Source organism: Balearica regulorum, chromosome Z (assembly GCF_011004875.1).
Source record: "Balearica regulorum gibbericeps isolate bBalReg1 chromosome Z, bBalReg1.pri, whole genome shotgun sequence".
In the NCBI taxonomy this organism is placed as follows: domain Eukaryota; kingdom Metazoa; phylum Chordata; class Aves; order Gruiformes; family Gruidae; genus Balearica; species Balearica regulorum.
In genome coordinates this window covers 65,092,610-65,226,457 of record NC_046220.1, presented here as the reverse complement: position 1 = coordinate 65,226,457, position 133,848 = coordinate 65,092,610, and the positions used below count along the sequence as shown (strand labels likewise).

General features: G+C 39.7%; 3 protein-coding genes and 1 long non-coding RNA gene across 4 annotated transcripts; 2 read left to right on the top strand and 2 right to left on the bottom strand.

Moving 5' to 3' along the window:
* Window positions 1-19,809: 19,809 nt before the first annotated feature.
* ERCC8 (ERCC excision repair 8, CSA ubiquitin ligase complex subunit) lies at window positions 19,810-51,846 on the bottom strand. The gene is made up of 12 exons (XM_075739437.1): window positions 51,706-51,846; window positions 48,831-48,926; window positions 48,581-48,682; window positions 43,372-43,495; window positions 41,721-41,802; window positions 41,004-41,072; window positions 38,853-38,919; window positions 35,905-36,008; window positions 32,806-32,930; window positions 27,974-28,171; window positions 21,858-21,944; window positions 19,810-20,178 (listed from the first exon to the last, which is right to left on the bottom strand). Exons 1-12 carry the CDS (start codon window positions 51,780-51,782, stop codon window positions 20,110-20,112), a joined length of 1,200 nt encoding a protein of 399 aa, XP_075595552.1. The 5' UTR covers window positions 51,783-51,846; the 3' UTR covers window positions 19,810-20,109.
* A 145-nt stretch (window positions 51,847-51,991) lies between these two features.
* Window positions 51,992-124,343, top strand: NDUFAF2 (NADH:ubiquinone oxidoreductase complex assembly factor 2). The gene is made up of 4 exons (XM_075739446.1): window positions 51,992-52,183; window positions 96,840-96,929; window positions 105,128-105,168; window positions 123,220-124,343. Exons 1-4 carry the CDS (start codon window positions 52,057-52,059, stop codon window positions 123,475-123,477), a joined length of 516 nt encoding a protein of 171 aa, XP_075595561.1. The 5' UTR covers window positions 51,992-52,056; the 3' UTR covers window positions 123,478-124,343.
* On the bottom strand, window positions 124,337-126,090 carry SMIM15 (small integral membrane protein 15). Its single transcript, XM_075739449.1, has one exon. It carries the CDS (start codon window positions 126,088-126,090, stop codon window positions 125,866-125,868), a length of 225 nt encoding a protein of 74 aa, XP_075595564.1. The 3' UTR covers window positions 124,337-125,865.
* A 722-nt stretch (window positions 126,091-126,812) lies between these two features.
* Window positions 126,813-131,569, top strand: LOC142599393 (uncharacterized). Its single transcript, XR_012832943.1, has 2 exons — window positions 126,813-126,952; window positions 131,242-131,569. It is a non-coding gene; the product is annotated as an uncharacterized LOC142599393 (long non-coding RNA).
* Window positions 131,570-133,848: the final 2,279 nt, after the last annotated feature.

The window sequence follows — 133,848 nt, the reverse complement described above, 5'->3', positions numbered from 1 at the left end:
ACACATTTGATGCCAACAGTGTTAGCAACAACAGCTGCCACTTCTCTCTTTGGAGCCCCATAAGGAGAGTGAGTGGCCTCGCCTTCCATGTCCTTCAGGAGCAAAGGTAATTCGAATCATCAAGCAAGTCTGCGAGGGTTGGGAGATGACAGAAATAATGGTTGACCCACTCATGGCAGGTAAATGATTAACATGCAGCAGGGGAAAGGCAGCATGAAGGAGACAGCTGTGACCTGCACACACACAGAAAGCAGAGACATGCAGGGAGTAAGAGGTATTTAAATTGTAAAAGAGGTAGCTAGCAGCAATCAGGTTTCCTCAGTGCTTTGCACGTGAAAGCTGCACATGACGTTCACTGTAAATTTAAGTAATCCTTTCAGTTCCCCACATTCACCATCCGAGGATAGGGCAAGGGGGAAATGAATGCAGAGACTGGAGACAGATCTCTGGATTTTACAAGATGCTGAAGACTTAACTCCTGTTCTAAGCGGAATGAAGAACTGTGTTTGCCATGAATACTGCTAATCAATGCTTTTCCTTACTTTGTAAGGAAATTGTTATTGATCTTCCCAGAGCTCTACACCCTTCCGGTGTGTTGCACATGGATCGTGACATTCCTGCACCTGCCAGTTTGGCCGACTGAAGTCTATTGAGCACAGCGCAGCTATTCTGCAGTGAGCATTCACTTCTTTGTTGACTTTGGTTGGTTGGTTGGTTTGGGTTTTTTTGATGTGTTAGAATTCTTTTGCAGTCATGGAGCACTGCTCTCTAAAAAGAACTTATTTTTCCAGACATGTTTCTGAACCTAGCTCATGGATGGGACTGTGATTATGGCATAATGTTGTGGCCCAGGTACAACAAACAGGCCCCACCACCCTCCAGCATCCTGAAATGATTGCTGCTTCCTTTAGCTCCATCTATGTGAGCTACTGCACAATAAAACATTTGCTGCCATCACTGTCAGTAACATATACAGCTACAATTTGACTTATGAAAGATTTACCTATAAATTTTATGTAGCAAACCAGTTGGTAGATAACCTCTGAATTAGAGTTCCCAGCTGTGAAAATCTGTAAAATGTTGTGGGGTCCAGAACAACCACTTTCTGCAGTATCATGGAATGTGCTTGGAGTGCTCATTCAATGGTTAAGCATGGTTATACATGCCTGTCAAAGAGTGCTCTCTTTGCTATGTTCAGTGCTGATGCAAAAACTCCAACTAATTTTGCCAGTTTAAAGACATTTTGCTGTGAGAATGCATTACAAAGATGGTACACCTGGGTTAAGGAGTGAGAAGAGGCCTTCAAACCAGAGGCCTAGAGTTGTTTCACACTCAGACAGCCAAGGCTCAGGAGATAACTTACCAGGTAACTGAGTATTGCAGTGAGAAATGGACATCCACAAAACTTTTGAGGAAGCCACTGCAAGCCCACCTCCCCCTCTTTGAAAAACAACTGCCTGTCTTTTCTCCTGTCTCTTCTGATATTTCTCATGCCAATGTCCACAAGAGTTCCCCTGTGTGCTACTACGTTGCAGAGCTTTGCTAACAGGAAAGCAGCTTCTCTTTCCTTTCTCTGCCAATCTATGAGATATGAACAGAAACAAAGGACCAGAAAAGGGAGCTTTACCATTAATTACAACAAATCCACAGTCCATTCTGCATTGACAGATATGGCAGTCCTCACAAGATGCTAAACCACAGTAAAATCATACCAATAAATTACTTTCCAAAATTGATTCTTGGTCACACTACGTGTACTTAACTATGCATTGTGGAAACCTAACTCTTTCGTGGATTTTTTTATTTTTTTAACTTTTATAAAACTTTCTGCAGATGGGATTGGGAAGAAGAGCAGGAAAACAAAAGGAAAGAAATGAATAAGCAAAAGGGAAAGAGGTATTCAGCAACATTTCTGTGGATACATTGCAACTTCCCCTGGTAGGGATTCCCATCTGATTTCAGACAAATCAGGCTATCTTCATCTCTGATTTCCCCACGACAGCCATGTCACCTGTGCTTGGTACACAGACCACAGATTAATAAACTACTTTCAAACTGAAGATACCCACTCATGCTTAAGGAAAAGTAAACCATGGAAAAAGAGCCTTGTGGCAGACATGCTTTTCAGAAAAGCAGTTATAGGGAAGATATGTTTCAAATGGGTTAAAACAAATACTGCCACTTTCCTAATAAGGGCTCCAATCAGTTCAGAAGAAACCAGCTGATTAAGTGTAAGAACTTGCTAATTTAGATTAATGTTAGGATACGATGCTAAGAAAAATAGGCTGGGAATTTAAAAAAAATTCAAATCTTTGTAGTTTGTATTGTGTTGTCATAGCTAGGTTACACACATAAACAGGTTGGTTTTGAAACTGATCCTCTTCACTGGTAACATAAGACCTGTGGCATAACGATTCCTGAAAAAGAAATCCCATGAGCTAATTAACGATCAATCAAACAGAAATCTCTATTACATTTCATAGCTAATTACACTTCTTCTGTGGTCTCTCATACCTATAGTACTACCACAGATCAGGTATTTTAAATTAGGCTTTTGTAATTAAGAAAAAAGAACAAATGACAAAACCCCAAAAAATAAACCAAAAACCCCACCCAAGCAAACAACAAAAAAATTCTTCACTTATGTATTTGTTTTTCTAGAAATATTTGCAAAAAAGCATTAAGGACATCTTCCATTATCATGTTTCTATATACAGAAATGTGGACACCCAGTGACTTTCCTTTATGAACGGGCTACAATCTTCCAGTTCTTACAAATAACGAGCTGAAATTGTGCAAGAGGGAGAGAGAGCAAATACGGGAAATGTGTACAAACCAAACTTTTGTAATAAGCTAAGAAATAATTTCTCATAGAGACACTATCCTTAAGGAAATCACACTTGGATTTCTGAAGAAGAAATCTGTCAGCTTGATATTTTCCCCCTATTATTTTGGGGAAACACTGCTTTTAAGGAAACAGCGTCTACCAGAGAATATACCTGGTTGTCTCAAGAGTATCTTTCTAAAGAAAACCAAAACCATCAAGACCTTAAATATTGGCTACAAGCTGCACCCTGAAGAAGAATAATGCTCAGGGAGTAAAGCAGCTGAAAAGCCCTAGTTTTCTGCTTATTGACAGTATTCCCTGCATTGTGGATCACTATCTTAGTTATGTCAGTAAGAATTTTGAATTAGTTCATTCATTCAGACAATTTTCATAAACTCTGTAATAATTATTTGAAAAAAATTGCCATCAGTTGGAGTTTTATATATTTTGATCCAGAAGAATGGCTGAAAATAATATTAAGTGATACACCTTCACCCTGCATAAGCATAAGAAAGAGCAGTAAGAGTTGAATGAGTAACTAGTTCTGGTATTTTTTAATTTAAACACCCAACCCTGAAGCTGCAGCAAATCACACTTTCACAGTAAGAAATGCAGCAGTCAATGCACTGAGCCTCTCTGTTCAGTTATCCATCTGTCTAGCGCAAAAGCCCGGGAAGATCACAGCTCTGTTACACGAGGCTGGTCCTTTCAGCACTCTGTCTGGAGGGGGTGATGCAGATTCCACCTCACAATGTTGTTACCCAAACAACTTTACCTCCAAACCCTTTTTTCCTGCTCAGTTCTGCCCATGGTCTTCCCCTTCCTCTCAGCCAACAAGTTCATGCCATGGAAATGAGCATCAAGAACATACTCCTTCCTTGCATCTTCTCTCTTTGGTACCTTTTACACTCTCTCTGGGGCATAGCAGAGAGCCCACAATCTGAGCCTTAAGACTTCAACAAAACAAAGTGAAAATTAAATCACATGTGCAAATAGCTAAGCTGTGCTCAACAGTTCACAGTTGCTTACATGAGTCTATCACTAGCCCTCTCCAAACAAAAAATTCCGACCCTTTCTACACACTCTGGACCAGCTAGCACAGAAGTGCATACACCTTGCTATCTGTTCCTCCATGAGGAATAAGGTAGACAGTGTTAGGGTGAAACTTTTATTCAAAGCATTACTTGTTCTATCCCTCTTTTCTTGAACCTTTACAAACAAATCTGACATTTTCACAGGAAGCACCTGAGCCAACATCATGCACCAGCAAGACAACAGATGCTTTCCCATTGTAATTAAAGTTCTCCTTCTAAAGAAGGACACACATTTACATTACGTTCACAACAGTTCACATAAACATACCTGAACTTCAATTCTTCCCAGCTCAAGTGTCTGTAGTAGCACAACCACAGCAACAGCAAACTCAGAGCAAGTAACTAAAGCTTCCTTTAGGGCTGAGTAAACACTGTTTGCTGCCGAGCCTGACAAAGCTGACCTGTACTTCCCTGGCACCATGGCAGGAGTGGAGGAGAGAGGAGAGGACCTGACCCCATGAGGTTATCAAACAATTGCCTGGGCTGTTATTGGGCTGGGCATGGCCTCCTTTGGGGGGTTTTACAGGCCTGGCTTTATTGGTGCCTCATGGAAAAAACCCTGCCCACCCCTTTGCAGGACAACACAGATGCATTTTTATTGCCATACTAGCCTTGATCTTCCAGTCAACCATGACAGTGCCTTTGAAGCAGACACTACTAACGAGCAGCACTACTGCTGATGCAGATGTGACATGCCTACAGAGATGGGCTAAGGAGTCTGATCTTTTTACAAAGTGTGTGAAATTCCTTTATTACTACTTACCATAAATCTTACTTGAAACAGGTCAGGACAATGAGTTCTTGCAGGTAAAGATGTCCTCTTTTTGTGTTCAAAGGAGGGCAGTAGAGCTATCAAACAGTGACATTCAAGGAAAGGCTTAAAGACATGAATAATAATGTGACTGGAAAAACACATTCTAGTCTTGGAGAACCTACTGTGAAACCTAAAATGTTCTGTGAAGGAGTCTAAGGCCAGTATGGAAGGAAGGTGGGGAAAACCCCATCAAACTAGTGAAACTTTTAGTCTGAACTCAGTGAACCAAATAGTTTCCTTAAAAAAAGGTGACTATCTTCCTATTGTAGCTGAGAAATTAGACTCATCAGTGAGACACTTTAAATGCATCAGGGTATGTTGTTGCTACAGGGTATATCCTGGGCCCATATTCCTGCTGAGGACACTCTCCCCCGCACAGTCCTGTCATCTTCAACAGCTGCATCCTGGGACTTGTTAGGGAACTGCATGAAACAGCATTGTATCTTAGAGTGTGCTTCACAGTGGGTGCTGTCATTCTTTTTTCTCCTCCTGCTGTTTCTTTACTGTTGGGGCTGAGAATTTAAATAGGTCAAGAGTAAAAGGTGGAAGTGGGAATGTGGCTTCATATCAGATGGGCAGAGCATTATTTGACTCTTAGGTGTAGGTTGAAGCTGAGAAAAAAATAATCCTTTTGAGTGTACTTGTTTTTGTATCTCCACCCATTTTGACATGCCTTTACGCTCACCCTGGGGTAGCCACAGGCAAAGTACCGAGTTATAAGAACAGCCCAGAGATTGGCTGAGATTAATGCAACTCTGTACTGTGTGTTGAATCTTATTTAAAAATCCCATTGTTTCAAGAAAAAGCTTACACTTCCTTGGTTGTTACTGTTCAATAAATTATTATTTCTGTATTACTCTACAGCATGTTACTATGGAATAATACATAGTCTGATGTTCTTCAACCGGTGAAATGTTTTGGGCTAAATCTTTGGTGAAGTTTGCAAGACCTACATTCATGACCAGTTTTGCACCAGAGGGACTGTTTTGTCTGTGCATGTGACACCCACGAACACATAAACCAATGATTTTTAGACAGAGCATAGGAAGAATTCTGTATTCTCAGAAGCCAATAGTTTCTCTTCAAAACTTAACCACTGCAGAACAGAAAACTATTAACTGAGGCTACTGGTCTTTTTCTAACATGGCTTGTCAGGTATTTCTAAAGAATATTCTGAAGCTTTCTCCCCACTCTTTTTCCTTCCTGACAACTATTGTCGTATCCAGAGACTTACCATGGTTGAGGTAAACCATTATTATATTTATTGTGCTCACCTTTGCTACAGAGAGATGCAGTAAGAGGACAGAATGGAAATTTTAAACATGTCAAGGTTCTCAGAGACATTTCAGGGTCTTGTCATCCAGGGTGTTCTTGGCTTGATCTGGATCTTAATTGTTTATAATTAGTTCTACCCACATAAAAACTCTCAAAGGTTACAGAAGCTCATACATACGAATGCAGCTGAAATCTCTCTCAGCAGATATGACATCATTGTGACACAAAGGACTAGGTTACTTACTTACTATTGCTTACTATTCTCTCCTACCATTTTTAAGGCCACTCGTCTCTGTCATATACTGAACACGAAAAAGAAGTTAACCCCAAACATCTTTGTTTCTACTCTTGGCAATATTTTCATATACAAACCCATATAGGAATTTGTGCTCTTTGTCAGGGCATGCTCCCTAGTTGTTCTGGTCTAATGTTCTGCAAATCACAGAGAATACTGAAGTAAATCATCCTACATACTACCAGTTAGTGTAATAAAAACAACAAAAACCCAATTAAAAATAAATAATTGAGAAAAGCCAGCACCATTGCCTTTCTCCCACTCTCTTTTTGGTTGTCAGTTGGGTTAGTTCTTGTCCTACAATGTTTGGTCTTTGATTCTGCAAGAAGATCTAGATGCTTCCAAATCAGAAATGTATTTATAATAAAACTAATTACTTCTATTTTTAAGGCAGAAATTGAAAGGTCAGTTGAAATGTCACTGAAATTCCTAAAACCAAAGAAACTTCACAGTCTAGTCTGCCTTATACTCTTTCTTTAAAAAAGTGATGAATGGTGAAATGGCTTCTGCCTTGATTTTATGGTGAGGTAGAAACAAACATTTCAATACCACTAAAAAAGAACTAAGCAAAATGCTGTGTAGGAAACTGACATTTGAAATGTTTTTGATCACCTTGTATAAAGGAAAGGTCCAAATATGTTAATCTTATAAGGAAATACAGGTAAAGTTGTAAAGTTTTGAGCATTTAGACCATGTTTGACCCCAAAATTCAACATCAGTGTAGATACCTTTTGGAAAAATACCAGTGCCATAGAATTGAGTGTTCTTATCTGAAGCATATTGTGTGCTCTGAAATAGTAATTTCTGAGCTTCAGAGCTTTGCTTTTCCAGCTGCACGTGCACATCATCCTCTGTAAAAAGCCCTTTTTTTGTTTGATGTCCCCCACCTGGGCCTAATTTGCTGCATTCATCCTTTTTCCTCTGTGCATAGGCATGTGAGCAACCCTCCTCTCTTCCACTCTGAGAGTGCCCGAGCCATTCTCAGAAAACTCACTAGAAAGCTTTATCAAAATCAAAATCTCCAACAAACTGTGCCACTGAAAGACAGGTTCTTACACTTGCTTGCTGGCTGTTAGGGGCGCTTGTGGCTCCCCACCCAGCCATACCACATCAGCCCGCATTTGTGTGTTTTCCACATAGGATCTGAGCTTGTCTTCCTACCAACCTGTTAAGCATAAACAAGCTATGGAAGCATTACTAATAGCTGAGTTTCAGAATGTAGCAGGCTGGAGTCAAGTGTCAGGGAAATGCGTGCTTTTCCACAGATGCTTTAATGGTTAATCTTTAACAGTTAAAAGGCTTTTAGATTAGAGTTCCTAAGAAAATACCTTTTTTTTCCACTACAAGGAGAGGTGTGGAGGATGAGAATGGTCTAAGTAATATAAACCAGAGATGAATGAGATAGAAAAACAGGAGAGAAATAACCAGAGTAGACAAAGCAGGGGAGTTTCCCTAAAAAATCCTTCCATTATGCTGGATTTGTTTTTAAAATTCTGCCATGACATAGCAGGATTTTCATGCATGGGAAGTAAAGAGGCAATCCAGTTCTACACCAGAGCTTTCCTTGCCACCTGAGGACAGGTGAGGCAAAGTTAATTTTAACCATTTTGAACACTCTCACCCAATTGCAAAGGACGTCCCTATGCCTGTTTGGCCTGTCTTTAACTGAACAGCCCTGAGGGGCTCAAATGCTGCAGAGCCTGGTGGCTGCTGTGGCCCAGAGATGGTAGAGACACAAACAGGGCTCTTTCTGCTGACTGTCCCAGGCTTTGTCATCTCTGGTAATGCCTTTGTCTTCTTGAATAGGTGATAGCTCTGAGTGGGATAACATTGGGTAGATTTGGAATAATACAGAATATCTACTTACTTGCAGATTTCTGCAGAGTCCAGTCAGGTCTTCTCTGCTTTGTGCAGTGTGAGATTTTGTAAGATTTGGGAGAACTGTTATTTTCCTCAAAACAGTTTTGACAACAGCTTTTAACAAAGTCAAGCATCTCAGTCAAGGCACTGTAATACAATGTACATTAGATATCCCCTGTATTTCTTGGTTAATTATCCTCTAGTAATTTAGAATACACCCATGGATGTAATAAAACACTGTTTAGTTTTTCTGCTAATGTTAGATGAAGGTTTATCTCCTATATTAAATCATTCATATGTTTAATACACCTGTGGTATAGTATTGAGTGATGTGAGTCCTTATACAATGAAGGGGTTAAAGCTTTAGGACTGCAGAAAGGAAGAGGAATGGATGATGTGATCGTGCAAAAGAAGAAAGGTCTAATGTTTATCACCTATGGTCAGTTGTCCATTTTGTGGGTTAACGATGGCCTGGGACACCCACGACAATGGGACAGCATGCAATGCAGCTGAAAGCACAACACAGAAACATCTCATGAATATTTACGAGGTAACCATAAATAAATGTATGACTCATTTTCTAAAGACATAGTGACAGAAATGAGTCTTGAAATCTAGTAAGAGTGAAAAGTTACAACCTGGGTAGACCAGCATCGAGTAAGTTAGTAAAAAGGGTGGAGACAGTTGCTGGAAGCATAAGTGGATGAAGCTTATGCAGGCAGGTAGGTAAGAATTATGAAATGTATTGAAGAGAAAGGTGATTTAAAGAGGAGGGGATATGTTGGGAGAAAAAAAGTGAAGGTAAAAAGAAGGTAAAAAAAGCAAAGGTAAAAAGAAAATAGCTAGATCTTAGCACAGGACTTATCTTAAAATTTGTGCCACCTTACATTAAATAGGTGGCAGATTTGAAATGTGGGAGTAAGTGAAAAGGAAGCCATCAAGGTGGGAGGTGAAGGAATGAAAGTTAGTGGATTCTGGGCACAAAAAAGAGGTTAGGTTAGGCCAGATTTCATGAACAGTTACACAGGAAAAAGTGGTAAGATCTCAACGCTGGATGGAGGAGAGCTTACAGCTCTGTATCATGAGGCTGCTGGTCTTAGAAACGGTGACAGTAGACAAGGCAGTGAGAACATTTTAAGAGAAATTAAGTAATTCAGTTTGGACTAGTGAAACGGCATTTAAGAAATGATGAGGAGAAAGACAGAAATGTGAACTTGGGTAAAGAAATATCATAGGGAAGTAGAATCTACAAATGAAGATAAACAGCAAAGCTGGCAGCTGTTTTATAGTGCACAAAGTAATAAAACTGAGAAATACTTTAATATGGCAGTTAGTTGTGCTGAAGATTTCTGCAATACTTCAGCTATACTTTTATTTAACTAAGTTTCTTTTTAGATAAATCAGACCTTGAACATTCATATCATCATTTTTGTTAATGACTCTAAGATTTTAAGAAGCTGCAGGTGACTGGGGAAAATAATTATGAACATGGGTTAATTATACAATGAAAATAATATTCAAATGCTAGGTTTTCAAGACAACTCTTTTCTATCGACTTTAATGAACAAATCCTGCAAGTGTGGTAACTAATGAGCTGCTTCTTCATAGAAAAGTATTGCACTGGGTTCAAGTGAGTTAACAAGCAGCTAATGTTATTCCAGAAACTGCATGCATATGTTTACATAGGGTTATGACAAAGCTAATGAAACCTCCCTCCCATTTTCCTTATTCTGTGGGTACAGTTCTGCTCTAACATAGCCAAATGGCTTTCAGATCAAAGCTCTCATGTTCTTCTGCTCAAACCACTTTCTGAACTGGCAAACCACTGTATGCACCTAAGCACGTAGCCAGGCCAGTCAAATGGAAATGGAGAAGAAAGGGGAGAACAGGCCAAAGGACTGTCCAGAGAGGTTGGGTGATGTTTCAAAAGCAAATAGAACTACCAATTTTAAGCAGAAGAGCTTGATGAATAAAACTAGGTGAGTAAAATTTGAGGACTTCAGTGTAGAGGCAGGCCAGGATTAAGTCCTAGCTTGGAGAGCTGTGTGTGGGCATGGCTGTGTGCAGCAGAGAAAGGAGATGCAAATTAACAGCAATGATTATGAACAGCCTGCTGGGGAGAGAGGGACAGGAGGCAGGAATTGGGCACCATGGAAGATTTGTATTTAATTGACCCTAGGTAAAGCATGGAGATAGAGGGAAGATGGAGCAGCGTGAAAGCCATTGCTTTCACAGCTCCTGCATGCTGGCCCACATGGAGCAGGACCTTCGCCTCAGGGTTTGGGAGATCAGGGTGCCACAGGAGTGAGCACTGGCCTTGGTGAGGCACCACTGCACCATGGAGCATTGTCAAACATGCATACCCTGTGCACCTTGGGGCACAAGCAGGGGTCTACCTTCCCTCCTGTAAACCAGAATGGCTCCTTTGTTTCCTTACTGTATCTGCATTTTTGTTGTGGCTGTCAAACTCAATGCTTAAGCAGTCTTGTGAACTACTGGACCACTTTCCACCCTTTAACTTGCACAGTTTTTTCTCACTCTGGCAGGAAAAACACCTTTGATGGCACAATTTTCAACGCCACTGGAATACATAGTAAGTCTTCCTACTGATACAAGATGTGAGCCCTTAGACATGTTTAGGGCACACAGAGCAAGGCTCCTGAAGTACTGAAACCTGTAATCCAACACAGGGGAATTCTGCTAAGCAGCAATGTAATTCTTATACCTCAGAGTTCTGCATGTCTCACAGGTATCTACATTTAATATAGTAGCTAACCACTGAGTGTTTTTTAAATTACTTTGATATACTTCATTAGTCAACCTAAACTTACATAGTTATCCATAGTGGCAGAACAGGATGAAGCAGCTGTTTCAAACATTCATTTAGGCCCTCAGGTGTATTAGCTCTCTGCAAAACAATTAAGTGTTCTGGAAACTTTTTTTAAAAACAATGATGGATAGCATTCAGATGGCAAAGTTCCATGCAAATCTCGAGATGATACTTTTTTTTTTTCCTTAGGAAACAATTTATGCACCACCCTGAGAATGTGTAATACACTCCAAGTAAATGCCAATTGTGATCATTTCCCACAGAAGATGTGCAGAAGAACTGCTCAGTATAAGGCTCCTGTTGCACTAGTGGCAGTGCAAAACCACAGAACGGCATCAGACCATTTGGATACTTAAGATGCTTAGCTTCAACTCATGTAGGCCATAACGCATGAATCAGATACAAAAACACATTCTCTGGGACACAAACTCCACCTGGAAGCACTAGTCATGGACAAAAGAAAGGAGCTTCATTCAAATCTACTGTTTTGTAAAGGCCCAAAACATTTTTTTTTTCATGTTTGGAAGCATGAGAATCATAATCAGCTGATTTCCAGAGGTGTTAAAGAACAGTGTAGGAGGCGACAGCAACAGTAATTAACTCTTGAGCAAGATGAGACACTCCCTACTGACTGCCACAAAACATGAGAACTTGATACTCTTACTGTACACTTACTGTTTGGTGTATCTTTTATCACAGCAAACGAGCTCCCCAAACTGCTGCATTTATTGTGCCCTGTTGACACAGCAAATTTACAGAAAATAGGAAAGAAGCGTATTATCACCATAACAAAGTAGTCTAGCCATGGCAGTATTAAGCTCCATATAGGTGAATTGATGCAGCATCCCAGCAAGGTGCATTACCCTGTGGTGGGGTTGCTCACGTAAACTAGAGTTAACGTCTCCGTATTATGCTGCTGCCTGCAGAACCCTGCGTTAGAGGAGAGGATTCTCTTTTTTCTCTTTCTTTTTCCCAGGCTTCCCTCTTTCTTAAAATGGCACTGACATTAAATATCCACCATACAGACCAAGACATATTTGTGTGGATGAAAGTAAGACGTTGCAGGCAGGCATTAATAGCTACAGCTCCTTCAGAGGCCATCCTGAACTATTAACAGAGAGGATTAAGAGTTGTCTTTAAATTTTAAATACAAATGGAACTGGCTGGCTACCAAATGTAAGTTTATTCTTGCCAATGATCTTCAGCAAGAGCATAATATACTTCTTCATTTATTATGAATATGTTTTTTGAGCTAACTTTTCTAAAAATACGATTCCAAGTTTTCTTAGAATGTTTTAATAGTTCTCTTGGAGGCTAAGACCTGTAACTAATATAAAGCAAGTATCCTGTTCATGAATGGATAGAAAACAGAAAAGGAAAATGCTCAGTATGTTTCAAATGTGGCTGCTGAGAAAAAAATGTAAAAAAAATGTTCTAATACTCCCCCTCTTTCTCTGCCCCCCATGTTAATCTATTTTGTATTAAACAAAGGCGCTTTTTTTGTTGTAGTTGTTGCTGAATAAATTACCCCATTCTTGCTTAAACATGTTACCCTAGATTACAAACATATGCCTGTAAAAACAGCTGGTTGGACTGATTTAGACTGCTGATTTTAATCTCTGATTTGGCACGAGGAAATTTACTATAAAACCTGTTTAGGATTGCAGATGCATCTCTGTCCCACAGCTGCAGGAAAATGGTGGATTTGTAATCTTCTAAGTGTACAGACCTCAGTGACTGACTGAAAGTTGCCTTCTTAGCACAAAGCTAACAAGCATAACTAAAAATATCCTGGATTCTTTCTGCCTTAATTTGAAAGCAAATGGTGATAAAATGAAAATTACGAACAAAGCTGTATGCCTACGCAATTAAAAAATTCTTTCATATGTAAATAGAAAGCTGCCTTAAGAGCCCAAATATTTTTTTGCAGTCTATTGGGCTTGGTGGAATTTGGCAGGACTGGGGGTGGTTAAGGGTTGCCAGTGTGGTGGATGTGTTAAATAAAAATTCCACCAGCCGTGAGTTACCCTAGGTTTGCTTTATTGCAGCGCTGGATGCATGGGGGAAATAGCTCCACCAAACGTGCATGCCAGGTGATCACCAACATACAGGTTATACAGAATCAAAATATACATATTCATTATTTTTCCGAGAAAAGGCAGTCCTATGATAATCATTTCTTGGAATCCATTTCCATATTCTCATCCCCATCACACATGCTCAGTGATTTGAGTTGGTGGTCCTCAGGGGTCTCTGGTGGTCGTCAGTGGTCTTGCACCCGTGTTCGCTGGATGACCCTCTTCTTGCAGGCATGCGCAGTATCCTTGCTGTGGATACACTTGTCCCTTACAACTTACTTCATAAGATTAATATTCCCGGGCCTATTGTCCGGTTGGGTAGGGACCGTACAAGGAACGTAGCAGCATTGTACATTGCCATGGTCAGTTAGCTATTACCTTGATTACAAACCCCTTTCCCACGATTATAGGCTTTAAAATAGTTCTAGGCCTTAAGCAGCTTTCTAGTTAATATAAGTTTTCTTATAGCTAAGCTTGTATATTTTTACAGATGACATCTGTTAGCTGTCATCTGGGCAGAACATGTGGGCTGGTGGGTAAGGCTGACTACGCAGCACACAGGTGTGATTAGAAAGGATGAAGCCATGGGGAGTAGTTATGCACCTGCCTGAATTCCTGGCCACTCAGTCATTCCTTTTTATCCTCTATTCTCACTGTTTTTATAAAATAGACTACCAGAAAACAAAAGGGGAGGATGGAAGAAGGCATGTCCATTTTATAACTCAGCTTTAACCACAGAAAAGGACTTTATTGATGTGGTTTGCATACTTTTGTTTAGTTGGGTATTATAAGCATTAACTATCCACTGAAAGCAATATAATCCCTTCAGAAATGTATCTCAAGTGTCAAAACGTCAGCACATATCTTAGTGGCTAAGGACATAGCCAATAATCAAGCTCTCTTTCTTTATGGACTACTTTAACCATGTTAGTTCCTATGTTTTACATGCCAAAAATATGCATCTGGACAGTTCCTGTGGTTTAACCGATATGCCCATAACTTGGCTATGTATCTCAAACTTTACTTGTACTAAGTTAACAGTAGGGTTACCCGGTCATTGTGGCAGATCCCAGGTCAATATGCACTGAAGAGCATACAATTCTCAATTGTATGCACAAGATCTTTACCTGTGTTAAAAAATGAGGTAGGAAGTAAATCAAGAACTATCCTCCAATGGTGCCAAAGCAGTGCTGTTTTAAATATATTTTTATCTTGTCTGTATGTATACATATATATCTGTATTACCATTCAAGGTAGGATGACTATAACACCGGGGTAAATATAAGGAAAAAAATGTAACAGTCAATTCTATTGATGTCCCCAAATCTAAGAATTTTTCAGCTTTACAATGACAGAGGTCTTAAATTCTGGGCCCTAAACTGACTGAGTGTATGAGGAACTCATTCTTGATGAAAAAAAACCCTGATGTGCAGTAAGAAGCCTGGCCTGACTACAAATCCAAACAATGCAAAAAAAAAAAAAAAAAGGGCAAACAAATGCCTACATTTTCAGTCTTGTCAGCCTGTGTGTAAGAGTGAGTACACTGGGGATACAGAAAAGGGCAAAGGGAGACAAGCATGTGATGTTAACTTGTTCTTCCCAATACTTGGGAGTTAATCATATTTAAATTCTCATGTGCTAATGCTTTCTCTTCCAGGTCTGTGTACAGGACGAAAAAAAGAACCAAGTTTTTGCTTGGATGTCTCAATACCAGATTCTGTCTGAATATCATAACCCAGACATAAATAACCAGAGTTCTATCTTACTGTCTCTACAGAACTCAACTTTCACTCAAGCTGAAGGTGGCTTGTCTTAGGCTCTCTGGATTTCTTCAGCTGGGCGGGCTCAGACTGACTCCCACCTCCATTGTTTCCTTAGGCTAGAAGGGAAAGGAAATTCTTTGATCTCTTGGAAGAACAAATAAACTCTTTTCCCTCTTTAGGTACCTGCTGTATCAAGCTCAAATAAAAATCTCTCCCTTGGCAAGAAAAGCAAGTCTTCTAAGCAATAGTCAATTCCCGGAACAGTCTGAAAAGATGAAAGCACTTCTCTACGTATTGTGATACAGAGTATGACTACTAAATCACAGTACCACTACTGTGGTAAGAGTACAGTGCATTCCAGCCTAAGCTCTCTCTTTAAACTCTTAACTTTCTTACTGTTTTTAACAGGAACTTAGAATCCAGCTATCAGCTAGTTGCCTCTCAAGTGAATAACTTTATTTAAACATGGATATAGCACCCCTTTTGACACCTGACTGGATTTTCAAATATGCTTTTTTTTTTTCTGACTGACATAAGGATGTGAAGTGCAATTAAGTCTATACTACCCCACTTGCTGCATTTCTAGTTCTGAAAGAGCTCTGATACTATAAAAAAACATGCTATAAGCATAGAAGCAGAATAGGCATAAATGAAGGGGAAGAGTCAGATTTAATTATCATATTTAACTTACGCATCAAGCAAAAGATGTACAGTTGCAACTGACACCGTTGGCTTAGTACTTGGTTCTTTCCAGTGAAAAATAATATACAACATACCTTCAGTGTCCTTTAAAAATTTTCATTTTGAAGATACCAACACTTTAGCTATTAAGTACAGCCACCATAAGAATGCAGCAGAAATAAAATAATTTTTCTTCTAGAAAAAACTAAAGTAATAAATTTACCACATCTACAGAAAAATAGAAGTACTGAACAAAATCATAACCTATATGCCATTATTCAAAACAGAATTTTCACAGAAAATGGTTTTCACAAAAAAGAGGTTTTAAACCTTCCAAACTAAACATCATCTATGAGCTACTGCCATTACATGGAAGGTTTGGAGGTGCTGGATCATAGAACGTGTCTGGATTCTTGCCCAGATGAGACACAGATGTTCTTATTTTCCCTCACCAGAAACACCTCTCCTTCTAGCAGAGGACAACAGTCAAGAGGGAGAATAATGACATCATCAACTGATACCAGAAGAGAACTTGGAAAGATTCCTGTGTAGAAGACACTAGCTGTTAATAGGAGCAATAAGCCCCCAAGGCAACTAATTTATATTTTCAACTGTTTGGGACAGCTTCAGACACTAAACCGACAGGTGCCTGGGTGGATAGATACAAATAATCCACAGTCCACCTCTTCCTGAGCTGAATCCCACATCGCATTCATGGTGCAACTTACGCAAAACTGATATGCAAGAAGTTATTCAGCAACAGTATGAAAATAAGCCCCATAAAAGTATAGAGGAGTTTCCACATTTCCAGACAGATCTCTGTTCAGGGTTCTGTCTGGAAAAATTCCATGGGATATGATCCTGATGAGAAGGAGGGTCCAGGAGAGCTGTTCAATTTTCAAGGATAGTCCATCCTCACATGTAGGAAATAAAGCAAAGGTGGAAGGATGTCTGCGTGGATGAAAAAGTTGCTTCTGACAAAACTCAAGATGCAAAAAGGAAGCATACAAGAGGTGGAAGCAGGGAAAGGTACAGAGAAAACGTCTTAGCATGCACAGATAGGGCTAGGGAAGCCAAAATTCACCTCAAGTTAATGATGAGGAATATGAAAAGCAAAACTAAAACATACAGGTGTATCTGCAGCAAAAGGAAGACTAGAGAAAATGTTGGCGCACTGCTAAATGGGGCAGGGGAACTGGAGACAAAGGACATGGCAAAGGCTGAGGTACTCAATGCCTCTTCACCAGAGTCTTCAGTGGTGAGACTGGACTTTAGCAATCCCAGGTCCCTCAGACCACTAGAAACTCTAGAGCAAGGAACGTGTACCCTTAGTGGAGGAGGATCAGTTAGGGAGCATTTACACAAACTGGATGTACACAAGTCCATGGTGCTTGACTGGCTGCTGTGGTTTCAAGACCATTCTCAATCATCTTGGAAAGGTCATGATAAGCAGGAGAGGTTTCTGAGGACTGGAAGAAAGCCAGTCAACCTCACCTCCATCCCTGGGAAGATGATGGAGCAAATAATCCTGGAAACCACTTGCAGACACATAAAGGACAAGAAGGTGGGAGTCAGCATTGATTTATGAAGGAAAGATCATGCCTGACCAACCTGATAGCCTTATACAACACAGTGTCTAACTTGGTGGATGACAGGAAAACAGCGGATGATGTCTACCTTTACTTTAGCAAGACTCCTGATAGTGTCCCAAACACCCATATAGATAAGATGACAAAGTACAGACTAGGTAAGTGGACAGTGAGATTGAAAAATAGCTGAAGGGCCTGGCCCAGAGCATTGTGATCAGTAGCACAAAGTCCAGTCGAAGGCCAGTCACTACTGGTGTAGCCTAGGGGTCGATAGTGGGGGTCAGTACTGTTTAACATCTTCATTAATGACCTTGATGATAGAACAGAATGTGCCTTCAACAAGTTTGCAGGTGACACAAGACTGGGGGGAGTGCTTGACACACCAAATGGTTGTGCTGCCACCATTCAGAGGGACCTCAACAGAGGAGAAACAGGCAAACAGGAATCTCACAGTGTTCAATAAAAGCAAATGCCAAATCCTGCATACAGGGAGGAAAAAGCTTGTGGACCAGAAAAAGGCCAGGGACCAACCTGCTAGAATGCAGCTTTGCAGAAAAGGACCCAGAACTCCTGATGGCCACTAAAATGACTGTAAGCCCACAACATGCCCTTGCAGCAAAGAATGACAACAGCATCCTGGGTTGCGTTAGGAAGAGTGCTGTCAGCTGGCTGAGGGAGGTGATCCTTCCTATGAGGAGAGGCTGAAAGAGCTGGGACTGTTCTGCCTGGAGAAGAAAAGGCTGAGGGAGTTCTCACTAATGTGTAGAAACACCTGATGGAGCCAGGGAAAGCTACAGTAAAGAAAGAGGAAGTCAGCCTCTTCTCAGTGGTGTCTATCAATGGGTCAAGATGCAATGAAAAAAACCAGAAAACACCATTTAAACCTAAGAAGAAACTTTTACTGTAAAGAATGCTCAAACACTGGAACAGGTTTGTAGGTTGTAGAGATACTCAAAGCCCAACTGGACACAAGCCTGAGCAACCTGCTTTAGATGACCACGTTTTAAGCAGGGAGGTTGGACTAGATTATCTCCAGTAGTCCCTTCCAATCTCAGTATTTGTGTACTCAAAGCAGAGGAAAAGAAACTCGTTTTGAGAAAGGCCCCCAAAGAGGGAGAATTAATGCAACGTTCTTATTTATGGGTTTAGTTTTTATTATTTCTTATTTTTTCAATAAATGTAATTTTTCTACCTCTCCAATTTTATATACATTCACAGTCCACCATAGAGCTGGTGGGTTTTTCTGGTGGGTTTTTTCATTTGTTTATATTCAGATTATATTCAGATTACAGATAACTAAAAAAAAAATTGAAAAAATGTATTTATTCTTTGATAACTAGCTCTATGATTTACTGAGCACATTTTTAGAAATTAAAATGCCAAATATATGCACTGCAGTTGGCATACAAGAATGATATACACAATTACAACATGCAAAAAAGTCATTCTCTTTAAGACAAAAATCAAAATGTGTAATCTTTCTTCAAATTTGTTCCCGTGTTCCAACTTTAGAGGGAACAGCCACCACTGGTAATGAAAACTATCATTTGAAAAAAAAAAAAAAAAATAGGAAACTCTCTTCTCTTTTGCTGTAAAGAGACAGTGTCAGGCTTGTCCTTAACTTCAGCTAAAACTTCTGGAAGTCTTCCACCCTGCTGGTATCCACTTAATAGTGCAACTTAAATTTTGGGTCTCTCCCAGCAAATATGCACTACATATGAACCTTGTTTAATTACAACATCCCTTTGATAGGCCCACCCCTCGCTTTGTATCATTTTACAACACTAGATGCTAGACTGACATAGAAACTGACTGCCTATATCTTGTATAGATATTATAATACAGCAGCACAGTGAATTAATTCTAAAATGCATACTAATCATAGAAATAATACATACTACACAAAGATTAAATTATTATATTTCATTTATTTGAACAATATTTTTTTCTTTTGCCTGAATTTGTGGTCCTAATGTCTGCTCTGTTTCAGAAGGAATTTCTCCTCTATAGAGCTGCATCTATGTCTGATGGGAACCTCTAACTCAGCTCTCAGATTGGTGATTACGACACCATGTCTGAAGCCCAAACTACTGACTGAGATGAGACAGTAACCCCACAAAGCTCTCCCTTTCAAAACAGAGCAGGCATTAGGACTGCAAATTCAGATGAGAACAGTCTTGAAGGACTACATTTGATGTTTCTAACTTGAAATGTGACCCACTCTCTGCCTTGTATTGTACCTCAAGCCTGTTTCTGTCCAGGAATTCTTCACGCTGGCTAGAAGTGTGAGAGATTCATACATAAAATACTGATCTTAAAAACCTCATAACAGGAGCAACAAAAACTCTAATTAAACTAGTTTCTAATCTTAGTTTTCTGGGACAGATTCAGATACTAGTCGATGGGGTCACCATATAAATACTTGAACACATGATCCCAGCTATCTTTCTGAACTGAATACTGCATTTATGGAGAAACTTACACAAAACTGAAAATGCAAAAGAACAGGCACAAAATCCTGTTGGCTCCCACAGTACTTTAGCATTTGAAAATGGACACAGTCTGCTCCATCTAGACAATGATAAAAATAGCTGAAAGTATTCCTGAGCTAGTCCTCCTTTAGGCAAAATCCTCTGTCTCATATCTCTTGGAAACAAAGGGACTATATCCTTATGTATTAGTGATACTAGAAACAATGCAATATTAACTGGTCCCAACGGCTTTTATTTTTCCTTTTTCAGCTGTTCAACACTGAATAAAGTATACCAATGCCTCAGTGTAAAGTATAAAAGTCAGTAAGCATGAAAAAGTAATCCTTTAGATTTAACTGTAATAGTGAAGAAAGAACACAGAGAACTGCGGAAACTTATTTCTGAAAAACCTTGCTTAGCAGAACTGTTCCAAAAATCCAGTGATAATAAATCCAACAACATCAAATTCCATACATAAAGTCCATGAACGCAGTGTCTCGATGTCAATTTTATATCAGCACATAACTGAAATTCAGCCTTCATCATCACTGCTGCTCCATGCATCTTCATATGCTGGGTTTAGATGCTGTTGAGGTAGAGACTAAAGAGAATAAAAACTCTCTCAGTGGTTTAAGTAAAAATACTAAAATCAAGTAAGGGCAATGCTAAAGGCATTTCTTAAATAACTATAGATAGACAAACTATTGTGTCTCTCATGGATACTGGATTCTTTTTAACCACTTTGGCCATTCTGCTGATTAGAGACAGAATAAATTATGAAAAAAAAATATTACTTTAATTCCAATTTCAACAACAACAAATATCTGGAACACTGACTGGAAGTTTTACAAATGTCTGGTATAAAATATAACAGATAAACATTACTGTAATTGTTTTGCGTCACTGGTTTTAAGTCATAATTTCCCTGGCCCAGCGTAACTGAGCACTACTGTCTCAAGAAATTGTCCTGGCCTCTATCCACATCCAACAACTATTTCTCACCTCAGCCCCCATAGGGTCAAGCTAAAGGATTTGTGCAGCTATGCAGTCCACTGAATCACAGTTTTGACTTGGAGTAAATTTTTTTTTCTTGTTTGCTTCTATCCTGGGTTCGCATTCTGGTTATACAGGCACTCAAATGGCTGCTCTAGCACATGAGAGGGAGCCGGAACCAGCGTCCTACGGACAGCAGAACTGCCGCTTTCAGAGGCAGTGCTCATCTACAACATTTGCAAAGAGCAGCTGTAGCTTAACAGATTTCAAAACAATGGCACATCTTACATACCTCCACCATGTCAAATTTAAAGGGGCAGTCCTAATCAGAGCTGTATAAATAATATTGTTGCTGTAAGTTTGTTTTTGTTTTTCAGACTAAGAAAAAACAATTCACACATATCAAAATTCTCAGTTACAGCAAAAATGTTCATTTCAGGTCAACAACACATTTTGGGTTTCGGGTAGCTAACCTTTGAAAATAATTTTTTCTTCTTTGGTTAAGTGTAGGATAGTTTTGAAATAAGTTGTCTTACAAAGCAAAGCAAATGTTGCAGAAATTGCATGCTTCCTATCACTTCCTCATCCAAAATGGAACATTTCAGAAATTTTAAAAAGTGGAATTTTTGTATGCTATGAGCCAAAACATTAATGTATCCAGATTTTTTAATATTAGTACAGTTTGCCAGACTCTGTTTCTGTGAATAGTCTCAGATCCTTAAAATCTAGAATTATTCCCCCTCAAACTGTTCACTGAAATTTTTATTGCCCAGCTGCAATACGAAGAGGGAGACAGTACTCTCTTGGAAAACATCTTATATATGATCCTGAATGTCTTGTCTCAGACACTAAAATAACCTCATTTAGAATCTTCTTTATTATATTTCTGCATCAAAAATATTTATGTATGAAGTGTGGCATCCCTAATCTTACTGTTTAATATACGGTATATTCTTAATAAATTTAAAATACAATCTTTGGCATGTTTCCAATTCCAAAATAGCATAAACTACAGAAAACAGTTTGGAAATTAAGGACGCTGAAAGACTGATAGTCAAATGACAAGTACTACTTTTAATTAAGTGAGAAGCCAGAAGGCTGCAAAAGAATTTACTAGACTATGAAAGAAAACATCCTCAAACGATCAAAAGATTGCACAGGTGATTCTCTTAATTACGAACTGTTACAAATTTTGATGCTAAAACACATACTTCATATTTAATTTCTACACCACCCCTGAAGTATAACAGTCATAAAAAGCATAGTTCAAACTCACAAATTCATTACCTTTTCAGAAATGTCATCAGGAACTGGCTCTCGAAGAGCTGGTATCCATGCAAGGATATTGCAATCTTTGCTACCACTATAAAGTTCCTTAAAGAAAGCAAGCAAAAATTACTTTTACACAAATTTACTGAACAGTGACATAGAAATAATGTTGGGAAATACAAGTGTATGAAGCATTTATTAAAAAATAATGTCAAATATACAATTCCTAATTTGTACTATAATCTTGATAAACAGTTGCCAAAACAAAATGAATAAGCTTTTATATTTTTCCCAGATTGCTCACCAAAACAGCACGACCCACATTTAAATGAACTTTATTGCTTAAATGCATTTTTCTTCTTTCCTCTATCATATCTCCTGAAAAGACACCTATTTTAACAGTTAGAAAGCTTAAGAGATGATTTATGTTCAATGGAAAAGTAAGGAAAAAAAGGGAAAGACTTTTTTATTATAATTAAAAAATATTCATCAACTCAAAAGCAGCTAGTAATACATGTTAGAAGGGTGTATAAGTATGGAACAAAGAAGTATTAAGCAAACATAGTTTCAGTATGCCTGGGGAAGGAAAAGAACACATAAAGAGCAATTTGAAGCCTGTATCCTGTTGGGAAGGCACAGATCAGAAAGACCAATTTATTATTTTTAATATAAATAACTCTATTTATTATGGTAACAACTAAAGACTGAGATCCCATTGTGCAAGGCACCCTGCAAACACATGGAAGCAAACAGTCTCCACACCAAAACAGCTAACAGTCAAATATAGCTTAGCTTTCTTAGTTCTTTATTAAAGCAAATACAGACTTCTCTGTCACTTTAAACTGAGGAAATTTTGCTAATGAGAAATACTGCGCCATCTTTGCAGTAAATTTTGTGCTGATAATGTTTCTACTTTCCAAAATGCTAAATGAACATACATGAAGATATTCTCCTATATCTTCAATCTTGAATCACACTCCTGCATATTATCTACAATGTCTGACAACACTTGAGTATTGCTGTGCATTTAAACTGCTTAAATGAAACATATATTTTTTCTGTACTCAGGCTGCCACTATTTAAGTATGTTGACTTTTACACTTAAACAAGCAACTCTGTGCATATGTGCACATTTTTAATAGATTGATTCAAAAGAAGTTCAATAAACTATTAAAATTTTGTCTCTGCAGAAAGTCTCCTATATTATATATATTTAATTCTACAACTGCATGAATTATGCTGACAGTTGGTTCAGGGACTTAATGCCTAATTCCTATAAATACCCATTTATGTGGGTAATCTTGTTCAAGAGAGCTGGCATACTCACTTTTGTAAAACTGCTCCCATGCATGAAGCTATTCATGCATAAAACACATACAAGATTAGTGTTTATAACTTTATGAGATAGAAACATCCTACTCATCTTGCTTAAACCATGACAGGTCCAAGTTACACCAAGGTATAGGTCAAATCCCACTTTATCCTGTCAAATCCCACTTTATTCTGTCAAATCCCACTTTATTCTGTCAGATGGACTCTACTTGGGCCTCCTGTCTTTGACAGGATACTGAAAATGTCTAGAACTTTAAAACCTCTTCCCAAGCCAAAATCTCTCATTGCAAGCAATGTCATAGTGACAGCATACTTCCATTTAATCTTTATTACCACTTGTCTCACTTTCTGATCCTGGCATTGCAAGATCTTCAGTTAATATCCAGTGCATTGAGTGATACTTACAATTAATTGTAAGTATCACAACCTGAAATGGTGACTCATACCTTAAGACAGTCAAAAGAAGAGCCAGTGAGCTTCACGTTTTTTTTATGCTACAGTGTAAGACATACACATAAGCTTTATGCATGTTTGTAGTACAATATATGGAAATATTATGCTTTAAGACTCCGAGGACAGACTGCAAATGAAATCTAATGTGACTTTCAGTTATCTTTACTTACTAGCCTATCACTGGATCTGCCAAATACCTTTGCAGATGTCACTGGCATTTCTTGAGCAACAGAAGTAGCTAAAATGTAAAGCAAATTTGTTTCCTGATGTCTCCCTAATATTTCATAACATGTTATTCATGCATGGTGCTTTACTCCATTTATTTTTATGAAAGGGAAACACAGGTCTTGTTTGTTTACTTGAATTATTTTAAGCAGCTAATATGGCACAATGGTATCTAGCATACTAGATCCAACAGTAAACATCATCTAAGAGATTGCACAATGAAGATTTCCTTTTCCATACCACCCTTGGAATTACCTACCTCCTATTAAATTAATGGCTCTTATTAAAGGGCCGAATTCTGCAGTTCTTATTACTCAAGCAGACTAACATCTCATTAACTTTACAGACATATTTATGTAAGAACAATTTAGGCCAACAATAATATAGTGGATTTTATGGCTCTATTCCCAGGATCTCAAAAGGCATATATACACACATATTAACTAAATCTCACACCATTCTGTGGAGAGAGCTCCACACAATATCTCAAACACAAAAGGTATTCCACACAAACCTGCTAATTAATTTGGACCTCATAAGAACACATAAAGACAAATTATCACTGGATTGCAAATAGCTAGTTGCTTGGGTATTCGTGATCATATTTGATTATATGGCTCTGAGCACAGAGAAGACACTTCTCATCTCAAATACATAAATGGTGCGAAGTTAAAGTTCCTTTTAGAGCCTATTCCAGTTATGAGGTCAAACAAAGATAGTGATTAAAATACAGTTAATGAACAGAAAGAACATGAGGGACTGGCATCAACCAATATCAATGAGAGTTCTGAACACAGAAGAAAATAGTAAGAAAATCTAAGAACCAGATTTGGGGTGTTAAAGGAAGAGCTGTTGCCCGAGCATTCACACACCATTCATGGTGTCGTGTGCACATGCACACTTATTCTTGGGCACGTTTCCTTCTTCTTCAGGCTTGATCCTAGGTTTCCCGCAGCAGAGTCTCAGGTATTGGATTTTATAAAATAATTAATTTAATTGAAAGGTACAGCAGCAAGAACAGCGTGGGTTGGGTGCATCCAAAGAGAGGGACCCTGAACAAAGAAATCCCGGAGCAATTATACACTTGTGATCTATACACCCGCCCTTCACGCACTGTCCAAGCTCTTTTAGTTCCAATGGTGATTTTTGGTCTGGGGTCTTCTAACATCTAATTGGAGTCTTCTTCTGTCCCCAGACAGGCAGGCTATTATCTTGTTGATTTGCAGTTTCAGCTGAAGGTTGGAGCCTCCTTATCATCTGGTTTACACTCCTTTGGCACCTGCCCTTGCTGGCAGAACATGGAGAACTGTTCCCAGACTTGGGAAAAACACTACCAAAATATTAGTGTGATATCAAAATACTTTCCTATACTATACTAAAAGACTAAACACAGCACTGTATCAACTGCTAGGAAAACTGCTAGGAAAATTACTAAGAAAAATAACTTTCACAGCCTAAAGGCTTCAGCAAATCTAGTGACTTATGCTAAGTAAAGCTAAGCAAACAGCACAAATCACACTATTATAATCCTAAGTAATTTATTCTAATTAAAACTTACTTATTTATCTTAAACAACTAATATCCCTCAACATGGGAAGGACAAAAATCACTCCGCAATGTTAAAGACAGCAGAAAAAGTTTAGAAGACTTATTAGGAAGAAAACTCTTAAAGACAGAGACTCACTGATAGATGGAAATGATAGAAACTATGCAGAAAAGATGTAGATCTTATTTCATATGAACATAGCGTACTAATTTCAAGTGTGCTAACAAGTAATAAAAATGTTAGAAAGCCATCTGCTACACATTTCACAAGTAGCTGCATAAAACTTATATCAGAGACTCTTAGAAAAATTATCTATGAAATTAATTTAAACAATACAGAAGTTATGTTCTAATACATACTGAAATTCTACAAAGCTGAAGTGAGCTAGTATGCCATTCAGGGGAGGAAGGAGAGAAGGAGGGAAGGAGGGAAGGAGGGAAGGAGGGAAGGAGGGAAGGAGGGAAGGAGGGAAGGAGGGAAGGAGGGAAGGAGGGAAGGAGGGAAGGAGGGAAGGAGGGAAGGAGGGAAGGAGGGAAGGAGGGAAGGAGGTGGAACGATACAGATACAAATGAACTAACATTTCTTTAATCCTAAACAAGACAAGACAATGGAAAAGGTGATTAAAAGATTCAGTTACTGTAGAGTTAAGATATAAGAATATAAACAGCATCAGTCAACAGTTTGCAACAAAGCAGGTTTTGTCAAGCAAAACTGATTTTATTAACAACTAGTACCTGAAAATAGAAATGCACAGATATGAATAACTTTGTAACATATTGATTCAATATCGCTTGCAAAAGTAAAACAGGTAACGATAATTTTTACAAGTGACTGCATTCTCAGAAAATTAGTTTTAACTGGGAAATCATAATTTCTATTGGAATTATATGAAGACTGATGAATATACTTAATTGTCTCAGACAGAATGAGACATTTGGAAGTAGACGTGTGAACACAAACAGTCAAAATAACACTACCACTACATTTGGTCTCAACACACTGACTACAGTAATGTTATTCCATCAGAGTAACAATTTAATACAACTAAAAGCAGAGCATTTAAAGAAAAAGAAAATCCAGTCACACTTCTAGAATATAGAACTGAACTCTGGAAAAGGGTGATTCTGAGAGTCAGGAATCACAACAGATAAACAAATCAAGTTGTTGCCAACATAAACCTATAGCTATAGTGACTGATGCAGTTCTTGCGTGCACACTCACACGAGTGATCCTTTTCTAAGGATCTTAAAAGCCAGGAGAGTGACATTACAAAGAGATATGCATTTCCAGGGCTGAAAAACATGATTTGCAGTGAGATTTAATGAGGCGCACCTCTTCGGCTTGTTAAAAAGAACACCAAAGAGGACAATATAAACACACTAGCACTTTTGTTGGGAAACTATTTTTATAAAAACACAAAGGGCTTTTTAAACTAGTCAAGAACAGCCCAGAAAAGATGTGCCTTAGCTCTAATGTGAATATTCCACCTTTCAGTGCATCTAGTATCTCACTGCGTATTCATGCCGGAACTGCTCTCCAGGTCTAGCAAGGCTTATAAGCTTGGGCTCTATCGCCTGATCTGTAACAGGTCCAAAACTTTCAGTGAAGTGCAGCTCAATGATAGGGAAACATTGTTTCAGTTAAAGTTACAGGACTCAAAGCAAAAGCTACCAGAGTAACTTCTATTATATATGAGAGGTCATGAAAAGATACCCACCGGCCCCTTCTGCCTCAAGTATTTCTGCCTGGTATTTCAGAAACAAAAGATGAAAAAGAAGGAGCTGGAACATGAATCACAATCCTCAACAGCAGAGGGTAACTATGTAACAGCCTTAAAATCCATACTAAAATCCACTCTACTCTTGCCACACCACAATCCATAAGAACAATCTGTTGTAAAATATCTCATAACAAATAAAGCTTTGTTATCCTTACGTCATTTGTTACAAGCGAAAAATATACCACAGGGGAAAAGGAAAAAGGGAACAGTGAAAAGGCGGCTGTCAGCACTGTGAGTCCCTGCAATGCTATAACATTTCTTAGGTAAAGTGTTCTCAAATTAATTTAGGAAGCTCCTCATGTTCTCAACACTTCATCCAACTGTTCATAGATTCAGTGACTGGTATGACTACAAGCACTTGAGCAAGATCACCTTAGCAAAGTACCTGAGAGGTTTCTCAGTACTGAGAGCGATACTACTGCACTTCACCCAAATGCATTTCACATTCTTTCTTATTGTGATTAGTCTCAGAGAAAGACAAATGCCTCCTCTTCAGCTTTAAAGAAAGCAGGCAAAAGCCTTAACGCATACAACTTATTAATGACAATATAAGACAAAAAATTACTATAGGTTTATTGAAAAGTTGCCTACATAAGACAAAATGAATAGTGGAAGGAACCCAATATAGAAAGGCCCGTCCCAAGAAATTGACCAAACATTTCTTGCTTGACATGTAAGCCACAGAACTGCCTCTTGTGTCAAGATCTTTGATTGAAGCACATCCCTGAAAAGTTAATACTTTTGGTTGGCGATCTGCATAAATATTCCAAGTTGTCTGGAACATTGTACTTTACTTACCTGAAAATTAGGTTGAAATACACAGCAGTCGACAGTACTATAATGCCCTCTAAGCATAGTTATCAGTTGTCCTGTGAAAATTGTATAAACAGCAATGGTACTACCATATGGTACAAAGGCAAACTCTGGATTGCAGCCACAAGAGATGGTGAATTTGAGTCCTTTTCTACTTTTGTTACAGACTTTCCCATAATTCACCTGTAAAATGAAGGATTAGGCAGTTAGCTATTAATTATAACTACAGGAAATAACTTTACATGAAAAGGTCAATTTCATTTCTTGTTTAATAACCAATAAAGTTTTCCAACGTAAATACAACTCTTGATTTCCAACTACAGATGTCAATCAAAAGAATAATTTTTTCTGTTCATTAAAGTTCACTTTCCTTAACACCAACTTTAAAAAAGGGAAAGAAAGATATGCCTAAAAATCAACAGTTCCATACTTACAAATAGAATTTACACAGACCGTTGCATGCCAGATCTACACTGAGCACGTACATTATCCCTGAAATTAGAACTGGTTCAGGAATTGCCGCCTTAAACATCTTGCTAGATGATCCAACACAATAATTTTCTCTTAGATACTGAAACGATTAAAAGAACTCCTTATGCACAACAGTATACAATTACAAATGATAGAATGGAAGTGACCTTTAAAGGTCTTCTAGTCCAACTCCCCTAAAAGGAGCAGAGACATCTTCAACTAGATCAGGTTGCTCAGAGCCCTGTCGAACCTGGCCTTGATGTTTCTAGGGATGGGGCATCTACAGCCTCTATGAGCAACCTCTCCCAGTGTCTCACCATCCTCATCATAAAAAAATCTCTTCCTATATCTAGTCTAAATCTATCCTCTTTTAGTTTAAAACCATTGCTTCTCATCCTATCACTACAGGCCCTACTGCAAAGTCTGTCCTCATTTTTCTTATAGCCCCCTTTAAGTATTGAAAGGCTGCAATCCGATCTCCCTGGAGCCTTCTCTTCTCCAGGCTGAACAATGCCAACTCTCTCAGCCTGTCCTCACAGGAGAGATGCTCCATCCCTCTGATCATCTTCGTGGTCCTCCTCTGGACCCACTCCAACAGGTCCATGTCTTTCTTGTACTGGGGCCCCCAGAGCTGGACACAGTACTCCAGGTGGGGTCTCACCAGAGCGGAGTAGAGGGGCAGGATCACCTCCCTTGACCTGCTGTCCACGCTTCTTTTGATGTGGCCCAGGATACACTTGGCTTTCTGGGTTGCGAGAGCACATTGCTGGCTCATGTCCAGCTTTTCATGCACCTGAACCCCCAAGTCCTCCTTCCATAAGGCTGCTCTCAATCCCTTCATCCCCCAGCCTGTATTGATACTGAAGGTTGTCCTGACCCACATGCAGGACCTTGCACTTGGCCTTGCTGAACTTCACAAAGGTCACATGGGCCCACTTCTCACACTTGTCCAGGTCCCTCTGAATGGCATCCTATCCCTCAAGTGTGTCAACCGCATCACTCAGCTTGGTGTCATCTGCAAACTTGCTGCAGGTGTACTCGATCTATGTTACTAGTGATATTAAACAGTACTGGTCCCGATGCTGCAAGACTTTAGTCCTTAAAGAAAAATTGATCTACATTACCTTCTACCCTGTAAGGGCCCTTTGTTTATCAGAGTCAACTGATATTGCAGAAAACTACACTTCTGAAGTGTATACGTCAGTAGGACAGCAAAGAACAGAAGCATCAGTCTAGACAACGCAAGAACTAGCCCTAAGGATTTCTTAGCAAGTGATCCGTTGCTCAGGAAAGAAGGAAGAGATGAAAAACATCTGCAATGTAAGGAAGGATTCTGCATTTCTCCCTCACAAGTTACTAAGAAACAGCAGATGAACAGGCAGTATGAAAACAACTGAAGGGTAAGCAGAATGATGGCATAAGCAAATGGTGAAGTAAAGGGATTAAGAAGAGACTCATGAAGGAGAAGCAAATAAAGAATAACTTGCTAAATTATTATGTACTAGTTAACAGTGATAAAAAAGCCTATCTTCTAATCAAAGCTAAATCACCACTGAGAAATTCAATACTGTTCCCTATAAGGGCAGCTGGGATAGGAGCAAATGCTACATTTCTAAGACCTGTCTTGTGAGGTGTGTGGGAAGCCTTGCAAATAAAAATAGCACAAAAAGTATAGCTTATTAGCGTCTGTACATTTCAAGCTCTTGACAAGTCCTATATGGATAAAAATCTCACCAAAGGTTGAAAGTGGAAAGTTTCTAAACATGCTAGGAAATATTCCAGTTGGATATATCAGTCTAAATAGGTCCTAGAGGCATCAAGAGCGTATTCATGAGAAAATACAGAAATATACTCATGACAACACTATAGCTTACCTCTAAAGAAACTCAATTAAAACAAAACATCAGAATTTTGACAATTAAAGCATACATATATTTTTTTTCATGAAAAGGGAGAAGTCCACTACAAACACCTGAAATTCACACATAATTTTATTATTTAAAATAAGTATATTTTTAATAAAAATAACAGCTTTTTAAATTTAAATTCATTAATACTACATAGCATTATATAAAAAATATTTTGTTTTCAAATAGTATTGTCCTACAACCGACGATCTTAATTTCCACTGAAAACCAGAGATTCGCTTATATGTACAATGTTAGCAAAACTCTCTGGGTTAATTTTAAAGCCCCCTACCTAAACCTCATGGCCTATAGTTTAAAAAAAAAAAAAAATCCCAAGTGTGAAATCTTGTGACTATAAGCTAACAGATTCATAAAGTTTATCAGATAAATATTCTAATATAAATGTCTTGCTTTGTCAGGTTCTTGATCCATAACACATCAGTTGCCTGAGTCCAAAGTTTGAGACAAATATAAGCATCAGTCAGCATGAGCCAGGCAAGAAACAAGACTACTTGTTGCTCTATTTTTAAAGTATGCTCTTTCATAGCAAAGAGCACTTAGGTAAGAAAAGTATAGTAAAAAGGAGTCTTGAGAAAATCTCTCACAATCATCATAAAAATGTATACAAAGAGAGTTTGATTAACATACAAGTAGGTTGATATTTTTTCATATTGAGAGGATATTTTCATGAGATGTGGACTTTGTGTCATGTCCTTTGTAGATAATACTGCTCATTCTCTAAGGACAGTGTTTGTAAATATTCGCTGTGTTAAGTCTTGCTCATGCTAGTTGTTTTAAGAGCCATATTACTCTGGTGATAAAGAGCAATTAAACTCCTTTACATTGCTCATAACAAAGGCATGTACAATGAAAGGGAGGAGCAGGGGCTGGGAAAAGTAAATTATATGGATATACCCAGTGTAAACGTTTCTGCTTGACAGAGGAGCAATGGAAAGTATGCTGCCAAAACAAGAACTGAAGAAAGATCTTAAAAACTGGCTTTGTCCTTTGAGCACATACACAAAACAGAGTATGTGCTTGCTTCTGTTTGGTTCTTCCTACACGCAGTGAATCAGGACTTTCTATTCCTTTTTTTCATAAAGGACAGATGCAAGGTGTGTATCACTCCCACATTCATTTCTCTTACTAACTGAAACAATCCACTAGGTCCCAAATTTGGCTCACTGCTCAAAACAATTCATATGCATGGCTTAATTTCTGCACCTTTTGAAAGGCATAGAAAAAAATTATGGAAATTAAAAGGACTGACTAGCAGGAGAAACAAAAAGACTATGATGTGAAGTTGTATTACCTGTATATGCATTTATTTATTTTAAAATTTCAAAGCGTTTTAAAATTTATTTATTTAAGGAATACCTCTGGACAGTGTGCAAAAATCTGGTATTCTCTGGACAATATAACTGAAAAAACAAGGCAGAATCAAGCTATTCCACGCCAAGTAAGAAAACTGTAAAATAGCCTACAAAACAAGTCAATGAACTAACAGGCACAGAAAAACAAAAAACAGTGATCCAGCTGGTGACAGGAGAGTGAACAAACTGTATTATCTACTTTGGTGATGGTGATTTGAAGACAGAAAGATATCTGTATATGAAGTGCTGAGAACAAGCTGGCAATTATGGGCAGCATGGAGATAGAAAAGTCCTTTTATTTAAATGTCTATGAGGAATTCTTTTTGCTGTGTTCTGAAACTAAGCAGCAGAAGTAAAAGATTTCTAAGGTAGAGTAAAATTTCTTCCTTTCCTGACAGCAATGACAAACCGTAATCACTATTGGCTAAAATCCGATGGAAACTGACTTACCTAGTACGTCCTTCTTTCAAAATAAACATAGGAAACAATTTTCTTTACTGAACAGAAAATTAAAATAGGAACCTTCAGGAAAAAACAAGCCATAGAAAGATTTAATTCTGCCCTCCTCTGTTTAGTTGCTTTTTTAACACTGCTATAAAACTCTACAAGATAGATACCCAAAAACCAAAAATGAATTTGCAAGAAAGCCAGGCAGTCGTTCAGTGAAACTCTCAGGTATGGCTAACTGCCCTGTGGATAGCATGCTGACCATGAATAGTTTAAAAAAAATAAAATAAAAATTTACCAAGTCACTGCATATTAAGGTCTTCATTAATGTCTGAAGCGTTTTCAGCTACACTCACAAATTAACAAACTTAAGGCTACCATATTCAATCTTTAAGTAGATCGAGGGTTCTTCATATTCTGTTTTTTTTTTTTTAATAATAAGTAGAAATAAGAAAAGAAATCTGGAAAAAATGCTCACAAAATCTTCTAATGGTGAGATTAAGCAGCTATATCCTTTATTAAGATTAATATCTGAAGTTGTAATGACAATTGCACTAATTATAAATCTTCTAAAATTTAGTGCAAGTAAAAACATAACTAAAGATCCTTGAAAACTTACTAACGTGTTTTCTCCAGTGGAGCTGTTCCAGAGTCGCATCCGATCATCGGTACCAATGGTCAACAGATAAAGTCCGTCATTTGTATAGCATAAACCATTAACTCTCCCATTGTGAGCAGTGTTTGCTGTCAGGAAAAAAGAGCTGGTTCAGATTTCTACAGAATTACTATTTTGTATACAAATTTTTATTTCAATGTACAGTACTGAAAGTGCTGTTTAAATGGTAACATATCAGTAAATTAATAATTTAACTCTTGGTTTATAAAAGCATCTGGCTGGCAACTGGTCACTAGCTGTGTTCCTCCGGGCTCAATTCTATGGACAGTTCTGTTCAGTACATTTATCAACAATCTGGATGCAGGAGTTGAATGCACCGTTAGCAAGTTTGCTGATGATACCAAACTGGGAGGTGCTGTTGACTCTCTTGAGGGACAGTAGGTCTTGCAGAGGGATCTAGATAGGTTGGAGCATTGGGCAATGATCAGTGGGATGAAGTTTAACAAGAACAAATTTGGATTCTGCACTTAGGAGGAAGAAACACTGGGCACGAGTATAAACTGGGAGAGGAGCGGCTGGAGAGCAGCTCCGCAGAAAGGGATTTGGGGTGGTGGTTGTTTGACGCTAAGCTCACTATGAGCCAGCAGTGTGCCCTGGCAGCCAAGAGGGCAAACTGCATCCTGGGGTGCATCAAACAGCATAACCAGATGGCAAAGAGGTGACTATCCCACTGCATTTAGCACTGGTGCAGCCTCACCTTGAGTACTGTGTGCAGTGCTGGGCCCCACCATTTAAGAAGGATGTGAAGGTCCTTGAATGCATCCAGAGGAGTGCAACAGAGCTGGTGAGAGTGCTGGAAGATGTGTCCTGTGAGGAGTGGCTGAGGGCTCTGGGTTTGTCTAGTTTAGAGAGAAGGAGGCTGACAGGCAACCTCATGGCTCTCTGCAGCTTCCTGAGGAAGGGAAGTGGGGAGGGAGATGCTGAGCTCTTCTCCCTGGGACCCAGTGCCAGGACATGTGGGAATGGCTCAGAGCTGCACCAGGGGAGTTTTAGACTGGACACTGGGAAGCATTTCTTTACCGAGAGGGTGGTCAAGCACTGGAACAGGCTTCCTGGAGAGATGGTTGATGCCCCAAGCCTGTCAGGGTTTAATGGGCATTTGGACAATGCCCTTAATGACATGCTTTAGCTTCTGGTCAGTCCTGAATTGGTCAGGCAGTTGGATGATCGTTGTAGGTCCCTTCCAACTGAATATCTATTCTATACTGTTTATAGTGTACTATAAATTAATTCCATTGAGTTCACCCTGCAATACTGCACATTCTTAAGTATGTTAACATCATAGTTAAAATCCAACTCAGTGCTACCACAGCAAACTTAATTATGGTGCCCATAAATGAACTCAGTGGAGTTGGAACTCAGTTCAATGGGTAAGGTATCTCTGCATTATACTGCAGTACGCAATTTAGCCATACCTCTTAGGTAAAAAGTGTTATTTGTTTTTCAAAGATTTTATTAAAAAAATATTGTTAGCTGCATTTGGTATACTTCAGCTATATTTCAATATATTTAATATCCTAGTCTATCTGATTGCCATTAGATTACAAAAAATCATCTTGAACATGTGAGACAGGGAAATAAAGTTGAAAAGAAAGTTGTTGTGTTTGAAGGAAACACATCATTCACAGATTGGTAGGGTTTGGAAGGGACCTCTAGAGATCCTCTAGTTCAACCCCCTTGCTAGAGCAGGATCATGTAGATCTGGTTGCATGGGATGGCGTCCAGGTGGGTTTTGAGTATCTCCAGAGAAGGAGACTCCACTACCTCTCTCGGCATCCTGTTCCATTCAAAGGAATGTATATTAAAATTGCACTATTCATGTTGGGAGTTACATAGAATTTTGTTTTTCATAAACAAAAAATTTATCCAATTTTTTCTTTTTTCCTAAGTCTTAGATTTCTTTACAGCATTTTCATCTAATTTCTCAAATGTCAATGAAGTTTAAAATTGTCAAAACCAAACATCTATATTACCATACTACAATTTACATAGAAGAGAGCATGGTTATTAAAACAGATACTTATCCTCTAACTGTACATTTTGGAAAATTAGTTTGACATTACAGACATTTGCATGTATTTTTCTACATGCAATTTAAGTTGCATGTAGAAACATAACAAGTTAGACTGACTTGTAGCTTTAATCACTATGATTTATGCTATCCAAATCCCTTTGTTTAGAGACATGATACACAGTTTCTATTTTGTGATTTAATTCCGAATACTACGTATTTCTACCTCAGAGTAGCCACTGTTCAAGTACTTTTTTTGGCCAGCCAAAATTAAATATCTTTTGTCTAGAGTTGACCAAAATTAATAAACTACAATTTAAAGTTCAGAAGCTTCCTTTGAAGTTAGATTATTTTTTTTAGGTATGGAAATGTGACCTGAAGATACAGAAAAATGTTAAAGTTGTAGATAATAACAATTGATACAAGGCACCGTTAATGCATTTGACTGTACTGAGATAACAGTGTAATTTAGTTTCCTGTAAAATTAAATATAGTCATAAATTTATATTCTGTTATATACTTTATGCAGTATAAAGGAAATCTAATTGATTTTACTGCACCACATACAAGAAAATATTCTAGAGGCTTGCACTGGAAGCAAGACTAATTTAAACAAAAAAAGGAATGTGTTTTTGTGGGCTTTGTTTGTGTTGCCTTTGCTTTTAAAGGAGGGTAATTAAATACTGGAACAGCTTATGAAGTGATTGCTGTTTATAAGAAACCTAATCTACAGCAGGAATGCATTCTTCTGCCCATAAAACTGATGGCAAAATTTCCCATTTCAGGGTAAAAAACCATTCAGAACAGATACAATACGGTTGCCAAGGAGATGTCTCTAAAGAAGATCCCCAACCACAAACACTGTCTCTATAACAGAAGTAACTGAATAAAATTCAATGGCCTGTGTTACGCAGTAGATAACAACTGGATTATCACTACTCTCCTTGCTGGTCTCAGTATTCAACACATTTATGAAATTTAAGAATGCTTCTAGTTACATATGGATTACCACCAGTTATATTCTGTATTACCTGCCTCAGAAGATGCTTTGGACTTTTCTCCATTGTGCTGATCAAGTGTAGTCAGACATCCAGATGCTCTCCTCACATCCCATAATTTTACTCTACTGTCAGCACTAAGAAAACCAGATTTGCATACATTAGGGAAATTGTGTGCACCCTAGATCAATAATTGTCTTTAGGCAACCCACCTGGCACTCTCCCTGGTCCTGCAATTATTCTGAACTACTACTCATCATGCAGTCACATTCAAGCTAACAGAATTTCATGAAAAGATTTTTAAGACAGACTTCAGACATTAATTCACATGAATTAATAAATATAACTGGTACACTACAAGGACCTAAAAGTGAATCTTTGTCTACAACACAATACAATTCCCTCTTTGTCTACGGCGTAACACCCTTGCATACATACACAGACTGGGAATAAACTTATTAATTCTTCTGTTGATTAAACTGTAGCTACAGACTCCAGCATTATCTGTAATGGTTGTCTGGGAACTCAGGCTCTTGCTATCACAGATCTACAGTATGACTGGTACATAGGTTGGCTACATATACATAAGCTGGATGGGTCTCTATGCTCTGTTACCATGCAGTGCTATGGCAGAGAAACACTGAGAGCTTGCTTCTGTAGGAACTAGTTGGCTCTTGTCTACACTACCAGGGTAGCACAAGGAGGGAAAGACCAAGACTCAGGCTGCTGTGATTCATTCTGGTTCCCAGGCTGTAAGCTCATGTTTTGCTCGTGCTGCGTCTTTGCCACCAACACATGCTATGATTGACTGATGGTAGTAGGCACACTGCACATACTTAGAGAGCAACATGGCAGGCAGTGCACTTTGTATAGCACCTTGATGTGCAGCTTGATTTGAGCACCAGTAGTATACTTCTGTGTGCATCACAAGACTCCCAGGTATAGACAGGAAGTAAATTCATAGAAAAGACCACTTCCCATGCACTAGGTCACTAGTGTAAATGCATTTACTGAAACTATTTGGACAGTTCCCAGCAACTTAACCATTGTTTCGATGAAAGAAAAAAAACCCCAAACCCACAAAACACAGATCACCTTTCACCCCAGCTGAACAAAACCAACTGCATCTCTGATCTACCACTGGAAAATATACCCAAATGGATTCTCAGATAAGCAGTCTTCTAACTGAAGTACTACATGCTTTTCCCTGTGTGTTCTCAAGTTAGATCAGTGCATTAATATCAGAAATATATAGTATATATATTCCAACTGACCAAAGCAAAACCAACTGTTATTCCTTATCTGGTTTATATCTGACAAAGCCAGTAACTAATTTGTTCTTTTGTGCTCCACTCCACTACAGATTGATTCTGTTAACTTCCAAGTGTTATGCCAACTGAATATGCTGACAACACATGACTGCTGCAAATAAATATTCTAAGATCATGAACAGAGGTATCACTGAGGTTTGAGCTGACTGTAAAGTGAGCAACAAACTTCAGGTAGTTAATTGAAATATTCTTAACAAAGGCACAGAAAGAGCTTCCTTATTATAAAAATCTACAGTTGTCCATTTTTGATGATGCAGTTTCTATTGACTAATCTTTTCTAGACAGTTCTAATTAGCAAGAAAGAGCTTATAATCTTCTCTAGCACCTGAAACTGAAGCATGTGAAAGACACCCAGAAAACATGTCTCTTCTCTGACTCTTCCAATCTCCTGACAAAACTATGGAAGAGCTGAGCATCATACAGAGAAATCTGAAGTATAGATGTTTCACATTCAAGCCATATAAATCCCCCAAACTTATTTTCCTTTCCCTGAAGTGATCCCAAGCAAATATACAATTGTCTTGGAAAACAGTCACATCTCGTGATACGCAAGATTAGTCCAGATTCCTTTTTTAGCAGTACGAGTCAGTCTCTCCTCACTACCTCTTCATTATCTCAGTGTTGTCAGTTCTTGCCCACATCTGTCTTGGTAGATGGCAAAACCTAGTTATGTTAGTAGGAAACAGTAGTCCAACTATAGCACTGAATTAAGTAATGGAGGCATCAGAAACACTAACATGCAATTATCATAAGGCAACATGACAACTTAGGTAGATGCAGTTTATAGTTACATGACTTCGAAGCAAAATGTTTCAGGAGACATCAATAAGTCAATATTTAATAAAATTCGCTACTATTTTTGTGGTGGAAAAACAAGCAAACAATTTTTCATTTGCTAAAACAAACAAACACATCACATTGTTAGCAAATTTCCTAACTGTGTTGAGCCTTTCAGAAGCTTGCATTGGAAGCCAAAGGCATGCAATTCTGATATCAACTGATTAAAATTTCACTCTCAACTTATAAAATGGCCATTCCTCTCTGCAATTCAAAAGAAAAAACATGCCAACCACGAAACTGAGAAACGTCACATTATAATCAAAAGCTAATACGTGCAAAAGTTATAGGAAAGCCAAGAGGATCTTTTAGACTGAAAATAGCTAGAATGAAAACAGAAAAGGTCTGGGAGTATCAACATACAATCTATGCTCACTGAAGTACTGCAGCTTGGAAAGTTATTACCCATCAGGTAACCTACCTGCGCTATGCTCTGACATAATTCAGTATGATTAAGCAGGATGGTATTTTGAGCTAAACATGTTTTACTTTGTTATAAAACAGATTAGCAATGCGTACACTAATAAACAGTAAGAAGTAAGTATCACTATAATGGTCTAGCATTTTCCTGTACCTTTAAATGTAATTACTATTTCAAAATTCTGTTCAATTTTCCTATAAAATAAGCATCACTGATACCTTTTCAGGCTTAGTTTTTCTAAGCAAGATCTACAAGACTGTGAAGAGGTTAAAGTAAATGATAAAGATTAACTTTAAAAGTGCATTTGAATTCTAAAAAGCATGCATAATGAATATATTGAATTTTACCATCAGACATTTTTAGTGCATATAACAGTCCAGCAACATCTCTACCTTGCTGTTGCCAAAATATATTCATGACGTGGGGACCAAGACACTGCCAGTACTTCTTGCCTGTGACCTAAAAATTATATGAAAAAGCTTATATGACCTTATAGGAAATTATTTATACAAACCATTTTATATAAATAACTAAAAGTAAAAGCAAATACTTAGTTCTATAGGATCCACCAGTCCAGAACAATAATCTAAATTGTAACATGAATTTGAATTTTGTGCAAATATATTATTTTGGGCTAGAGGTTACTTCTTCCTCTTGCTCAAGTGGGATTGCAGTGAGCTAAAAGTGATACATGGAGTACTATACGTGTGTAACTTTTGACAACAAAGACTGTTTTACCCATGCAAAACATATAATAGCACAGTCACAGCTACTGAGTTGCTGTTAAGTACTGTTATAAAATTGTGTGCTAGCACTGATGTTCTCACATGCAGAAGGAACTTTCCATTTGTTTTTCTTCAAGTCCTGTCAAAATGTTTAATAAAAAATATATTTACCTTACGTACTTAAGATTAAAACTTTATTCAGCTTATCCTCAAGTACTCTTGTCCTGATAGTACGACAAATGTCTTCTTAGCAATGTCACACCCAGTGCAGCTGAGTGGCAAGTAATACATATACATACATACATACACACACACACTTTAAAACTTGGAAAGTTCTAAGACAAATACAGACAATAGGAAGTGTAAGGTCTCCTAAATGGAAAGATTGCAATCATGCTTCATGTAATAAAGACATTGCTGAAAAAATAAACTAAGTTATACAAATACATTTTCGCTAATGCAGTTGAGAGCAAGGTGAACCATTTTGTTTGTGGTACATCTTCTAGTAGTTGGTTTTCCATAACCTGAAGTAATCAAAGGGTTATGATGCCCAGGATAATGGAAAAAAATCTCCGTAATACAGGTACTACAGCATACAGTCAGAAGGCTCGGGGCAGAAACATTTGTTTGGATCCATTAAGTAAACTACAGCCAAGCACTTTAGCTCCGTTTCAGCTGATAGAGTTAGCCTATTTGAAAAATAACTATTTTCAAGATACTACTGAGTGCTTCAAGTTCTGTAAAGAATTACTAGATTATGTTTAGTGGAGGACATAAGCTACTTCCACTTCTTCCTCTGATATTGCATTTGAGCTAACTGTACTAGGCTGTGTACAAAGACACAACCAGCTTGTGCCTGGAAAACACTAACTTTTCCATCAAAATTAAGAAGTCCTGCTGAAACCAAACGGAGTGTCTAGACAACTATTTTTGAGTCTGCACTGGTGCTCTCATTTCTAAAACCAGAGCATTGAGACACCCATTGTGGCTGATGCAGTTCAGAAGGCCTTACTAGCTTGAGCTCTGCATCACATGAAAGCACCTAGGCTGCTTTTAAACTTAAGCTGGCCTGTGAAGAAAGAGAGCTGCATTTGCACATTGCTGTGTCTGAGCTAACATTTCCGTACAGTTGGTAGATCAGATCTGGCTCTTGCCCTGCTGATTTGAAGCATGATGATTTACCCTGTAATTGCCTTCACTTGAGCACGTGTATATAGACTCATACTCCAAAAAGTAAACATTACGAAAAGAGACATTAAGGGTAAAATCTCATTAAGCGCAAAAAGTAATGGATTATGCAACAATAAAGCCCTATGTTTACTGAATTTAAAAAAATGCAAAGGATTAGATACTGCCCTTCTATAGCAAGTAGTATCTTGCTTGTTATAAACAAACATCTAAACAAATCCCTGCAAGCACCTCCACAGCATATTTTGTTAAAAATAGTGAAGGGGGGGTTTTTTTTGGTTGTTTTTTGTGGTTTGTTTTTTTTTAAAGCAACACCCCACATTGAATTTCCATGAACAGAAAACCAATGCCTACATTTAAGCATGTAATAAATAGTAATCACTATTGATTAGGTCATGGAAATGCCCAAACATTTGTAATAACTGCTAATTTATATTTGTATTTTCGAATTTATTAGCAGTAGAGTAACACCCAGAAGAACCTTTTGCTGCTGTGTAACTTTTACAACTGGCAATAAATAAATTAGTCATGTTACTTACAAAGAATACATTGTACACAGTGTTTCTTTACAGGACTTGTTTTACTCAAAGTAGTTATTGTTTAACATTTATGTTTCAGACTAAAAAGTACCCTGTAGAATGTGAGAACAGGATCCAGACTTCAAGTCACAGAGCTGTACTTTGGGGCTTTTGGTACCAACTGTAACAAGAGAAACAAAGACAGCTAAAAAAACCCCAGTATTGGAGAGAACAACAACAAAAAAAATCTTAGCAATGACAAAGAAATAGAAGAAAAATGTTAGCCACATAACAGTTCATTTAGTCAGAGCAATGCATTCTATTAATAGTTTTACATTTTTAGTCCAAGTAAATTTACCATTGTTAAAAACAAGCAGAATTTAGAAACTGAGGGCAAACAGGACAGTACTTATGAAACTTAAAAATTAAAACCATCTCCTCTTTAAACTTTTCTTTTGCTAAACATAGTTAAATTCTGTACATGTGAGCAATACACAAACACCCCCCCCCCCCCATTTACAAAATTTTCTATGTTTGGATCTAATAACCCTAAAATGCTAACTTATGTAATGAAAGGTAACCAAATTATAGCTACGAATTTTTATCTAGAAAGAGAAGTGACTGATGCACTATTTCAGAAGAACAAGTGTGATATTCTCACTGACATCATCCAACTAACCAATAATACTTTATTTTACCAATGACCTTATGTCTTATGAAGACTCAAATTATGTAAAAATAAGATGCGGGGGGAACCCCTACTGAACATTAGTTGCTTTTTACTATAACTCCAAAGTACATAGGGCATTTCTTGAAAACAGATACATACCTGCTATTAAACAATGCTTTGTAGCAACTGGAGACATGTGATGGCTATAGACTGTTCCCTCAAAGTGAAATACATCTGCAGGCTGAGAATAAAACGATTAAATTAATCACAGTGACAAGAATGTTATCAGACTGTAAATCCTCATTATTAAGTATTTTTCAAGTAACAGCTACAAGTGAAACTAATACAAATATTACTATATACATACTAAAAATAACTTTCCTGGTTAGATATCAGATCACACAAACTTCACAAAGAAAATTAAGACTGTTTCCAGCACTAGAACTATGCCAGAGCTCAGAGATGACCCAAAAGAAAGACCATGAAAACTGGTTAATCAGAAGCATGAATGGAAATTATTTTAAAATTATAAAAAATTTAAAAAGCTAGCAAGAAACAGCAGCAAACAAGAAGGTTATAATATGGAGACAGAAATCAACAGGAAAGAGGCACTTAAATTTAGAAGCCCCTTGCCATTCACAAACATCACATGCTATCTTCAATTCCTCAAAAAAAACCCCAAAACCAAACATACAGAATTATTAGCTCCCTTGTGTTAAAAATTAATTAAATATAATGCTCGCTTTAATAATCAGTATAATTACTTTCAGATACAATTGGTTTTGTTGTCTTATTCTAAAATATTGTGTGTGTGTGTATATATATATATTAAAAATAACTTTAAAATTAAGTTGTCTGTATTTTCAAATACACCATCTGGTGGCAGAACAGGTCAATCAATAACCTTCACATGAACCCTGTGTCTTTTAAATGACATCCACAGAACTACCTGGAAAGTGAATGGAACTTTGCATTTATGAGATTTAGTAACTGCAAACACAGCTTCACACCTCACAAAAAAAACAGGTCAAAGTTTATTCTCTGTTGTGTCCCTAGGATGACAGACCTCTTTTTTTTTTTTTTTTCCAAATTCGTTCACTATGCATGAAACAACATTCGAATAGCATCAGTGTAAATCCATTAATACATGCATACTGGAAACAGGATAAATTGCAGCCCAGAATTCACAGTTTGACTCACTAATCCTCACATCTAATTGTCAAAGCAACCTAAAATCCTACAGAATCTGTTTGGTTTAATAAAGCCAGTTACATTGGTTAGCATTTTCTTAATGGTTTCTCTCATTCTCCAACAATTCTTAGAAACCGTGTCTATAGTGCTTACAACACCAGAATTTTGGACCTAATGACCCTGAATGCCAAGACCACCAGTCCTTCAACAGCAGTATTTAGGCCTTGGTTACTAAAAATAGCGAGCCCTGCTGTATACTACCATCACACTCAACAATTCCCAAGAATGAACTTTAGACCAGTCCTTGGTAGACATGTTTACATAGCATAAATTCACCTAGCTGTACTCTTGTTCACAGCAAAAGCAGAATGGAATTGTCCCCAGGGTTCCAAGCTCTCATACACATTAGACATTCGTGTCTTCAGAAACAGAGAGGCACACACCAAGGTATGCGTGAATGCCAGAATCACACCACCCTCTGGTGCACCTGCAGTTCTAACAATTGGCTGTTTTTCATCCTTCTGGATGCTTGGTCCTGTTGAGCTCTGGGTGAACTGCAGATGTGGGATGAATAATCTGTATACAAAAAAGCCTGCAAGCTGTAGAAATTCTCTCTTACTTGTAAAGTATTTGTATCCCATATTTTCAAGGTTTTATCAAATGAGCTGGATGTAAACATGCCAGTGTCATGAGGATACCACTGGACTGTCTCCACACTGAATCTATGTACATCAGGATGGCTCCTAAAATCAAGGAAAAGTTGATTAGTCTCTTGATAATAATCTTACAATTGTCTTGATATTCAATAGCAAGTTGAAAACATAGTTTATACATTTTTTTAATCTGTATTGAAGTTTTCAAGAACTAGTTGTTTCAGTGCCTCAATTTTCGATCAACCAATGTTAATTACTCTGAAGAGACTTCATTTCAAGAAACTGCAGATCATTTACCTTTTAAAATGACGGTATCTGTAGCATGTCTCAAGTTAAGACAGTCTGAGCCATAAAAGGCACTTAAAAGACATTTAAAATGTCTGTTGAAATTCTTAAATTCTAATGTTTAAAGTGAGGATCTAACACTAGAAACCATTTATGCTTGTGGAATCCCACTGAAAAACACAATCACATATACAGTTCAAAAAATTTGTGATTATTAGCTAATAATTACAGCTACATAGTTATTGGAAGTTCATGTACACTGAAGTCACCATATTGCAGTGGACTGAGTTACAGAGAGTTAATTATTTTTGCATTCAGAAATGAAAGAGGAAGAACAGTATGAAACTTTCAACCCAACTACGCATAGTAACAGAATGCAATATAATTAATAATACATTAACAGTGGTGGGAAGAAGGGACACCAGAGACAACCTTGACAGCTCCAGCATATGATTCAACTGACAAGGCTCTGAACAACACAGGTCATTTCACATACCTGCTAGGCCACTCACATCTGAGCTGGATCCACGTGGATCCAGCTTCAGGGCCCAAACCCATGCTCCCAGACTCAGAAGTACCGTGCTGTTGTGGGTTAACCCTAGGCAGATGAGTACCCCCACAGCCGCTTGCTCACTTACTGCTGCCTTGCAGTGGGATGTGGGGAAGAGAATCCAAATGGCAAACGTGAGAAAACTTGTGGGTTGAGTTAAAGACATTTTAATAAGTAAAAGGAAACAAAACAGCACACACACAAAAAAAAAAAAAAAAAAAAGAAAAACAAGTGACACAAAAGCAATCCTTCACCACAGGCTGACTAATGCCCAGCCAGATCCTGAGCAATGGCAACCCCTGGAAAATTGCCCCTAGTTTTATTGCTGCACATAACATTGTATGTTATAATACCAGTATCTCTTTGATCAATTTGGGTCAGGTGCCCCAGCTGTGTTCTTTTCCAGCCTCTTGTTGACCTCCAGCCTACTTGCTGAGGGGGCAGAGTGAGGAATAAATGCCTTGACACTATGCAAGCACTGTTCAGCAACAGCTAAAACATCAGTGTGTTATGAAGGTTGGTCACAAATCCAAAAACATAGCACTATACAAGCTACTATAAAGAAAATACTATAAATCTACTATAAAGAAAATTAACTCCATTCCAGCCAGAGGCAGTACACATGCAAAAATAGTCCAACTGGCTCCATCTGCAGCTAGTGAAGGGCTCATGAGATTTCTTCACTACAGCTCTCATCTTTGCATTGTTCTCTCAAGTGTCCTGACCTCCAAAGCGGTAAGTATTGCAGGGGTATCATTGTGTAAATGGAGACGCAGATCTTCTGTATAGATCTGGCACTACACCTAAGCTAGTAAACTTTTCTGCTTACTTGGGTTGCTAGAAAGCACAAAAGCCAACACTGGCAATACGAAGCAAGAGCTATTGAGCAACTGTTGAGCTTAGTTTAATAATGCCTGCACTGCCGTTGTGGTTTAACCCCAGCCAGCAACTAAGCACCACACAGCTGCTCACTCAGTCCTCCCCCAACCCAGTGGGATGGGGAGGAAAATCAGAAAAAAGTAAAACTCATGGGCTGAGATAAAGACAGTTTAACTGGACAGAAAAGGAAGATTAAAAAAACCCCAAACAAATCCCCCCAGTAATAATAAAAGAATATTCAAAACAAGTGATGCACAGTGTAATTGCTCACCACCTGCTGACTGATGCCCAGCCCCTGAACAGCGATCCCCCCAGTTTATATACTGAGTATGATGTTCTGTGGTGGGGAATATCCCTTTGGCCAGCCTGGGTCAGGTGTCCTGGCTGTGCTCTCCCAGCTTCTTGTGCACCTGCTCACTGGCTGAGCACAGGAAGCTGAAAAGTCCCGGACTTAGTATAAGCATTATTTAGCAGTAACTAAAACCATCAGTGTGTTATCAGCATAATTCTCATACTAAATCCAAAACACAGCACTATACCAGCTACTAGGAAGAAAATTAACTCTATCCCAGCTGAAACCAGGACAATTGCTTATCTCTGAGGCATACCCTGTTGGTATGTGAATGGCCCGTTACTTTGCCCCGGGGCTAAAAATCAACAGATTTTGTGCATTTTTTCTACGGGTGGTAGAATAAGCTAAAAATCTCAAGTACCTGCAGTGCCAGAAAAATCAAGCCTGACTCAGCGTGAGCTTACTCCTGAAGAGGCATTTGTAGGCACTGTGCAGAAAAATCTGAACTCATGGAACTAATCATCCTGGTACAATAAATTTAAGTGCACAACACTGGACTGTATTCAGCACAGCACCAGAGCAATCAATTCTCCCATAATCCAAAGGGCTGAGGAATGAACTAAAAAACTCTTTGAGTAGCTCTGTAGGAATCACCTTTGATCTGGCTAGGATTAACAGTGGCCATATGCTATTCAGCCTGGTTTTTTTCCTCAGGGCTGTATGTTATTCCTAGTTCATTCTATTTTCCCCCATTACTCTGAATATCCTAACCTTTTCTACCAAAGAAAAATATAGAATTAATTCCGTGGATAGTAAGGTCACTGCCACCCATTCTTCCTAGACAGGTTTTGAGTAGAGGACACTACCTTAGATATAAGCATCAGCTATATATTATCTAGAAGCTGGTACTGTTTGGTTACTCTTAAATGCTGTTTTTTGTCAGAAGACAGCATGGATCATAGGAAACCATGTAAAGCTCGGTGCGTCGACTCCTAGTGGAACAAGGAAAGTTCTTGTTTTTTGCAAGAGTGGCCCTACATTCTAGATGAGAAACACTAGGTAAATCACAGCCTACTATCAGGATTTATCTCCTCTGACGTTCTAAACTACTGGACCCTCATCAGGCCCAGTTCAGAGTCTAATCAGAAATAGTCTGAAAGGGCCTCTACCAAGAGGTTAGTTGTTAAGCAACTTTGAGACCAGAGCTGTGTTGTGCCCTGCAAACTTAGAACACAGGCAAACTTTTGCAACACGTCGTTATCATATGCTTCAAAGACAGAAGCCAGATAGTGAGATAGAAAGTGTTTCTTACTGGTAGTTATATGTTGATTTATGGTGTCAGGAACTCTGCATGAATAATATTCCAATATCTGAAGCTCCATCTGTAGCTAATTAGCTATAATAAGTATTTAAAACATACTAAGAAGCTACATGAATACTGGGAATAAATAATTGAGGCAAAAAACATACTACAGTTACTCTAAGCAATACTAATAAGCCCATCATTTAGAATATTGTGTCACAAAATCAGATTCTGCTAGCACAATTTATGCCTCTACCCAAGTGATAAGAAATAAAAGATGCATCTACGCAAATTAACACCTACTCAAGAAACAAACTACCATCTAACTGCTCATAAACAGAATTTTCAAATATGGAATATTTCTACTGACCTAAGTGAAGTTAACAATAGCATGATTTTAGCACAGATTTGCCAGTTTTTACGTTGTGTCTTCTCAGCCTATATTTCTCCACTTTGCTGTATTGTTTCAGAAATCATTTCGGTTTTGAGATTTGGGGATGTACAGTCATTACTTATTCTTAATTACAATTTTAATTAATTTTGTTGAAGAAGTCCCAGCCATTAACACTTATCCATAGAGCTTACTTTCAGTAGATTCTGTTCCTAGCCATTTCTTTTGATGCATGTTCTATCACCCTTTTTTTTTCTTATGGTCCAAGATACCATTTCAGCCTTTTATTGTTAAAAACTTGTTCTGTTCTTGTTGACCTTACTCATGAACCTTTTAGACGTCAAATAATTTGAAGACCGGGAAAAAGTAAGGGGAAAATGTAGCTACTGATCTTCCACACAGTAGGGTATATCTTATTATAAGCCTCAGATAAAGTCTAGATAACCTTACTATTAAACACAAGGAAAAAACAGTTTTTGCTAGATAGATGGCTATAGATTAATGGCTATAATGGACAAATTTATACTACCTGCAAGGAAAGCCTGAAAAATCAATAAAAGCTTTGAGTCTTCATATAGATGTTCATATAAAGAACAGCAGCCTGTTCTTCAGAAACATATTTTTGTCAGTAACACATCTGTCTTCATTCAAACATGTTCTTAAGAAGTTCTGTATTAATTACTTCTGTATCTGGTGAACACCTGGTGAACTTAAAATAGCTATTAGTAAAGCTGGGAGCAGGGAGAGAGGAAATAAAACCAACAACTTCAAATCTGCATTAGAATTTTTTCCAATGACATAAACAGAGTTATGCAAAGATCATTTTACTTTTGCTTAAACACATAATTATTGAAAGATATATATATTATATGTATTTGGGGGACACAAGGAATATTTCTACAACGGTCCCAACATTATTTTCTGATAGTTATTGGCATAGTCAGCAAATTTCAACATGAAACAATAAGAAAACTCACAGGTGAGGAACTGTGACCTGGAAGACAGTTAGGGTTTTAGGGGTTTTTTTTTGGTCTTTCTTCTAGTGTTAAAACATGAGATTGGAATACTAACTCTGACTTTTTTGTGGGGTCTACAGCAACACAAGCCACTCTAGTTTCCATATGTGTACAATTAACACTCTCCATTTTAACTTTCAAAGTGCCACAGATCTACTCAAACAATATCGGAGGGCCATTGCGTATATATCGTAACTGCTGCATTAGACAAATCAAGAAAAAACAATTAGCTCCTGCTACTTAATAAATCACATAAATCCTCACAAAGTTTCTTGTTTTTTGGCATGCAAAAAAAAAAAAAAAAAGCATCATGCATCGTGCTAGCTTTCAAAGATTTCTGGCACTATTTTCTAGAGTCTTTTTATCCTAGACATAAGAACACACATTAATTTGTGAATTTAATGCTAGTCACACAAGAGCTATCAATATGAACTTTTAATAGAATTTTTGAATACCTACCTTCCCACAGAACAAAGTGCTTTACATGTATAACTTGGATTTCTGCTCAAGTTTTCAAGGTCATAAAGTACAATAACACCATCTGAGCCACCGGATAACATGCTGAAAGTGATAATAAAGCACACAAGTTACAACACTCATGATCTCATATGCTCAATACAATTGAGTGTTCAGCAAGAAAATAAATCCATAGTACCAAAACACAGTGAAATTCTCATACACATTTTTACCAACTTCAGTATATACTTACTATCTTCCCTCAACAGGCTCAATATCAAGGGTGTTGATACCACTCCCATGTATTCTTTCCACATCTCTATCTTTATTTAATTCCAAACTTAGAACCCTTAAAACAACAACAAAAAAAAGATATGAACAACAAGAACAGAATTGCAGGACGCTACTATGTAGCGTTCAACAGCTCAAATCATAATTTTGTGCTTCCTCAATGCATTTAATCCATCCCCATTATTTTTTGCAAAACTAGACTCGCAGACATGACACAGGGCTGGAAATAAGTCCTGTGAAGTTGGCAGAAAAAATATTTTAGTCTTTATGTTCTTTGGATGGTAAGAGAGAAATAAATACAGAAAACAGGCTCAAAGAAATAGCAAAACTGCATTTGGGGTCAACATATGAAACAAAAACCAGAATGTAATTTGAAAACACTGAGCAAAAGAAACATTAAGCAGCAGTTGTAGTCACCACAAATACTAGTCCCTCTGAAGCCCCATCGTGTACCACCCTTCTAAGCTTCATCCCACTTGGAACTACAGACACCTAGTGGACGGATTCATTTACTTTAACACATCACAGTATTTCCTTTAAGGAAACAATGTTTGTGTTATGCTTTCTGTAACATTAAATAAAAACTATGCTATCCACATGATGAAGCTTCCAAGACAACTTTACTGAGCTGCCATTAGTATCTTGTACTACTTAGTAGTAGCCTGTATCTTTAAATATGCTAATATTACATAGGCAAAAAAAAGACAAATTCTGCTTCCTTAAACCATGCTGCTTGATATAAAATCAGCCTTACAAGATGATCAGTGCTTCTTACAGCACTATTTTGTAAAACCCACTATCAACAAAAACTTAACTAAGTATATCACTGAAAAGCTGTAAAGTGGAGTGCCTCTACTCTGCTTCAGCTTGAGTGGCAAAAAACTTTATGTGAGAAGCTTAGGCTGTTACAGGCAGACACCCAACAGCATGTCTGTAGGCATGCTTCAAAAGCAGCAAGTCATTTAAGCTCTTTTAAAAGATGTGAAATGTAATTATGCAAGAATACCTAGAATAAGAATTTTAACATATACAAGATACCTAGTTTAAAACTTTTGAGCTCAAGATTGAATTTTATTGAAGCAATAAACCTCGTGAGGAATTTTTTTAAAACATATGACTTTAAAATGTAGTTATAAATACAATCTACTGAAGACTATAGATTATTTCTTTTTAAAGTTAAAAATAAAATGTTTAGGAAAGGAAATGTTAGGTAGACAGTTGTCCAAGTGTGCTGGTTTCAGCTGAGAGGGTTAATTTTCTTCATAGTAGCTAGTGTGGGGATATGTTTTGGATTTGTGCTGGAGGCAGCATTGATAATATAGAGATGTTTTTGTTCTATGGACTTATTGTTGAGCAGTGTTTACACGGGGCCAAGGCCTTTTCTGCTTCTTGCACTGCCCTGCCAGCGGGATGCCTGGGGGTGCACAAGGAGTTGGGAGGAGACACAGACAGGACAGGTGACCCAAACTGACCAAAGGGATATTCCACACCATATGATGTCATGCTCTGCTCAGTTTATAAGGAGCTTGGGGGAAGCGGGGGGGGGGGGGGGGGGGGGGGGCACTTTTGGAGTGATGGCGTTTGTCTTCCCAAGTAACCGTTACGCGTGATGGAGCCCTGCTTTCCTGGGGATGGCTGAACACCTGCCTGCCCATGGGAAGTGCTGAATGAATTCCTTGCTTTGCTTGTGGCTTTTGCTTTACCTATTAAACTGTCTTTATGTCAACCCACGAGTTTTCTCACTTTCACTTTTCCAATTCTCTCCCCCATCCCAATGGGGGGGAGTGAGCGAGCGGCTGCGTGGTGCTCAGCTGCCGGCTGGGGTAAAACCACGACACCAAGTAACATATATTGTGCCCACTGTGCTTCCATTCTTAACACTGAAGACTACATGAATGCTGAGGGCACAAAACAGATGTACCTGGGTTGTCTAAGTGGTTACAGAAAGGAGCTTCCTGAATCACCAAAATTAATTTCAATTTTAAAGAGAATCTTTTTACGATGATATAGCCACAAAAGCCACATCATTATATGGATAAATCATCAACACAAATCCTTCCTGTTGATGGAGTTGTGTGAATGACTGAACTGGGGTTGGCTTTATTGGATTTATCTTGAATTACAGCTGCAAAACTCACCAGCTGATAAAGAACAAACATTGTGACATTACAACCTTTAGCAGTAATATTAGTAAGCCTCTCTATGCAGTCACCACTTTCCACAAAAGATGTTGGGAACCTAACAAAAACCCTACATCTGATTCTTGTGCAACCTGCCAACAGGCCACGTTTTGGAAAGAGGGAGGACGAACTGAAGTGGGCACACAAGCATCATGTAAATCTTGTTTCTTCACAAAGCAGAGCACAGCCCCATTAAAATTGAAACATCTGGTGAAACCGTTAAGGTAGCAAGGGCAGTAATACTGAGGTACAGGCCTACTCAGCCAACCAAAACAGCATTACTCGGCTCACCCCAGGACTACTAATCCCCACACTCAAACAAAAAAACCCCATGGGAAACTCAGAGGCGAGGCTCGGCAGACACGCAGGAGCTTCTGCGAGGAGCACAGGCCGGCCCCGGGAGCGCCGGCTCCTCCGCTCCGGCTCCCCGCGCCGCAGCACACAGCAGGACAGCAGCAGGGCAGAGCTCCGCTCTCTCCGTCGGAGCGGGCCCGAGGGCGGCCCCGGACCCCACCTCAGGCCGGCCCAGCTTGGGCCGGGCGAGGGCTCGCCAGCAGGGCGGAGCGAGGGGCTGCAGCACCTGAGGCGGCCGCTCCGGGACCTCGCAACGCATCGCAGCCCCGCCCCGGTCCCGGCTCCCCGCCGGTCCCCGCTAACCTCCGGGTAGACTCCACTCGGCGCAGTCGCACTGGATCGTCGAGCCCAGCCTGACGAGCCGAAATGAACCCCAACATGGCAGGACCGCGAATCCACTCGACACCTCTCCGCCATCTTGGGCCAGGGGTGGCCGGGATTGGCTCGGGACAGGCCGACCTCGCACCAATGACGAGCGACGTTGCTGGCATGCCTGCCACCGATGGGCGGACTCGGGCCGGCAACGCGACCGCCCGTGAGCGTGGTCAGCTGGGCAGGGTAGGACGGCGCGCGCGGACGTGACGCACCCGCCGGGGGCGGGGCCTGACGCGCGGCGGCGACCTTGTTGGGGGCAGGGTCCCGCGGCCCGCCGGGATGAGCCGGCCCTGGCGGGTGCTGCGCGCCCTGCGCCTGCGGCTCCTGGGGCCCGCCAAGGAGCTGGTGGGCACCGACCAGTTCGGCAACAAATATTACCGGGTGCCCAAGCACGAGACCCGCGCAGGTAGGCACGGGCCGCCCCGGTGGGACGAGGGGCCGCCCGCTGGCGGGGGCCGCGGCCGGGGGCCTGGCGGGCGGGTGGCGGCGGTGGCTGCTGGTGGCTGAAGTCAGACGTGCGTCGGGAGCCGTGCGCGTACGAGCGCCCAGGCGTGCTGCCGCTCTCCGCCGCCCGGCAGCCCCGGGCCGCCGGCGGAGAGCGCCGAGGCCCAGCAGAGCGCGGTGCTGCGTGGTCGGTGACCGTGTTGCTGGTGTCAGTAGTCAGCGGGGCGGCTTCGCTGCTGCTCGATTACACACAAGAGCGACTTCTACGTGCAGGAAAGGCTGCAGCTGCTGAGGGGACCGGGAGTGGGCCCGTTCCGGGCGGCACCCCTCGAAAACCACGTTCGGTTTCCTCATCAGGCTGACGCTCCGGTGCAAGAAAACCCCCCCTAAAGCCAGTCATCAAAAGATTTTGGAGCGTAGCTATCACCCTGTGGGTGGTAGGTAGGCAGCAATAAACAAACTGACTCTTCTTAATAATGCAGAGCACATCTGGATATCTTTTTAGATGAATTCATGTACGTATGTTTGCTGCACTCCTGAGGAAATAATAGTTTTCTAGGTTTCTGCTGGTGTTCCAGGAGCCCGGGTGCTCCTAGACCATATCCTTACATCGTTGTACAGACGGCTATGCTTATGCTGCACAGCTATATATAATTTATTGATGGCAGCTTCCCTGAAGGTGTCCAAGTGCACGTGCTGCAATGTTTTACAGACCTGTTTCCTCTCCCAGCAGAAGCATGTTTTGTATGACCTCATCAACTGGGGCACCCCCAGGCTGTGGAGCCTTTCTACCTGATACTCTTCAGAGCACAAGAAGAAACAGAAGATCTGAGGCTGTGCAGTCACTTAAGTCAGTACCCTTCCTAAAGGGAAGGGAAGGAAGGGGCGCACGCCTTCCCTTCAGAAACATGTAATGTCATTTGGAGATATTTTGCCTTCAGAGCAGTTCCCTTGACCTGTTTTGCTGTGCGACTTCATGAACAACGGGCAGTGACTTAAAGCTGATCTGCTCAAATAGGTGTCTGGGAAGGTGATGTGCCCTCCCTTTTGTCAGCAGTGTGTTTTTCCTCTGGATTAATATGATAGTGTAACACTTCCAGGCTTCCTGCATCTTGCTTGCAGCTTTTGGTCTTCTCACTGTTGGGGTTCATGGTGACTATGAGGGGTGTACAAAAAGCTGTGTCTTCTATCATATGGGAAGCAGTAAAAAAATTTCTTGTGCATGATTATTGAAGGGTCAGTCCTTATTTACCAGTAAAAATGACTTGTTTTATCAGAAATGCATGCAGTCTTTTTCTGGATATTTGAATTTATGCTGGCATGCCTTTTACAGTGAAAGCCCTCTGCTGAGACTTTAAGACTGATCTCTGTATTTAGAACTTTACAGTAGTTGTAGTGCCAGTAAGAGGGCAGGGGAGGTGGGACATAGCTATTGAACTCAGCAGGAGTACAGTATAAGAGGCTTTTAAAGTTAGTAATGAATTAATTGTATTGCAGTAGCCTTTATGTTTCTCAGTTTTTCTTCAGATGAGCTGTAGGAATACTGAGTATAAAACTTCAGAGGTGAAGTTGTGCTGATTTTGCTTTGAGCAGGGGGGGCTGACTCTTACGTGCTTTGCAGTTGCAACTCTGCTGTGAGTGAGAAGAGTGCTTCTATAGATATTAAGGTACAGAAGTGTATTTTAGTGATACAGGTGACACAATGCAGGTCTACTGTGAATTATCAGTACTCCTCTGTTAGTAGATTTTCTTCTGTCATTCTTCCACTTGTCTTACTTTTTTTGTCTTGATCTGTTGAAAGTTTAGCACCACCAGCTTGCACTGGTGCAATGTTTTACTGCCACCAAAAGGGAGAGATTTCTTCCTCTTACTTTCTTTCTCATTGCTGCTAACTTTTCACTATCTTTTATTTGACCTTCCTAGAGAAAACAGTAGAATATATAATAGTAGAATGAATTCAAATGACTTGATGAAGACTAAATTGTAAGCTAAAACTGGCACAGAAGTGGGAATCAAGATGAGCTGTTAGATAGCATAAGGTTATACAAGATGTCTTGAAACAAAATCAAGAGCTAAAACTTTTACAGAGTCTCTAATACTTCCTAACCATATTCACCTCAGTTTTCCTCTACTTTCTAGTAGTTTGCTATTAAGCTTTTTAATTCCTTGAGCTGATCCAGTCAAATGCATATTATCTGGGAAAAATCATGTATTTTTTTTTTTAAAAAAAAAGCAGAATAAGAAAAAAAAAAATCTAGCAAAGGGCTAATGTTTTATTCACTCTTCACATGCTTCTCCTCTGTCTTTGGAATGAAAGTAAGGGAAAGGTTATTACAATTTTGCTTTACAAACTGAAATTTGAGATATTCAAAAGTAATACCACATCTTCCATAAATGTGTTCATTCACAGTCAGTTAATTCTCCCTCATTCTCCTTTTTTATGTAACTAGAGAACAGGAGAGTGCATATGAAAAATACTACTACTAGAATTCTGTGTGAAAATACTACTTAGAAAATTCTGTTCTCTGTTTAATTTACTGATGTGTATTTGACACTGTGCATTAGCTGCTGCTTTCGATGATCTAAAAACTGTAACCCCTCAGCATCAGCAGAATGAAAGAACTCTGAATGAAATAAGCAAGACTTCCCCACAGGAAGAAGAAATTGATGGTGAAACTTTTTCATGGAAGTGTTCAAACTTTGGTTTTTATTCTGTTGATTTCTTCTGTATTATATTAATTGGTGGAACTCACTATTACAATCAGAGGCACTTGGCCATGAGATGTGGGGTGTAACAATCATTAGAAAGTGAGGGAAATAAGTAGAATGAAAACAGCTTACTTCAGGAAAACAGGCTTCAATAAATTCAGAAAATGCATAAGGAGAGATCCTGTGAATGTCTAGATAGACCCACTACTCACTAAACAGTGTGTGGGACAATTCATACCTGTACCTCCACCAACTGTTAAAGGCACAAGCACAAACTACCCTAATGTGGACGAAGGCTAAGAAGTATAGCAATAAATTAACCTGGCTACATCATGAGTTTTTAATGACCTCAAATGAAAAAACCCTCCATGAGTCAGACATGGGTGGTAGAAAAATAGAGGAACAACTAGTAACTCATAAATATATTCACAAGGTAGTGAGTGAAAACCAATGTGAAATTGTTGATTTGACAAGACAGGCTCTTATCAAAATTGTTTTCTGAGTGGACAATACTTTGATTTTTTTTTTTAGACATTTTGTGTGCAAAATTTAAGACTGTGGATTATGAATTTGCTATGTGGGTGCATAACAGGTTGGAAACTGTTCTTGGAATAGTCAGAAATGTTACCCTGTCAGCTGGAGGGGAGTATCCAGAGGGAACCGCTAGCTGTCTGTCGTATTCCAGAACTAACTGATTTTTGTTACTGATTTGCATGATGAACAAGAAAGTATTTTTATTAAATTTTCAGGTCAAACTGTACAGCAGGAAACGGGGAGTAGCTGTGAGCATCTTTTGGCGATTCAACTGTGAGGCATCAGCTGAGGTCAAGCCTTGCTTATATCTAAACAAAGAGCATACAATTTAGTGGTTAAAGGGCTCTCAGAAAATGGATCTACACAACTGACAAACTTTCTGTAGTATAGCGTGTATGGTATTAGTACTGCTATAAATTTCATTTCTGTGTTCTCTTAATTTTGATACCCATTTTCTCCCTCCATTTCCACCTTTCCAGACCATTACCCACTTTTCTTGCAAAATGGACTTCCTCATGAGTGTGTGTTACTCTTACTTGAAGATACAGCCTTCACTGAACCAAGCCAGCCTCTTGTGGCAGTCCCTTGTGACTTTGGGTTACTTGGATGTAGGAGGTTCTGTATCTGTTCAATTTCCCCACCCACTGGTGACTCATTTTGGCTGTAATTTGTGCTTTTTACTTCTGCGGCTGAGGATAAATCAGTTTATTCTGTCACTACCCATCCACTGGCTAGGGAAGTGATCGCAGGTGGTTACACTCACTGCCTTGGGTTGTGGTAGCTACCTTGCTTTCACTTTTGAAGAGATCCTGTGCTTGTCACACTTGTGTACAACAGGGTCACACCAGGACTTGGGGGCATTTGAAGCTTGGAAAGAAGTTTAAAGATACAGGATGGGGAAGGAAATTTATTTTTGTCTGTAGAAAATAAAGTGTACACATAACGAAGATTTCTGAAGCTCATTTTTTAAAGAAGTTAGGAATTTACAAGTGTGGAGTATAACCATATTGAAGCAATGCTGTCTTTTTAAGTGTTGGAGAGGATTATTTGTTGTACATTATGAAAATCTGCAGCAAACATAGTTTATGCCTTACCCTATGTCCTCACCATATAGTGACCCGTGCAGGATGGGAACAGCAGTGGAAAAAAAATTAATTGTAGAGGAAACATTGTAGACTCAGCTGTTGTGCTGCTTTCTCTTTCATGCCCTAGACGTGGTAGGTCTATCAGGACCCCGGCCTGTGGCTGGGCTTTGTTTCAGACCAGGATGGCCTAAGTAGTATCTATGCCTTCTTGTGCTTTAGACGAAAGCTGGCTGACAGCTTTCTTTTGCCCTGCCCGGTCCTTGACAGGGGTTTAGAATAGAAATACATGGAGAGTATGGTGCAAAGAATTAATGTTTAGTTTATTTCAGTTGTGAATTGCTCCCTCCTATGCTCAGTCCAGAGTCCAGTGTGCTCTTGGACCCTAGGTCATTGTCTGTCTGAATTAGCAAGAAGTGGTCGGAGCAGATCAGTGGATCCAAGTGGTTGATGTTGAGTTTCCTCACACCTCCATCATACGTGCTTCAGAGTTTACTTTGGATTAAATTTAGTCCTTTTCCAAGGACTGAGTGTCTACAACACATGTAATTTGAAGTTCTAAAAAAAGGTAAAAAGTGTTAACTAAAGCTACAGGTGTGGCCTTCACATTGCTTTGGTGCCTAATATCCTGTTAATTTTTGAGATGTTTTATGAGTGAGGATTTCTTCTTAAAAAAAGCAAGTTGTGCATGCAGAAACTACTTTGAGATCCGAATCAGTACATGGTAAATCGAGGCACCGCAGGATTCACTACAAAGCAACACTTGCTTTGGATCACATCACTACCATAGGCATAGTCTCACAAACATCATAGTGTCTGGGATGTCCGGGTCAATTTCAAGATGTAGCAACTGTACCCTGAAACCACTGTTGCCTCTTTGTAGTCACAGGAAAGTTGTCTTGCATTCCTGATTTTGACTTGTTTGTGAATAAGTAGGTTATTAGAAGAAGAGCTAGCAACTTGAGTGTATTTCATTGTGGTGTAGGGAATCATGGGAATCATTGCGGAGATTTAAACACTGGTATCAGCTGTCAGTGACAAGCAAAGGAGCTGATTTTTAATAGGTCTTCTGCCTTATTTTAAAAAGGTCTAGTGAGTAATGGCAAAAAAATTATGAACTTCAAGATTCTGCTGGGTGAATGTAGAAAGGATTGGCAGTTTGGAGAGGAAGGGAAGGAAAATGTAAAACTGAGCTGTTTGAGTCCGGTTGTGTTAATTCTCTTGAAAGAGAAAAAGTGAACATTGGAAGTCCCTAAACTGTGAGAATAGTAGATTCGCAAAAGAAAGTAACTGCTAGAAATAGAAAAGGACCTAAGAATTTAGGTGTCAGGACAGAGGGGTAAGACCTGAAAAAGGAACCATTCTGCCCATAGGAATACGAAAGAATTTAGAATTAGAGTAGTAACTTTTCTGAAAACATGGACCTTCAGACATGGTGGGACTGAAGGTACATTGTGTAATGTTTATCAGGGACTTTTACTTTCAAGTGGGAAGAAATTATCATCTCCAAAGTGAAGTCAAACCTTCAACACTATGGTGAGGTAGGCTCATTTAGAAGAAAAAATTATTTTGTATTTAACGACATTCTGCAGTTGGTATTTTTTGCAAAATTACCTTAAAGTGGTGAAAGTGATTAAATAGCACAACTGCATCTTGCTTTTCATGAGAGGTCCAGCATAACACATTAACTCTGAGATGACTTTTCAGTTGCCAGTCCTGAAACTGGATGTGATAGAAGATGGGAATAGACATTTTGGTAGTGCTGATTGATGACTCATTTCAGTATCTCAGGCAAGTATTTCACTAAACAGGCTAGATTTATCAATGTAATGCATTTATTTTTCTTGTTGTATAACATGCTGTCAGGGCATTGCCATAGCTTTGCTGCATGATGAATTGTTCTTGTTGTAGAACATGGAGTGATATTTAAAATGTTCATATTTTTTTTAATTACAAACCAAATTCCTCATACAGTTTATGCATTTATTACAACAAAATGTATCTTACAGGAAATAGCTGGTTCCATTTTCCCACTGAATATAATTTATAGAGACTCTTAATAACCAATTTATTAAAAAAAAGCAGGAAGATAAGAGTCAGTAAATATTTAAGATCTGGTATATATTTTTCATCTTTTCTAAAGGTGATTAATGGGCAGCTTATATTTAAACTTTTCCAATATCTTCATTTGTACTGTCATGTATTGTAATGATTAAGAGTTAAAATGAGTGCTCTGTGAAATGCCAGCACATGCAAGTTTTTATAGGAACAGTAGATCAGCAACAAGAGGGTAGTTTCTTTAAAAGATGATGTATCAGTGCTAAAAGTTTTAAGGTTCCCTTTGGGGAAACGGCAGACTCAGGTTTGACTTGATTTGGAGCTGCAGCTTACCAGGAGCAGCTGGAAAAAGCCTGAAGCATTCTGTATCTGTACATTTTTATATGTTGTATAAACTCTGCATTATGGGACATATGTGGCCTGAGACTGGGATGACAGGAGCTTTGAGAAGGAAACTGGCAAGCTAAACATGTTTCTCAGTATTCTTATAAATACCATCTGAAACGAAAGTGGCATTACCAAGTTTCAGTTGTAAATTTTGTTGCTAACAATTGAGTGTAAGCACTGAGTTCTGTGGGAAAGCTTTTGTTAGTGTGAAATGCCCACTCGGGTTCGCGTAAGAGGCCTGTACCTTGTGAAGTCTTTTTCTTAACAAACCACAAATGTGGAAATAAGAAAGAATCTGTGTAAGGAAAAGATACTAATTGCTCAATTGGTAAAATATGTGGGATGTCCTAAATCTTATTGAATCCTGACTTCAACAGAAATATGTAATTTTAAAATGAAAGTTAGAAAAATGTACAATTCTGTTGAGATTAAAGGAATCCTCTGTGATTGTTTTTGTAGCTGCTTGTTTTCTGTTTTAGATACTGGCATGTTGCCTTTCTGTGCATCAGAAGAGTAGAGGAGAGTGCCTACTTTTTTTCAAAATTTGCTATAAAGTAACATTTTATGTTGAAGATTAGACTGAAACATTCCTGTAGTGCTTTATAGCAAACAGGTTAGAATGGAAGGAGCAACATCTTATCTCCAAAGCATGTTTTCTGAGGTCAGAGCTATGGTTTTCTTTTGAGTGTTACCTTCCTCGCTAACAGGAATGAAGTCTGAGGAAGAGGCAGAAACTCATTCTGATTGTATGAAGCATTCATAAACTGATTATCAAATGTTGCAGATAGTTGTACAGAATATTGCTGAACATTAAATATTTTTGCAAGCTAGTTTTTCAAGTGTTGGTGGAAAGCTAATAAGCTAATTGTAGTTTTATGTGTCTAATTTTAAGATACTAAGGAAAGACAGAATTTGAATTTTGATTAATCAATATGAAACAAAATTTTAAAATAATTGTTTTGGATATGGAAATAAGTGTATTGAGAAAGTGTTTTTATTCAGATACCTACTCTCTCATGCAGTAATAGCTGGCAGTTACAGGTTTGTCCAGATGGTGGCAATGTTGTTTCAGAGGCAGTGCATACTGACAGCTCGCTGAATATTCCTTTCTGGTGAGACTACATAACAACGAAACCTAGTTCTAAAATAATTGAGTGTATGTGTGTTTGTACAGAAATAAAACTCGCATTGCAGACTGCCAGCTTCTAGGACAGTAATTCTGGAATGACAAAATAGCTTTTCAGTCTGGGTGATACATTATGCAGGAAAGCAATTACACTGTGAAGAGCTCACTGCAGATTATAAAAGCATTAATATTTGAAAAACAGTGTTTGGGTGCAGTGATATGTTTTTCCTTCAGCTGCCAGAAATGAATTGACAACAGGCATGGTATGTTAATCTCACTGACTTGAAAACCAGGAATAGCAATAAGTAGTCATACGGACAGGCAGTAACTTGCACGTTATCTGTTGCTACGGCCAGGTTTCATTTTCAGTGTGTATATTGATACTAAACTGAGATGCTAATCTTGTTGAATTTTGCCTGCCAGTATTGAGTTTTATATGCTGTACATTTGTTACTTTTAATTATTGTAGGTTTGGTTTGAGAACTTGTTTTGATTCTTTCAGTAGAGGTGTGGAGGTGTGTGATGATTTGGGTTTTTTTTTTTGAGGTCTGTTTGATGGCCAAAAATTAGATAGTAAAACATATATATTTTTCATTTCCATTTGTTATAGGTTTCTTTTTACTGTGTGTAGAGAAAGAAACAGTGAAGTGCTGGACAGATACATGCTTTTAATAGCTGGAAAAATCTTACTTGATTTTGTTAATCCTGCTGACTTAAACAGCTGTCACCTGCAGGGTTCAGAATAGCAGCCCTTTTGGTGGTTGTTACAAACATTTCATTAGGCATATCTTGTCTAAGAGTTAAAATTACCATAGGATGGCTGTATTGTCTTAATGAAGTTGCTTGTGCTTTGGTTTCCTACCTGTACGTTAAAAAGTGGTGTGACTCACCACTACATCATACCATGGTAAGTTAGCACAGGTGAGCCTGTTGTGGGTTCATGGTGGCAGGAGATGGACAGCTGTCCCAGAAATAGAGCTTATGAAACTGCCATCAGTCTTGCCCATATTTCATCCTTGGAACATGATTACTACAGCTATGAGTGTTGCAGACATGGATCATTGTATCAGTCAGGATTGTCTTCATATTATCATACCTGCTTTATGGCTAAATTCTGTCGCTTTTAGTTTCATTATCCTGAAATATGAGGAGAATTCAACCTATTTTTCTGGTTCAAAAGAAGGGCAAAAATCATTATGTAAGAGCAAATCACCTACTCTGTATAAAGCTTTAGAGTTTGAAATTCTACTGGCAAACTAAAGAACAGATATAATATATAGAAGAGACTTGAAGTATGTCTGTAGCTGGTACAGGAAACATTTTCTAATATGTCTGTATAATTAATGCTAGTTCATTATTTATATGAATTTGGATTAACAAGATTATAAGTACTGTCCAAATGCTTTATTAATTGTGATTGTCAGATGAAAATTTTTTATGTCCACTTTTACTGGTACATTATTTGGTATGTCTTTAGAAATGGTTTATTACTGCAAAATAAGACTAGAAAGAAAATCAAATCATTTAAATAAAAGTGCAGGGGCTGCATTATTATTTTAAAAAAGAACATAGAGTAGAATGGTAAAGAGCTGAACAAAACAATGCAGTTGAGAAACTGTAGTAAAAGAGAGGTTAAATAAAAGGAGCTGAGCAAGGTTGTCATGCTACCCTGTGGGCCACTGTAACCTTTTCAGTTTCTCCTGAAGAACAGAGAAGGTTGTAAGGAATTAGGTCTGACTTCTGCTTTGTACAATAAGTTTTTTTTATTCTTTATAGATCTTTAAAATACCAAATAAAGCTTTTGTCATAAGAGGCTTTGTAGTTTTAAGGTCAGATTTGCAGAGATAAGAACTGTTTTGCTTTGAGGAGAGGGAAGAATCAGTTTCATGCTCTGCCTCTGAGTACAGGAGTTGTACAGAAAGGAAGAACACTTAAAAATGAGCGTGACAGGTTGAGGAAATGGAAATGCTGAAATAGGGAGGTAAGATCTTAGTTTCTAGGTATCCATTATTTATGGCCATGTGTGTATGAAACACAAGGTGCTATCATTTCATCCTTCTTGAAGTGAAGGACTAATTTGATTAGCCTCCTCTGTCTAGACGATTTGGAGGCACCATCAAGGGACTAAGAAATTTGCTTCTGATCAGGAGAGGCCAAAGGAAGGATGCATTCTGGCAGGCTTCTGCAGGCGGTAGTCAGTGCTGTAGGAGTTGAAAATGTCACAAGTTTTGGAACTCAAGAAGCATGTGGACTGATTGATGTTTGATACCTGAGAGAGGGATATTGAACTCAGGGATGAGGAAGAGCTAGTCCATAGAACTACAACCAGAATGGAAAGATATATAGCACTATGCAGCACTGCAATGTCCGAAGAGCATCCTGAAGATACTAGCCACAGCAGAGTTGAATCTGGCAGAACTAATGCCCTTCAAAGGGGGTCACATCTGGTCACTGATATCCAGTGAGAAAGTGAAAATGGATGTTAGTGAGAGTGGCATCACCTCAGCCAAAAATGTTATTGATTATTATAGTTAATAGAGAGAATAAGGGAGCACAATTATATAAGGGTCCATTGCTTGCATGTCATCAGTATTTGTACAGGGATATTGTCTGGAAGTATATTGGAAGAAAATGCCTGTGCTTCTACATCTCGTAGCCTATCTACATTGGCTTCAGGTTTATTTCAGCCTTGCAGCAGAACTTCATACACAAATGCACAATTTCCAAACGCCATACTTCTTTAAGCAACTTAAACTACCCACACCCTCAATAGTAGGTATACATTCCTGTCAGTCATTTATTTGTTTCTCTGTAAGAAGAAAGCAAAAAGGTCCAGGAAATAAATTGAGGCTTTTCTTCCAGCGCTATAGAGTAATTGTTTCTTTTCTATTGAGGAATCTTAAATTAAGACAATCCAATGAGGCAGCTTAGAATAGCAGAACACTACCATTATTTCCCAGCTTCATAGTCCTGCCCACTCCTTTTTCAGCCTTATCCATAAATAGGATTCATATCTTTTTCTCCTTTTTGCTTAGTGTGTAGCAGTGACTCATTAGTGTGGTCAAGAATGCTCAAATTTAACAGTTGTAACGGGAAGATACTATGTAGTGAAGACATGAAGATAAATTAATTGAGCCTGGTTGTTCCTTCATATTTTGTTGTGTAAAAAATTAAATATATTTCCCATCCCCCTTTGGTCAGAAATATTATTTTATCATGTTTTACTGTCTGGATCAGGATGCACCACTGCAATGACTCACAGCAGCCAAGGTGAAGGTCTGCCTGGAGCATGGGAGGAATACATTCAGGAGCATGGTTCATGTTTGATTAGTATAAAGGTTAATCATGTAGATTGATAATGAAATTTACTGCTGCACTGTTAGACTTAAGTGAGCTGAATTGTTGGTATTGTTTCTCTGAATGTATGGAGCATGAGAGGAACTTAACATCTTTTTAATTCATCATCGTCAATACCATAAATTAGCATTCAGAGAAGACTTCCTTTTGTAGCGTGCTGGCTGCTTCTGCAGACTGGGTGATTAGGAATTGAGCAGGAGGGAAATGGAGTTCCCAGTCATGCAGTGACAAAATCCCAGCGGCAAAATCTGTGGATTCCAATAGGATTGCAGTTAGCTGTCTCAAGCAGATGCATCCAGCAATAGGGTACTAAAGGAACACTTGTTTTGCTCCGATGACCAAACTGATCACAAAAGATTTAATTTATTTTTTAAGACATGGTGAGAAGTTTAGAAGACACAGAGTAGCAGTGCATGTGGAAAAAACATGGGCAATTTAAAAAGACCTTGCAATTTAAAAGAACTTCAAGCGTAGTTGTTTAAGATAAGCCACATTTTTGGTAGCTATTGTGAGGGTGTCATGCCATAGTTCTATTTGCTTGGTCCTTGGATCACTACTTCGCTTTAGATCATCTTGCATCAGGTATTCTCTTGGTGGTGGTCCTGTGCCCTTAGTCAGAGGTGGTCCTTGCTACTACTACTTCAGACCAGCATGAGGGTATGGCACAGTGAGTTTGGTGTTAGCTTAATTTGTTTGTATCTAGCAGCTTTTCTTGTTTCCCTATCAACAAGCATTCATCCTGTGTTGAAAGAAATGAGGAAAAAAAAAGAAAAAATATGAAGAGCTGTGTGCTATTCAAGAGCTGTGAAAGGTTCAGGCCAAGCAAAAGAGAAGCCTCAGAGTTGGTTGATTACCAGAAGACTCTACAAAGGCTGTTTCAAAATTATGGCTGAAAGAAGTGTTACAGTTGTCTCTTTAGCCATCAGATCTTGCCTATTTGTATTGGAGAGGTGGTAACTTTTTCTAATATACTAGCTAGAAATTGAAATATTGAATGCTGGTTGGTATAGTCATCACCATATTGAAACAACTGACTATTATTTTAAACTTAAGATGAACCGATCTTCTAGAGGCTTTAAAAAAGTTTGTCCTGATATAAAAAACTGCTAATTGTGGGACTATGAATAGTTAGTGATATGACTTTCTGTCCTGGTTTCGGCAGGGACAGAGTTAATTTTCTTCCTGGCGGCTGGTAGAATGCTGTGGTTTGGATTTAGTATGAGAATAATGTCGATAACACACTGATGGTATTAGTTGTTGCCAAGCAGTCAAGGATTTGTCAGCTTCTCATACTGCCCTGCCAACGAGAAGGTGTAGGGCGCCCAAGAAGCTGGGAGAGGACACAGCCAGGAGAGCTGACCCCAGCTGGTCAAAGGGATATTCCATACCATATGATGTCATGCTCAGTGTATAACTGGAGGGCTGGCCAGTTGGCAGGGCAGCTTGGGAACTAGCTGAGCATTGGCTTCAGGTGGTGAGAAATTGTGCTGTGAATCACTTGGTGGTGGTGGTGGTGGTTGTTATCATTATTATTATTATTTTCTTTTTCTGCCCTATTAAACTGTCTTTATCTCAGCCCACAAGTTTGTTTTGTTTTGTTTTTTTTCCCTTTTCTATTCTCTCCCCCATCCCAGTATGGGGGGTGGTGAGCGAACGGCTGGCTGTGTGGTTGTTTTAGCTGCAAGCCAGGCACTTTCATAATGTAACATAACAGTTGTAATATATCTCTTTCTATTTTTAGTCAGTAAAGAAATGTTAGGTAATAAATGATAGCTTGAGTATGGACAGAGCCATCTGTTATGCTTTCTCTTTTACTACTTCAGATTTTTAAGAAACCAGACTTTGAGTGTTTTTCTTTAAGAAATGAGAAGAAACTGATTCTGTTGAAGTCAATGTCAGAACATCAGTTGTCTTCCAGAATTTCACCTCTCCTTTTGGCGTTCTTGCAAAATTTCTACTGAGAGAGTTCTGTATGTAAATGTCTACTTAAATTAACACGTGGCATGTGATGGCATTTAAACTGATTTAAAAACGCAAACTGTAAATACTTGATCTAAGCGAAATGCTAGTAACACTGCCAAAAAATAAACTGTTCATTGTTCCATTTTGTGCTAAACTACCTGGCTATAGTAAAATTTACATCCAGGTTTATTTCCATGATAAAGTAAATATCTGATATGATAGATAGTAGAAGCTAGTATTTCTGTCAAAAAAAGGCAGAGTGGACCTTTTCCTTTGTCTGGCTGCTGATGTCTACCTTGTGTTTCCCTCTTTCTTACAAGTGTCTGTGCATCCTTGTGCTAGATCTGTCATCTCTGTAACCTAGTGTGCTTTCTTTTTTCAGCAAGAGTAGCTACCTGGTCTGGTTCACGGCACAAGCTGTGCAAGTGCAACAGTGTAAGGGAGCAAAAGCACAAGAACAAGACAAGTCTGCTATTTTCAGTGGCTCTTCTAGCTTGAAATGCTAGTTGAACTACTTATCCAGGTTCACTGTGAAGTAATTCTAAAGAATCAAGGGCTGCACTGTTCATTTTTACCTATCTGTAAATAACTAGTGGAGATTTGCAAACTACTGGTATTTTTCTTAGCTTATATTTGTAATAGCATTGAGAACTTTGCCAGTGTTACCTTATCATACAAAGCAAAATTCTGAATTAAACCTGTATAATTATTATAAAATAATCAAAAGAGCATTTTTAGAAATAAGTTGTGGTTATTATCTTATCTGGCTGGGATATAATTTTTTTACTTGGTGTAATAGTTTTGTGTCTTTGTGAGAATTTCTTTACATGCAATAGAGACGTTTATTTGTCCGTGCTATTAAAACATACTTCATATTGGCATATGGATATTTCCTCATTAAAAAAAAAGTTTGCTTAGTCCATTCCTGATTTGAGAACCAAGAATACAACATGCATAAGTAAATCATGGCATTGCTTCAGTGTGATGCACCAAAATTTCCTAGGTTGCTCTTAAAATAATTAAGTGGGAAAATGACAGGTAGTTTATGAAATCAGCTGTTTTGTGAAATTTCTGTCATCTCAGATCAAAAAGCTGTTTCTGAGCCAAAGCTAGAAAATGGACAGCTCCTGGATTTGGGTCTGACCCAGATATTAATAGTATGGGATAAAGTCCAGAAAACAGGAGCCAGGATCTCTTGTGAAGGTGAAGTAAGGTGACTTGGTTGATTCATGCAAGTTTGCTGTTACTGAAAGGGAGAGATCTTGTTCTTTCTTTACCTTCTCTCCCTCGAGCTGGCAGTGGCACTCATGAGACCTGTTGCTACACCAGTTTAACTCAACACAGTAGAAAAAGAGGAGCAGTTGGTCCATGAGCTATGAAGCTGGGACAAAGGAGCAATGTGGAACCTTTGGGATAAAAGTGGGGTGGGAGATTGGTGACTATGGGTGGAGGAACCCAAGAGACTTGCCAGGGGAACACAACCCATCTTCTGTAGCTTAATCTTCAGTGGTTTTACAGGATTACCTATGGGATTCTGATTTTTGTGTTAGAACAAAACATGGATCTTTTATATGAGAAAGAAATGGTAGTATTTGCTGAAATACAAAGTGTAGTGTGATTTGTTGCTATGATCACAGGTTTTTGGCAGGTGTATTAAACATTTTTCCAGTCCTGGAAGAAGCCATTTAACCCTGTCACCAGAAGAGAAGATTGCCAAATTGATTATTTTAACAGTCTTTGTAGGCAGTTTCTGTCAGTGGAATCTACGAATATTTGACTTGACTTCAGCTGGAATGAAGGTCTGTATGGTCTGCGCAGATCCTGAACGATGATAACGTAACACTTCTGAGTAGCTCCTTGTTGGTGCCAGGCCAGGGCTCACCTCTGAGAGGGAGAAGGAGGTACGAAGGCCCAGTTTCTTTGGAGGTCATATTAATTTGTAGACTTTTGCAACAGCCACAGTGTTCTCGAGTGTGATTAAGTCTGTCACTGTTCTCTGAAATATAGTGATACAGGCAGACTCTCAAAGAGGAGTAGTTGGTTGTCTGGTTTCTGCTGTTCCAATGTGCAACAAGGCAGTTCAGTACAGTCCATAGCTCTGACCTAGTCTCTCCTGTGTTCTTTCGGTGTTCAGATCTTCACCTCAGTAAAAGGAAGGTGGCTATTCCAAATAAGAGTTAGAGGCCTTGGATGCCTAACCACAGCAGCCTACCAAAATAGCCTCAATGTACCAGAAAATCAGCGAGGAATGTGCTAGTTGCATAAGTCACATAGTTGCACAGCCAGTTGTTGTATATTTGGTATTTTGCTTTAATAACATTGAGGCAGCTGGTGAGCAGACAGTTCAAATAAGAAACAAGCGTGGGTCACCCAAGCACCTTGGAGCCAGTTACAGTCATGCCTGTGGAAGAAAGAGAGCTTCAACTGGTAACACATCCTGACCTCCCTTCTGAGTGACAGCTGTGCACTGGCTGGCTATCTGTTTTTTAAGAATTGTGACTCTGTACGTCTCTAAGCTTCTAATAAGCTTATGTGTAGTAACCTATTGTATGAAGAATAGTCATCAAAATAGTTTGTAGTAATGCATTTGTGAATTATTAAAGTACATAAGAAATCAGGACTTTTAATACTAATTACTATCTCATGACCTGAAAAGATTATGCATTGAGTTTGATCATGTGGTTGCATAGCTATAAATATTGGTAGTTTACCATGGGAGCCAGGGTAATTCTGGGGGAGGGATGGAGATGGGGCAAACACCCATGTTGTACTGCTGAAGGGAAGATGGAGATGTCTAAGATACTATTGTGTTGGATGTTCACATCTAAAGAATGATCTAAGTGTCGTGGTTTAGGCCCAGCCAGCAGCAGAGCACCACGTGGCCGCTCACTCACCCCTCCCCCAGCGGGATGGGGAGGAGAAGTATAACGAAAAGCTTGGGTTGAGATAAGGACAGGGAGAGATCATTCACTAATTATTGTCACGAGCAAAACAGACTGAACTTAGAGAGAAGATTCATCTAATGTATTACTAAGCAAAACAGAGTAGAGGAATGAGAAATAAAACCAAATCTTAAAACACCTCCCCCCACCCCTCCCATCTTCCTGGGCTCAACTTCACTCCCGGCTTCAACCTCCGCCCCCCTCAGCGGCACAGGGGGACGGGGAATGGGGGTTACGGTCAGTTCATCACACGGTGTCTCTGCCGCTTCTTTGTCCTCAGTGGGAGGACTCCTCTCAGCATTCCCCTGCTCCCACAGGCTACAGTCCTTCACGAACTGCTCCAGCGTAGTCTCTTCCATGGGGTGCAGACCTTCAGGAGCAAACTGCTCCAGCGTGGGTCCCCCACAGGGTCACAAGTCCTGCCAGCAAACTTGCTCCAGCGTGGGCTCCTCTCTCCATGGGCCCACAGGTCTGGCCAGGAACTTGCACTAGCCTGGGCTTCCCATGGGCTACAGCCTCCTTCAGATGCCTCCACCTGCTCCAGTGTGGGGTCCTCCATGGGCTGCAGGTGGAATCTCTACACCCCCTCATCCTCCCTCCATGGGCTGCAGGGGGACAGCCTGCTTCACCATGGTCTTCACCACGGGCTGCTGGGGGATCTCTGCTCCGGCGCCTGGAGCACCTCCTGCCCCTCCTTCTGCACTGACCTTGGTGTCTGCAGAGTTTCTTACATCTTCTCACTCCTCTCGCCGGCTGCAAAAGCTCTCTCTAACTATTTTTTTTTTTCCTTCTTAAACATGTTATCACAGAGGCACTGATTGGCTTGGCCTTGGCCAGTGGTGGGTCCGTCTTGGAGCCGGCTGGCGTTGGCTCTATCAGACACAGGGGAAGCTTCTAGCAGCTTCTCACAGAAGCCACCCCTGTAGCCCTCCCCGCTACCAAAACCTTGCCACGCAAACCCAACACAGTAAGTTTTCACCCTGGAGGTCTGTTGCTATGAAAAACTTGCAGCAATGGGTAGTGGGCTTTACCATAAAGAACAGTAGGAAGACACAGCAGCACTTTTCTGAATTTCCCACCTTGCCACCCTCTCAGATAAGGAGAAGAATGAATCAGACAGTAGGTGAAGATGGAACCTGATCATCAAGGATTTGTGTTGGCTATCCTTGCTAGAATTTATGAATCTGTTCTGATGGACAAACTGTTATGCTGAAGGTTTTATTTTGGCTCAAAACATTTCTAAAATCTTCTGCAGCTTGAAAAAGTTGATTTGAATTGTCCCTGCTTAAAAGTTTGGAACAGCAAGAAGTTTATATATTAATTGATTGTTTCAGACTGCTTGCTAACATCCACATATTTACCATGCAAGTTGAACATATTCAGTAATCTGGCTTGGCGCAAATTTTTACAGCTTGGTTGCCACTCTTTAAAAGGAGATGTAATAGAAATGCTGGTACAATCAAGATAAGCTCTTTTGTCTTGATCAGATGTAGTGATTAAAATATATCAGCTTGCAATCTCTGGCCTTTTTTGAGCTGAAAGGGGTTGTTTTCTCTTCCTCAAGTGTTCTTGGATCCCTGTAGATGTATTACCCTGGGTGCAGAGTTCGTGAAGGAAATCTTTCTGTGGTAGGAAGGTATGGCATAATGTGAAGTAGGAGTACAACTAGCTAAATGTAAATGGAGAATTAAATGGAAATAAATCATATGAGCTAGAAGAGAAGAAACTGATAGCCTGCCATAGTTGCACAATGGAAACCAAAGGCAAATTTGATGTCATGCTTGGTTTTGTTCAGATGTCTAAAGTGCAAATGCAGGCCCTCTTTAGAGATGCATGAGGGAAGGAAATAAATTTTACCTCCTTTTCTTTTTTCTCCTTTTTATTTTTTTTAAAGTAAAAAATTTAATTGCACATGGAAAATAAGGAGTTGATTGGTGACAGCCAACACGGCTTCACTAAGGGCAAATCGTGCCTGACAAACTTGGTCGCCTTCTATGATGGGGTTACAGCATTGGTGGATAAGAGGAGGGTAGCTGACATCGTCTACCTGGACTTGTGCAAGGCATTTGACACTGTCCCACACGGCATCCTTGTCCCTAAATTGGAGAGACATGGATTCGATGGATGGACCACTCGGTGAATAAGGAATTGGCTGGATGGTTGCACTCGAAGAGTTGTGGTCAACGGCTCAATGTCCAAGTGGAGAACAGTGACGAGTGGTGTTCCTCAGGGGTCGGTACTGGGACCGGCACTGTTCAACATCTTTGTCGGCGACATGGAGAATGGGATCGAGTGCACCCTCAGCAAGTTTGCCGACGACACCAAGCTGTGTGGTGCGGCAGATATGCTGGAGGGAAGGGATGCCATCCAGAGGGACCTTGACAGGCTGGAGAGGTGGGCCTGTGTGAACCGCATGAAGTTCAACAAGGCCAAGTGCAAGGTCCTGCATGTGGGTTGGTTCAATCCCAAGCATGACTATAGGCTGGGAGGAGAATGGATTGAAAGCAGCCCCGAGGAGAAGGACTTGGGGCTATTAATTGATCAGAAGCTCAACATGAGCCGGCAGTGTGCGCTTGCAGCCCAGAAAGCCAACCGTGTCCTGGGCTGCATCAAAAGAAGCGTGACCAGCAGGTCGAGGGAGGTGATCCTGCCCCCCTACTCCGCTCTGGTGAGACCCCACCTGGAGTACTGCGTCCAGCTCTGGGGGCCACAGTACAAGACAAACATGGACCTGTTGGACTGAGTCCAGAGGAAGGTCACGAAGCTGATCAGAGGGCTGGAGCACCTCTCCTGGTGCCTGGAGGACAGGCTGAGAGAGTTGGGGTTGTTCAGCCTGGAGAAGAGAAGGCTCTGGGGAGATCTGATTGCGGCCTTCCAGTATCTGAAGGGGCCTACAGGAAAGATGGTGAGGGACTGTTTATCAGGGAGTGTAGTGACAGGACAAGGGGTAATGGGTTTAAGCTGAAGGAGGGTCGATTTAGACTACATGTTAGAAAGAAATTCTTTACTGTTAGAGTGGTGAGGCACTGGAACAGGTTGCCCAGAGAGGCTGTGGATGCCCCATCCCTGGCAGTGCCCAAGGCCAGGCTGGATGGGGCTTTGGGCAACGTGGTCTAGTGGAGGGTGTCCCTGCCCACAGTTGGGGGGGTTGGAACTAGATGATCTTTGAGGTCCCTTCCAACCCAAAGCATTCTATGATTCTATGTTTTTGTTTGTTTCTTTTCTGCTGGCAGGCGTGTCCTAAGAGCAGGTATGGTTTCAGTGGCTGGCTTCCTGGCTCTCTAGGCAGAATAGATGTATTAAACAGTCTAGAGAAAATATTATTAGGCATTACTTAATGCTAAAATTACTGCCACCAGATTTTGCATATTGATCAGATGTGGAATGATATAGGCTGCTAGGTGGATTATAGGCATCTTTACTCTTAGGCTGACATTGCTCAGTGTAATGCAATAGGAGTGATGATTCCTGGTCATTGTTTCTGGCAGCCCCCTTTATCTTTCTCCCTTCAAGTGTTTTTGAAAAGTGTTAGGAACTCTTAAATATTAATTTGCACCTTACTGCAGTTTCTTTATCTGTAGAGACCTATTTTCTTTCTCCCATTTGTTCTACCAAACAAATCTTAAAAAACCATGTCTTTCTGAAACTGGAGGAATACAAAAGGATTACATTAGGAGAAAAATGAAGTTCAGTTGCTGTGAGGTGAAATGTGTTTGTTTTTTATACAGTTATTTCAAATTTTTGACCTTATAGGAGGAAAACACCCTGCTGTAAAACTACAAAATTTGCTGTAGTACTGGGCAAAGAGCAAGAGAGCAAGAGCCATCTCTGTAGTTTTATGTTATCTTCCTGGTTATTGTGGCACTATTTCTCCCATCCATGTAGTTTGAATTTATTTTCAGGTATTACTTTTTTTATTTGTAAGTGCATTACGTTTATGAGCCACAAACCATAGTTTTGCGTCTCTGAGTACCTGCTTGGCCATTTAGAGAGAAGGATGGTCTTTATCCAAAGTGTTTAAGTTGATGCATAAGAAAAGGTACTCTAATTAAATATGGATAGCAATGGTCATCCTCATTAACAAAAATGTAACCTGCAGCCTCCCTAACTGAAATTTTTTGTTTTATACTTCATGGCAAAATAGAAGGTACAGGAAAATTTTGAAATTAGTTTGTGGATATTTATGGAGATCTCCTGTCTAGCCAAGGAAGCAGAAAATAAATTTAGATTGAATGATACAGACCTCTATATGACAGGAGTCAACCTGTCTCAAGCGATAGAAAGATAGGGGAGAAGGGGATAGTTTGCAGAGGAGTTCAAAAACAAAGTAGCTTGTAGCCAAAGTGAAAAACAGAGGTCCTGTGGGGGGTCTAAAGGCAGAATTGAAATGTGCACAGCTTCTGATGAGAAAAGCAATATTTGCAGCAGTATTATAAATTCATGAGTAGGATAGGATGCATATGCCAAGTCAAGAGAAAATGATGTTGTAGTAATTCAGCCTGGATGACAGATTTAGCAGTGTGGAAAATCAGGAGTTTTATTGAAAAAAATCTTATGCAGAAAGAACCTATACTTTTGAGAGAGATCCTGAGTATAGAGACAAGAGAGCTCCAATTCTAAAACAATACCAGAAAAAGAGAAGAATGATGACATTCTTCAGCATGATTCTGAGAAAGGGAGGTGAATAAGATGTTTTAGACATGCTAATTTTAATACAAAGATCAGGCATCTATTTGGAGGTGTCAGAGAGAGATAGATGTTAAGGCAGAAGGAGGCAAGTCTTGAAATTCTTAGAAGAGGAGAATTTATTTTTGTATATGAGATGGCTGAACCTTGATAGAAAACTCAAAACACCTATGGAGGGTGCTTAGCAGTAATTTGTATTGGAAACAAGCAGTGAGAGATTAGCATTATGCTGTTGCATTCTGTACTACAAAATATTTGTCTGACGGGTGTTTGTGTTGCAATGATTGCAGTGTTTCCAGAGATGACGTACAAAAAGAGATGAGGGGATCGAGGACAGCCAGTGTCATGAGACAGTAGCCTTGTAACTATTGCAAGATAATTATTAGTTACATATTTCTGAGAGCAGCTATTAGAACAATTGCTGCAAATCTGGAGCTTTCTAGCTCTTTTTGCTGTTCAAAATGCTGACGCACCAGAAAAAGAGCTGGAAGCCAATGAAGTAGAGTGAGAGAGAAGATGTAACTATAGCAAGAAAGGGTATGGTGGGGTTTTTTTTAAAGCAATGTTATTGACAGACTGTATAGAGGAAGTATCATGAAAGGCCAAGTATACAGTGGAGATAAGGTGAGAGAGGACAAAGACTTGAATCAAATCAGAGATTTTCCTTTGTAATGAGTATAGAATATGAGAAAGGAATGGATTTAGAGAGACTGAAAAGGTAAAAAAAAAAACCACACTTTTCAGTGGGAGCTTAAATGTTGGATGGTGATTGGTGTTTAGGGTTTAGTTCATTTATAACTGCTGTTTGAAGCAGTAAACCAATTCAGGGGAGGGGAAGAGAACAGAACTGTATATGCATTTGAGATTTAAGAGAGTCTTACCTTTCAGAGATTTTTATTTTTTTTTCTCCACCAAATATGGAACGTGTATTTTTCCTCACATTAATGCACTGTGCAATAATGCCTGTTGTTTCTTCAACATTTAGTTTGAAGTATTGCATAAATGTGTAATGTGATGTAATAATGTCAGTTTAACCTCTGCAGCATTCAGTTCACTGTTTTTGGGATGTTGCACCTGTTTCTTAGAAGAGAGTAGCTTTCAGCTTATTTTGAATTATATTTTATGTATTGGTCCAGTTAACAAAAAATGAGAAATTCCATCTGTTCAATTGTCGTGTAGAAGAATGTTTTATCTCTGAAGCACATTATCATATCTAAAATTGACAGCATAATCTGTTGAATTTTTTTTATTTTGCCCCACTTTCCCAGGTGGCTCTTGGTACAGTTTTGATTAAAAAGAAGTAATTCTGTACTTAAAAGCAACCTGTCTCAAGTGATGGATTTTTTTCTGTCATTTCTGTGGCACTGCAGTGGCCAGCCAAGTTATGATGTGTATGCAGTATTCACTAGATTTTCCACTTACTTCCCCCTCACACCCTCAAGCTGTGAAGAGTATAGCAACCACTATGCTTAATTTTAGTAACAGTTCACAAGTAGCAATAACATTTTATCCCTTTATGACTACCCTGCTCATACGTAGCTGGCATACTGCTGAATTAGCCGCGTGTGCTCCTTTTTCTCAGGGTAGCTTCCCAAGACATGTTCCGTGGCTTGCCTTCTGTCGTGCTGAAGGAGCTCATGGATGATGAAGCCGTTATTTCTGTGAATCAAGATCAAAGTTTGTAATATGTTGAATATTGCTTTATTGTGAGCCTTTTCAGAAGAAGTTCAAATTTATTTCTGACTAGTTACTGGCAGACTGGAACTTTTGTGTTACTCTAGTTAAAGTTGACACAGTAGGTTAAATGATAATATCACTGTTTAATATTTTTAAAGTGTTAGCACTTTAAAGTGATGATGTTACCTTGGAATCTTAGGTAGTATAAAACTTCATAACTGCTAGGTGCAATTTAAGGTGTTTGTAGAAGCTAATTTCTAGGCAAGAGTTGATAATCTGCATGAATACTCTGACAAGCACTTGGACGGACACTGGCGTAATGGGGTTCTGATGCATTTTGTAACTGAGGGAGTGGGGATACAGAGATTCTGAAGTGTTTCTGTAACATTGAGCCATTTCAACTGTTTTCTCTGAAATTCCATGAGATGAGGTTCAAGAATGCATTAACTCTGTATTTGAGCCTGTGATGAGATATGTAGCTATAGTCCAACTAGATGAACTAAACTGGAGGGAAAAAAGGGCACTAAGATGAAGAATGAGCAGAGTAAAAAAAGGTGACATTGCTAATTAAGAAAAGATACAGCATAAGAAAGTTGCCCAAAGTATAAAGAGGAACCTGGAGTTGGCTCAAAAGAAAAGACACTATTGGGTGCATCTGACGATTGGCATGTGTGGATGAGTAATAAATTGCTGAAGATGAATGAGAGCTAAAGCACAGTAATTCTGGCTGAAGAAAAAGAACCTGCAACTTGTAATAAAATGGGAGAGTGAATGCAAATATATTTAAAATACACAATAGAAACTGAACATTAGAATATTGGGATTAGTTTTCTTTTAAGTATGAGAAACATTAAAGACCTAACAAATAGTATGTCCGCATCTGACAAGCAACAAAATAATAGACTAAAATGAAAGTATCCTCTGTATCAATATTGATAAGTACTTAAATAGTATACCTAAAATATTTAATAGGTGCTAAAGAAAATAGAATGGAGAAAAAGTTATTAGAAGATGCCTTATCCAATGGATTATGATGTTGAATTAGTCTGACATTTCACTTATGACTCTGTATTATATGTGGGACATCCTGATGTGCAATGTTCATATAACTACCCTTTCTGTAGCCAGCTTCCAAAAATGAAGATGACTCTCCCATCCTTCCCTCTTTTGCTATTCCCAACATGTGGAAGGCCTTGGATGGAAGAATCCATACAAGGAAGTCCCACGTTAATTTTTTCCTTTTCAGTGCTCTCCTTTCTGTACTTTTTTGTCAGGGCAGTACTCTGACCCTGCTATTTGTGATGCAGATTACAAGAGCAATTGAATTTAGAGAGCCTTTAACATCTCTGTGTGTGTTTTTGACTGCCAAATTTGAGACTCATGCACTCCAGGGAGGGAAGTTTGCGTAGAGGAGATGCACTGTCATTTGAAGCAACTGTGAAATAATTTTCTGTTGGTGGTGGTTTATTGGGGTTTTTTCCACCATTAAGAGAAAATACAAGAATAACAGAAAGGTGTTTGGGCTAATGTTTGAAGTGAAAGACATGGTTATGAAACAACCATTGAAACTTGTGCTCCTTTTAGGAGGAACTAGGAATGCAGTTGTAAATATTAATGAGTATAGAAGGCTAGGATTTGATGGCAGATACCTAAAAATTAAGTTCAGTGCTTGTCGTCTTCCTGTTTACATCAAAGCCGTGCAGAACTCTCATGTTGTGAACACTGTCTATTTAGGATTTTTTTATGATTGTAAATCTTTATTGTTGATCATCTCATTAATGGAAACTATTTGAAAATTAGACTTACTGTGCAGTATCACAGAGAAAGGATAATATGTGCCTGATTATGCATTAAATAACATGGTCTCACTCCAGATGAGGCTTTCAAGGCTATCCTAAATAATGATATTGGATATCACTGAGCAACATGATTATTATATTGCTTTGTGAAGAGTGCAACAGTTCTGAAACACAAGCTTTTCCAGAAGCATATACACGAATTAGTATTATACTGAGAATTATTTTTGAGAGACAGGAGTTTGACCATGTTTTCTTTTAAAAGATAAACCTTGTGTATATTGGGGTGATACAATGTTGTTATAGATAATATTATCCAAGCAATGCTTATAGAATTCTAGAAGTGTTTCAGTGTTTTCCTGACAGATAAAATAAGCATTTCCATTAACTTTTTAATTTCAGTAGGGCTATACTTTGTTAATATGACAGTTTTCTCTGTGGAACCAGCAGCTGATGGAGGGACTCTGATTCTGTTTCCTCCTCCCCCATGAGCAGCAGAAAAGGAGAGGCCATTGAAATAAATAAAAGTAGGGGGGAGATAAAAATGCAAGCACGTAAGAACCAAGCTGTCTCCAAAAAGACAGATAGTTTTCAAGTTGTAATGTTACTTGTTTTCTCCATTCTTGCTAGTGACCAAATGCATTTCTGCAAGCTTTTCCTGAGAGCATTCAAGTACAAGGATGTCCCACTGGACAACTTGCTGCTGTTGCAGTGTTAAGCTGTTGTCTGTGTATTACTCTCATGTTTCCTTGTTAACATGCCATAAATGGTGGAGACCGTGTAGGAAGTTTGAAAGTTAATGTTCCCGGGGAGGGCATGTCTTTCACGCCATATGGTGAATTAACTGACAGTCCTGCAAATAATGTAGTTTTAACCGCTGTATGTTTTCGGTTTTGAAAACTATATGTTATTTGCAAACTTCAAGCAAATTATTAAGAAGACATTTTTAGAGTTTTTTAAGTGGAATGATTACCTTACTTAGATTGTCATGTTACAAAATACCATTCATCAGAAAGTAACTGGCAATTACAAAAAGAAAGACTGAAATCAAGCCCTTTTGTTTATTATTAATTTCACTTTTGGCTTTACGCACTTCTAATACTGTCCATGATTATGCTGTATTTTTAAAAGGAGAATCATCTTCACAAGGTGGTAGTGCTTCCAGCCTTTCTGAGCAAAACCTTGTTAAATGTCTTGCCATTTACAAACTTTTCCAGTTGCCTTAGGAAGGAAGTGAGAAAGAGGAGATCTTCATGAACTTCTGCACATGTGTGTGCAGGAGGTGTTATTCAATTAAGAGCAAAACTAAATCAACTGTTTAATATTATTGGCTATTGAGTATGAAAGCCAAGGAAAATACTGTGGTGACCATTAAAAGCCGTGATCATTAAAAGACATGAGCTAGGAAAGGTTTGTAGATGTAAGGCAATATTTGTATTAAAACGACCAATTATATTTTCAGAAAAAATAAACATATCAACTTTTGAGCCCAGAAATATGTCTCCAGTTCTGAGTAAGAAGTCAAGTATTTCAGTCACAAATATGTGAGTTTGGGGGCATCTGGAAGGAGACCAATACAGTCTGCAAGTGCTGTATCTTAATGCCGTGAAAGTTAGAATTTTTGTTTATTTGTAATACTTGTGACACCTTTCTAAAATGTAAGTTTAGTGTCATCCTAGACTTATCTGACTTGTGACATTATTACTTGATTCACTTTTTTATATCCACAGATGACTGAATTCCCCTACTAATACAACTTTTTACTTATCATGAAATTCTAAAAGTGTTTTGCTCAGGATTAGGGGTCTTTTCAAATGCATAAGTTTACTGTTCTTGTTAAACATATGTATGTAATTGATATGCTAATGACTTTCAAGGTTATATTGGAAGGAAAAAAGAAATCACACTTGCTTAGTAGCTGTAACTATGGTGCCAGAAGATGGCACTGAAGAAATATGTAGCACATCTTAGATTTTGTGGGATCGCATTTGTTGGATTTATACTACAGTGAGTTTTCTTTTGTGCATCTCTGTGTTGTTTATTAACGCTATTTTCATTTTCTTGCTTAAATTTGAAAATGCTTTGGTGTTTTCAGTTTTGATAGGAAGGCTGGAAGTTAGCGTGTTGGAGTCCACACAGAAATTGGAAAATTCTGCACTTTCATGTGTTAGCGGTTTGATCACCTCCCTTTGGAAGTGCTTCAACACTCTGTGCTTTAATAAAGCATCATGGCCTAGAACTTGAAAGACATGGATAAAATTGAAGTAATTGTTTTTGAGAAATATAGGTGAGGTTTTGAAATAATGTGAGACAAAGGTAAATCCTAAAACTGAACAGGACCAAGTGCCCAATGGTGGTGGATTAATACGGTTAGGATGGATTCTTGGTGCCTGTCCACATATATTACAGTGAGCTCTATCAGTAGTACTCCAGATATTCTGAGAAATAGAACCAGATTTTCTTGTTATGCCTCCCTTTCTTTCTGGTAGGTATCACAGATAAATGTAACCAAATTATCCAATATTCAAGAAGCTGTTATAATGAAAGTGATTATAATACATTCAGTACTTACCTTTCTTACCATCTACCCTAGCAGAATCTGTACCTATACTCAGGTGCTAGAACTTCTGACTGGAAACTGTGTGTGTTACAGAATGCCTGCTTTGCTATATAAAATTAGTGACATTAGAGAACAGATTGGTGTGTGCTTTTGTTTTGCTGTTTAAGCTAATAAATATATGACCACGTGAAACTGAAATAGAGTCCTGACGTTATTTGATCTGGGATGTTGTGACTCAGTGAAGCAAAACCAGAGATCTGTTGAAATAGTGTTTTGAGCAAAGTTGGGGTTTTTTTGTCATGCTGAGCCAGGAACTTACATTCTAATAATAGCAAGTTTATAAGGGTCCCAGAGCTGGACGCAGTACTCCAGGTGGGGTCTCACCAGAGCGGAGTTGAGGGGCACAATCGCCTCCCTCGACCTGCTGGTCACGCTTCTTTTGATGCAGCCCAGGACACGGTTGGCTTTCTGGGCTGCAAGCGCACACTGCCGGCTCATGTTGAGCTTCTGATCAATTAATAGCCCCAAGTCCTTCTCCTCGGGGCTGCTTTCAATCCATTCTCCTCCCAGCCTATAGTCATGCTTGGGATTGAACCAACCCACATGCAGGACCTTGCACTTGGCCTTGTTGAACTTCATGCGGTTCACACAGGCCCACCTCTCCAGCCTGTCAAGGTCCCTCTGGATGGCATCCCTTCCCTCCAGCATGTCGACTGCACCACACAGCTTGGTGTCGTCGGCAAACTTGCTGAGGGTGCACTCGATCCCACTGTCCATGTCGCCGACAAAGATGTTAAACAGTGCCAGTCCCAGTACCGACCCCTGAGGAACACCACTCGTCACTGTTCTCCACTTGGACATTGAGCCGTTGACCACAACTCTTCGAGTGCAACTGTGGTGGGTTGACCCTGGCTGAGGGCCAGGTGCCCACCAGAGCCGCTCTATCACTCCCCTCTTTCATTAGACAGGGGAGAAAAGGTAAAACTTACGGGTCGAGATAAGGACAGGGAGAGATCATTCTCTAATTATCATCATGAGCAAAACAGACCGAACTTAGAGAGGGAATTCATCTTATTTATTACTAAGCAAAACAGAGTAGAGGAATGAGAAATAAAACCAAATCTTAAAAACACCTCCCCCCACCCCTCCCATCTTCCCGGGCTCAACTTCACTCCCGGCTTCGAACCTCCTCCCCCCCTCAGCGGCAGGGGCGGGGAATGGGGGGAGGGGGATGGGGGTTGCGGTCAGTGCAGCGCACGTTGTTTCTGCCGCTTCGTTGTCCTCGGGGGGAGGACTCCTCTCATCGCTCCCCTGCTCCAAAATGGAGTCTCTCCCACGGGCTACAGTCCTTCCTGAACTGCTCCGGCGTGGTCTCTTCCATGGGGTGCAGACCTTTAGGAGAAAACTGTTGCAGCATGGGTCTCCCACGGGGTCACAAGTCCTGCCACCAAAACCTGCCCTGGCGTGGGCTCCCCTCTCCACGGGTCTACCGGTCCGGCCAGGGACTTGCTTCAGCCCGAGCTTCCCACAGGCCACAGCCTCCCTCGGGTACCTCCACCTGCTCCAGCGTAGGGTCCTCCACGGGCTGCAGGTGGAATCTCTACACCCCCTCATCCTTCCTCCACGGGCTGCAGGGGGATCTCTGCTCTGGTGTCTGGAGCACCTCCACCTCCCCCCTCCTCCTGCAGCCCGTGGTGAAGACCATGGTGAAGCAGGCTGTTCCCCTGCAGCCCGTGGAGGAAGGATGAGGGGGTGTAGAGATTCCACCTGCAGCCCGTGGAGGACCCTACGCTGGAGCAGGTGGAGGTACCCGAGGGAGGCTGTGGCCTGTGGGAAGCTCGGGCTGAAGCAAGTCCCTGGCCGGACCGGTAGACCCGTGGAGAGGGGAGCCCACGCCAGGGCAGGTTTTGGTGGCAGGACTTGTGACCCCGTGGGAGACCCATGCTGCAACAGTTTTCTCCTAAAGGTCTGCACCCCATGGAAGAGACCACGCCGGAGCAGTTCAGGAAGGACTGTAGCCCGTGGGAGAGACTCCATTTTGGAGCAGGGGAGCGATGAGAGGAGTCCTCCCCCCGAGGACAACGAAGCGGCAGAAACAACGTGCGCTGCACTGACCGCAACCCCCATCCCCCTCCCCCCATTCCCCGCCCCTGCCGCTGAGGGGGGGAGGAGGTTCGAAGCCGGGAGTGAAGTTGAGCCCGGGAAGATGGGAGGGGTGGGGGGAGGTGTTTTTAAGATTTGGTTTTATTTCTCATTCCTCTACTCTGTTTTGCTTAGTAATAAATAAGATGAATTCCCTCTCTAAGTTCGGTCTGTTTTGCTCATGATGATAATTAGAGAATGATCTCTCCCTGTCCTTATCTCGACCCGTAAGTTTTACCTTTTCTCCCCTGTCTAATGAAAGAGGGGAGTGATAGAGCGGCTCTGGTGGGCACCTGGCCCTCAGCCAGGGTCAACCCACCACAGTCTTTTTTGGCGCCCAACGTGGGGCACGAGAAAAATCGAGATAAGGATAGTAATGGGAAGAGGTAACGGGCAAAACATTGACTGAACGTAACTTGAGAGTGATATAGTGGTGAAGGGACTAGAGGTAGATTTTGTGTGTAGATTGTCCACTCTGGTGTTGTGATAGTGTTGTTTTGATGTTGGTGTGGAGAATTCTTTTTCTTTTTCTTTGTTGATGTGATTAGTGTTTGTGAAGTTTTGTGTTGAATGTATATTTTAATGATAATTCTTGAGTGATAGAGCGGCTCTGGTGGGCACCTGGCCCTCAGCCAGGGTCAACCCACCACAGTTCTTTTTGGTGCCCCACGTTGGGCGCCAAAAAGAACTCTGGTGGGCACCTGGCCCTGAGCCAGGGTCAACCCACCACAGCAACCATCCAGCCAATTCCTTATCCACCGAGTGGTCCATCCATCGAATCCATGTCTCTCCAATTTAGGGACAAGGATGCCGTGTGGGACAGTGTCAAATGCCTTGCACAAGTCCAGGTAGATGATGTCAGCTGCCCTTCCCTTATCCACCAATGCTGTAACCCCATCATAGAAGGCGACCAAGTTTGTCAGGCACGATTTGCCCTTAGTGAAGCCATGTTGGCTGTCAACAATCATGTCCTTATTTTCCATGTGCCTGAGCAGAGTCTCCAGGAGGGTCTGCTCCATGATCCTGCCAGGCACGGAGGTGAGACTGACCGGGCTGTAGTTCCCTAGGTCTTGCTTTTTACCCTTCTCAAAAATGGGGGTTATGTTCCCCCTCTTCCAGTCGGCAGGAATTTCACCAGATTGCCAGGACTTCTCAAATATGATGGCGAGTGGCCTGGCCACTTCATCCACCAGTTCCCTCAAGACCCGTGGATGCAACTCCTCAGGTCCCATGGACTTGTGCACCTTCAGGTTCCTTAGATGTTCTCGAACCTGATCTTCTACAGTGGGCGGTTCTGCATTCTCCCAGTCCCTGCCTTCTGCAACCTGGGCAGTGTGGCTCAAGCATTTGCCAGTGAAGACTGAGGCAAAGAAGTCGTTGAGTACCTCAGCCTTCTCCTGGGTAACCAGGTCACCCGTTTCATTCCGGAGGGGACCTGCATTTTCCTTCATCCTCCTTTTATCACTAACATACCTGTAGAAGCTTTTCTTGTTGTCCTTGACATCCCTGGCCAGACTAATTTCTGTCAGGGCTTTGGCTTTCCTAACCTGCTCCCTGGCTGCTTGGACAGTTTCTCTGTATTCTTCCCAGGCTACCTGCCCTTGCTTCCACCCTCTGTAGGCTTCCTTTTGTTGTTTGACTTTGCCCAGGAGCTCCTTGTTCATCCATGAGGGCCTCTTGGTGTTTTTGCTTGACTTCCTCTTTGCTGGGATGCATCGCTCCTGAGCTTGGAGGAGGTGACCCTTGAATATTAGCCAGCTGTCTTGGGCCCCTCTTCCTTCCAGGGCTTTGTCCCATGGTATTGTACAAAGCAGATCCATGAAGAGGCCAAAGTCTGCTCTGCTGAAGTCCAGGGTAGTGAGCTTGCTAGGTTTCTTTCCTCAATCTGAGAATGGTTAACTGAAGGTTTGGTGTATAAAAAAAAAGAATATGCCCCACTGAATTCTTCTGTAAACGGAAAGATGGTCTTGTGTTTTGGATTATGGTATTTGTAGTGAAACATCAAACCCAGAATCATTCTTTTCAGTGTTAGTACAGTATATTCAGTAAGTCCCCCACCCACTCCACCACATACATCTATCCCTGGAGAGGAGAAAACAAATAGAAAGACAGCCGGTACTGAACTACATGATCAGTGGATTTCTCTTTGTGAATGGTATTTTTGTATATGGAAAGGAGCTGAGAAGAATATATAACAAACAGACTATTTAGTTTGCTCGCAAATTGCAAAAGTAGTATCGTTTTACATATTTCCTGTTGGTGTCTACAGAAGAGAAAAAACAAATATTCTTCTAAAGCAAAGCATTGGAGCTGCTGTAATATACCTGATAGGCTGCATGTGCTGTCAGAGCTACTGTAAGAAGTAGTAATTGAATCAGAAATTGTGTTTTGCTTTACTGTATTGAGAGAACAGTGAACTATTCAAAACTGTACTATGTTTCAATGTTAGTCATTTACTTGTATATATTTTCTTTTTTCCATTAACATTTAATGTAAGTCAAGATTTAGAAGAAACAAACTGTCTTGGTGAACTGAACTTGGTCTCCTTGAATATTAAGCCATTTTGATGCTACAGTAAGTTATTTAGTTTTACTGCAGCTAATTTCTGGGAAATGAATAAGTGGGTTCAAACAAGTGTTTTGAGAGCATTTTGAATATATTGAAGGCCTTTCTGTTCTATTCTACTACTAAAAAGAATAGAAAATGTGATTTAATTTTTTATGTAAAAGAAAAAAACAGGTCATTTTCAATGGGTTATTATTTAACTCTTTCAGTGATGAGAGAGATGATGAGGGGGGAAAATTACTTGTCTCAAGCTGGTAAGCACTATATCTGGGCTAGCTCTATTTTAGTGCAGCTCGAATTCTAACATGAGAAAATTGCAGAAATTTACAATTCAAAGTGTGTTTCATCAGGGAGAAATCCACAGATTGTTTTGACACTCAGTTAGAAATTCAGCATGAAGATGGACGTCTCATGAAATTTGCAGCTGCTGATTGAATTTATATTTCCATAAAGGCCATCAACAGTAGCAGCCTGCAGGGGAAGTGGGGGAAAAATGACAAAAATTGTGAGGCTAGCATTTTTTCCTCAGCCTTATAGTAGCAAATTACTTGTAATAAGGTCCTACACTGACCAGGATTAAAGAAAAATATAGGCAGCCAGAAGGGAATGATTTCTCAGTTTAATTTATTTGAATTAAAAACGTCTGAATTTGCTATTTAAATATATGTTTAGTTATCTGTACAGTGTGCAAAATGCAACTGCAAATTGAAAGTGTCCTTAAACTGAAAAATAAGACTCTTACTGGTGATTACAGAAGGCTTATCATACAAGTAATTTGATTTTATAATAAATTCCCAGGAAAGAAAATGAATGATATCAAAGTGTGCAAAAGTAGGTCATCTTTATTAGGGGTGAAAAACTCATCTTATCTCTGGCGTGCTCCCTCTCATTCATTCATACACACAGGTAGGAGAGGATGTGTAAGATCTGAATTTATGTTTCTGACTAACAACTCTCATTATGTTGATAATTTAAAAAGCAAACATGCATTCACAAAAACAAGTCCATGTTGTCAAAACAATGAGTAAGAAATGTCCCTGAGACAAATGGTATAATAAAATTGAACAGTTTTATCTTTTGTTTAGACGTTTTTGTATATTACTGTCTATTACGTTTCCATGGAAGGAACAGGGAAGGGGAAGGTTAAATATTTTTGAAGTAGCTTCTTTTTTGGTAGAAGCGGAATCATTATTATCACCCTCGAGAGATTGTAACTGCCGTAACACCGTTGTTTCAAAATACCTGTGTTTCTTAAGACCGTAGGAAGGTTTAATGTGCAGGTGTTTTCTTTCATCTCAGTGTTAGAGATTTATGCATCCAAGTCCCAACGCATAGCAAGGCAGCTATACCCACCAAGTTATATTCAGAAGCCTTTTCCTCATAGTCGTCTGTATCTGTGCCATCCTGTGGTCCAGTTACATCATGCCTTGCAAGCTAAGAAATATAAAAAAAAAGATTTTGAGGTCAGTAGACACCTAAATGTTCCAGAAACTGTTAAGAGAGTTCTTTGTAGTTGGACAGTGCAGAGTCGTGCTTTAGTGTGGTGAGACACAAATCATGTAGTCTTGGTATCAATAAAGTTTCTTAGTATATGGAGACATTTAAGAAGGAAAGAGCTTGTGTGACATCTTAATATAAGAACACAGGGATCATATATCTTAGCTGCTCAAACCAGAAAGAAGTGAGTTATAATTCTAATAAGATTAGTTGAATAATTTTGCAATAATGAAAATCTCTATGAATGTTATTATTTCTCAGAGTTTACATTTTAGATATTAAATTGGTAAAGTGTAGTAAAATAACCATCTTTAGTTTTACTTCTAAAAATTAAAATACCGTTTGGGAACCTACAAGTCTTTGACACACCTGGAAATGAAATTATTTGATTGTAGAGTTTGTGAATATCACAGCTTGTTCTTTCAGTGGTCGTAAACTCTGTGTATCAAACACTTGTATTATGGTTATTAGAAGCTATGCAATTTAAAGATTGCAGTCCAAAGACAGTCTTTCTTCTTTTCTTTCACTGGCATCAGCATAAGTACTTTGACATAGAAACTTTTATATGATCTTACTGGCTACAATCATTGCACTTGGTGCTTTAGTGTCTAGTAACAGCAAAATACTCTAAAATCAATGAGCACACAATTGAGTATTTAAATACTTGATGATTAGGTGCTTACATAATGTGAAAGCACATAGACCTCAGTATTTGCTGTTTAGTCTAAAATTTGCTTAGTTAAGTTGGAACTGTAGAAGTAGAAAGCAGGGAAAATTAAGTGGGGACTGCACGTTGCTTTTTGCATGTGCAATTGTTTTTCTAACTTGCAAAATGACCACAGAAATCTTGAGATTTGAGTAGAAAAATAAATTTGTGAGTTGACTCAGGTCTAAAGCTTTGACTTTCATGTAATCCTTGCTCCCTGCTGTTCCAACTTGGCCTTTTCCAGCTCAAAGTAGCTTTGAAAGCAGATCAGACGTTGCTGCAGTGCCTTGGCTATGTGAAGTTCTTTTTTCTTCTTCACCACTCTGAGCTCACCAAAACCAGCTAAAATGTATTTTTTTTTCCCAGAATCAGTGTTATTGGAAAATATCTTAACTAATGGGTACACACTGGTCAGCTTAAAAAACCAAACTTTTGAAGCAGAGGTTTAAATGTAACCTAACAATGTAAAGTAAGAGTTTAATCAGACAAAAATTTTTAGCTGTTGAAAGAGGAATGATTTGATGTTGCTAATATTACTCCACTAAATTGTTGTACTTTCTGGTAAGTATTGTTTAATTTTGTTTTTAAAAAAGTACCAGTTACTTTTGAAATACTTGTTTTTCTTAGAACTCTAACCAAGTAAATATTTTTAAATTTCTATTATAATGAAAGATGACATTTTGCAAACTTAAAATATTAAAAGCTATAGAAGTACATACTAACCTGAACAATGATGATAATTAAGCTCCTATAAGCATTAGTGTAGCATTCTTTTAATTCTTTTGGAAAGTATATTACTAATTATGCTTGCGATATATTTCCTATTTTTTTACTTCAAAACCTTTTTAATAGATACTGAATAATATACGTAACATATGTATATAAAAAAGATATGTGAAAAAGCATACCAGAAATTTATTGTAAATATAAACAAATTTGAAATTAAAGCAAAATACAATGACTGATGAACATAAAAAAATAAATCTTACTGCACTTACATGTCAAGTGTCAAACTAGTGAGTCAGAAATATACTTAGAAAGTTGTTTCTAAACTAATGTACACCCTTTTTTTAGACACCTCATTTTAAGCATCCCCCTTTTAGCCCTCAGACAATTTAAACAAATTAGGATACATGAATAAAATTGTGGGGAGTTTTTTGGCCTCTTATCTGTGTACCCAGCTTCTTAAAGATCCTGAGGGTCAAATGCTATTGTAATAATTAATGTAAATCACAAAGGATGGGGCATATCCTCTGGTTTTTTAGAACTGAGATGACAGTTTTGAATTCAAGATGTATACTCCTATCATCATATTATAGATATGGAGTTGTCTTTAAGCCCTTTTCAGTAATAATTTTGTGTCTTATAGTGAAAGCAAGACATGACTTGCTTATCGGTAAGGTATTTAATTTCAGTTAGTTTATCTGAGTAAAAAATTAAACCTTCAAGTTGGAAATAAGTGATAACCAGAACCAGGACACATACTTTTATTTGAACTTACTGCTGCAATATGTATGTGCTACTTAATCATGGTATTTTGAAGCGCAATAAATTTTTGTCATATCATTTGGAGGTGTCGGTTGAATATACATGCTTCTTTCCTAGGTCAGGCAATGTTCACGTTCTTTTGGTTCCAATACCAATTTTTGTTTCATCTCAAATACGATTCTTTAATTGGTTAAAGCTCAGTCCACGTAAAAGGTCTGCATTTTCAAACAGAAACTTCAGTATTGTTTTATATAAAACATGACTAAAATATCAGGATGCAAAAGACGGTTGCAACATCCAGCCCTTCAGGCCCGTGGCTGTGTTCTCAGCTAGGCAGCAGTGCCCCTGTGCACACACTCAGACACTGTGGAATAACGTCATTTGTTGTGTCGGTGTCTACACCTTCACAGACCCTTAGGTTGCTTTATCCAAGAGCGGAAGGAAAGGAGTCCCTGTTGCTGCTTTATCTGGTTGTGTTGATCCTGACTGCCTCATGTCACAGGATGTGTCTTTGCCATGAGATTGTTTAGAAAAGTACAAATCTGCCTGTTAGACCCAGCTTCATGACGAAATCAAAAATGTTTTCTTCTTTGGCAACCCTGGCAGACTCTACCACTATCTAAGTTTATTTCAGTCGTTGTTAGGTATTTTGTTTCCTTGAAGCTGTACAGTGTTTCCCTTGGCTCTAGCAGGCTACACTTAGTGGACATCCCTGCAAACCGTTTGCGTATTCAGGGTCATGTTGTAGTCGTTTGTCCTGCGTATTAGAATTGCTTCCTCTTCTCCCAAGGAAGAGCTCGCTCTCTTTCCTGAGATCTCTGTCAGACCTTGCCTTGCCTAGTGGCTGTCCTTCTGAATCTATGCTAACCTGTTCCTTTTATCAGCCTTCCTTTGAAAATGGCGTTTTGGTGGTAATCACCCCAGCTAAAAATGTCAGTGAAATGCAAGACAGACTGCCAGGGCGCCAGAGATGGTGTTCTGTGAGGACCACATCACGTTTAGGCATTGTTATCTAATGTTACCCGCCACCACACCCTTTTTCCTTCAGCTTTCACAACAGTCAGCATCTCTTGTTTTCTTCCCAAAGGCATATTTTAAGCCATGAAGAGTAGTATTTCACCTGCTGGATGAACTGAGGGGCTTTTTTGAACAGATTATATACATTCATCATGTCTCTTGAGTCAACTGTAGCATTTGCAGAGGTGGTGAGGAGCTCAATCTTGTTCTACTCAGCTTGCCAACCCTTCCACCAGCTTCAGAGTTGCATTAGCATGCTTAGCACCCCCTCCACCTTCTGTGCCTGAAATATTAGGATCTCTGTTCACATCCTGCTCAGATATGAACTTTGCAATAGTTTTTGTGTAATTGCTTTATAGGTGAGAACAAGCATTTTAACTACAGAAGGAGTTTATTTGTTGTGTTATTGATACCTGTGAATATTGAAATATTAAGATCAATTCAAGCAATTAGAGCCATTGCTCAATAGATGTAACCAAACAAAAGGGAAACAATTGTAACTTAGAAAATAATTAGTTGTAAGATAAGAAGCTCTGGAACAATCTCATTTTAAACAGCTCGGCCTTGGAAGAACAGATGCACAAAGATAAGAAAGTTACAAGGTGATCACAAAACCAGCCTTGAGGGATAAGGTATATGTGATACCAGGACTGAGTCTGAAGACCCCCGAGGACCACCCGGAGGTGCCAACAAACATGGGCGAAAGACATTAGCATATGCTAACGAGTTCCCCGAAAATCCATGAATGTGATAAGCACTACTCGGAAATATACTGAATATGTATATTAACATAGTATAAATACCTGCTAGTTTTGTCTTTTGGGTGTGCTCATTAGGTGGAGTTATCCCCTGTGCAGCCAGCGCTTTCTAAATGCCTGCTTTTTAAAACTTCAAAACAAGTCTTAGAGAGTGAATTATTTTGCCGCTTTCTGGTAACATTATGTTGATGTATTAGCATCCTGTTTTTTTCATCTGAGTCTGTATTTGTGAGATTTCTGTTAGTGAAAAGACTAGGTAGGGTTTATAGATACACACCATGTCTTATAGAATGATAGAATCATTTAGGTTGGAAAAGATCTTTAAGATCAAGTGGACCTAGCACTGCCAAGTCCACAGCTAAACTATGTCCCTCCAGGGATGGTGACTCAACCACTTCCCTGGGCAGCCTGCTCCAGTGCTTGACAACATTTCTTTTGGTGAAGAAATTGTTCCTACTACCCAATCTGAACCTCCCCCGACGCAACTGGAAGCCATTTCCTCTCATCTGTCGCTTGTTACTTGGGAGAAGAGACCAACACCCACCTGGCTACAGACTCCTATCAGGCAGTTGTAGAGAGGTCTCCCCTGAGAGAGAGGGGAATGTTCTGAAATGCTCTGTCTTGGGGTATACAAATGGTACAAGTGCAGCTTCAAGGATAATTTTGTAATTTATATGATAAAGTGAGTAGCATATAAGTTGTAGGATGAATAGTAATTTTTAATGCTGTTTAAAAGAAATGTCTGTAGGATATGCATATACCTGTAATGGACAACATATCTCAAAACACAAGTTATTTTAGCTAACCTTCCTTTTATTCAGAAGCTGCACTCTTTTGTTGACTGTGGCTGAAATACCTAAGCATTTTCTTCTATACTCTACAATGAAAAGCAAGCACAATAAAATAGCAGTACTAGTATTCTTTAATCCTTCAAATGATATGCACAATATTAGCTGTAATTGTGTTCAGACCTTGTATAAGACTGAATTTTCTGTGCAAATCTCAAACCTGTAATCCTTTTGTAAAATCTATTAAAACTTACTAAAAAACAGAAATAGCATTAGCTCCTTGAGAGTATATGTGCAGCTAGCTGTAATAATTCCATTTATTCTGAAAAAAATGGAGATGGTAAATGAGTGTTTGGAAATGATTTATAATTGAAATATAATTAATCATCCAAACCAGACTGTAACACTGCTGTGTTGGGTCGTATTGCTTAATTGATGTTCTCCACAGCTGTAACTATCTTTTCATTTCATTTACAATTCATATCCTCGCTGTCATTTGCCCATTTCTCTTCCCTGCATGACTGCCTTTTTGTTTATCTTCCTGCATTATGTTTTTATTTATAGAGTACAAGTTATTGTACACTTCCTATCCGCTTGCTAGATTTCCTTTATACATGCTAAATCCCTATTTTAAGCCATTTTCCATACATTTACAGAAAATATTCAGTACTTCATTCCTGGATTTATTCACATTTTGACAGTAATTGGTAGAAAACTGTTTCTTGAATCTGATAGACCAAAACAAACCAAAGGAACAGTTGGGAGAACGCTTCCGCATGCCAGAGCACCGAGCATCCATCAGCTCTCCAAGGAAGTGGCATTTGTACTAGTATCATTTACACTTGTGTTGCAAAAAGAATGTGATGTTGTATATTTCTAGTAAGTTTATTGTAGATTCATTACAAAACAGTGGTTCTTTGTAAAAGTGCAGTATCTGTTGGGCTTCATGCGGCTTTGATGAGGTAGAAGGTACAATGCTTTCCAGTGAGCAGGGAATGGGAACTGGTGTTGGTGCATCCTGCTGCCAGACGAAGAGAGCTCGGGGACTAGAATAACAATGGACATTTAGCAGAGGGTTTTTAAATCTCAGTCCACTGGCAGAACTTGCTTCTCAGACAAACTGCAGTAAAAGGTATTTTTACTTGAGTTAACCCCCACAGTTGCAGATACAGCTGGCCTTCAAAACATAAGTTTGTGTGAACCTTGGATTCTAATCCCTCAGGAAGTTACAGATTCAGCGTTTTCAGTTTATTAAATTTGTCACTCCTAAAAAAGAAAATATAGAACAAAGAATGCCTTTTTTCATAAATTTATGACACAGACATAGGTGAATACACATTGGCTGCTCAGCAGCTCATAATTGTTCGTAGCATTCTAATTTTATTAGAATAAACTATTTAGCGTTAGAGAAACACAGCTGTAGTATGCCTTCTGATGAGCTTGAATGTCCTATGCTGACAAAAGATTTAAAAAAAAAAAAAGGCAAAATGGCAAATTCCATACAGAGAAGAGTGAGGAATTGACCACCAGAAAAGAGAATGAATATGTTTATATTCATTTTGTCCTTACATGTGCAGTTCGAGTAGAGGATAGTTTTCACATACTTAACATATAACGGATAAGACTTTGTTTTGAGGCCATCATGGGTTGGGTTCACGATTACCATGCAGAAGGATTTCAAAGCAATATTCAACGACAATGGAAAGAGCGTGTCAGAATTAGTCGGTGAAATCTAACATGGAGTTAGACTGCCACACTGGTGGTAAGCAAAGGTTTTCTCCTTCTGCATACAAATATTTTGATCAGATGTCTTACTAAGCTTGTCTTCACATCTGGCTGTATACCAAAAATATTATTTCCTACTAGCATTTAAACTGTTGTGTTATGTTCCTGATGCATTTATATATTTATATGTATGCACATATATGTATTTCCAAACTTTTAATCTCTGAAGGTGATTCCATTCAGAGATGGGTAAAGTCATGCTGGCACACACAGTACGTGGTTTGCACTGAGTATTTTGCAAGCTTGCAAAAGTTTCTCTGATCTGAACAGTGTCTTTTTTTTAAAAAAAATATTTTATACTTTGTATTTCTGGCTATGGCTTGATACCATTACACTCAATAGAAAACTCATTGACTTCTCTGTGTGTGTGTGTTTCTCTGTGTGTTGGCTTTATTTATCATAAAAAAATCAGATTGTTCTTTGCAGATTCTCCCCTGCCAAGCCAAAGTAAAAAGTGGCGTCTTCCATTAATGATTTGTGAGAATATTCTCTAGACTTTTTGATGCTGTTTGCAAAATAGAAGTATATTACTTAAATAAAACATTTATTGTAAATTTTTTTGAAAACTGGAGCTTTCCATAGCAAAAGTTGATTTAATTTAGGAAAAAAATACTTGTTTATACTTAAGCAAACAGTTAAGAGACATTTAAATACAATTCACCATAATCCAGATAGAAATTGTTAAACTTTTGGCAGTTGGAGCAATCAGACAGAAGTGTGTTTTGTAATTAAAGAAACGAGTTTGAAAGAGAAAGTGGGACACCTGTATGTTAGTGTTTTGAATTTCTTTAATTTAAAATTACTTCTGGGAGACTATTCCTGCTAACTTCTGCTTAAAGTTTGAATCAAGAAACATTCTGAAGATCACCTTAAAGAACTTGGTTCTGAAATGTACTGAGCTTTCTGTGAATGTAACCTAACTAACAATTATATGCTTCTATATGGTTGGTCTTAGTAAAGTGAATGGAGGGAGCAGTATATTGAGAAAACACTTCCTTCAGTGAGGTCTATTGTTGTAGGTCACCTTAGGAAAATGGATAATGAAATAGTTACTAGCATTGCACATTGTAGAATTTGTTTACCTCTCCTGGTGTTCTCTACTGTTACTGGTTGTGTGATTAGTAGAATATTTTTTCCATCACCAGTTTCAGAAATTACAGCTTGGTGTATCAATAAGCCTTACAACTCAGGTATGTGTGTATTTGTTTCTGTTCAAAGAGACAGCTTCCAGACAAATTTTTGTATTAATTGTCATCCTTGAAAGATATGTGCAGGGCAGAGTCCTAGACTAGGGAGGTGGCAGTCTTCAACAAAAATAGCATAGATGTACAACTAGGAAAGAGGAGGGATATGCGGGTATTTAAAAAACAAAAAACCTCAAAGCCTGTATTGTTTTTTTTGTCAACTTGTTATTCACGTTTTAACCATAGTAAATGAATTTTTAAACTCAGAGTTGTGGGGGGTTTTTTTGTTGTGGGTTTTTTTGTTGTTGTTGTTTTGTTTTGTGGGGTTTTTTCCCCCTCCTTTCTTCTTTCTCTTTGCAACTCCCATCACACCCCAGTCTTTCCTGGTTGATTGTGTAGGTATTTTTCCAAAGTCTCATTGGTCTATGCTATGTCTTTACTATCAGCACTTTGGCTGAGTAACTTTCATTTGAACATTACTGTTGTCTATATTACATATGTTATGTTACTGTATTTTTTTTTCTTCTGAAAGCATAATTAGGCAATGGGTTATAGAAAATGCATATGTGTACATATGTAAGCATATATGTTCAGTGCATCAATGACAGGATAAGTGCAATGGAGCAGGTCAGAAAAATGTGGTTAGTGTGGACTAATGGCCCACACGAGCACAGAACTTTTGATTTAAAAGGGGAAAAATCTACCATTCTGTCAAACTGGAAAATTTTAATATGCATAACTGTTTTTAACTGCAAAATGGAATCAAGTTGCAACCTGTACACTCTAGAAGTCTGACAGCTGTTATAAAATCATAGAATCATAGAACAGTTTGAGTTGGAAGAGACCTCAAAGACCATCTAGTTCCAACCCCCCTGCCATGGGCAGGGACACCCTCCACTAGACCACGTTGCCCAAAGCCCCATCCAACCTGGTCTTAAACACTTCCAGGGATGGGGCCTCCACAACCTCTCTGGGCAACCTGTTCCAGTGCCTCACCACCCTCACAGTAAAGAATTTCTTTCTAACATCTAATCTAAATCAACCCTCCTTCAGCTTGAACCCATTACCCCTTGTCCTGTCACTACACTCCCTTGTAAACAGTCCCTCTCCAGCTTTCCTGTAGGCCCCTTCAGGTACTGGTAAGCCGCAATTAGATCTCCCCGGAGCCTTCTCTTCTCCAGGCTGAACAACCCCAACTCTCTCAGCCTGTCCTCATAGGAGAGGTGCTCCAGCCCTCTGATCAGCTCCATGTCTGTCTTGTACTGGGGCCCCCAGAGCTCGACACAGTACTCCAGGTGGGGTCTCACAAGAGCAGAGTAGAGGGGCAGGATCACCTCCCTCGACCTGCTGGTCATGTTTCTTTTGATGCAGTCCAGGATAAAGTTGGCTTTCTGGGCTGCAAGCGCACACTGCCGGCTCATGTTGAGCTTCTCATCAATTAATACCCCCAAGTCCTTCTCCTTGGGGCTGCTTTCAATCCATTCTCCTCCCAGCCTGTAGTTGTGCTTGGGATTGTCTCAGCCTTGTTGAACTTCATGCAGTTCGCACGGGCCCACCTCTCCAGCCTGTCAAGGTCCCTCTGGATGGCATCCCGTCCCTCCAGCGTGTCGACCACACCACACAGCTTGGTGTTGTCGGCAGACTCGCGGAGGGTGCACTCGATCCCACTGTCCATGTCGCCAGCAAAGATATTGAACAACACTGGTCCCCATACCGACCCCTGAGGAACACCAGTCGTCACTGGATGAGTTTGGTCTGAAAGAGTCACTTGAAGGGTTCGGTCTGCCAAAAGAAACCTAGGGGACAAGGCAGATCAGACAGTTGAAGTTAATTAGTGTCATGTGTGTGTCACATGCAGAGAGGCTTAAAAGCCACCAGCACTACTGTGTGATGATTCTTCAAAATGACATCTTTGGGAAATAATTTTGTGAGTTTGGGTCTACAATGTGATTTGACTGTGGGGTCTGGAGAATGAATTTTTTATGTGTCCTATCAAAACTTGTATGAGTATGAAAAGTGGTGTATTTTGTTAAAAGTAGCTTAGTTAAAAACATTTTATTTGGGAATACATAAAGATATAACATCAATCACAAGTTGTGGTAGCAGGTAGAAAAATACACTTTGTTACTTTTGCTTATGTCAGTTTACTCAGACTGTTCTGCTGGTGGAGGATTCAAATTATGGACAGTTTTCTAAAAGGTGCTGTGCTAACAGTAAAATCTAATGATTTTCCAGCAGTGGAGAAGAGTGTTAATTCTGAGACCTATATAGGATCAGGCCTAATTAGATAGGTCTTCAGCTTTTCTGGAAATCTTCTTTATGGGAGCAAAGTAAATCTCTGTTTTTTAGTATACAGATAAAGAGTGTGAGAAAAAGTTTTATTCTTGGTATTGTTGAAAGGAAATTATTTTAAAGCAAGTATATGAAGTATAGTATGTTCAGACTATAGGAATTGTGTACTTAAGTATAAATCACATATCTTTAAACACTGATTAAAAAATATCTAATTTTGGAGATGTAAGTATGCTACACTATTTTCTTTACCTGATAGAATATCTCTGAAAAAGTAAAAATGTTGCATTGCATAAAAGTAAAATGAAGTGTTATAAAGCTAAAGAAGGTATTTAGAAAAGGAATTGCAGTTTCTGTACAAGTTTTTATTTTACTGTATTAGATACTTAATAATGAATAATGTATGTAGTTTAGCTATTAACCAGAGATGGGTGAATTTTAACACGTGACTGCTATCAGTTTTAAAAGAACTTCATTTGAAATACTTGTTGAAAGCATACTGATGGAATGATCTGTATTAATCACATTATGAAAAAAAAAAGATTTTATGCAGGTATTTCCTCAAAATGTCACATTTATCCATATCAACCTCCCAGGAAGAGAAAAAGGTGGGAGAAAAAAGCCTGGGGAATGTTGTTAACTTTTTTTTCCCCTGTGAAGGATGGGGGGAGTTGCACATCTTTTGCTAATTTAAAAAGAAAATTAAAATACTGTTTCATAAGTGAAAGGTGCAGTGGTTGATTTTTTTTTTTTTTTTTTTAAATCTGTCCTCTGTACAGTAGCGTATCTGACAGTCAGTCTGCTGTGTGCTACATCCCCGGATGAACCTTAATTCTTCCTCTTTGGCAGTAGTAGAATCTGTGGGTGGGATGTTGATCCAGATTCTCCACGCTGGCTCCTCTTTCAATATATTGAATGTTCCCTATCAGAGAGCTACCTATTTGTTTGTGGTTTTTAACATAGCAAATACTTAGTTTGCAAGCATATGTGAAAAGACTCACATATACAGAGCAGTTGCCAAAGACTGGAGATGATGTGGCCTGACTGCTTTGCAAAGCTAACCACTGAATTTTCAGTGCTGGTTTTGGCTCAAGAACAGCATCAAGTTTCTGATCCCTCACCAGCAATGGTGCAGAAAATATCCAAATGACAAAAAAACCAGTTGATAGAAAAGTGATCAACAGTTCTTCAGAGAAGCATTCTCAAAGGGAGGGATATACTAAGATGAATAACTTGGATTATTAATGACGAATATATTTCAACACATGTCAACTGTACAACATGTAAGCTTTTGTTAAAATTACTGAAATACATAGCTTTCAAATTGACATCTAGATGGTAATAATTTTCTTAGTATTTTTATCCTTAATTTTTATCCTGTAGACATCGTTGCACTTGTGTGAATAAGTACTGTTCTTTCAAAACAATAACATAATCAACTATTTAAATATTATATTGAAATATATTTAACTTTTTGGTATTTTTTTTCTTGTTTGTTGTTTGGTTTTTTGGTGCTACAGGGCAGATTATACCGGAAAGAAGATTTGTAGAAGCAATAAATCGTCAAGCATATCAATATGAAATGGGTGACTTTCCAACAGAATGGGAAGGTAAATCTTGAATATTTTGGTTTTATTTCAAGATAATTTTGCCATTGAATGTAGATTCAATATTTTTAGTGGAAGGCCTATGTGAATAGGTTGTCTGTTATCTTTCATTTTGAGTAATGCAGGCTTTTGATTAACTGCATAGTTACTATGAATTCTTAAAGTAACCCCTTTACAAATAGGATAAGTTATGTTTAGGAAATAAGTACTTAATAAAAATGTAAATAAAGCCTGTATGATCAGGACTTTCTCCTATTAAATGTGAAAGTATTTGTGCCTGAGGAGGATTTGATAGAATAACTAAAACTAAATGTGTTAAAATTTCCTAATTATGCCTTCACTACAGTGTTAATCTGTAGGTCAGTTGAACTATTGGTGGCACAGTGATGGGGCTTTTTTTTTTTTTATGATTTATGTGCTCTTCCTTGCACAGTCTTAGAAGGGAGTTGGAGAACCTGTTAATTATTAACTGTTTTTTCCCACTGCTACTGATGAAAATTTTGTCTGAAAATTTGGGATTTAGTAAGAAATTCAGGGAGATTGGAGACATTCCTTAGAATTAGCTGAGCAGCCCTTGGAGAAGGAGTGAATGCAGAGGTGGAGTATACATTGGGCCTTGAGGCTGTAGGAGCTTGAGCCAAGTGTCGGATTAAATGTGGCTTGAAATCTGGGACTCTAAAGCATAAGCAAGGAACCCCTGAAAGAGCAGATAGAGTCTACCCACCATTCAACATGCTTTTTTTGGTGAATAATATCTAGGCATCACCCAGAAGTTGGTAGGTTTAAAGTAAGCAAAATTCTTTATTTTAAGTAATAGTAGTTAAACTCTGGAATTCCTTGTCATTGAATATTCTGCTTGCTGGAAGTTTGCATGAGTTCAAAAAGTTTAAAAGAATTTGTGGAAGAAAAATCCTTCTCATATACAGACATCACTGTGGTGTAATTTGTCAGTGAGCTGAAAATTAATGGAGGCTACAGTGTGTTTTGAGAAAATACTAAAATATACTTGCTTTACCTCGTTCTCTTTCCTTTGTGCTCACTGTTGGCCCTGAGGGAGATGATAGTGAGCTAAGAGAAAAGTTTGGTCCCATTATATCCCTTCCTGGAGTCAGTAGAGAAATACCAAATGTTTCCATCTTGTATTTTATCATTGTTGTTACACTGATTCCTCTGATTTTTTTTGTGTGATCAACTAAGGCTAGTATTAAGAGCTAAAAGCTTCTCAAAGATGTTTCAATGCTATTAGCAGCATTTGCAAACTGTGGGCAAAACTACAGTATCAGCAGCTTCTGTCTTCTGCTGCCCGAGTACCCACAATTGGCTGGCGAGTATTAATCTAGTTGCTTCTTATTATCAGTCTGAGATAGCCATCTTTTGAAGGAGAGCAGCAGGCTGGTAGGCTTGTCCTTACTAAATCATCTGGTGCTTGAATGGGTATCTACCTAATCCAACTTTCCGATGGTCTGCTTCCTCATCCAAAAGTTCTCCAGCCACTGCTAGTCATCTTAGATCTGTGTGACTGTCATGTAATCACACTGCGAAGCATATCTAAAACCTCAGGTAACTGCTCTGCTGTGAATGAATCCAAGACCTGCTGCTGCCTTTTAAAAGAGTTGAAAAATGCAATCCAATGGTCTCTACCTGCGCTTGGCTAGAATTAACAGGAAACAACATGGATAGTCAGACTGTCTCATATGGGTAATGACCCTCTCACAAAGGGTCTTAGGCTGGTTCAACTAACTTGCTATATGAACCTGTGCCTTAGGACTGCTGGAATCAGTTTAGCACTAATAAGTCTGCACTATATCTCTCTTCAGAAACCTTAGCACAAATCCAGGTGACTTGACAGTGTGGTGCATGGGAGGGTACAGCTGTTTGGAAGGATGCTTTTGGCAAGCACCAGTACAGGAACCTTGGAGTCAAGGGTCTGGTACCTTGCAGTATGGACTTGCCTAAAAAGATGCAACTGCCAGACCTGAGATGCACTTCTGCAAGTCAAGGCATCTCACTTGTGTTTGTTTTAAAGAAGAAAAGACAATTGGCCAGTCCCATTTTTCTGAGCTGCATTTACACTTTTAACTTTTAACTTCCTCATCTTTGTAACTGTGTGTTTTTTCTTTGTGATTTTGTCAGCACCAAATAGAAAGAATTCATAGAGAAAAGGAAAATTTACAGTGTGCAGATAGGTAACAGTCTTTTACGTACTGAATTTCTCTAGAAACAGAAAGAAAGATACATGCATCTTTGTTCCCCCCTGTGCATTCCTTAAGCAGAATGAGTGTATATGCATGTTTCTGACAGATAAAGTATGGGAATTGCACAAAAAAGGTTAACCTATATTTTTTTGTGGGATTCCAATTTAAACATTACAAATAATTTAGTGGAAGTATAACATAGTTTTTGAAAACTAAAACTGGTACTTCTGCTAGCAGTATAGAGGCTGTTCAAAGAACTATTGTGCCTTCGCTATATATTTGGATGTAAATTAGGGATGCAGGATACTCTGAAATTCAATTCCTCACTACCTCTTTTCTACCTCCTGTGAATGAAAAATTCTCAATGCGTAAGAAATGGGAAAGAATGGAAAGAGCAGAGAGTTCAAAAATACTATAGAAGCCAGTTATCTGAGTGGGAGCAGTTTAATACAAGGTTTTTAAACAAGCTTTGCTGAAGAGCTCATTACAGTTCTGTGCCTAATTTTTCCTCTTTAAGATTGGTGTAGAAGTTTCCCAGACCCACAAGACCTGTTCTGAACTTTAACTTCTGTCCAGACTCTTGAAAATTTCCCAATGCATTCTTTCTGTGGGTGTTCACTTTATAATTCGTGCTGTTGGGGATGCTGATCATTCCAGCAAATAGTCTGAGACTTTGCAGAGGGATTTCTAAAATATTTGCTGTTTTCTCTGAACAGTAAAAGATGAATATAAGGTTAGAAGGCTGTATAATATTTCTTACTTCTGTTTTCTCTTCACTGTTGGAAATTTTTTTTTTTATTTTTAGTGTTCTAAATCCTCTCTGCTGGGCACATCCTACATCTCCAGGGGCCTTCTCTCCAAATCCTGTGTATGCACTTTGACATCTGTGGCCTCTCTGCTTCAGTTTTGGCTGGTTCAGCAATAGCAGTCTTCTTGCATAGCCTTCTCAGGCTTTTCACTTTACAGACTGTGCTAAAGTTTCTGTTGCTTTATTTCCTCTCCTTTTTCTTGGGATCTGCAGAGCTGCTTTTACCTGTGCTATCTTTGTTCTGCCAGGACTCTTTTTTTTCACTTGTGGATAGTCCTTAACGACCACCTGATTTAAAAGCAGGCATCCTAGCGCCCTTTTCCCCTCTCCTTGTTGCCCTACATCACACAGTGTGGATAGAAGAGAAACCTCTTGTGACTGAAAGGAGTAAAAGTATTGTCCCTGTAAATATTTAAGGGCGTGAGTTGTCTGAAGAGAACTTGCACAAAACCAGGGACAAACGGTTGTTCAAGGAGCAGGGGCAGGCTGTAGTGAAATTTGAAGAGAGTCTGAGTTAAATCTCATTGTATATCTAAGACATTCAGCCTGGACAGTTGGTAAACTGAGGGGCTGTGTTTATCAAGTTCTAAACTTGTAATAAGGTAACTGAGACCAAGTAGAAAGCTATAAAGCAAGTAGATAAACAAATTGTCCAGATTACAGACTCAATCTGTGCAAGCTGTTTCTCAGACTCCAGAGATGGTATTTGTGTATTAGTCCTGAGAGTTTCCTGAATACAGGGCTGAAGGCTTACTCCTGAAGGGTTTGCTTGGAATTTTTCTCCTGAAGATGCTAGTTTTAAGTGCTCCACAGGATTAAATTTCCTAACTTCTCAGACCTGTGAATTTTACAAAAGTTCTGAATGTCCATTAAGGCTTTTTGAAACTGAAACATGCTCTACATTAAAAGAATAGAATAATAATTCCTTGTGTTCTCCTTAGTCTTAGTGTTTGCTATTTGTACACAATTAAGTCAACTTTTGTTATAAAAATCAAAAAGTGTGTTTCCTTTTCTACTGTAGTTTTGAATTTGCAATGTAATCCATATGCACAATACAAATATTACCTGTTTTTGTTTAGGTGAAGCCTCTCATATTTTACTACAAGGTGGGAGTGCATACCTTTCTTTTCCCTAGGCAATATGGATGCACACAACAGATAACCTTTCTGTAATGTTAGTTCTGAATGTTCACCTACTGTAGAATGTGTAATTTACCTCTTCAGGACATGTCAATAGATGTCAATAGTGCTCCTGAGAGGACATCAGTAATTTCACATACTTATAGAGATTCATGAGATTGTATGTTTCCTGCAGCATTTTATTGCCCATCTACTCCTCTTAGTAATTTTCTTTCTTTCTTTCTCTTTCTTTCTCTCTCTTTCTCTCTCTTTCTCTCTCTTTCTCTCTCTTTCTCTCTCTTTCTCTCTCTTTCTCTCTCTTTCTCTCTCTTTCTCTCTTTCTCTCTTTTTCTCTCTCTCTCTTTTTCTCTCTCTCTCTTTCTTTCTCTTTCTTTCTTTCTTTCTTTGATTAATGGGAGTCTTAATTTGCATGCTCACTTTTACACTCATTACAGTGTGTTATGTGCCAGTAGGAGTCTTAAAGTTCAATGAAAATCTCATGCATACTAATGAGAATGCAAATGAGTGCTGATGAAAGAATGTGAAGATCTTAAGGTAGGAAATGTCCAGCTATCTTGCAAAATTTCTTTTAGACAAAAATAGCATTACAATGAGTACAGAATGCAGGAGATGCCAGATAAAATTAGAAGCAGCAGCAGCATAATTAGTTTGAAATGGCGGCAGTGATTCATTTTGCCAAAGCTTTAGAGGGCAGGGAAGCATGTTTTGGTTGCACTTGGTATGTACATGTTACCTTCTCTGCTTTACGAGGTTTAAAACATCTTGTCTGACAGTTGTGAGGGCATTCTGTTTTGTTAGTGTAGGGAATGGCAGTGTTCACATGGAAGTGTTTTCCAATATGACTGTCACTGGACGCTTTCAAATTAAGTGTACATGTGTGTGCATATGGTGTTCAAATAATATGTAATAAAGCACCTACCTGCCTTGTTTCCATCAACAAAGAAAGGTGGGAGAGCTTTTCCATTGCTGAATTGTATACACTTGACTGTATTTGTAAAAAAGAATGCAACGTCTTGATCTCAAGATATCATTTACTTGGATTTTGTTAAAATTAGTGCTAACGCAGTAGTAAATGATTGATTATATTTTTTTATGCATTCATTCTTCTTTTAATTGTTACCATGAATTTCTTTTATTCCTGAGTTATGAGATGTTGGTGGGTTTTTTTGAATCATGTATTGAAGACTCAAAATATTGTTGATACTTCAGAAAAACTTGAAAGGCTTTTAAAATTTTCTGTCAGAAAGAGAGCCACCTGAAAACAGTTGGGGATTAAATATATGAGAGTCCTCCATTCTTCTGCCTGAAGACTGAGGAGTGGTCAGGTGAATGATCAGAAGAATGTATAGCTTTTGAAAGACTGATAAAACTATTAGAAGCTAAAGTACAATATACTAAAAATATACTCGATTCAGATTGTGTTCTTTGCTTTTAACCTCATATCTTGAGCTGTGCTTTATGTAGAATATTTCAGAAATGGATTTGCACAGAGAGAATATTATATATTAAAGCTAACTAACTTCATCTTATGGCTATAAAGAGATTATAGTAAATTTTGTTACTGTATTTCTCCCTCAGCTACATAGCAGTGAAGGAATCTTTCATGAAATAATGATTTTCTAATGCAGCTTATTAGAGTTGCTAAAATGAGTTTACCTGTAGGAATTTGGAAAATAGTATCCAATCTTGGTGTCAGCAAGTTTTATTTAGGATTAAACTGAAAATGATTTGTAGGCCTGACATTTATTAAGAAGAAGGAAGGTTGATAGCTCCTATAAAACCATGCATTTAAATGCTTGTTATAGGTGGGAAGAAAAATAGTACAATGTTACAACTGTGTGCATTATTTGTGTATTTAAATAGATGCAGTCTGATAATAGAATGTTTGATACAAGAAATCTTCCTAAATTAAGGATTGTTTTGTTGCTTTTGAGTGTTGGTACTAATTGAGATCTATTAATGAATGAAAATGTGTTGCGTGATGCTCCTTGCTTCACAGCTTCTGTTCACAGGACACGTGTCATTGTGTTACCCTTCACTGTTCTGTCTGTGGCTTGTTAAATTGAGGCAGATAATTAAATGATAAAATCTTTTAATAGAAGTATTCATCTGAAAATCATTAATCAAATAACTGCCTAAACATCCCATCTGCTATTGAAAGACAATCTATTGTTATTGTTATATTTCAGCAGTAGCTTCTAAGTGTAGCTTAATTTTTGTAGGATTTCAAACTTTAAGAATTTTTTGTTAACAATCACTAATTGTAATCAGTTGAAGTTAAAATGCAGATGGTGTTTTAAAAAAATACTGACAATTTAAAAAAAAAGCGGCAATTTTTAGGTTCTGAGAGCTGTGAAATTGAAACCAGTGGTACTGCACTTCATGAAGACAGAAGCAAGGCATGGCAAGGCAGATGATCATACTTTGTTGAAAGTAATCCCTGGTTTGGATTGGTTTGTATCATTACAGTTATTTTACCATTAACATTGAGTTAAGGCTGTTGGCCTTGCCATCATGGCTAAATTCCAAACCGTGTAATGGCATTTTGCCTGCCTTAATTCTGTTCTCCTGTTAATTGGAAGCTACTCCTCCTGAAACCAGTTTCATAATGTTGTTGAAGCAGAGTGGTGTTAGTGTTTAACCCTACGTGTAATTGCATTTTTAGTGGTGTGGTGACATTATGACTCTGTGCAACTTTTAGTGTTTTGGACTTGCTGTCTGACTCCTTCCCAGCTCACCTCAAAATACAGCACAGATGGTATTAGAAAAATTAAAATTTGGAATAGTTCCTTCTTAAAGCATTTCTGAAACTTTTTAGACAGCTACAGGTCAGACCAAGAATTTGACTGGGTGATAATGAAAATGTCATTTTAGCTCTCATTTTCAAGCATAGTAACAAAAGTCTTAATTACCCAAACATACAAAAGAACATTTTGCCATATCTCAGCACTTAGAACTGGCTTTCCTTATGTTTGTCCTTCTGTTCATTACTGGCCACGTGCATTCTGCTATTCATTCATTTGAAACATATGAGCCAAAAAGTCTACCAAATACACAGCTCAGTACTTACCAGTTGTGTGGATTGAAAAGGCACGAAAAAATGCTATGGTAGTGGTACTTTTAAAGAGTGATAAATATTGCCCTATCCACAGACAGGGCATTTGTCTAAATAATGCCTGTAATAGAGTTGGAGCTATCTCTAATAATTCATCGACTGAATGAAGCAAGACCTGACGGAGTGCCGCTTCTGTGTCTGCAGTGGTGTCCCGTTGGATCGCTACCTCCGTCAGTCCCACGCTAAACGTCCATGTTTGCAATGGGAGAGGGCATAAGTCTATTGATTTTGGTTCATCATGGAAAACCCAAGCCGCAGGACAATTGTTGCCACCACTTTCATTCCTCTCCTGTCTTTTCCAGTGTGAATTGACTGAGGTGGAGGGAGCCTTCCCTTGGTTACAGTACCTCCCCATCGATGCACAGCCATACGACATGGTGCAGTCAGGGCTCTGCAGTCAGGTTTGGGGCTGTATCTTGCATCCCTCTAAGCATTTCTAGTTGTCACTAGCATAAATAGGTTTTTGGCTTTTAGAATGCTTAAGGCGTATACAGGAACCATTTTTTTCCAGAGTTGTCTAAAGCTTTTCGTACTTTTCAGCGTCATCTTGTCATTGTCTCAGGGCAAAGCGAAGCACTGTATAGCAAGATCCAGAACAGGCCTGGATCGTGAGCCCTGCTTTCTAAGCCCTGTTTTGGCAGCCAGGGTGTGGCTCTGCAAGCTCTCCTTGCAGAGGTGAGGTACAGCCCCCTTCACCCCCGCCTTTCCTCCTGTGAAGACTAAGAGCATTGACATGGGAAATAACATTTTGAGTCTTTATATTTTGAGAATTGATATTATGGGTAGCCAGGTTGTGCCAAAGTCTATTGTAATTTATATAAACAATAAACAATTTTATATAAACAATATAAACAGTTTTCTGTTACAAATTCATCATAATTTTGAGTTTTAATACTGTCTGTGATCTTTGAAATACTCCATTTGATTTTTATCTCTTTTTGCAGCATGGATAAGAAAAAAAAGAAATGATCCACCCACCATTGAGGTGAGAGAGATGAGGTGTCTTTAAAATTTCAATTGTAATTAAACTACAATAATTAATTTATAGTGAACTCATCTGTCCAGTAATTTGTCACTTTTGGGGGAGAAGTTAGTTATGTTGCTTGCCTAATTGATGAAATTATACACAGACTAGATATCTAACACTTAGGAAAAAGAAAAACAAATGGAAATATGAACTTGATTGTTCTTTAATTGATACTTTTATCTCCATGAATTCTTTATGATCTATGTAGATTCTTTAAGATGATCATGGCCATTCAAGAGTTTCTTTAATTGAAATAATTCTGATATTACTGCTGTGATTTTTTAAAATAGGTCCTCTATGTATTAACGCAAGGCTTTTTCATGGTACAATACAGATTTCAAATCTGATTGCCAGCAGATTCATCAGCACAGGAAAACAAATTGCACTAACATTTTACAGTGCTAAGGAGGTGGGGGAGCTGTAGCCATGACTTTTCCCATAAGTGGTTTCTAATAGAATGAAGCAGGAAATATCCCACAGTCTTTCATGCTGATGCTTTTGTAAAGAGTAGAATGAGTTTGACTGTTGATCTGTGTGTACAGACATGCGCACATACACTACTTGCCCTGGATTTGTATTACAAGTTGCTAAGCACCAGCTAGGAATGAGTGAGTATATGAGGCATGGTTTACTACAGAGGATTCAAACTGATGCCCACAGAGGCAGATACTTGACTTCTATCAGTAGGAATAACTGCCAAATTCAGTGAAGCTATGTTGGCATGCTCTAGCCAAAGGTTTGGTCACAGATCTTCTGGAATATACTGGTTTGTGAAAAGTTGTCCTGCCTGCCTGTAAGATCACCTCTGGAAACTTGTCAGCTGATGGTTACAAGCTCATTAAATGAACTCTCACACAACTTACAGCTTTTCAACCAATTCTCTCTACCTCTGTTTCACACTTGCCACTGAGGTTGTAGAGATAATAAGGGCTATAATACACCCATGAATAAAAGAAGTTTAAATTCAATTTTTAGGACTTAAGGCAAATTAACACACTTTTCCTTGGTTAACATTCGGGGAAGTATTAAGTGCAATTTTTAAATTTTTTTAAAAATTTTTTCATTTCCCCCCCATCCTTATTTCTGTGGAAGTGCAGTAGTTGTTCTATCTAATCTTGGACTGATGTCCTTTTAAGTAGCTCTGGCTCATACTAACTGTATACATACAACTTTTACTGTTGAAATTACCACTTCATGTGATACTTGAAGATGGAGGTGTTGCATGTTTTTTGTCCTGTCATTTCCATGAGCCAGATTGCTATGATAATAGAGTTAAGATAAACCTGCTCCAGAGAGCCCAGACAGCCTTGGGTTTGGGATTGGTGCAATAAAGCTCCTCCTGGCGCTGGAGGTGTTGGTTCTGTTTCAAAATAGGGAGCAAGGAGTCTCCACAAGTGAGAGAACTGTGGATCAATAGTGTTCTAAATATTTTACCTTCCAGAAAAAGCAATTTATGCAGAGTGAAAGATTTTTGGGAGTAACGTTGCATTCCGTTACAGGACTGCTTATACCTTCAGTTTCAGGAAGTAAGGTATCTGAAAAGTAATTTAGCAGCTAGGTACTTTACTTGCAGGGCTGTGCATTGACTTTACCAGAGCTGAACTGGTATGCCAGGAATTTGAAAAGGATTTATCTTTTCTTTTCATTAATCTCTAGCTGAGTTTTTGCTGTATAAGAAAAGGTAGTTCAAATATATGTATGTTAAAAATTCTTGCTAATATTTTGAAAATAATGCTGCAATCACATTCTAAATATATGATAATGCAGCTTAGGTTTTGGTTTTTTTTCTGTATTAGTGTAGGGTGATATGTATAATCTACTTTTCTCCTGATTTGAAACTGTTATACCACAATTTCATTATAAATATAATTATACTAGGGAAGTACATATAGGATGCTGTTTGATCCCTACTTGTAGGATGGATTTGTGTTAGTGTTTTAGCTACATAAATTTTACTGGCTGCTATTCTGTATTCTATTCCCTTTTTGACAATAATGCTGATATGGTAAACTGCTATTTGACAGCTATGGAATGACGAAATATTTGTGACCATACTTCATGTTGAAACCCTGTATAACAAATCTTGTTCTATCACATATTTCTCATGGGACTAGACTATTTCTGAAAAAGGATGCAAAGCCCACAAATTTTGCATTTTTGCCTTAATGACATTTTACCTTCAACATCATATTGTAACACCACAAAATAGCGTTACAGTTCCTAAAGCGTAAGTTGCTAGAGCTGTGCCTATGTTTCTACCTTTGTGGTCTGTCATACCACTTTTTTTTGGATGGTTTTCCTTTTTTCCTGTCCTTTGCCCATCATCTTTTCTTTTTCTAATATCAAATGACATATGTTAAACTTTATTAAGATTTGTTACACTTCTATGCTCTGTTTGCCTACCATCCCCCTTTAGTATTTTATGTTTGGGGTTTATTTGTATTTGCCAAACTTGTCTTTTATTCACCTCTCAGTTATGGATGATAGAGGTTGCCAAACTGCTCAGGCTATCAGGTGTCATGATGAGATCTATGATCAAACTTTAATTGAAAATATTGCAGAGATATGGCTTCACAGATCAGCTGAATCTTACTGATACTACTGGTGACCACATTTTGGGAATCAATGGTTTGGTGAATACTGTAGGCCAACAAAATGTAATTCATAATCATCATGAGGTGTCAGTTACTTAAGTGAGAATGAATGTGAGTTGTCCTTCCTTACACTGGTCAGGGTAGCTAGGTCATGACACCAGCTAAGTCTGTTGATGTTGTTCTTAAGGCTTGATGATGTTTTGGGTTCAGGCCGTTCTTTCTATCACAAATACCTAACCTTTTTTTTGTTTCCATTGTAAAGCTTTCATTTTTCTGCAGAAGAAATTGCTTCTCATCTCTTGTTCTTTAGATTTATTTTTTTTAATGGAAGAATACCCCAGTGACTTTACAAGACAGTTTGTTCAGTCTTAACTGTTTCACATACTTAATGTTTTTTCTTCCTCCCTGTGCCCCCACTGCTTATTCCCCATTTTTGGAGGAAGTCACTTAGACTTCTATGTGCTGGGCAAGCCATACCCCAAGAAAGTTGCTTATTGCCTTGGTTATTTCTAATCTAACCAGCAACGTAAGGCAAATTAGTGGTTGGAAGCCTTGGATTTTAAAAGCCGGCTTCTGGGGTACTGGAAACAGTTGGTTGCCTTTTGATTTTATTACAGCTTGAAATATGCCAAGTCTCATTCTCAACTCAGTTATGATGAGGGTGATAACTTTGCAAATGAATGCAGATCAAGTTGTTTCTTATCTTGCACTTCAACATATTCTGTTACTATGGTAATCAGGGAGTCCATCTTGATACAGAATTTTGGATCATTAAAATATTTTTAATCAAATGCTATTTTGTAGAAGAAGATTTAATAATTTTATCACTGTACATGCAAATTAGTTTACCTGCTAAGCATTAACGTTCTTGGAATTTATTAACAAAAGTTGTCTTGGAATATAGCAGTTGTTTTATAGGAGTGATGTTCCATCCATACAAATTATTTCTTTAAGAGACTATTCCCTTCCATTTTTTAAGCCATAGTCCACTTTCAGTATGGCTCATCCAGTAGGTTGTAAGGTAAATGTAAACGTCCTGTCTTGCATACAGTCCTACCTCCCAGTTTTCTTTCTGGCTACAGATTTCACTCTTGATTTAAAACGTGGCATCTTTGTATGCCATGGATGATGTGATGGTTGGAGGCTGTCTTGCGTATAGCAAACACAAAAAGATACAATTTTTTATTTCTTGGAGAAGTAAAGAGGGGGGTCAGCAGAATGGCTACATTGGACTTTTGGAGGGCAGACTTTGGCCTAGTTGGCAGAGTCCCTTGGGAGGCAGTCCTGGACAGCAAGGGAGTCCAGGAAGGCTGGACGCTCTTCAGGAAGGAAATCTTAGAGGTGCAGGAGCAGCCTGTCCCCATATGCTGAAAGACAGGCTGGCGGGGAAGACGGGCCTGGTTGAACAGAGAGCTTTGCCTGGAACTCAGGAAAAAAGGAGAGTTTATGGCCTTTGGAAGAAGGGGCAGGCAACTCAGGGGGTCTACAAGGCTGTCGTGAGGTTATGCAGGGAGAAAATTAGAGGGGCCAAAGCTCAGGTGGAACTTAGTCTGGCTATTTCTGCAAAAGACAGTAGAAAATGTTTCTATAAATATATTAACAACAACAGTAGGGCTAAGGAGAATCTCCATCCTTTAGTGAATGGGAGGGGGGGAAACATAGTGGTAAAGGCTGAGGAAAAGGCTGAGGTACTTAATTCCTTCTCTGCCTCAGTCTTTAGCAGTAAGACCAGTTGTTCTTTGGGTACCCAGCCCCCTGAGCTGGAAGACAGGGATGGGGAGCAGAGTGAAGGCCCCGTAATCCAAGGGGAAATGGTTAGTGACCTACTATACCACTTAGAGACACACAAGTCTATAGGACCAGATGGGATCCACCCAAGGGTACTGAGAGAGCTGGTGGAAGTGCTCACCAAGCCACTTTCCATCAGCAGTCCTGGCTAACTGGGGAGGTCCCAGTTGACTATAGGTGAGCAAATGTCATACCCATCAACAAGAAAAGCCGGAAGGAGGATCCAGGGAACTGCAGGCCTGTCAGTCTGACCTCAGTCCTGGGGAAGATTATAGAGCAGATCATCCTGAGTGCCAACACGCAACACGTAGAGGACAACAAGGTAATCGGGCCCAGTAGGCATGGGTTTACGAAAGGCAAGTCCTGCTTGACCAACCTGATCTCCTTCTATGACAAGGTGACCTGCTTAGTGGATGAGGGAAAGGCTGTGGGTGTTGTCTACCTGGACTTTAGTAAAGCCTTTGACAACATTTCCCACAGCGTGCTCCTGGAGAAACTGGCTGCTTGTGGCTTAGACAGGCATAAGCTTTGCTGGGTAAAAAATTGGTTGGATGGCCAGGCTGAAAGAGTCCTGGTGAATGGAGTTACATCCAGTTGGTGGCCGGTCACAAGTGGTGTTCCCCAGGGCTCAGTACTGGGGCCAGTCTTGTTTAATATCTTTATTAATGATCTGGATGAGGGGATTGAGTGCACCCTCAGTAAGTTTGCAGATGACACCGTCTTGGGCAGGAGTATTGATCTGCTCAAGGGTAGGAAGGCTCTGCAGAGGGATCTGGACAGGCTGGATTGATGGACCAAGGCCAAGTGGATGAGGTTTAACAAGGCTGAGTGCTGGGTCCTGCACTTGGGTCACAACAACCCCATGCAACGCTACAGGCTTGGGCAAGAGAGGCTGGAAAGCTGCCTGGTGGAAAAGGACCTGGGGGTGTTGGTCAACAGCTGGCTGAGTATGAGCCAGCAGTGTGCCCAGGTGGCCAAGGCGGCCAACAGCATCCTGGCTTGTAACAGAACTAGCGTGGCCAGCAGGACCAGGGAAGTGATTGTCCCCCTGTACTCGGCACTGGTGAGGCCACACCTCGAGTCCTGTGTTCAGTGTTGGGCCCCTCACTACACGAAAGACATTGGGGTGCTGGAGCGTGTCCAAAGAAAGGCAATGAAGCTGGTGAAGGGTCTAGAGCACAAGTCTTATGAGGAGCGGCTGAGGGAACTGGGGTTGTTTAGCCTGGAGAAAAGGAGGCTGAGGGGAGACCTTATCGCTCTCTACAACTGCCTGAAAGGAGCTGAAGCGAGGTGGGTGTTGGTCTCTTCTCCCAAGTAGTAAGTGATAGGACAAGAGGAAATGACCTCAAATTGCGTCAGGGGAGATTTAGATTAGATATAAGGAAAACTTTCTTCACTGAAAGAGTCGTCAGGCATTGGAAGAGGCTGCCCAGAGAGGTGGTTCAGTCACCATCCCTGGAGGTCTTTAAAAGATGTGTAGATGTGGTGCTTAGGGACGTGGTTTAATGGTTGGACTTGGTAGTGTTGGGTTAACGGTTGGACTTGATGATCTTAAAGGTCTTTTCCAACCTAAATAATTTGATATTTTGGACTTTTCACATCGCTGTTGCAAAAGAAAGAAAAAATGCTCTTGGGAGGCAAGGGGAAAATCCTTCTTTTTGGGACTCCTTTTTTTTGGACTTAAGTTGATATTCTATCACCAAAGCAGAACTCCCCAAATGTAAAAGATTAAACAATCTAACACATATAGCACCACTGTGGGTATGTCTACTCTTTTTTTATGCATCTTCATGAATTTCAGGCAAAGTTCTGCTGATAAGAACTTTGCAAGACTTCTCATCACTTTGTTGATGGGCAACTTTGCATGGCATTCACAAGCTTTGCTGCATTCTACATCTCCTGTTTTCATTCTGGGTAACATTTCTTTTAAAAAAAATGCTTTATTTAAAATTGGAGCTAATATGATGTAAATATATTAAAAATACTAATGAAAGAAATTTTTATTTTCTGTTAGTGCAGCTCCTAATTGAGATAGTGGCTGGATGCCTAAGGTATTTGTAAGCTTTGGTTATAGTGCCTGTTTCAGTAGCATATCTACCTCTCTGTCTCTTTTCTTTATATGATCAGTGCATATGTGTGGTGGGTTGACCCTGGCTGAGGGCCAGGTGCCCACCAGAGCCGCTCTATCACTCCCCTCTTTCATTAGACAGGGGAGAAAAGGTAAAACTTACGGGTCGAGATAAGGACAGGGAGAGATCATTCTCTAATTATCATCACGAGCAAACCAGACCGAACTTAGAGAGGGAATTCATCTTATTTATTACTAAGCAAAACAGAACAGAGGAATGAGAAATAAAACCAAAATCTTAAAACACCTCCCCCCACCCCTCCCATCTTCCCGGGCTCAACTTCACTCCCGGCTTCAACCTCCGCCCCCCCCAGCGGCACAGGGGGACGGGAAGTGGGGGTTACGGTCAGTTCCTCACGCGGTGTTTCTGCCGCTTCTTCATCCTCAGGGGGAGGACTCATTGTTCCCCCGCTCCAGCGTGGGGTCCCTCTCACGGGAGACAGTCCTTCACGGCCTTCTCCAACGTGAGTCTCCTCCACGGGGTGCAGACCTTCAGGAGCAAACTGCTCCAGCGTGGGTCCCCCACGGGGTCACAAGTCCTGTCAGCAAACCTGCTCTGGCGTGGGCTCCTCTCTCCACGGATCCACAGGTCCTGCCAGGAGCTTGCTCCAGCGCGGGCTTCCCACGGGGCCACAGCCTCCTTCAGGTGTCTCCACCTGCTCTGGCGTGGGGTCCTCCACGGGCTGCAGGTGGAATCTCTACACCCCCTCATCCTCCCTCCATGGGCTGCAGGGGGACAGCCTGCTTCACCATGGTCTTCACCACGGGCTGCAGGGGAATCTTGCTCCGGCGCCTGGAGCACCTCCTCCCCCTCCTTCTTCACTGACCTTGGTGTCTGCAGATGTTCTTACATCTTCTCCCTCCTCTCTCTGGCTGCAAAAGCTCTCTCTAACTGTTTTTGTCTTTCTTAAATATGTTATCACAGAGGCGCTGATTGGCTTGGCCTTGGCCAGCGGCGGGTCCGTCTTGGCGCCGGCTGGCATTGGCTCTGTCAGACACAGGGGAAGCTTCTAGCAGCTTCTCACAGAAGCCACCCCTGTAGCCCCCCCACTACCAAAACCTTGCCACGCAAAACCAACACAATATGTAACACACAGCCAGGTTTTCCACCACACAGATAGTGGGAGTCATATAAAAACTAGTTTAGTTATCCTGTATCTAAGACACATTGAGTCTTCAGCTTCTAAACCTGGAAGGAACTAAGCGGCGTATTTTTAAGGATGCAGGAAACATTTTAAATACCAGGCATATAGGGAGTTTTTAAGCATGTCTCTGCCTAACTTCTATTTGATTTCTTCAGTATTTCTGATTTCAGAGGGCATCAGATTTTCAGGGGCTTTTAAAGAATCCTACTGTCTGTAACATGAAGTACCTGAATTTATTTGGAAATCTAACCCTTGTTTTTTCCCATAAAAGACCTTGTAGCTACAGACTGCTTCTGGCAGCGTCCTGAGATTTAAGCGTGTCTGAGTTACTTGGCATTGTTTAATGACCTTGTCTGTAGAATGGAGTAGAAAAAAAGTTTGAGACTATCTTGGGGTGCTAGAAAATGCATGAGGAAAAAACAGAGAAGTTTCTTATGGCAATGCCTGGAGAAACTGGTATGGAGAGAAATGTGATTTGTCTCTGAACCTGCCAATGTGATATCCTGCAATTGCCAGATGTGTACCTATAGTAATGCTACTCTGTGAACACAGATCTCCATACTAGAAGTCACTTCACTGTTAAGCTAGATACGGCTTCCTCCGTAGTGCACACAGGGCTGCATAGCCACACGTATTTTCAGTTTGAATTGAAACCGCACCCTTGCTTTGTATGCATGTGTATGTATGTTAATATTTCATGGGAAGTAAAGTAGAATTGCATGTTCCTTTAATTAGTGTCAAGAGCCTGAAAATAGTTCGAAGTAGAAAACCACAGTAAATGACTGCTTATCTCATGTATTATGTACTTGTTACACAGTAATAGCACTGAGTGGCTTCTGAATTGCACAGTTGGATAGAAGGTGGAATGTTAAAAAAAGAAACTTTTTTTGTGACAGCTCCTGTCTTCTTTCAGACTATTTATACCATTTCCATAATTATCTGTTTTGACAACCTCCTTGTCAAGGGAGGAAGAATGTACTTCTGTGAGTTGTAATAAGCATAAGGTTTCAATGATTGTTTCTTCTTCCTCCCTTCCCCCCCCAGAATAATTCATTGAAATTACATTCTGTTTGTTTGTCACAATGCATAGCTGTTTTTCCCATTTATTTAATCATAAGTATTATTTATTTGAGACATGGTATGATCAAAACTAGCCTCAGTCATGGAGGTTAGTTTACACAGAATTCACATTCCTTTAACCAGAATGGGATGCAGTTTAGAAAAATTCTTTATTTGACACTTTTGGGATTGCATGTTATAGTTTTGCTTCTATTTTCTTTCAGATGCTTCAGTTGAGAATTTTTAAAATGAGAACTCTGACACGGAGATTGTATATTCTTGCACAGAGAATAAGGCTTAGCAAAAGAGTATTTTACTTCTGAAGCCACAAAAAGCTATGGAAATATGATTTACAGTTCTGGGAAACACTATTGAAAAAGCACAGGGATAAATAGCTCTCTGAGCAAAATATTTTCCACCATTGTTGTCCAGGATCACAACCAGGATTGAAAATTTGGGACATATTCAAATGACTTGACTTGCACTAAAAAGCATTTTTGCATAGTAAATTGTGCCTGATTCCAGAGAGCATTATTACTCAGTGTGAAAGGGCAATAAAATTTGACAGTATAAAGAGCTGAGTTACAAAGGTCTAAATAGAAGGGAGTAGCCAGAGAAGTCAGTCCAAAAAAAAAAATTTTTTTTTAAATTGAGAGCTTGAAGAAGCCATCATTATTTAGAGTTCATTTATTCGCTTTAACTTTCTCCTCAGGTTTGACACATAGGTGCTTGTCAGCCTCCATGGAAGAGTATTGAGACACCAGTATGTCCCGTTGCTTCCAGTTTGCCTGTGCTGCAGATCCCAAGGCTGTAGGGGAGAGCACTGCTGCTGCTCTGCTACTCCTCTTCGTGTGGGAGGGCTTGCGTGGAGCATTGGCTCTGTCTCCTAATTCGCTGTAAGCACAGCTGAATGGGGGTAGAGGGAGAAGTAACATGTACCAGGAAAAGAGCTGGTACAGATTACATCATATGTAGAGTAAGAGGAAAGCAAGGACCAAACTGAGCTGCAGTTCCTTGTTTGCTCTGTGGGCATCAAGGCTACACGTTGCCCTTTATTCAGGGCAGAGTGCAGTGGTGCCAGGCTAATTTGTGTGTTTTCCTGCTTCTACATGGTTTCATCTGTGTACAGATGTAATTTTGGTAATACTACAAAAATCTTTGCAGCATTACAAAAATAATTCAGGCACAAACTCCTACTGAGTCCATGTGTTGCTGACAAGCTTTACATTCCAGTGTCTGTGCCTTTTCTCTTCCTTTTGCCTCTCATTACACGTTCTTGCCAAATACACGCGTGCTACATTGGTGCCATAGAGACTATGTCAGTTCATGCCAGAGATTCTGTAGCTCAGAAGTAGCAATATAGTAATTTAGTAATAGTTAGCATTGCTTCTTTGTAGATTTGATTTAAACAAAAATTGCTGTGAGTTAGAGTTAGTATTTAACTGATTTAGCTTGGTAGTAAATGTGGTATTAGCACTGCATTTAAAACTAAATATTGGGCTGTCATCAGAGCATGTATTTGTACATATATTTGTAATCAATATATTGGTTTAACACTTACAGATTAATTGTGGAGTGCCTTAAATGGTAATTGCAATTTTTGTGCTGTTACTGGTGGATTCCAAAGAATTAGTGCACCTCTTATTTACAGGATTAGGAACCCAAAATGCACAAACAGCCTTCATCTAGAGTGAACTGAAACAGATGATCCTAAGGAGTTACCTTTCCCTTACAACAGAATGGAAGTCAGAGTTTCCCATTTCAAAAACCTGTGATACCATTAGAAGTCTGTTTCTGTATCTGCTTATGTTTGAGGGGTGGTTGCAGGTTGCAAGCAAAAGTAACTGTTCTAAACTAACAGCTATGTTAGGTTAGTTATTTGTTTGGATAATTTATCTGATTTATATTCAAAGGTCAAAAAAATTGTGCTAAAAGTATAGACAATGAGAGATGCCATAAATTGTGATGTGTCCCACAAAGATCATTCAGATCAGTTTACTTCTGAATTACAGAGGGTGCATTCTTCTAAAGAATCACATTGAGTGCACAGAATACAGTTGATATTTTAAAATTGCAACTGATCAGAAATTTGTTCAAAACCAAAACCTGAATAGAGCAAATCTTACATTGATTTGACTAATGTTGATTGTTGATTGACCAAAGATATTTAGCACATACGTTCTTTACAAAATTAGCAGTCAGTTGGCTCAGTGTTAAGTAAGTATTTTAGCAAAGCCAGATACTCCTTTCTAATTTAAACTGCTCCTCTGTTTTTGCCATGCACTGACACAGCCCTTCATTTACCTCATTATTTCTTGTTCCCAGCCTGGCTCTGCTGAGCTCTTGCACAGTTGCAGAGTTAACAAGACCTGCCCTGGATCAGAACATTCAATGTTCCTAGCGATGAGGTCATCTTTCTGCCTCCTACTCTTGAAATATGAAGTAATATCCAAGTATTTCATCTTGCCTATTTAACTTGTCAAGCTGGAAAAAGGAGTTTAGTTAACCAGTTTGGTGATAGTATAAAAACAGGTGAATTGGCTTCACTTCTGGCACTTTGCTGGACTTTAATTTGTCAGTGAAGAAAAAAATCTGACATGTTAAATTGTCTTACAACAATCAACTTTTTTAGTATTGTTCCAAACCAGATTTTTTTTCCTTTGTATTTGTCATCTTTTTAAATTTTTGCTAACTTGTATATATGGATTTTTAACAGGCAGAGTTCAGACTTCAGAGTTCGAGTTCATTCATGATTAGACAAACTATTCAAACTAGACAACAAAATGCAGGTATTCGGTGAATATGTAGTGTCCGTACAGTTCAAAATGAACATTAGTCTGTCCAGATGTTTCTCAGTTCTGGCATCAAATAATAGTTAGCTAATCCTATTCAAATCAAGACAAATAATGAGTATTTCAACATATGTAATTAAGATGACTTAAGAAGCTGGAATAGTTTCTAAAACAACATAAAGAAGCTATTTATTTTTAATTTAATCAAAATACAAACCCATCTGAAATGAAATGTGTCATCTTGCTCAAGATTAATAATACATAAACCCCTTGTATTTATAGGCTTGGATGTAGTGTCTTCAGAAAATCATCTGGAAAGAACAAAACCAATGCAAGTACCAGTCTGTTAAAATAACCTTTGAACAGTCCCTCTTGGACATTGTTTTTGGTACTGTATGTCTGGCCACCTGCATCCTTAGAGCTACTTGTTTGCAAGTTTGGGTTGCCCTTTGCCTTCAGGAGATTGAAAATGCTCCGTGGGAGGCAAGTGGTGGTATAACTGATGGCTGGCTTGAGGACCAAGAGGGAAACAGCGAGGAAGGGGAGGAGGAGTTCTCTGACTCTAGGGTTCAGGAGGTGCTGCAGGATAGAAAGGCTTAAGTACAGACATTTGCCTGTGGAGAAGACTAGCAACAACTGGACTTTAGTAAAGCCTTTGATACTGTCTTCCACAGGATTCTCCTAGAGAAGGTGGCTGTTCATGGCTTAGACAAGTGCACTCTTTGCTGGGTAAAAACTGGCTGGAAGGCCGAGCCCCAGAGAGTTGTGGTGAACAGAGCTAAATCCAGTTGGTGGCCGGTCACAAGTGGTGTTCCCCAGGGCTCAGTACTGGGGCCAGTCTTGTTTAATATCTTTATTAATGATCTGGATGAGGGGATTGAGTGCACCCTCAGTAAGTTTGCAGATGACACCGTCTTGGGCAGGAGTATTGATCTGCTCAAGGGTAGGAAGGCTCTGCAGAGGGATCTGGACAGGCTGGATTGATGGACCAAGGCCAAGTGGATGAGGTTTAACAAGGCTGAGTGCTGGGTCCTGCACTTGGGTCACAACAACCCCATGCAACGCTACAGGCTTGGGCAAGAGAGGCTGGAAAGCTGCCTGGTGGAAAAGGACCTGGGGGTGTTGGTCAACAGCTGGCTGAGTATGAGCCAGCAGTGTGCCCAGGTGGCCAAGGCGGCCAACAGCATCCTGGCTTGTAACAGAACTAGCGTGGCCAGCAGGACCAGGGAAGTGATTGTCCCCCTGTACTCGGCACTGGTGAGGCCACACCTCGAGTCCTGTGTTCAGTGTTGGGCCCCTCACTACACGAAAGACATTGGGGTGCTGGAGCGTGTCCAAAGAAAGGCAATGAAGCTGGTGAAGGGTCTAGAGCACAAGTCTTATGAGGAGCGGCTGAGGGAACTGGGGTTGTTTAGCCTGGAGAAAAGGAGGCTGAGGGGAGACCTTATCGCTCTCTACAACTGCCTGAAAGGAGCTGAAGCGAGGTGGGTGTTGGTCTCTTCTCCCAAGTAGTAAGTGATAGGACAAGAGGAAATGACCTCAAATTGCGTCAGGGGAGATTTAGATTAGATATAAGGAAAACTTTCTTCACTGAAAGAGTCGTCAGGCATTGGAAGAGGCTGCCCAGAGAGGTGGTTCAGTCACCATCCCTGGAGGTGTTCAAAAAACATGTAGACATGGCACTTCGGGACATGGTTTAGTAGACATGGTGTTGGGTCAACAGTTGGACTTGATGATCTTAAAGGTCTTTTCCAACCTTAAGATTCTATGATTCTATGAACAAGTGTTCATAAAGGCTAGTCACTACTGAGCAAGACCCCAACTGAAGGAATAAACAGGTTTAGAGAAACCTCTTTTTTATTTATGACATTTTTCTACCAGGAGGAACTGATTGTATTTATTCTGTAAGGCTATTAGTTTATTCAGAAAAGGGAAAGCAGCGACAGTATAAGATCATTTAAGAGTGAAAGAACACTCTGTTCCAAATCTTCAGCCTACAAAGCAGGTCCTCCAGTACAGCCTGGTAGGCACTGAAAGTCCTTTGACTAGAGACAAACTTCTAGATTTTTCTCCTTCTATGGAGTAGAGGTGAATACAGTTTCCAAGCAGCAGAGGATGCTTGGTGATACATCTCAGCAGCTAGAGTTAAGTGAGAGCTTTAAACAAAAGTATAATTTTCAAGAGAAGTGGAAATTTTCATGCCAGCGGCATGAAATACAGCCTGATCCCTTTTGCAGCAACGCACTTGGAAGACAGCGCCGTGTCTTGGGTTGCATTGCCCCCAGGAGCAGGCTGTCTTTCATTCTTTGTTCATGCAGCTGTTACCACTCCTAAGATGTCAAAATATGCAGAAGTTGTCAGTTTCTGGATGAAAAGCAGCTGCCTCAAACTCCATGTAGGGCCACTTTTGCATTTCCTTAATAAGAATGTAAGGTTCTTCAAGAAAACCTCAGAGATCACTTTCTTAAACCCTGCTTTTCTAAGGAGGGAAGGGCATGCAGCTCCAGTCAGTAGAAGGATTAAAAACCTTATAGAGCGTACAATAATCACCAAAGCTGGACAAGTAGTTACCTGCAGTGAGTAAAATTTATTCTTTTACATTCCACCTAAAAGTAAACTGTAGAACATGTAATTGGACCTAGTTGTCGCTGCTTCATGTGTATCTTATTCCAAATGCTGAGAGCTGATGCGTTTCAAGGTGGACATCTACATGTGGGGATTTCAGCTGGTGTAAACCATGGCTGGATGTCTTCAGGCATTTTTCATTTTTTAGTTTTGCAACGTGATCCAAATCCTTAGTTTTCTCTTTTAACAAAAATGATAAAGGGCATTTTTTTTAGATGCCATGTGCCTCCTGAGAACTGCAGGTTCAAAGGGCTTCTGTCATTTATTTCTATAAAGAGAGTTTTGGAAGAACAAGCTAACCCTTGGAAACTCCAGTTAGATACTGTGTTCTCTGTGTTGGATAGAATGATTTTGCATTTCCCCTAAAGGTCAGATCACATTACATATTCATGTTCTTATATTTCAGCAGAAAACTTAAATTGTATGTTTTGGGGGGCAGTTTATAGAGCAGTTAGCCTTTTTATAAAATATCTGGATTCATCTTGGAGGAGGAGAGAAGATAAATGTTCTGAACCTGCCAATGTAAATTAAAAACAAACCAAAAACAAAGACTTTTTGCTCCCAGTTTCTGTTCACAGTATATCAAACAGTACAGGGGTGGGTAGCAACGGAGCCTTAAAGTGAAAATGTAGCCGTGTGCAGGTGAGCTGGAAGAGCCTGTGCAGATTTACCCACTACTTATGTGTCATGGGTAGAAGAGCCCAGCAGATACTGGCTTCTCTACTACTGTTCAGCAGGGGGTAGGAAGCCCTGTAGAACCAGGAGGTTGTCTGGGGAGGAACCTTTCTAACACCGACCGTATTTAATTGCAGCGAGCCATGCAGATAAACTGAAGCCAAATTTGGACCATTAGTTATAAAGATCCTGCACATTCCTAGTGCGTTTTAAGGATAATTCCTTCTATAATTATGTATGCAATAGTTTCATTAAAATTTGCATTTTGAACAAGTTGATTATCCTATTCAAATTCGGAACTACTCAGATCTTTTATTTAAATGTCTGTAAAGGGAGCGAAACTTCAGTTTCACAACTGCTTCAAACTGCAGTGGCTATGGTAATTGAACCAATAGTATTTAGAAATACAATCACAATGTTTTAAATATATATATATATATATTCTACTGAGAATTGAGAATAAAGTATTTGCTGGTGATAATATTAGAAACGGGAAGGACTCTGTGCCTGTGAGAGAATTCCACAGAACAAACTTGCCAGTATCAAAGGGCAAGATGTTTGTGGTAAGAAAACTAATCTATTTGACCCAGTTTTTCTAACCTGCCAATCGACACGAGATTCCTGATTCACATTTTCTCTCTTTTTGAGCACAGGAACCCTGATTTCAGGGTACATGTTAGTGTCATGAATTTAATGCATAAAATGGATACGTGCAGATACTTTGAACTTGAAGAAATTTTGTCCTGGTGTGGATTGTGTAGAAGATTCTGAACAAGTCACTTCAGTATTTTTTTTTTTTGCTGTGTTTGCTAATGAGGATCATTCCTCATACTTTTTTCAAGATCAACATGATTATTTTACTAGATCACAACTATACCTTGGCCAGTGAAAGCTGATTGAAAAAGTCTTACTGAGTCTGAAAACCAGTTTGAAGTTACACATCAATATTTAAAATGGACTTGGAGCATTTGGAATTTAGTTACAGCTGCTATTACCTAAGATAACTTTGTTAAAGTAATCACTGGAAAAGATTTGTAGTAAGTAGCTGTTCACAGTAAGTGAATTACATTCATTTTTTAATAAATCATTTCATGCTGTTTTAGCAGAAACTATGATGTCTTCAGATATCACAAAGGTATATGACCTTGTTTCTTAGTAGTGGGGTAATACAAGCACCATAGGAGTAATCCCCTTGAAATCAGTAAGGTCATGGTAGATTTATACAGGCATGTGGTAAACAACGACAGAATTGAGATATGTTGTAATGGGGTTTTGCTGTACTGACTGTTGAAAATTTGACCTTGTTACACTTGACAATATTTTTATTTGAGCATGGGAGAATTTTCTCCTGTCCCCCACCTTCAGCTGGCAAAGTCTTTTATGTGCTGCTTGTGTATTTTCGTGTATAGGTATGTGAAGTGTTTTGCTTCTGCTCTGTGCATCTGTGAATTTAAGTATAGAGGCAGTTAAGGACTGAGAAAAAAGTGTTAGTTTTCATGGTATCTCGAAGATAAGGTTTTCTTTAAATACTGCCTTTTAAAATGTTCTTAAATGTTCACATACTTGCTATGTCAACTCTTGGCAATATCACCTGTATTTTAATGCCACTCCTAAAATTATGTCGTGGTCTTCTACTCAGAAGTATACTGGTCTAGTTTCTCCTTGGCTCTGCCATATACATGTAATCTGGAGAAAGCTGTTCAGCCTTTTTTCTTCTGTATCACAGTCTAAATGTGGCTATTAGCAGCTTCCTCATTACATGGCCTTGGTTAAGTTGTATTTGGGTTTGAAGTGTTATAAAAATTCGTATCACCTTTCTGCTCTTGTTTCTAATAGTCTTCACTATCTGCCCTAACAAAAGCACAGAGAAGGCTTGTTAGCAGAATTTTCAAATCATCTTTCTAATAGGAAACATATGCTAACAGATAAAAAACAAACTTCAGTATTTTTCAGGGCTTTTTTCTTTGTGTTTACTTTGGGAGTTCTTTGTGTTTTCCTCTGAACAAGATGGCAACGTCTACTAACAGCAGTTATTACATTATACCTGTGGACAAGCCAGTGATTGCACTTGCTTCAACTAATAGTCTCAGAATTTCTCAGCGGAAGCAGCCAAATCCCAGGCCAGGTCATCTTTTTTAGTGAATGTCCAGCTTTAACCTGTTCCCAACCATGACTCAGTACAGAGCTTCATGAAGTTGAATCAGTAAGTTGTACGAGCCATCTCTGAATACGTCCTGTGGGTTTTTTGGCCTTGCAGTAGGATCATGCATTAGTTGCTTCAGTTTATCAGGGGTGGAGGTAAACATTGAAAACTAGATCACTTTTATTTGAATTTATTACCTATGCAGAGGCAGTAGGTATGATTTTCCACCCGTTACAAATGCAGTACATTTATTTTAGGCTATATACCTGGTAGATACCTAGAGTTGGCATACAAGTCGCCTAAGCAGTGTTGTGCTTGGTGTCATTGGCTCACCTTTGCTGGCCAGGCAGTCATTGGCTGAGGACATCTTGACCTCCCTTCTTGGACCGTGCTGGTCCTTGGCCTTACTGAGCTGTCTGCTGAGCCTCTGGGGCAGGGTTTCCCTCACGGATTTTTCAGCTTCCCCCCGCCAGTGTTTTTTTCTCCTGCGTTACGACGGCCATCTCAGCAGTTTCAGTTCTGTCCTGACTTTTTTTTTTTTTTTAGTTATTATTTATTTGTTATTCTTGCATGGGTTCAGCTTATGTACTAGCAGAGCCAGGGTTGCACATCTGTTTCTCCCAAAACTGCACCCTGGGGCACAGCTACCTAAAGTCATAGGCATAGTGGGTTACAGGAAGAAATGCAAGTGATAAATAGCTATATAGTAACAAGTCCTACACAGAAAACATTGTGAAAGGTAGCCTTGTTTCTAATGCATTTTTACATTTGATGATGATGGTTATTTCTTTTCCTTTTGGATCCAGTAGAATAGTGAAACTGGGACACTACAATTCGGTTTTGCTTCAACAACGTGACTTAAACATTAAGAATATTTTAAAGTAGGGCTGAAATTGCAGTTGTAGAAAAACAATTAGTTTTGCCACATTTTATTTTACATGTACACTGGAAAATTAGGATTATAAAATGAAGGAAAAAACCTGTTTAAAATGTTTTATTTCAACATTGTATATTGCATTTAGTTCTGATTTATCTAATTACCTTTCTACCGTGTTCTTAGGAGATTCTTAAAAATGAAAATTATAGAGAAGAAATGAAACAGAAAATCAAAGATGTATCCGAGAAGGATAAGCTGCTTCAGGCCAAGGAATACAAGGAGGGACTTGTTGCTGGACCAGTTCATACTCAGGTTAAGGGGCATGCATCAGCCCCTTACTATGGAAAGAAGGAGCCTTCGCAAGATCCGACAAGCACTGCGAGTACCTTTCAACCGGGTTCCTGGATGCCACCAGGCAGTGGTAGCAGTCATAATAAATAAACATTTGTAATGTACAGATATCACTAATAGGTAAATACTTTGACAACATAAATAGCTATTATGTATAAGTGAGTGTGCAGTAAGTTAATATTAAAGCATTTATTTTTGCAGAACTGTTCAAATAGGCTTAATCATGACAAACTACTGTAAAATGTTTGGGTTTAATGAAAAACAGGATGTGTTACTAAGTTTGGTTTTGACAGTCGCTCTTCATCAGTTACTCTTGAAAAAAATCATAGGGAGAAGGTTTTCTAGGTAATTTAATTAAATATTTTTTTTTTTTCCTGGAAGATTGATTTTTTAAATTGTTTTTCATGTAATAAACTTTAGTTAATCAGCACACTTAAATTTTCCCAAACTTAGGCATCAGTTTTAAGGCTGTTCTTCAGAGTGCTTGCTAATTCCCTTGGCAGTGCCAGCATGCTTCCCTCTGGCAAGTGGATGGAAAAGTTGATTTAATTAACAGGAATCACTATGACTACACTAACTACGCACTGTATTAATCTTAGAGGCATTCTTGTAACTTAGAAAACAATCAACATATTCAAATAATGTTTGATTCGCAGCCAGCAGTAAGCACAGGATAAAATCAGGCTGAGTTAAACTGCATAGAACTACTCTAACTGAGGTTAGAAGCACTTGATAAAGCTGATGGAAACTAACAGGGTTTAGGACAAGAGATGGACATTAATTATATTTCAAAAAAACAAGTTAGTTTTTATTTCTGGTGTATGTGGGGACCTCCCTAAATGATTAGATCTATTTGGCCATAGTTTAGATACATAAAATGTGCAGATTATTTGCTTAGAGATGATGTTTGAGAACTTCAAGTCAAAATAAAGACCACACAATTTTAAAAAAAAAAATATCAAATTTATTTATGCAGTGCATCCTTCGTCAGTTCCCATCCATGTTTTAAGCTACGTAGGTATCAAAGGTGGAACACATGCACATTTGACAACACTTGATACAGAATGTGCAGACTTAATCTCATGTATTTCTAAAATGCCAAAATGTCATACTCTAATGATGCTTGCTCTGACCAACAAAATTGAAAGGGGATCAACAGTACTTCACATTTACTTTATTTCAGCCAGACTCCCCACTTCTAATCCCCATTGGTGTCAGCCAGCTCTACAGGTCTCCTCATTTGAACAATGGTCTCATTTTAAGGTTTTATTTTTAAATACAATAAAGGACTAGATGCTAGAAAGCACAACTCTTTGCTGCTGCTTAGAAATATGCTAAGTCTAAAAACCTCATGACTGCCACGAGCTCTTTAGAACTAGACCATTAATAAAAATTAGGCTTTGAAAAATTAATCGCTTCTGTTAGAAAAACATAAACTGGAATTAAGGTTAAATAATTTTGGCGTATTTACAATGCAAACCCCACTCGGACTTTTTCCAGCATTTTGCAACCTCGAAGGCAGCAGTTTCAAGGGCCACGAGAACAAAGATCCCACCTAAACTCAGAAGGTCCTAAACCAAAGCAGCCCGGAAGGTTAGCAACTGGGAAGAACTACTGTCACCAGCATGCACGTCCTTCTCCTGTGCTCTCCCACAGCCACCTGCTATAGGTCACTAGGCCACCTGGGCCTTTGGTCTCACCCTCTTTATGGGGCATAAAGTTTCTGAAGGCAGAAACAAATTAATTACAGGTAAAACATTCAGGTGATCATTAGGGAAACCCCAAATATAGTAGTATATTTTGTAGAGCACGAGTGGCCTAAGACAAACGAACATCATAAGAACAAGCAATCGGTTTGCTAGAGGTTGGGCTGAATTTAAAGACTGTTGACAGCCAATAGTTCTGGAAACAGGAAAAGCTACATTAGGTTCTTTATGCAGACAAGCCCCACCACCAAAAACACTACAGCAGCCCCTATGGGCATACAGCTGAATGAACATACGCATATGCAGTGTCCTTAAAGGAAATGAGTAAGGTATGCTACCTAACCCTGAAGCTAGCTAGCTCATCTCTACAGCTCTGCAGAATGTATACCAAAACTTGCCTTTCTGTAATCCAGTGTACCATTCATATTTTCCCCATAATTTTGACAATTTTAGGAAACTTGTTAAGTCATAGCTCAGGTAAGGAAAAAAAGAACTCTACCTCCAGAGCCACCCAACAGATTAATTTTTTAATTTAACATACAAATTTAGAAAAGCCACCTGCACCACAAGTAGTAGATTACATGACTGTAACAAGTGTCACCTGGGCAAGCTTTAACACAAATCATTTCAGCACAAAAAATACATTGAAGAGATTCAATTTCATACTTAAGAAATAACAGGATCAAGTATCAAAGGACAGTTACAACACAATGTACAAGTGTTTCATTTAAAAAGTGTGTTCTTTGCTCAAGGAAGGCCTTTTTTTCCCCATTTAATCCTTCTTTGTTCGTTTGGCTTTTGCAATATTCTCCTGGCGTTTCTGTTTCTTCTTTTGCTCTCGCTCTCTGGCCTCAATCATTTTTGCAAGCTTCCACGAAAGTGCTGCACTAATTACAAACAATGGCGTAAGGGCCAAGATCACTGTAGTAAGAAAGCCATATGGGTCCTTTGCAGCCCACTCCACGATGTATTCAGCCCAAGCCTTGATATCCAACATTTTTTCTCCTTTTCTGTTGGGAAAACCCTATGGAATAATTAAAAAATATTTCCCGAGTATTCAGAAAAATAAAAGCTAACATACACAGCAATTACCATTTTAATATAAGTCATTACCTTTCATTATTAAAGAGCAAACTCATTTCTTCTAGAAGTTAAAAGAATCGTATAGTACGTGAAAGTAAGCGTAATGCGAACTGTTGACCCTACCAGAACATACGGTATTTACAAAACAGGTAGGCATTTCCAACAGAGCTTCAGACACTAACAAGAAAAAATTGCTACATGGAAAAAGAGGCGAGGTCTGTGCTGCTTTGAAAAAGAAGGAAAGAGAGTCCAGCTGGCCTATCTTTCCACAGTTTTACCAGGCAGGCGAGGGAGCCGGCGCAGCGCTCTCAGTAGCGCACTACCCATAGTCGGCAAGTCAAAAACAACATCAGAACTGCCGGCCGCCAGCGCCGCCCTGCCGCGTGCGCCTGCCCGCGCAGAGGGGCTCGGGTCGCCTGCGAGCGCCCAGGAGGGCTGGGCAGGCCCCGGGGCCCCTCGGCCACGCGCACACCTCCCTGCGGCTCCCGCCGCCCGACACCGCCGCTGGCGCCGCCACCCTTCCCCCACCGCCCCGCCCCGCCCCGTAACGGCCGGCCGCGTGCCCCGCCCGCTCCCAACGGCCGCGCTGTGGAGATCCGCCGCGCCGCCCTCACCTGCGGCGGGGGTGGGGGCCCAGCGCCGCCTCGGGCACCCTCCGGGCGCCTCGAGCGACGGAAGGGTGGCGCCGAGGTCCCTGCGGAGACAAGACACAGGTCGTGAGGGAAAGGCGCCCGGCGCGGCCCGTCCCCGGCAGCGCTCCGCTCCGCCCGGCACAGGTAGCGCTGCTCGGGGGGGGACGACGCGGAGGATGGCGGCGGAAACGCATCGCCGGGGCGCGAGACGGGGAGGGGTGGGGGGCCGTGCTGTCCCGCCCCCCCTCACTTCCCTCCCGCCGCCCCCCCGCCACAGCCCCACGGTACCGCTGCCCTGGAGGGCGCCGGCCTGCCGAGCGGAAACAGGAAGCAGGCGCCCGCTCCGCCCATGCCGGCCGGGCGCGGAGGAAACAGAGTCCACCCGCCGCCGCTGGCTAGAGCGGCCCCGCGGGGCGCCCTACACGCCTCCTTCGCGCCCGCTCTCCACATCGCCAGACGTCACTCCGGGGGCGGGGCCACGCACATACGCACAGACCTGGGCGCGGGTGGAGCGTCCCCGCCCTGTCACGCCCCCGTCGCGAGTGGGCGCCGCCCCGCCCGGGCCGTGCTCCCCAGTGAGGGGGCGGCGGGGCAGCGGGGCTGCTTGGCGTCGCGCTCAGGCGTCTGCCGCTCGTTTGGAAGGGGCTGTCGCCAGGAAAAAGGAGTCGTCGAGGTATATGAAGTGTTTTTTCGCATTGTAAAATAGCCCCGTTGGGGCTGGCGGCAGCGCGCAGCTCGAACCCAGTGACAGTCTGGCAGCGATCGGGGACCCGCTGGGGCCAGCGCAAGTGTGGGCGCTGGTGCCCTGCGTGCACAGTGCTGTCACTGCTCTGTGACGTCTCCGTTTTCTCTCCCGTTATAGTGCTGCTCAAGGGCGTGGTACGATCTGGAGGTAGAGCACACGTAACTTTTGCCAGTAGCTTGGCAAGACACCGCATGTATCTCCTGCACCTTGTGGGAAATCCTGCCCTGCCCTGCTGGTCTGTCGGTGACGGGCTCCCTGGGGCAGAGGTGCTGTGCAATAGCTAGCCGCTTGCTGCTGTCAGAGCTGTGCTTGTTGCACTGCTCCCCTCTGAACTGACCTCAGCAAAAATACCCGGCTGATCTCAGTGTAATCTGCCTGACTGTTCAAGCCTTTAATATTCTCACACAAAATTTAGGGTTCTTGCAATCACTTAAATTGTACTGATCGGTTCAGGAGTTCCTTTCTCTATAGCGTAACAGTAAGTGCCATGAGGGCGTTCTACTTTTCTATATCTTTTATCTCTGTGAATATTTATATTACTTAAAGGGCAGCAAACAGGCAAATAAGAAATATATTTTGTCAATGAGTCATTGACAATAGATCTGACTAATCTAAAATGCTTTAGATTGAGTATGTTGAATGCAACTTTGTGCTATATGCAAATTTTCATTATTTGTGCATTCTTACTCAAAACCTATCTGTAGTGTTCAGGCCCTTGTAATATCTTTTGAAAATGGAAGGGAGTATTTCAGTTAGAAGGGACCTAGAAATGTCATCTAGTCCAACTAACTGCCTGACCACTTCAGAGCTGACCAAAAGTTAATATCCTTAATAACATGCTTTAACTTTTGGTCAGCCCTGAAGTGGTCAGGCAGTTGGACTAGATGATTGTTGTAGGTCCCTTCCAACTGAAATATTCTGTTCTACTCTACTCTACTCTGTTCTCCTCTTCTCTTCTCTTCTCTTCTCTTCTCTTCTCTTCTCTTCTCTTCTCTTCTCTTCTCTTCTCTTCTCTTCTCTTCTCTTCTCTTCTCTTCTCTTCTCTTCTCTTCTCTTCTCTTCTCTTCTCTTCTCTTCTCTTCTCTTCTCTTCTCTTCTCTTCTCTTCTCTATCGGCATTGTCCAAATGCCCCTTAAACCCTGACAGGCTTGGGGCATCAACCACTTCTCCAGGAAGCCTGTTCCAGTGCTTGACCACCCTCTCGGTAAAGAAATGCTTCCCAGTGTCCAGTCTAAAACTCCCCTGGTGCAGCTCTGAGCCATTCCCACATGTCCTGGCACTGGATGCCTGGGAGCTAGGTAGAGAAGAGAGGCCCAGCCTACAACCTTGACTGAAAGCTGCAGTATTAGGAATGAAGAGGTGTTATGGCTTTACTACTTGATGGGAAGGCTTCATCTGGGGCTTGCTTTCTACCAAATTCAGAGGAATTCAACCACAAGGCCACAGGAGATCAGGGTACTTGTTTTGCTTCGCTGAGTTACTGAGTTGTTGTACTTTTAAGTTGTCAAAGAGAGAACAGAAATTCCAGAATTCACTACATCTCAAACAAAGCACCACGATCCTTAGCAAACCATGAGAATACTTTAGAAGACCACATTAAGCATATGTTTATGTTAACCATAATTTTGGCAGTTAACAGCTACTTTGTAAATCTGTACTTTCTTTAATATCTCATCTGGAATTCCTTCAAATCACCCTGTTCTGTTATTTATGGCTTTGTATGTGGCAGTGTGTATTTTAAGACAGACACACTTTAATTTTGTATCTGTCAGTTACACGCAGATGAGCGAGAGAATTGGAGGGCTTAGGAAGGAGTGGGAAAGAATCCACCGATGAAAGATCACATTGTTTGAAGTGTGAAAATCATGATTCATACCAAACATATAATGGTTTACCTAGATGTCATTCCAGATATCTAGGCTAGGAGGGAACTTTACTTAGGGTGGAGTTAAGCTTTTCAGCAACTACATAACCTCAATGGCAGCCGCTACAGAAGTAGCATAAAAATATAATACAGTATGAATTTATGAACCATCAACTTTTTGATAAAATTAAATCACTAGTTAATTTATATATACATACACACACATATATGAACAGCATTAAAAGTGCCATTTCAATGGAATTTCATGAGAGCATGCTGGAGAGGACAAGCATTACTGTTCATTGTTACACTTTCAAAGAGGGAGTGGGCAGAGGAATGGAAACAGCACTCCAAAAATCCAGCAGTAATAAAGTAAGATACAGTACAGAGAAATCTGCTGAGAATGTAATACAGGCATGAAAAATGGGAGAGTTACTTGCATGAAAGCAAAGCTTTTCCCACGTCAAGAGTGACTGAAGAGACTATGAGTATTTGAGTGTGTGTGGTGAAGACAAGCTTTGAGTAAATGTATTCATTTCACTGAGATGTGTTGACATGTATCAGTGTTCCAGAATCATTGTATATAAGGAAACTACTAAATATTTCATGCAGTGTGATCTCTAACTATCCTTTTATCATTTGTAAATTCCGAGGATAAACTAGTTCCTTGAAACTACTTTTTTTCTACATACAGCATGAATTCTCCAATAATCTTTATGTATACTTACTAATGTCCCGGCCATGTTGTACTCCACCTGCTGAATGTCCCAGTTACCAGAAGAGCTAGGTGAATTCTTCTGCCACTGCACAATGGTGTTTTTTTGAAGAGTTTTGAAAAGTAACTCGACTGTTCCTTTTTTTCTCCAGCCTGTAAAATCTCTAAGCTGTAAAAGCTTTACTGGCACTTTTTTGACCGTGTATGATATATCCACAGTATGTGCTGGCCAATAAACATTCTGGTTTTTATAGTTTTACTTGAGCCAACGAAACTCCTTTGTACCACCAGAGATTAAGGGTTCTTCTTCTGCTACAAATCATTGTTTAATAACATTGCTGTTTTATGTTTAAGTTGATCTGCAGTATATCTTTATTCTGTAAATTGCATGATCAACGTCATATATTTGTAGTTTGGCTACCATTCAACACAGCTAGGTCTGAGTATCCAAGACAAAAGTAGTCAAAATCATGAGTAATACTGCTGCTCTACTTAATTCACTTCAAACCATCCTTATAAATTGTTCTGCTACTATATACTTTTAAGGATAGAGCATGTGTTGGGACAGTGCACAACCCATAGGCCAAGTAACATGCTGCACAGTTTTTTATCTTAAGAAAGTGATAGAACATAGAAGTATGTTTATCTAATATTCAATTAAAGAGTGATCAACTGCTTCTCTGCTCTAAGTGGACTCATTTATGTGTTAGCACTGTTTTTACTACCCTTATAATGAATGATAACTGAAGAACTGAAGTGTGTCAGGCCTTATTCTATCCTTCATTTGTTCCTAGTTTAGGTCTTCTTACAGTTCAAAAAAGGGAAAAGAATTATTGAAGTACAAATGAAAGTTATTCAAACAATAGACATACGTTGTTCTCCTACATCATCACTGCATTGTGATATGGTCATGGCTGATATGGGTATTAGCTGGCTTCTGGGTATTCTTGAGTTATATTAAAGGGAAGGAGAGAAAAAAATCAGCATCAATACAGTTTTATAAATCCTCAGAGCTTTTCCCAGATGTAGCTTAGAGTAGCAGTTCAGGTAAGAAAGTGGATCATATACCAACTGTGACACTAAGCCTGGGCATATTCTGAAAATTTTAGGCATCTCCACAGAAGCCTGATCCCCCGGGAACCGTGGAGAGAGGCAATGGAGAGAGACGGGTGCCTCTGAGCAGTGATTGAGGGCCGCCGGGATGCCAGTCACTCTGAAGCTGCCTGTTTCCTCTCACGGACCGTAGAGGGCACTAAGGATTGCATTCCCAGCTTAAACACCTCAGTTAAATGCCAAACCGAAGTGCAAGGAACCCAAACCAAACAGTGGGTATCCTTCGGTGAATCAACTCCACGTCTTTATGCATATGTAGGTGGTAACGTTTATTCACCTTCTTAAAATATTTTGAGGTTGTTGAATAAAAGAAGCAGTGCCAGTGTGACTATTAGTTTAACTTTTAGGATTCAGATTTTCCTTGATTTTGTAGAAGCTCAACAGGCAATTTATGCCTATTACAAAGTCATATGCAAGTAATGGATCTAAACACAGTCTTTCTGAATTCAGGGAGTATGGGTGCAGTTCTAATACTACTTATATTTGTGGTCTTACCCTATTTTCTATTACAAAAACTTACTAGAAGTTGGTATTTCTAGTGGGTAACTAGACATCTACCCAAAACTGTGTACAAGTAGGTTCATTTTGTGACTTCTTCAACAGAGAAGCCAACGTTGAGGAGACTGATTGACATTTCAGTCTTAAACAACGTTCTTTTTAGAACTAAACTGATGCACACTCTAAGGTAAGAAACTTAGCCTGTTCTGTATGTACTATATATGTTCTGAGAAGATGTAGAGAACCAGAACCATGTTTCTGTCTAATCCATCTGTCGTGGTTTAACCCCAGCCGGCAGCTCAGCACCATGCAGCCGCTCACTCATTCCCCTCTGGTAGGATGGGGGAGAGAATCAGAAGAGTGAAAGTGAGAAAACTCCTGAGTTGAGATAAAGACAGTTTAAAGCAAAAGCCGCGCACACAAGCAAAGCAAAACAAGGGATTCATTCCCCACTGCCCATGGGCAGGCAGGTGTTCAGCCATCCCCAGGAAAGCAGGGCTCTGTCACGCGTAACGGTGACTTGGGAAGACAAATGCCATCACTCTGAACATCCCCCCCTTCCTTCCTCTTCCCCCAGCCCCTTATATGCTGAGCATGACATCATATGGTATGGAATATCCCTTTGGTCAGTTGGGGTCAGCTGTCCCGGCTGTGTCCCCTCCCAACTCCTTGTGCACCCCCAGCCCACTCGCTGGTGGGGTGGGGTGAGGAGCAGAAAAGGCCTTGGCTCTGTGTAAGCACTGCTCAGCAGTAACTAAAATATCCCTGTGTGATCAACACTGTTTCCAGCACAAATCCAAACCATAGCCTCATGCTAGCTGCTATGAAGAAAATAAACTCTATCTCAGCTGAAACCAGGACACCATCACATTTCATAGCAGAGCTGAGCACAGTTATTATTTTTCTAAATTCTTTCCAAGAGCAGTAGAAAGTAATGTTACAGCTTTACTAAATGTCACAGCAGCTTCACCAGGTCGCAGTGTCCCCACATGGAATCGAACAAATGTCCCAAGATAGTGCATGTAAGAACCTCTTTACTTGAATCATTGCACTCTGCATATGGTGTAAGAATGAGGTCCTGATACTTGCAGTAATAATAATTGTACTGCATAGTGTTTCAGTGCTCTGCAATGTTCATCACATAGCCAGGGAGTATCTCTCGCAGCTGTTCTAGTGTCCTTGATAAATTCTAGTTGAAGTAACATGTTTTCATAAACAAAAATTCCTTTTCACAGCTCCAATGATTTTGATTTTCTTTTTACAGGGTACCACAAGGATTCCTGGTGATCCAGGGTAAAGGTGAAGTTTGAGACTCTCATTATAGGATATACTTTAATGTCAGGACTGCTGTCATAACAAAGGACCCTAATTCTAATTTCTTATTCCTTTTTGGGCAAGTAGACCTGTATGCTATGATAGATTTTTCCCTGTGTATTATGTGGCTGCCATTTTCCATATGAACATGGTAGTATGTTTTTTGCTTATGTGTGTTTAGAAACACTTTATAAAGTATTGTGAGCATTCTGCTGATGAAAGACACTGTATACATCTTCAGTACTGATAATGAGTGCCAATTTCAGTATTAAATTATCTTATAAGTAGTATGATATGAGTCACTGAGATCTGAAAGACAACCAGCATTGTTGGCTACTTCCTGATCTGTCTTATATGGCAAGAAACTGTTGTCAGTGAAAGTGGGAGTCTGTACCTTATTTGAATTCTTAGTCCTACAGAATGGAATGCTATAGCAGTCTGTAGCATTACGTGTACATCCCTCCTGCCTTCTGCTCAGCAGAGAAGCATTCTTTAGCAAAACAGAAAATTCTAATATGTTCTCTTACCTGATTTGCGTGTTAGAGTTAAAACACCTGAAGTTAAAAGCTTTTCAGTTCATTCTTAGCAAAGTGGAATGATCAAATGTAAAGGAACATTGCCAGGAACAGATGTGGTGGGTTGATGCAGAGGAGGCCAGGTGCCCCCAAAAGCTGCTCTGTCACTGCCTCCCTCAACTGGACAGGGGAGAGGAAACGCAACAAAAGGCTCCTGGGTCGAGGTAAGGGCAGGGAGAGATCACTCACCAGTTACTGTCATGGGTAAAACACTCG

Excerpts from the sequence above, each read along its gene's own strand:
- ERCC8 (XM_075739437.1), bottom strand. The coding sequence starts at position 51,782 with ATGTTGGGGTTCATTTCGGCTCGTCAGGCTGGGCTCGACGATCCAGTG. Across the intron at positions 32,931-35,904 it reads CAAAGCATCTTCTGAGGCAG|CAAACACTGCTCACAATGGG; the intron begins GTAATACAGAAT and ends TTTTCCTGACAG. Across the intron at positions 21,945-27,973 it reads TATTTCAACCTAATTTTCAG|GAACTTTATAGTGGTAGCAA; the intron begins GTAAGTAAAGTA and ends GCTTTCTTTAAG.
- NDUFAF2 (XM_075739446.1), top strand. The coding sequence starts at position 52,057 with ATGAGCCGGCCCTGGCGGGTGCTGCGCGCCCTGCGCCTGCGGCTCCTG. Across the intron at positions 52,184-96,839 it reads CAAGCACGAGACCCGCGCAG|GGCAGATTATACCGGAAAGA; the intron begins GTAGGCACGGGC and ends TTGGTGCTACAG. Across the intron at positions 105,169-123,219 it reads ATGATCCACCCACCATTGAG|GAGATTCTTAAAAATGAAAA; the intron begins GTGAGAGAGATG and ends CCGTGTTCTTAG.
- SMIM15 (XM_075739449.1), bottom strand. The coding sequence starts at position 126,090 with ATGTTGGATATCAAGGCTTGGGCTGAATACATCGTGGAGTGGGCTGCA.